This window comes from Indicator indicator, chromosome 30, assembly GCF_027791375.1.
Source record: "Indicator indicator isolate 239-I01 chromosome 30, UM_Iind_1.1, whole genome shotgun sequence".
Taxonomy (NCBI): domain Eukaryota; kingdom Metazoa; phylum Chordata; class Aves; order Piciformes; family Indicatoridae; genus Indicator; species Indicator indicator.
The window spans coordinates 1217775-1360274 of NC_072039.1; the positions used below are offsets into that span (position 1 = coordinate 1217775).

Here is a 142500-nt window from a genome sequence, read left to right on the forward strand (position 1 = left end):
GATTAATCATTTGTCATAAAAGTTGCCTGACAGTTTAACCTTCAAGCTTCTAAGCTAGAAAAGCTCAAATAGACAAATTATACTGAAATGTTCTTTAAAGACCAAGCAGCTGTTTTATTAAAATATTAAATTTTACATTTTAAAAAGAAAGATTCTGGTTTATTATTCAATTATGATCATCTTACTGAAGTGACATGGAATTCATGACAATGGGCTTGATTCTATCCAAATTCTGTCCTCAGTTATCCACAGGCAATCAGTTCTGCCACTGTTTAGCACTGTGCAAGATCTCACACACACACAGGGAAAGCACCAATCTGGAAAGACAAATCCAAGAGGCAGGATTTCAACTCCATTCTCAGTTTCCCCACAGAAATGGGGGGTGGGGGGTTCAGGTCTAGGACCAGGGCTGGGCCTAGCACCCTTGGTTCAGACCCAAAGGACCCATCCAAATCTGTCACAAGAGACAGAAAAAGAGTTTCAGCCTAGACCAGCTTTGCCCCACAGCAAAGTGAAAGACCTCCCAACAACTCCAAGCAGGTTGCGTTTACACTTCACTTGGGGTGTGTGTGTGCGGGGTTAAGTACATCCATGAGGGGAAAAGGGGTGAACAGCAACTCTCTGAACCCAGGTTTCTACCTTTGCGTTTTTTGCCTACAGGTAGCAGCAGTGCTGAGCCAGCAGAGCCGTGCCAGCTGCCCCACGCCTGCAGATCCAGGGAAGGCGATGGGAGCTGAAGCCCCGAGGGGAGGAGTAGTAAAGGTCTCATACACAGTGTGTAAGTTTATAGTACACAGCATTGGCTCTTAACTGACGTAACGCAACAGCGGGGAGGAGGAGGAGGAGTTACCAGTTACTACCACTAGGATATTCCAATCTGTATGTTATACATGTACAGCAACTAACTGCTTTACAAAAGAAGCCAAATAATACAATATATTGTCACAGGTATTTACAGTGTAGTAAATATACTTTTCTGTCAAATTTTACACAAAAACTATTTACAGGTGGAGAGATGGCGTTAAAAAAACCAACAAAACAAGGAACCATGGTGGGACCAACACTAGAAGGGACTTCCTGTGGTGGGCTTGTTGCATAACACCACCACCTGCTTGCTGCAGGACAGCCTTAGAGTGAACCAGAACAAGCCCTAAAACCTCCAGCCTGCTGAGGAATGGAGCCCTGGAGTGCTCCACAACACTTACTGGCAATGTTTCCTGTCCTGGGAAACCTCATGCAGCTGAAAGCAGGAACATTGGCATCATCAACAGCTTTATGCACTACTCAAATCCTACTGCGTTATCCTGGAGTCAGGGAAAATACAAACACAAACAAAATGTCCTTGCAGGACTGGGCTGTCAGTGTGCAGTGGGGAAGGTGCTGGAGCAGGGCTGTCAAAGGCAGTCCCAGGGCTGCAGTCTCATGGTCCAGATGCTCAGCTTGGAGTTGCCTGCAGCTGGGTTTTTGTTTCGAAGCACAGAGACTCCAGGGCTGCAGAACCAACAACTGCCCCTGCAACACCTGGGGGGGTGGAGCCCTCAGAGCTGTCTCCTGCTCCTCAGACCAGGTTCAAGCCCACAGCTACCTACTGGTCACTAGAGTGTCACAAAGGGAAGGGAAGCAGGCTGGACTGGGGACCCAGAGGTGTCACAGAACACAATGGAGCAGGCTGGAGAGTGTCCAAAACGGGGGAAAAGGACGAATAAAGGAGGATTTGGGGAAAGAAAAAGGCCAAATGACAGCAATGGCTGCTGCAGGGGCAGTAAGGCACTGAACAACTAACGATGAGTAGAAGTTGAGCCACCCAAGAAAGGCCAACTCTTCCCCTGGGTCCCAGCACAAGCCTCCCAACTGCTGCTGCTGAGAGACCCTTCCTGTGATCCCAAATTAAATCTTGGCCATCATTACACCCCAGTGCAGCCCCCACGACCTGACCTGTAGGACTCCCCTGCTCTGCAGGTCCAGCTCCTCTCACTGAGCCACACCACCAAAGCATCAACTGACTGCCTCTCCTGCCACGAGAAAAGGAGTAAGCTGCATTTTGGTGACTTTGTGAAAATGCCACAGATTGTTTCAGGTGGGACTGAGTAGTTGTAGAGGTGGAATAGCTCTGGTGCTCTCAGGGATGGTAATTTCAATCCCTGTCCATCCTGCTTTCACACTCAATACTCCAGAGGATGCACCAGTTCTGATGGAGGGATGCTGGTTCTACACTGGCAACACACAACACTGACAGTCCCTCCCCAAGGACCCATGGGGCAGTGCAGCTCCAGTCACCCTTTCTGGTTAAACAAAATCTGTTCCCAGGAGAAACAGCTGCAGCACAGGTTCTTCTAAGAGCAAATTAGCTCCGCAAGGGTCTTTCTCCTTCCTGCCTACAAACCTGCAGGGCCGGCTGGGCTCAGTACAGCCTGGTGCAGGCTGGCAGCGATGCCAAGGGTGGCCTGTGGTAGTCTGAGAGATGAGAACAGCTTTCACCAGGGACACCCAGTTTGACACATGTAGCAGCTCCATTCCTACACACAGCCCTGCCTTGCCGAGCCCTCCCCTAGCTCTGTGTCACCTCAGGAACCACACTGCCACTGCAGCCCCCTACACACCAAGGGAAAGGTTTGGTTGGCTGCAGGAGGCTTTGTGTTTTCCAGCACCTCTGTTTCAGGACTCCTCATTCTAAGGTTTCCTCTCCTTTTGGCAAACTCTTTGCATATTCAGTTTGTGTTCATAGTTTTTTCCAGGACTGTAAACAAATTAAAAGAAATTAAATGGTTATTCTAGGAATCAATACAATAAAGGTATTTTTATTTACATCAATGTTACATTGTTACTGTGTGGACAGATGGGAATTCTGCTCTACAGCCATCAAACCTGAACTCTCCACTGTACCATTCTCTAATCATTTAGCTGTGGAGTTTGATTTACTGACAGACACTAAGGACATTGCACTGCTCTGCTGGGGAGGATGGTGCACTGCTTTGTCCTTACAGCCACCTAGAGACTGCTGATTTCTAAGCCAGGAGAGGAATCTGAGCTGGGGAAGTGAAGCTGTCTGACAGCAGCCCCCCGAGGAGCACCCAGGCGACAGGCCCAGGATCTCTGCTGGCCTCTAGGCTCCAGCGTGCGGCTGGGAGCCAGCAGCAGTGCAGCCCTGGCCAGGCTTTCACAGTGACAGCAACTTCAGTTAGTGTGACCCCCCCAGCGCCTGGCAAAGGCCTGGCTGTCCCAGTAGCACTCCCCAGTGTCAGTTCTCTCTCAATTCATGGTACCTTAGCAAGTGGCACTGGTTGGGCAGCGCTGCTGGGGCAGCACAAAAGCAGCTCTGCCAAATGCCACCTCCCAGCAGGGAGTTCATGAACTCATTGAGTTTTCCCCTCCATACCCTGCTGGGTGCTCTGCCAGGGATTTCTTAGAGGGACATGTTGTTGGGAAGGGCAAAACTAAAGGAAATGGTGAAGAAAGAAGCAACAACTCTGAACACTGCTGCAGTGACAGTGCAGGAGTCAGCTCTCGGGGTTCCCTGTCCACCAAACCTTTTTAGTGCAGTCAAAGTACAGCAAAATAGAATTGGCTTTGGAAAACCCCAGTTTGTCCAGTCTGGTACATACACAGTCCAAGGACATGAAGCTATGGTCTGGGGAATGAGAGAGACTCATGCAGCCTCCTTGTCCTCTCCAATTTATTGCTAATTAGTAGAAATTTAACCTAATCAACCCCTTCTGGCTAAGCTCACTGTACTGTGGATATCCCAAGTTTAACTATGGTAAAGAAAAGTCCACAGCTAAAAGCCTTACAGGTTTGGATTAAAACCAGGACTAGAGCAACTTCCCCTGGCTCATAACCACCTTGAGACATGTGCAAAGAGGGTTGAAGATGAACCCTCTCCTTTAGAGCAGGGACAGAGAAGGCAGACAGGAGAAGCAGGGTGGGGCTGGCTATGGGCAATGGCTTTCGGATCTGGACAGGATGCGTTCTGCAGCGCTGGAGATCTCCATGGCTCCAGCAGGACCTACACGAGCGGCTCTGAAAGAGTGGCTGAAACCAACAAGGGAAGGGGGAAACGAAGGCATTAGAACTCAGGCAATGTCTCAAGAGTTGATCATCTGGCAACACGGCTGGCAGGATGGGAAGGTTAAAAATTAAGTGCAGCATCACAACCGGTGGAGGCCCTCGACGAGGCACCCGCGGGTGTCAGTCGTTTTCCAAAGCAAAGAGCCCAGAGCTGCGGCGCCACGGCAGCACTCAGACGATCTTCTTGATGCTGTGGCGTTTGAAGCTGCCGGCACTGCGCTGCTTCTGCACCTGGCTGGCAGAGCCGTGCCGCATCCTCCCGCTGTTGGAGTGTCCGGCCGTGGGCGAGAGCTCCACGTTCTCCTTGTCGATCCCTGCGGGGAAAAAACACAAGGGCCGAGGTTAAACCTCCCTGCTTTGACCCGTCCCGGCCACTCCAGAGGCCGCTTCTGGCTGCGGAAACCCCGGGAACAGCAACGGGGCCCAGAGGGAATCACGGAGGGAGAGAGCCGCTCGGAGCCGCCAGAGGGCGCCCTCCGGCAGCGCCAGAGCTTCGGCGCCGTTTGGGCCGCGACGGGACCAGCTGGGAAAGGGGCAGCGGGGCCGGGACCGGACCGAGGGGCAGAAGGAGCGGGGCCCGTGCAGGGAGCCACGGCCTGGATGAGGAGGAGACGCCGTGCTCCGCAGCGCGCTGAGCGCTGCCACGCTGCCAAGCGGCGGTTCGTTCAAACCAGCGCTTGGCAAGCCGCAGCCCGCAGCGGTGCCCGGGAGCGAGCTGTGCTGCCCGGTGCCCGAGCGCTTTACGGGACTGAGCGTTCCTGGTGAAAGCTGAAGGCCAGGACAACGGGAGGCACCACACAGCTGCTTGGTCATCCCCCACCACCCCCACTGGGGCCGGGATAGAGGAAAGGAAGAATCACAGCAAGAAAGCCCCGGGTGTCGTGGTTAAAACAAAAGCCGTGGTGAAGGGTTGTGGAAGAAGCAAGGAAACAAAACAAACCAAGTGATGCAAACGGCTCAGCACCCCCACGGGCAGACCCACACCCAGCCAGCGTCCAGGCAGGAGATGGCTGATCCCCCAGCACCTCCTTCCCCTCTCCCTTGCTCAGCATCTTGGTGTCTGGCATCCAGTCGGGGTCACTGCCCAGCTAGGCCCCCTCCAGCCTTCTACCCACTTCTATCTATTCTCCAGGGGCTGAAGGAGGGACAGGGCAGCTCCTGCCCAGCACAAACACTGCTCAATACCAGTTTGGTCCCAAATCTAAAACGTGCCCATGCCAGCTGCTGTGAAGAGAACCAACCCTAGCCCAGGCAGGCCCAGATGGAACACAATTCCCCTGCCCATGGTGCCTCACAAGTGACAAGTCTGATGCAGCTATTTCATTGCAGCATGAACAACGATGTTCTGGGGAGCAGACGTACACCCTGGGGTTCACCGAGAGCCCTGACTCGGACCGGAAAAATCACCTCCATGTGCTGAAGTGCACCCAGCTGTGTGCTCAGCTGCACAGAGCTCACCACATCCCAGCATGGCTCCTTCAAAACACCTTTTCTCCCCCCTTCAAGCTGCAGGTTGAATCTGCTGTTAATCTTTATTAACAGCAAAAGACAAAGCACCTTGGCCTGCAGGCGCTGGCTGATCTGTCTCTGACTTTATGCTACCTTCCTGCAACAGCATGAGAATAGCCAGGGGTGGGAACTGCTCCCTGAGCTCCCCCAATCAGCTCTTGGAACTGAACTGGGAATTTCATTCAGTATGGGAAATGGCAGAGAGATGCTCACAGCACAGATGAAGGCTCCCCTCTGATCTCTGAGCACTCACACCAGCACCTGTACCTGATACACTCAACTCTTTCAGGCCACAGAGCCCTTCCTGGCTCTAGTTTTGAGGAGATTGACTCAAGTCTCTTCTGCTTGTTGCATCCTCTAGAAGGAAGAGCTGCCAGACTGCCAAACCTATGGGCTTCTTCCAGCCAGAACCCAGGGGCTGCCATTAAACAGGGGAATGGTGGAGTGATGAAGGACTTCTGAGCCTGCAGAATTCTGCCACCATAGCAGAGGCTGATCCTTGCTATCAGGGATGTGGATTCAGGTACCTACAATCACCCTCAGCACTGAATCTGGGCTCACAACTAAAGCTCAGTAAAAGCACCCAAGAACTGCTACTGCCCAGTTACAGCTGCAGCAAAGGCAGCCAGAGGCTTGTAGAGTGGAGATGAGCCAGACAGGATCCCAGCTGAGGGCATGCACTTCTCTGAGAAGTGTTCTCAGCACAAGGTAACTCTGCTCCATCTTGCTGGAGGAATCACATCAAACAAAGCTCAAATCCCAACTGCTGTAGCCTGCCCTTCATGCTGGCACGATGGGCACATAGGAAGGTTGTGAGTTCCCAGCCACTACTCCAACAGCTTTGGGCACAGCCTGGAGATACAAAACCTGAGGCTGCTGCCTTACACAGACACACTTCCACTCAGTGATTACTCTTTTGCTGAGGCTGTTATCAGTTAATCACTGCTGCAGCAATGTCCCTGGGTAGCTGTCACATCATTCCTGCACCACAGCCATCATCTGACATGTGCTCGGCACCGCGCTCACCGCTCGGCCTGCATGGAGCCAGCAGCAGGGAGGGTGTTGCTTGTGCAAGAGGCTGGAAGCACAACCAGCAGGACTAGGAGGCCTGAGAGTGACTAAACAGGTTAGAACCAAATTCTGTTACTGTGAATGGCATCTGCCATAGCTCTGCCTCACTCCTCCAGGCAGCTGACTCCCGCTGGCAGCAGCAAGGACACGGAACACACTCTGCATTTCACACACGGACAGGGACAGCTTCAGACCTCCAGCCAGAAGCTGGCTGCACGCTGCATCATCCTTCCTCTCCCTGTGGGGGTGTGAGCTTCCAAAAACCACAAACCAGGATGAGAATAGGAAGCAAAACCCACGGGTGTGAGGGAAAAACACCTTATCTGCAGATTTTTCTTACTTCTCCATATAGAAGCAGGAATCAAATGGTGATGAGTTCCCACTTCACAGGGCTCCTGGCTGCTGCAGTGCAGTCCCAAGAACTTCTGTGTTTTCCCAGGGTGTGTAACTGAAGCTAAAGCTGACTTCCAGTGACTTAAAAAAGCTCACATGAAATAGTTCTTTTCAGCTTAATACCTGCAGCAGAGCAATTTCACATCCCAGGCATCCCCTTCTCTGTCTCTGAGCTTATCTGCCTTTCTTTACCTGTCCTACCATCAACATGTTAGCACCACACAAGAAATGCAAGAGCTTAGCACTTAGACTGCAGCCATTCCTGTGTCAAAAGGGTCAGTAAACCAATTCTCATGCCACAAGCCCAACCCTAAAGCAGACCAAAGCAGCATTTCGTGCAAATATGATGAAAGTAGAATGTACCTTGATGAGGATGCTGCATGAAAACTGCAGATTTAGAGCAAGGCAGAGAAGCTTCACAGACAGAATGAAAGAAAAAATGTTAAATGATTCATGTCCAGAACAAGGGCAAGGGGAAGAAAAGGAGAAGAGATGGTAACAGACAAAACATTTCTAAACAATGATCTCACCTGGTTCTTTCCAGATGCAAGAAAATTTTTTTCAAGTATCTGCAACTTAATCTATTTGTAACCATAACAAAAAAGTCCCTTGGCTGAAAGCCTTTCATGAACTCAGCATGGTGAAGTCAGTCAGCACTGCTGCACAGGTGCTTCTGCTCTCAGTTCTCACATCAGAGCCAGTGGGTGGTAGATCTACAACCCTTCTTATTCCCACAGCTGCCTGGCTGCCTCAGGAAATCCTGTGGCCCACTCTTGTTCATCTTCTGTAATTCTTTCACCAATGACTTTTGCCTTGGCAGACATTAGATTGGTGACCTCCATACCCTGCCCCCTCACTCCTGTCTCTGCAATGACCTCACACAGCTCTAGGCACAGTCCACGAGAAGGCAAAATTCACCTCTGCAGCTAAGGAGTCCATCAAGTGCCAGAGGCCCAATGCCATCTTTAACACAAGCAAACAGTTTAAAAAGCAAAGCCTGCTTCCTGCAGAGGTTAACCTGCCAGCTGAAAGCAGTGACACTGCTGGCTGAAGTGGAGCAACGCAACAAACCTGGGGTGAAGGAGCAGAATGAAAATCTTCACATTGTGCCTTGGCCCACACTTGGAGAAGGCTGGAGGTCCCCTGACCAAGCCACAGGCTTTGGCATTCAGATTGCTGGAGTGAAACAAGACTGCTCCAGGAGACAGGCAAGAATCTGCCCAGCAGTCAGCTGAGATGGAACACTGAGCACAAGGCCTTCAGGAGCTACTGATCTCTAAAGGCTGTTTCAGACTCACTGGTAACCTACAAAGGCTGAAAACTGGAACCCTTGGTAACCTCCTGGCCCTTAGAACAGTCTCCTGGGATCTGATTTCCAAGCAAACCATGCACAGTGTCATAAACAGAATCACAGAACCTGGAAAAGACCTCTAAGATGATGAAGTCCAACCACTGCCTAACTACCAAGCCTGGTGCTAAACCATGTCCCTCAGCACCACACCTCTGTGCCTGCAGGCCCACAGTCTGCTGAAGAAGTTCCCCAGCTCCCAGCTCCACCAGACATGGCTCTTACCCAGTGCCTGACAAAGGCCATCTGTTTGCAGAGCACTTGAAAGACATCTTTGAAGAGCAGGATTAATTCCTTCCTCTTAGCTAACAAAGGAAGAGGGAATAAAAAGTGAGGCAGGAGGAAGGGAGGCATTCACCCAGCAAAATGCTTTTCTTGCTAGTGAAGAGCCCAATCCTGCACCATCACTTCATCTCTGCAGAAAGCACTGTGGGAGCTGCCACTGATGCTTCATTCTGAATGGAAAGATGCTGCCCACAAGGTCTCTACTTTCACGCTGGCAGCAAGCAAGCTGTGTTTTAAATAAGAAAGTTTCCATCACCTCCTTTTCCTTCTCCATAGCCTGGGTTGCTACCTGCACCTGCAGGGTCTGGGGGTTTTGTGCAGCAGTGTTTCCATGTGCAGGATGAAGATGACAGTGGCTGCATGACACAGCCATGACAGGTAATGGACACTGGAAAGTATTAAGTAAAAGCCTCTAAAATGTCCTCAAACTCAACTGTTACCCATTCTTGTTGCTCAGATCAGATCAGAGACCCTTCCAGGCCAAGACTCAGGAATACAAACCAAGAAAACAATCACAGGAACTGTCTCCTGTAAAAAGTGCTGCTAATAAATCATCAGAAGAGGTAATGACTGTGGGAAACCTGCTTCCCACCTTCTCTCCTCACTTAGGAGAGCATTAGGTAATAAATCATCTGCAACTGGCAGCAAACTGGAAAGCAAATCTTATTTGGAGTATACTTGGGCTGACAAAGCATCTTGAAATGTAATTCTAGAACTCAGCATCAGTATTCCAAGGAGGTGATCTCCCCACATTTAAACAACTTAAGTTGGCTTCTCATCCTGGAAAAAAGTGAGCTGCAATCAGCTGTCACTGTGTGAAATACAAAAGGAAATCACCACACAGCCAGGGCTCTGCTGCATCCCTGCTGCACCTCTGCAATGCTCATCACACTGAACCAAACACACACAGCATCTGTGAGCAAACAGCACCTGGAAGAGCAGATTTCTCCAACAGAGCTAGGTAGAGCCTCACAGAGCTTATTTCAGGGCTAGCAGAAATCAGGGGATGAGAGAATGATGAAGCCCAAACCCCTCTGTACTTGCTGCACCTGCAGGGGAGGGGCTTCAAGCCTCACATCAGATAGAAACCAAGCAGCCTGCAGAAGCTGACTGCCCCTGCTGCTCAGAACTGCAACAGTTAAATCACCATTGAAGAGCTGTAAGAGCAGAGCATTTCCTTGCTCTCTGAGACACTAATCCAAAATCACTTCAGGAAGAATCTTTATGCAGATTTCTTTGACATAAATTCCATTTTCCTCCTATGTTTAATGTCCTCTAGCTTAGGCTTAATCTGCTACACTGAACAATTTCTGCTTTTTTCTTTTCACCTGAAGTTTTATGCTGTTCAGTGTAACCTCTGCATCTCCCTGCACTTATTGCTGTTCAGTGTAACCTCTGCATCTCCCTGCACTTATTGCTGTTCAGTGTAACCTCTGCATCTCCCTGCACTTATTGCTGTTCAGTGTAACCTCTGCATCTCCCTGCACTTATTGCTGTTCAGTGTAACCTCTGCATCTCTCTGCACTTATTGCTGTTCAGTGTAACCTCTGCATCTCCCTGCACTTATTGCTGTTCAGTGTAACCTCTGCATCTCCCTGCACTTATTGCTGTTCAGTGTAACCTCTGCATCTCCCTGCACTTATTGCTGTTCAGTGTAACCTCTGCATCTCCCTGCACTTATTGCTGTTCAATGTAACCTCTGCATCTCCCTGCACTTCCCTTCTCCCCAAGCCAGAAGGAAGGTGGGGCTTGTATCCATTTACTGCCTTTGATGGTTGTTCTTTTTGAACACCTCCACTTTTCCACCAGCATGTTCCTGGCAACACAACAGCCTGAGCTGACCCAGCACTCCACATACAGCTACAGGGACATTCTATTTTCTCCAGGGTTAGCATGACCTCTCTATGATGCTGCCCAGATGAGCACTGCCCTTAATTCATTTAGTCAACTGAAACTGAGTCAGCTCTGGATTCTTTGCCTGGTGGTGTCCAGGGAGGCAGGATTCTCCTTGCAGAGTACCATGATGATATAGTTGTATTTATTAGTGTTCAAGGCTCCACTGCTGCCTGTCTTCCATATTAAGATGCAGCTGTTACTGGTCCTGATGCACTTAATGCTATTTCCTTCATGCTTTACGACTTGCAAGAGACAGCTTCAGTGCTGGACACAGCCCAGCTCCTCAAATACCAGCCTGGCAGCTTAGTAAACAGTTTAATATTCATTGGAGTCAGGAACGCAGTGGTGTCTGATGCACAAACACATCCGAGGGGATAGCAGGGCTGTGCCCAGCTACAAACCCAGCCAGTTCCCCACACCCCTTACCTCTGCTGGACTCAACCAGCTACTGACCTGGGGAGTGCTGGGAGGTTGCAAGTGAGGTCATGGAATTGGAGAGGTTCAGGTTAGCAGTAATGCTGAGCTGGCTCTGCACTGCGGGAGGGTACGGAGATGTGGGAGTCAGCAGAGATTCTTCGCTGGTCTCCTCATCGATTCCAGGCAAATATGTGTCAATCAAGGCATCTAGGAACTTCACTATGAGCTCAGCATAGTCTGGGATTTGTGTTTGCTGTGGGTGATGGGGGAAAAAAAAAAAATTGGTTCTTTTCTTTCTCCTTTTCTGTCAGTTTGAGCTTTGCCCCAGGACCCAGAGCTTTGTTATTGCCCTGCTTCTGCCCAAGAATGGGAAAAGCATTTGATGTATCTATACAAACTGAGTTGGGATCTTTTCCAGACCAGTCTGCATGTAAAGACCATGTGTAGGTGTAATTTCAGCAGTGCCTGGAAGCAGAAGAGTGGCTGTCCCACCCCTGAGAACTGCCACTGCCACCTGCCCCAGCACTGAAAGCACTGCCTGTGCCCCAAAGCCTAACACCCAGCATGCTGCCTGCTCTGCCACCAGTGCTGCTCACTATGACTGGAGGGAGCAAATGGCAGTGCAGATGGTCAGTGCCTGATGCATTTGTTCTGTTCTAACATCAAATTTGACCTATGGAATCACCACTCTTAACAAACTCACCCTTTCACTCTAAGACACCTAATGAACCAAAGACCTCCTGAATGACACAGTGGGTCCCGGGGCCCTGTGTGGACTTGGGAGCTGTAAAAAGGTACCCACAGAGCTGAGCGTTTCACCCAGCCCTGGAAACATGGCCCTCCTGAGTCTGTGCAGGCTCAAACCCAGCTTTAGCTGTAGCAGTGAGCCTTACATTACTTATATCCCATGACTTGTCATGTATCTGCACCAATCTGCTATAACCAGAAAGTGAAGGCAAAGCACTCAAGAACTTACAAGCATGGTTCTTACCTTTGAAAATGGGCCAGCAAACCTCCACAACCCATTAAATCCAAAACCTGCAACAACAAACTGAAGGTTACCACCAAGACATAGTTCTCAACTGACAGAAAACAACCCCCAAGTGCACTTCCTGCACGTAGCATTTGGATTGAGTTAGGCATGGAAACGAAAGGGTTTGATTTGAAGGGGCAGCACTAAGCTTTGTGCAAAGCAGGTGTGACAAAATGAAGGCATTTTAATTTGTCCATGAAATACAGAAGTCCACATCTCAGAACAACAGTCATACAAGAGATTCTTGATGGGACTTTAAAAGGTAAACCCAGCAGGTGCAAACACAGCTCATGGTATCAACCTCAAGTTCTTCTCAACTATTTCCTGTTTCTTATGGATCTTCCTTGAAAGCTTTTGATTAAGGACCATAAACCACCAATCTCTAGGTGCTAAGTGTTCAAGTGTCCCATGAAAGTGAGCTTGGGCACTGAAAACCAAACATCACTCCAATGAATTTACCAATAATTAAAGCAAGCCCTAACTTAGAAGGTTAAAGGTCATCCTTCATCACCAGCACTCATGGTCTGTACGACTTTCAATGGGTTGGTGGAATCAGAATCCTCAGTCACAGCTTGCTCCCTCACAGAGATGATTTCATACTTTGACTACCTGATGCACAACTGCAGCAAGCAGCTCTAAAATTCTCACCAGCGCTGTTTTTCACCATCACAGACTCTTATTTTCACCTGGATTCAGGGAGCTTGAGGGATACCATGCAGGGCACTGACTATGAGGGCTGCAATTCTGAAACATTCCCAAGTAGTAAATCTGACTGAAAACATAGCAGGTTGTCAACAAATGGAAAAATATTTACTCTGCAGGTAAGAAGTTTGGTACTGGGGTGGAGACTCTTCATGGTAGACAACACTCTGCACAATCCCATGGATTGGATTCAGCAGATTTGGATCCTGGCACAGCGATAAAAGGGTATTGATCTTGGAATCCAATAAATTATGCCTGAAGAAAAGAGAAGTGCCTTAGTTTTTATTCATGAAATAAACCTGCAGTTCCCAGCTGACTTCAGCAAGCAGCACTTAAGGCAGATTTTCACAATCTCAGTGAATTTAGAAGACAAGTCCTGCATGTGCCCAATAAGTGCACCAACAAACTGCACTAACAAAACAAGCCATTCAAGCACTTAGCCAGCACTTTAAATTGCTAATATTTGAATTATTTTGAACAAAAAAAAAAAGTATTCCCTGGGTTTGTGTGCATGTCAGAGCTGAAATTTCAAAGCAGCTTTGTAAACTTGCAGGAGAAGTGTTCAGGTGAGCTGCCCTGCAGGTCTCCCCTGTGCTGGTTTTTCACCCAAATGCCAGTTGCTCAGTTGTGGTTTCTGGAACTCACAGACCTCCTGGCTGCTTTGCCCATTCCTTTCTCAAGCCAGTCTCTGGTACCATTATTTCTAAACCACACTCAGATCAGCTTTAAAACGCTACTCAGTTTCTGGTAGCTGCTTTCCCTTACACACACACTGACCCCAGCAAATGCTATTTGTAGCAGATACTTAAAGAAACACACCCAGAGAGTATCCCGAACTATGCTTGAGCTCACTTCTGATAGGCACCTGGGGTACTGATTTAAAAACCTGAGTCTGGGAGCAGATAGCACTGAAAAAGCAGGGCACAGTGACTTGTACAGAACAGTGCAGAATGTAGTAAAAGCCATCTGAGTCCCTGCAGGACCAAGTGGCAGAGCTGTGCTCAGTCACTAGAGCAGAGCAGTGGCAGCAGTCGCACTGCCAGCTCTGCAGAAGTCCTGGCTGCAGAGCCAGGCTCCCAACAGCAGCACTGAGCTCTCCCACACTCTGCCAGCCTGCAGAGGGCCATCTGCAGCCCTGGTCAGAGGATGCCTGCTCTAGTAGGGACATCAGGTTCATCTGCCAGAGGGAAAAAGGACACTTCTCTAGCTGCTGTGGACAGCTTGTCTCACCAAGCCATGGGCAGGCTGCAGCTAGCAAAATGCAAATGACGAAGCACCTTGCACATAGTTGTCCTGGTCCAGGGAGCTTTTAAAGGAAGGGCAAGTACAGAGTCTTCACAAAGAGAGTTTCAGCTACTTACACAACAGGAAAGACCTTTGGGAAGACAACACTGGCTTCTGCTAAGTACTCATAGAGGATCCGCTGGTCGAACTCGTCTGTAGTGTACTTCACTAAGGTCGCCTGTCACAAGGCAAAGGGGGCAGTTAGCAGCCTGCTCAGCTACCTGCAGGAGCTACAGGCTTCTGCTCTTCTCCTAGTTCAGCTTTTAGCATTTCTGAATAGCAGAAAGCAGCATTACAAAAATATTCCCTTAGATCCTCTTTGGATGTGGAATCTGGCTAATTTATGTGTGTGGGAAACAAGAAAAGCAGCTGCAAAAGCTGCTGTTTGGGGAAAAAGATTTAGCTAGTTTTGGACAAAAGTGGGCAACTGAGCTTCCTGGATTGGATCAGGGACAGTCACTGTATGGTAGCTCTGTTACTGTACCTCTATTATTAGGGAATCAATTTTAAACTGAATTATTGGTTTGGACTTTGGAACCTTTCAAGTAGAATACATCGGTACCCTGTTACAAAACTAGTTTGTGATAAAAACCTGGCAGGAAAAAAGGGGCAATGGCTGGACAGGTTCTACAAACAACACAGACCAATGCAAATGGAGTATTTGCTCTCCAAAAGCATTTAAATAGGTTCCTAGAAGTGCTTCCCATCAAGCTGGGAGAACAGCAACAAAGGAACAGCCTTGCACAGCCCAGCGATTCTGATCCAGAAACACTGCAGGGAAGGTGTGGAGCTTCTTTTTTCAAGATGGAAGGGTTCCAGCAATGACAGACAATACACAGAAAGCAAGCTTACAAGAACTGTAAGCAGCAGTGCTTGAATTTTGGGGTCAGTCAGAACTTCTTCGTCCAGGAGGACATTTGACTCAGAAACAGAAACCTTCCGAAGATGTGGGTGCTGCTGCGGTGATATCCTCTGGGTTTCTGCCAGACAAAAAAGAGCAACTCATCCAAAGCAAAGTAATCCCAAACCAAACCAGAATTAGCTCTCACACAACAAACTCAACCAGATGCAACCTTCAGAGGTCACCAGCCCTTCCCAAGTAGAAAAGCAGCACCTAGGCTGTAATACTACTTGCAGTGCTAGGCCGGTACATGGGATGTTATCAGATGGCAAACAAGAACCCCAATTTCCTCTTCAGTGAAATACAGGCCCAGGGGTGGTAGGTTCCAAATTGAGGGTCAGGCAGCAGGCTGACATCAGACACACCAGAAGAACCCTGGTCTTGCATTGTAATTGGGGGTGGGGGCACAGGAAGCAGATGTGGGAGAAGATGAAGAGAGGCATTTGAGGCATTACAGCACGTTCCATCTCCTGCAGAAATTTGCAGCTCTGGCTCAGCAACTTAGAAAAAGCCAAATTTCTTTCTTTCATTTCATTCCTCTACACAGCACTTCAGAGCTGCCCCTTATTCTGCATCTGCAAACTGAGCAACTCCTACTCAAACCTCAGTTGCCAGTGACACAAAAGCCTGCGCTCTCCGGAAGCCACCTTTAGAAAAGATATTTCTCCCTTACCTTGGAGTAACCTAGGCAAAAAAACACCGAATTTAGAAAGAAGCCTTTATAATTAGCATGATTCTTAAAATGTTAGTCCTGTTTCTCACCCATTTCATAATCATTTTCGGCTACTCTCCTCATTTTGGGAGGCGTTGTGATTCCAGATTCCATGTCTTGCCTTTTAGGAGCCTTTGTGTCCGATATCAAATGGTCAAAACTTTTCCTTGTACCTAAAAACAATTTATCAGGCAATTAAAAAACATTAAACCTATATCCATAGTTTAATTTTTTTTTTCCTGATTTTTCTGGTCAAGTTCCTCTCCTATCTACAACCTCTTGACAGGAATCTGGGGACATTTTCACCCTTTTCAGGGATGGCAGAGAAAAATACGATCACACCATGCCGCTCTCCATCACGGGTTCCAAAATGCTTCACAATAGGTATGAGGAAAGCATGCAGCTGATTCCAAGATGGAAGCTGTGGGGCATGCTATGGGCTCCTGGTCAACACAGCACATCCAATCAACATGCCAAAATGTGGTTACTGAAATGGAAACAGTCAGAGGGTTGTAATGAAAGAAACACTCCTCCTTCTCCCAGCCACTCACACGATGCAAAGGGTACCCACGGGTTGTGCCAAGCACCTCAGCCTGGTTCTCTCATATTAAGACTTTGCTTGTAAAGGTGATGCACTGAGAAGCCATGAATAAAAATCAGATTGCTTACAAAACATCTGAAATGTTTTGGGACCACCTCTTCTACTGAATGGTTGAGTACTCAACACAGTAGCTAAGCTAAGGGAGTCAGCTTCTTGGTTTTGCTGAAAGGGCTGATGGCAGAGAATTCACACCACGGATCTTTAGTATCTGGCAATAGCTTTTTTTTCCTTCCCTTTTTTCTCCCTTTTTCTCCACCCACTTCAACATGCACATTTTGAGTGCCACTCTTGCTTCCCCCACTCTGTGATCAAAAGAATCCTCTTAAACTGCACAGTGCTCTGGCATTTGATTGCTGTAGGAGCTGCAGGTATCCCCGAGTCAGGAACAAGCACTTAATGTCAGAACAAATTCAAGCAGCACTTTTTCTCCTGTAACACTTCCTGGGGTATTCTGTAGACAAATTAGTAAATTAGTTATTTTAATAACCTAGAAGCTTTTTAGTGTTGGCTTGTGAAGGCTGCCCCATATCCAAACTCATGGATTTTCGTGTTCGAGGGCTTATCTGTCCCACTGTCGGGTAACTGGCAGCCAGTCTGTCTGACCCCTTTGGTGATGACCAGGGTTGGTTTTCCTTTAGTGTCCTGAAAGTGCAGAGAAATTAAATTAAGAAAATCTTTAAAACTGTGCACATTTAGGCATATTTTTTTCTTTCAACTAGTCTTATTCTCCTTTATTAAAACCCATCCTTCCTCACAGGTTCATCTCCCCCAAACACAGGTTAAGAAATGGTGATTGCTTTGCTTCCAAAAATGCCTGAGCTAGTGGAAACTAACAATCTGATGTCAATGTAATGCTGAAGAGAGGAAAAACAAAGCCATGAAAAGAACACAAAGCAAATCAGCCTATGAGGCAAGATGGAAGACCTTTTATAATCAGCTACTTCAAACTGGATGCTAAAAAGAGACACTGAGTGGAGTGCTCCCTACTGAGAGAAGCTGGCTCCCCACTTCCAGGTGGATTTTGAAGCTTCTCTCTGTGGCTGCCTGTAGACAGGCTCTAAGGGGTCAAGATTTTCCACTCACATGGACCAAGTGATTACTTAGGACATGCCCTGAAGCTCTCAAAAGGTCAAACAAAATTGTCTTCTAAAATCTAAATGAAAAATGAGATGAAATTAGGTCTTGTAGAAGGATGCTAGGAAAAAAAATTGAACAACCTCCAAAGCAGTTAAGCCCTGAAATGGCTTTAGGGAATCTCAAAATTAAATCTGCAGGGATTTGGTACCCAGATTTCTGTGAGAGTCCTGATCTGGAACCAGTAACAGCATTACCTAAGCTTTAGGCATGGGGGGTTCAGTTTTCAACACAACACAGGTTACCTTTGGGTAACTCACTACAGGCAACAGACACTGAAATTTGGATAATATCTCTGAAAGTCAGACAACCAACCTATAGCTAGTGTCACTGTGATGTATGGGATATGTATCCATAGGAACATTCTCCACTGAAATATCTGTCAGCAAGAGAGACTTTCTGTGCTTCAGGCTGCAGCGGCTTCGGACTTCCTCAGACACTGTCAGCAGAGCTAAAAATGCAAAGAGAGCCAAGAGAAGTTTTCCACAGCAGAGCACACTGAGTGGTGCCAGCAGCACCCCATCCCCTTCAACCACTGCCTTTTCCACAGAGCACCAAGGAGATGCAATCACACCTTACTGAGAAGCACAGATTTGAAGCAGGTCACTTTAAAGGTTTCTATTCCCCACCCAGTCACAACTCCCCCAGCTAAACCTCTGCCCTCCCATGGTCACAGCTGCCACTGCCACTACAGTTGGAATGCTCCATGGCACACATCAGTACTGAAACCAAGAAAGCTCCAGCCTCCCTGAAGTCTTTCCAAGCTGCACAGCAGCTCCTGTGCTGCGCTGACAAGTCTTAAGACCACAAACAGCTTTCCAGGATGGACCCCACACTTTTGTCCATCTCTAGCTGCAAGTTTCCTTCACATTGGTGCAATTTTACCCACCTAACCCCTGAGAATTCCCACAACAATCCATTCCTTTTCAGTTAGCAGAAATGCAAAAGGTTATGTGTGTTTACCTGCCAGGTAAGCCACGCTCTGGGTGTTCACCTCAAACTTGTCACAGTTCCTGTGTTTGTTAACCAGAGCCAGTAGTGTATGTAAAATCCTCACTGTTCTTGCTACAGTGGTAGGAGAAGGATGCCTGTACCCTAAGAGATGAGGTTAAGAAATCAAATATTGCATTTAATATTTGAATATTTATGAAGCCTTAATACTTTGCAAATCTTTCCAGGTTATTTCTCAGCACCTCCTCAGAATGCTTCATATAAAGGGTAAGGAAGCACAATGCTAACAGAAACTGCATATTGAAGACTATTTTTCTCTGTCCCTTCCCCCCTCAATCTCATCTCAAAATATGCCTGTGCATATATTTTATACCTGTGATCTCACAAATCAGTCTCCTTAAAGCAACAGTGAGCCTGGACACAGGCAGGCACACACAGAAAACAGCATGTTTGGAGCAAGAAGAACTGCAGCACACATGCCATGACTGAAGGATTTGTATCATGAGCTCCAAAGACCTTCACAGCACATACAGGAAGGAAGCCTGGGGAAGTGCTGCAGGCAAAGAACATTTAACTCTGTATCAACTTTGTAAACCAAGTTACTTAAAATCCACCACCCACTTTTTTCCCCTTCATCCTCTCTGAGTTAAGAGTGTTTACCTGCACTGAACAGCAAAGTGTGTTCTTACCTTTCAGGAGGTGTCCCACTAGTGCAAAGTTAAAGTTGGAGTTGAAGTTTAGCCCAACAAAGTGATCCATCTGCTTGCAGTGCCATTCCAGTGGCCTCCTGATCTCCATGAACACCTCTTCTGGGCTCTGAGCCAAAATGAAGCACAAGAACACCTCAATGAAGGTTACTCATCAGATCTGGAGTTGGTTTTGCAAAAGTGATGAACCAGTGATTTTAAGAAGCTTACTTGAAAGTACTAAACCCTCTCTTGAGCAGAACACAAGCACACATTTCTGCTCCAGCTTAGAACAGAGGAAGAAAAGCTTCATCTCCAACTCTCAGTTTTCCCTGTTGGTACTACCCAAACTGATAGCACCCAAGTTTCTAAAGCTAATTTCAGCTTTAGTTGCTTAACTAGTGCCCATGAAGGTGAATCATCATTTTTTCCCTTTTACAACAGCTCTACGTGTTGACATAAGCCAAGGGTCAGCCAGAGCTGCCTGCTAACAGCTCACCTTGTCGTTGAAGACCCTCAGGCTGTCCAAGGTGTGCAGATTCTGCTCCAGCAGTGCTGTGCCTGCTGAGTACAAGTTCACCTCATCCAGCTGCAGCACTGCCATTGCCACCCAAAAGAGAGCCTTGTGCATAGGGGAGTCCTGGAGGGAAACAGAAGCAGCCAGCAGTGCACTCTCAGGTCAGTTCTATAAAGCAGAGACCAACAGGACTGCCACATGGCTGTGTACAGGCACCACAACAAGCCCTGTAGCAGGGTCTGACCTCAATCACATCCATTCCAAGAGGATCTTTACATGGACCTGCAGTCCTCATGCACTTAACAGCTGCATAGCAAAAAGCAAATTAATTTTAGCCTTTTTTAGGCTTCCAAGACAGTTCCTTCTCTCTCCTGTTCCTTCCCTTGCTCACAAAACTGTCAGACATATTTTTCCCTACCCCAGCCTGAACAGAAATGTGTCTTTTGTTATCAATTTGTGAGCAGATGTTCGAAAGGGGTCACAGCTCTGCAGATACAACTGGCCAAGCAATTTCATGCCCAAACCAAATGCTGGAACCCTATGCACTACCAGTGGCTAGAGGAGGCTCCTCATTACTGCTGCACCTATCAGTATGCTGCTCAGATAATGAACTTGAAAGTCCCATACAGATGGCTGAGTTCATAGCACAGCAGACAAGACTCCTGTTTATCACAAGCCTTGACCTGAAAGGCATCTCAGCAATCACACATTGGGAAGCCAACAAAAACATGCAGACCTTTTGGGAAGCAGGAAGACAGGCTGGGGGATGGCCCCTGCCTGCACTGCAGTGGCCTAGTTTGATGAAGCAGAACAGAACATTCCAAAGCATCTTTAAAGCCTTTGCACATATCTCCCATATGTGCTACCTTCCAGCATGAGTCACAGCAGCAAAGTGTGAACTCCAGATACCACCACACTTAGATTTTTCAGATTATAGATACCACTACCATTTTAATTTACCAAATATGCTGTTTACTCCACAGATCCATTTGTTTACCTTATTAAGAAGAGGCTGCAGCTTGGTGAGTGCTATAACTGTAGCTTCTATTAGAACTTGGCTGTTGTAATTATCAGGGCCTTTTAAACAGCTCTCAAGTCCCTTTTTGTAGGGGAAAAAAAAAAGAAAGAGTCATTAAAAATACAACCATAACTAGATTTTGCTTTGTAAAAAAGAAGATCAAAGCTCTAAACAATAACTGTTGCTCTCAATTAGTTTACAAGGCTTGAGCTCATTTTAACCCAAGGACTGTTACAAATGGGGATTTACAGAGAAGTGAGCTCTGCCTTGCTGAAAGCACTACAAGAGGCTGCAGGACAGGGTGCAAACATTAGAGAACAGCTCTTTAACAATTTTAATGCTGTTCAGCCAAAGCTTGGGCCCAGAAAACTCTAATAAAATGCTTCAAGGTAAACATTTGAGCACACAGTTTACATGCTGTGGAACACAACCTTCTTTAGAAAAAAGGGAATGCCATCAGCAAGGCAGTTTCTAAGTCACCAACTCTGTTTCTAAGTCCCCCTGTAGGAATGTCCTGCTCTTTATTGTATTTATTTACAACATATTAGATTATTAACTTCCTTTAACAAAAAAAGAATCCTGTGCATGCAGCTAAATGCCTGAAGAGAAAAAAAATCTCATTTATTTAAACTCTGACTTCCAGATCAGAGTCTCAGATTTAAACTCAATATTGAAACCTAACTGTTATCCTATAGAAGTCACAGCAGTGCTGACATTTACTGCCACCAAATTGATTGCAAGTAAAAAAGGTTGGCCTCCAAAAACAGTGTATTTCTGATTAGTTCCATAAAAAACATGCTTGGGGAAAAATATTTATGCTGAGTTCTATATTTGATGGGAAGATAAAGCTAAAAATAGCTAACAGTAGCTAGTTCATGAGTCACAAAGGGAAAGAGCCAGCCCCCAATACCTTGCTGAGGATTCGGATGATTTGTTTGATTTGTCCATGGGAGACTCGTTTGCTTATACAGCCAAACACAACCAGGGCTCTGGGCTGCAGGGAGGGGTTGTACTGGAATGCAAACCTGCAAGGAAGAGCACAGCCCAGTGACCAACCAACCACCCAGCACGGGCTGCAAGGAGCAGCTGAGAACTCTCAGCGTGTGACACAGGCAGGGGTTATGCTTTGAGATCTGTGACATACTTTTGAGCTAGTTCAGTCCACTGGTCCAGCCACTTGCAGGTTGGAATATCCCTCATACAGGCCTAGGAAGAATGACATTGTTTGAACACGTGGGACATGAAGGACAAGGAGCTTTAAAATGCAGAAGGTGCAGTCAGTCTAGCTCTCAGGAGTCAGTACCTAACTATGTATCACCAGATCTCACAGAGTCACAGACTGCATTGGGTTGGAAGGGACCCTCAAAGGTCTGAAGGGATCCTACAGGAAGGCTGCAGAGGGACTTTTCATGAGGGTCTCTAGAAACAGGGCAAGGGGGAATCATTTGAAGATGAGGGAGAGCAGGGTTAGACTGGAGCTGAGGAAGAAGTTCTTCAGTACAACGAGGGTGAGACTCTGGAATAGGCTGCCCAGGAGGGCTGTTGATGCCTCCTTCCAGGCTGGATGAGGCCTTGAGCAGCTGAGTCTAGTTGAGAGGTGCCCCTGCCCATGGTGGAGAGTTTGGAGTAGATGATCTCTGAGGTCCCTTCCAACCTGAGCCATTCTGTGATTCTGTGATCTTGTCCAAGCTTCTCCCTGCACTGCTTGTCTGCACAAAGTGCAAGCAGTGCCATTTCCCCTCTGGGACAGTTTCTCTGGAGCCACATACCTCCATGATCTCCAACAAAGCCTCAGTGACAGTTTCCAAGGAAGTCAGTGCAAAAGTCTCCCTCTCATAGGAGCCAGGGGAGAAGGACCTGTCGCGGTAGCTGGATCGGAAGGCGATGACTGCAGCTGACTTCACTTTGCTGATTCCAAACAGCAAATAAAATTTGGGCAGAGAGAACTCAGTCAAGCTCAGCCTTAAAACTTGCTTGGTCTCCTCTGTTGAATAAACATTTACATATTAGATTTAAAGCACTGCAATTCACTCCACATGTTAAACACTCTGATGCTCCCCCTTCCATGAGTACAAAAGCAGATGGTCAGCCCCTGATTCACTTTGCACACCCAACACCATTTGCTTTGCTACCTCTCCCTGAGTATGCTACAGCTGTGGGCTGTGGCACAGACTGCTGACATCAGTCACCAGGAAAATGTGTTCTAAAAACAGGTAGGAAGAAACTCATGTAAAGAGGTGGTTCTGTGAGACTTCTCCCCACACTGACTCAGAAATTGGAAACCTGGAGAGTTCCTGCTCTGGAATGCCAACAGCACTGTAAGTTCAAACTGCAATCAAATTCTGTTTCTGGCTCTGGCACTCAAATGAAGAAAGCCTCTTGAATCAGAAGGACATGATGGCCCTGCTACTGGCACTGAATATTTTTACCATCCTGAACTTTCAGTTCTTTTCAGTGTACCTCAAATTGATTGTTGAGAGAGGAAAGCTGGCCCCTCCCTCCTGCATCACAGCAAAGCTTTTCCTTCTATCTATGTCTCTCTCTATCCCTGTGTGCGCTCACACACTGCTGATATATATAGGCACACAATGAGCTTTCTTAAAAAGACCTGATTACATAAACTTGGGAGTTTTTTCCTGCACAAAATCCAGCCTGGCTTTATGCAGCATTTCTGCAGGGACAGGTGACAGCTACCTATTTACCCACAGCCATTATTTCAGGGCTGCTAAACGCCTGGAGCAGGCACACAGCTGCTTTCTCAGCTTCACAATCCCCTCATGCAGTTGATATTTTTGTTACCACATTATGCAACCATTCAAAAGGTGCACCTCAGCCACTTTTAGCACCAATATGTTTTCTCTTTTCTCTCCATCAGAGGAACTTGCTGCTGGTTCTCTTTTTCTCAGCCCCCTTACACAGACTATTTCCTTTATGCACCTGCTCTGCACCAGACTGCCACTCTGGAACTCCCCACCCCTTTGCTGTAGATCACATCCTCAGTCTCATTTGTATGCAGGCTGAAGTACAACACAGACTCTTCAAACTCTCAGAACAGTTTAATGAGAGAAAGACAGCTCAAATATTTCCTAAACAAACTAAGAAGTAATCAGCTTAATGGAACATCTGAACAAAAACTTACCACTGAAGTGGAGCTGCGAACAAGTGCAAAGAGAATGAATGATGTTGATGACGAGACCGTGAGTGGAAGCTCTGAGAGAAAGGGGACCAGTGGCCACCAGTAAAGTTACCACATGGAAGAGGTAGGGGAGATGTGCTGCCACATCCAGAGAATTGTTGAAGGAGAGCATCAGCATGTAACGTGCTAGAATAGCAATATCATCCCACATCAGGTGCTGCTCCAGGGTGGGAGTCGGAGACAGGCAGGTCTTGTCGATTATTTTACACATCCTCCCAATCACCTGAAAAGCAACCACTCTGCTTTACTGCACAGCTCCCAGCTTCAGTAAAAACATCACAAGGTAACAGTGGAATTACTCTGGAACCTGCTTTATCATGGGGATTGCACTACTGCCTGCATTGAGCTGTCAGAAAGCAACTCAGTGTCACATTATTGTGGAGGGTGGGATTATTACATTGGAGGAAATGAAGACAAAGAAGGGACTCACTTTGCTTGACACCAACTTTACATTTCCAGAAGCAAGTGCTACAGCTGTGTCTGCCATAACCTCAGCTTTTATGGATCCTAAGCCCCCTGTGGCACTGGTTTTGATGAAACTGTCCAGCACTACGTCAAGGAGATCTGTTATCTGTTAGAGAAAAAAATTATTCTTTGTTATCAGTCACATTAACTTCATTTTTCTCCAGTAAATCACCTCTGAAGTCAACAGTCACTCTTTTTTCAGCTGAAGATGTGTAACTCCCATAACCTGAAGCAGCAATTTCAGTGATTTGTTCTCCTTTTGGAAAAAAGCCTAATGCCAGTTGCAAACAGAACAAAAGCAGAGTTCTTCCAGTGCCAGGTGCCTGACACACCTCTGAATGCTCCTGCTTTGCTCTTTCCACTCAGTACCTGCACGTTTGGGGGGGTTGATGAAATAATTACTACTAATAGCAAAGATTTACATTTCAATTCTTAGTGAGAGCCAGGGACACGTTCCTAGAAGCCAGTGTTTGCTAATGACTTTAGGAAGCACTTTATGGAATGGAAGCTGCAGGACATGCAGACTGCTCTCCACAGCTCAGCTGCTTAGGTCATGATAAGATCCGTTTCAGTTCTTTGCATTAAAAGTGGTTAAAAACTCTACAGCCTGCTTATAAAGAAGCTGCAACAGATGATGCAAAGTTATTACCTGTCCCAGACTTCCCCAGATCTTTGCCTGGATGGAAGGATACATCTGTTTCTCATTAATTGTCATGGTGATAAGCTTATCAAGGATAGCTGTGACCCGCTGCCGCTTCGCATCGTCATTGTGCTTGCAGAACCGGACCAGGTTGGACAGCCAGGGGGTCATATACTCCAGACAGAGGTGTTTCAGCTCAATACCTGCAGGAAACATTCACCTTATAACACAGGATGAGCACCAGTCTCTATTTGTGAGTAAACATTTATGTGTGAGCACTTCTCCTTTCCCTTTTATTGCCTAAAGCAATCAGAGCTGAGTGGGTAAGTGTGGGCAGACAGAGAGGCTTCAGAGAGAAACTCTGAGCATGACACCCCAGAAATGCCTGCAAGATGCTGACATCCAAATGCCTTATTAAGAGATGTGACACAAAGATGTGGACATGCAGTCTTAGGTGGAATTTCTTCAGATAGTTTATTTCCAATCTGGAGAACACATTCTAAACAGCTCCCAACAGGGAAGTCTGAGCTGTGTTATGCCTGGAGAAAAGGGATGACAAAAGTGGTGCAGCAGAAGCAGATCTACAACTGACAGACACAATCAATCTGAAAAGATTCATTTGGATATGACTAAAGAACCCTGTAACTATTCCAGAGTTCAAACCTTCACCATCAGGGACCTCAGATTTTGACTTTTGTTCTGCAATATTCTCTACTTCTGATGAATTCACAACAGCCTGGCAGAGACAGATCCAAAGTGCTCTCTGCACAAAACCGTCCACAGCGATAGGAAACAAATTGTTCTGTGACCTCTGACTGGACCTCATCCTCTAAACAAATGAGATGCCTCGAGTAAAACTTGTTTTCATGTTCAAATTCCAAAGGCAGTTAGTTGCCTTTCTTTTTTAATTAAAAAAAATCCACTTCCTGAGAAAGGAAAGGGCACATCCAAATGTGAAAAGCAATGTTTCTGTTCCACCAGCTGCCATTCCAGCCTGAGAAACTGCCTGCCTTCAGAATATTGCACAGTTTGATAAAGAAACAGATAGAAAAGGATAATCTTGCAAACAGCTAAACCAGCTCTAGAAGCATTTGCACTTTGTGACTCAGTACAATGAGGAAGCTCAGTTGACTAAGCTCAGCAGCTTCTCCCCCCCAGGTTAGCATTAAGGAACACCACTGCTACTTACTAGATTTGCTAAATCCAGAAATGCACTCTTCCAAGAACTCTAAGGTGAGGTGTGGTTCATTAGCTGCAAGAGTCTTACTGATGGACACAATAAATAGAGTGTTGTTGGCAGGAATACACAGACCTGAAGTTTCCAGTAACTGGCCCTCAATCTTTAAATTAAAGGTACAGGTTAAGGCACAAAGAAGATTATAGGCGGCAGACCTGGAACAGAGCAAGCAAGGAGAGCTGTAGTAGTTGTCTTGTGCATCTGAAAACACATCCATCATATAAAGCATCACAGGAGTGGCAGTGACATTTCAAAATCAAACCCTGTTGCTAAGTCTGAGATTACACTGAATCTCTTCTTACACTGAATCCTCAGCTTCTTCGCTGCACCAGTTAAGATTCACAGACAATGACATTTGCTCTAGAGAATTTCTCCTCCACTTGCTTTAAACAAATTTTGATGAGTTTAAAGAGCATGCTTGAAGGACTTTCTCCTGGGCTTCCCAGAACAGCTTTCAGTTCCAGGAAATTCTAAATATTTCCATGGGTACCTGAGCTGCTGGGAGATATTTTCAGGCACCTTGGAGGAGGATGCTACTGAACCAGCCTCGTCTAGGGCTGACAAGATGCAACACCTCCTAGGTTACTGAACATGAAGTTCAACATCATGAAAATCCCATGTTCCTGTCCTGGTTTGAGTTAGAACAGAACTGATGCTGTTCAGTCAGAAACATTCATTGCTAAACAGAATTATTTCTCTTTATGAAGAGAAATGAAGCTTCCTGCAGGGCTTCAATTACCCTGACAGCATGCATGCCTTCCCTCACCTACAGAAAACCCTTCTTAAGCAGAGAATGGGCTGGGCTGGAAGGGACCTTAAAGATCATTCAGTTCCAACTGCCCTGCCACGGGCAGGGACACCTCCCACCAGCCCAGGTTGCTCAAGGCCTCATCCAGCCTGGCCTTGAACAACTCAAGGGAGGAGGCAGCCACAGCCTCCCTGGGCAACCTGTTCCAGTGTCTCCCCACCCTCACTGTAAAGAATTTCTTCCTAATCTCCAGTCTAAATCTCCCCTCTTCCAGCTCCAATCCCTTCCCTCTCATCCTATCACTGTACACCCTTGTAAAAAGTCCCCAGAGCCTTCTCTTCTGCAGGCTGAACCCCCTCTGCCAGGCCATTCTATGGAGCTGCGATGAAAGACAAACGGTTTCGTTTGAGAGAGCTTTGCTAACACTAAGAGAAGCCTGAGCAGAGCTGACACTGTGGCCTGAAGCTGACAGCAGTGTGGAAGGTCTGTACCGCAAACTGGGGTCTGAGCTTCCCAGGTTGAGCAGCGCAATATTCAGCAGCGTCCCAGGGACGTCCTTGGGACGGATTTTCGTGTGCTGGGGGATGGAGTCTGGCTGTGACAGCTCCCACCGTGTCCGTATGTGAATGATGGACCTCACGATGGCTTCACACTCCTGGTGCATGAAGGTGAGTGGGGTGCCTTGGTTGGCAATGGTCAAGGTGAACTGGTTCTCATCAACCAGGCAGATCTCCTCAATCTCAGAGGCGTAGTAGATGTCGTTCAAGAACACCGTTTGCCCCAGCACTCTGGTTCGTTCTGCTGATGTCACCTGCACGGCTGTCGACCCAACCTTAGGAAGAAGACAGAAAAACAGTTCAGCACCTCTTGTTACCACGAGAGGGAAGAGTCTGATAATTCTAACTTCACAGAGGTCAATGTGTGAAATTTTATCCTTCCTAAAGATGCAGCTGTGATTTCTCCTCAATGCAGGAAAACTGAGAGTAAAACCATATTCAAACCCTTAGAGAAACATAACAGTTCACTAGGAACAGCATTCAAAGGACTTACTTTAATAGAAACTTTGGTGTCTTTGTGAGCCAGTTTGAGAGCATTGTGAAACACTTTCAAGTCTTCCTCCAAAGCCAAGGTAGCTGCTGGGAGTTTCTGCTGGTCATGTTCGATGTGCTCTGCCAGTTTCCCTGGAGAGTCTATGAAAATAAGCCTTTTGCTGCCTTTCAAACCTGTCAAGAGCCTTTCATGGTATTTGGTGTATTCTCTGACCCAAGAGTTACAGTTATAAATAAAAACTGCTGAGACATTTTCATAAGCAAAGCCTGGAAAAACTACAAACCATTTGGAAAGAAAGTCTGTTTTAAAGCGGTTACTGGGGCCAGCATGGGTGAGGTCCACCACGATCTCGTATGGCTTTGCATAGTATGGCTTCAGAGTCAGCAGCACGTGGTAGATCAGCAGATCTCCATTGATCTGACCAGTCTTGAATCTGCAAGAAAACAAGACAGAGGTTGTGGGCTTGGCATTTCATATCAGAACCACCCGAGGGGTGCGTGGCACACACTGCTGCACCAAACCACGGCTCTCAGAACACCGCCAAGGCAAAGCTACAGCCAAAGGCACCTGCCCAGCTCTTACAGCATGGCTCACGCTCCAGCCAAGTTTGGTGCCCAGTATGATGAGGCTTCACTTGGGATTTAACTCAGCTTCACTTTGAAGTGCCACAGCCAAGCAGCCTCCAGACAGGCAGGAGGTTTATTCAGCTGAAAGGGAAAATAAAATCCATGCTGGGAGCGCAGCAGGGCATCAACTGGATCCAAACTGGATTACATGAGAAGAGCTCAGAGTTTGTTTGAAAGTAAAAGTCTTTCAAACTAACTTCTTAATCAACTCAGAGATTCAAATTATATGTTTTTATGTATGAAAAAAATGCAGTTATTTCAGAAGTCTTCATGAAGACTAATTAATCATTCCCACCCCAACTTTTTCAAAGGATCTCAGAGGGATCTACTGCAGCATCCTCTGATGCCTGCTGGAGCATGGTCAGTCCTCTGAGTAGTACAGAGGATTTGCCTACAAAATCACTCTTTCCAGAGAGCACTGGGGTAACAGAGAAATATTTAAGAACTCTCCGTTCTCATTTAATGATTCCCTGAACTCTAGGAGACTGGTGAGTGTCCAAACCAAGCCTCCAGAGCTAGCACAGCAGGCAGAATTCTACCACGAAGAGTCAATTAAAAACGAAATCCATCTAAAGGGTGAACATCTAAGGTGCTTTTAAATACCTACCACTGCTTCAGGCCAGCATTAGCTCAACTCTTTCAAAGCAAATCAACAGGCTATGGACAGAGCTACTAAATACTGTGTGGGTTTGAGTGCACTGGGACCCTGCTCCTGATACCATCTGAGATAACCACCTGAGCACAGGATGACCTGGGAGATAAATTCAATGAACAGAGAGTATCTGGATGCCAAAGGTGGTTTTTTTTTTCCCCTCCTGTGTTACTTCCTGTTGTTCTGAGAGCTAATTTGGGCAAGTTGGTGTTCTTCCCCGTCCAACATGTCATGGTATGGTTGTTACACAAAGGAAATGTGTCATCTCTGTGGTTTGAGTCCACCACTTAGAGTTAACGACAGAGGGTTTCAGTTACTGATTTGCTTACAAAATACCAGCACTAAATCTGCCTGCTGCATGCCAGTGGGCACTGGCATCCTGAGAGCAAATACATGCACATTTTGTTGTTAAAGGACAAATCATCTGCAACAACCATTTTCATTGGGCTCTCTCCTGGCTAGGTGAGTACAACATTTCCTTTCTCTTCTTTTAAGGCTCTTAAATGTTGTAGAAAATGATAAGCAAAAGTGTTTTTAAAGAAGTTCAAGCAACCCTAAAATCCTCACAATCAATACAAATAGCATCTCTGACTGAATTAAGGGAGCTGATCTAACTGGAGTTCTAGTGATGTTAAAGGTTATTCACAACCAGTCTCCAAAGACTGGGCAGTGACAGTCACTGCTTAGCTCTGCTGCTCTCTGGGTTGCAGCCCTTGCTGTGCACTGACAGTGGACCCTGTCGATACCCAGGGACAAAGGGCTGAACTAAAAAGAAACCCCAGCCCTTTAATGATCAGCTCCTTTGCTCTCATGCATGTAAGAGAAGCTCTCAACAACATCAGTTGTCTGGTTTTAAGGAAAGCACATCTGCTCTAGAATGCTACAATTAACCCTGGACTTGTGCAGGCAGAAAGAGCTGCAGCTCCTGGACAGGGCCATGTCTTGTGGGGGTATCTCTGTACCACCAAAGGTATCTCCATCCTGCATGGCATGCAGAAATTTCATGTCAAATGTTTTGTTTCAAGGAAGGAAAAAAAAAAAAAAAAAAGGCTTTGCTGGGTTTGCTTTTTTCCCTTTTTAAAGTATGCATCCTCCAGGCAACCTTTACATACAAAGAGCAAATCCCACTTGAGCTGGAGATGATTGCTATGACGGCTTCCAGTTCCAATTTAACAGCAAGGGATTCCTCTCAGAATGGAGCCTGACTTTATGTAATGGGTGAGCTGCAAAGTAAGAGATGCAAACACCTTCTGCTGCTCCTTTGTCAGGTCAGGAGGCACCCATTGTTTGTTCCCTGCTTATGTATCAGGCACATCATTTCTTTCCTTTCCTTGGAGGACTCCAGCAACTCCAGTTCACCCCTCTGATGGCTGGGAGTGAATGCTTGAAGCTCTTTGGTAGGCCTGCTAGCTTTTGGCCAGGATTCAAGTAAACATTGTCTGGAACACTTCAAAATTCACTTTACCTGAGAAGCAGATGTGTGATAAATACCCCACGGTACAACGAAGCAGAGAAATGACAGAACAAAGATTTTCCTACTGCAAACAGCTGCACTGAGAAATAGCAACAACTCAAACAAGTTCCTGCTGTCACTTACAGGAATATTTGAGATTAAAGCAGGGCTACACTTCCCACATTCAGGGGAATACAGCAAAGTAAGAAGTACTAATCTGCAAATTTAAGATGGGTTTTTCTTTCCACTGTGTAAAAGCAGAAGTGATGAACTTAGTTGTAAGATGGCCAGCTTTGAAGAGGGGGAACCACCTCCAGTCTGCCTCTGCATCACTGAGTGGTTAGTAGGAAACATTTCCCTTTCCCTCTTTGCTCTATTTTCTTTTTTAATCTTAATGTATCTTCTAAAAACCTCAAGCTGTCACAAGTTCAAGACAACCTATACTCTCTCAGAGTACCTAGTACTTGAACTCATCCTCCTACAGCCACTAAAATGAGGTCATGACCTATTTTTGCCATCCAAAAGGCTGCTGCTGGCTATTCCCTGAGAAGTCTGAGTCAAGCCCCAAGCCCCAGGGTTTGTTGCACTAACATCACCATTTGTGCCTTTGCAGGTGACTGCACAGGAAGATGAAGGCAGAGATGCACAGGGCACCACACTTTGCCTTCTCTGCCATGATCATCTTTTCTTTGTGCCTGCAAACGAGTGCAAACCACAGCGATTATCCCAGGGATAGAAATGGAACCTGGAATCCCATCAGCCAAAACCTGAGTGGAAGCCAGAACCTAACAGAAGCCAATACAAATTCTCCTCTGGGCACCAATCTCAGCAGCGGAACAACTAGTTTGAGAACACAGACAAGCAGCCTGCAGTCAATATCCTTCACAACCACCCCAAATTCAACATCTCCTCCTGCCAGAAGTGATGTTTCTGCTATGGGAGGACTCAGGAACAGCAGCAAGCCCAAGAGTACCATGACAAAAGAAACCACATGTGAAGATAATAAGCCTCTTATACTGATTTGCTTCATTGTCATGGCAGTGCTTGTGCTCATCTGCACCTTCTTATTTCTGTCCACAGTTGTAATGGCAAACAAAATGTCCTATCTGAAAAAAACTCAGCAAGGAAAACGCAGGCCCAGGAGCAATGGTGACATCCTGGCCACTAACAGCTTATGGCCAACTGCAGCAGGAACGTGGCAGAGGATGCCCAAGGAGCCAGCTGGAACTGACTTGACAATGCAAGACTTAGTAGTAGGAAGAGAGGCTGCAACCCAAAGGAAAACTGATGATGAAACTCCTAAGAGACTCACCGAAGAAACAGGCAATGGACAGGAAAACAAAACACCAAAGTCACACAAACCCATTCTAACCAATTTTGTAGTTGAGATTTAATTCATGTTCAGGCAAAAACTCATCTTTTGCCTTTTTTGTGTCATTAATGTAAGGTGAAAAATTTCTCTTCCAAGTAACACCGTGAATTTGAACACAGGAAAGCTAAGTTCAGATCTTAGGGGCTTTCCTCTCTGCTGGTGGGAATGCTGTGGGGCAACTTGTAGATCCAGAAGGGAAGAAGACTATAAAGTTTGTCAGAACTGGAGGTACTCCTCTGACTAGAACCCATGGTGACAGGAGCTGAACTGGACCAAACAAAAGGACAGAAGCCTGCTCAAAGATCAGGACAGGACTGTCAGCCTCGTAACTACACTTCCAGTTGCTACACAACTATAACCAAGTTATGTTGTTAGAAAAGCAGAACTCAGTCACAACTTTGATCCAATTATTGAATCAGGGAACTGGTCCCTTGTCAACCCTTTTGAGGTTTTCCATCAAGAACTTCTTAAACCAGCTTCACTGCTTCTGATCCAGATGGAGATTGGAATGGTATTTACTGTGTTTTGAGCTGGTGCAGGACTCGAAGTTTGTAGTCTGTGCTCAGCAGCAGAAGTGTTTCAATTTGTTATCTCAAATAAAGCAGCAGTACCAGTTGTTAAATAACTCCTGTGACACTCTTTCTCCGAGTCAAAATATTACCAATAATCTGACCCAAGGCCTTTTGGAATATCATATCCCTATGACATTTGCTGAAGGTCACTAAAGGTCTTCTCTGCTGAGTAGCTATGATTCCTTGCACACAGGAACAAACTCCGCTTTGTCCTAACACAACCAATAAGAATGTGCCAAAGATTTATTCAAACCACCACAAATTGTGTTTACTCTCCTACAGACCTGCTTTGCCCCCATATTCCTGGGGAGAGGTCTGTGTCTGCCCTCACTGCAACACAGCTTTGTTGTTTTAAGGGAAGATGAGCAGCTCTCCACAGGCTGCTTCTTGGGTTAAAGCAAATCTGCTGCACCAGGGTGCTAAAGCTGCCCTATGGCAAAGCTCTAAATGTCCTGTGCAGCTGTAAGAACATTTCTGACACATGAGCTGGTTGTGGCAGCTTGAATGAATGAGGACATAAGATTGAATCCTCAGCCCATCTTCCATCACCTCGCAGAATTACATGGTTTGGGTTGGAAGGGACCTCTGAAGGACTATTCCAACTCCCAAGCAGTGAGCAGGGACATCCTCCACCAGATCAGGTTGCCTAGAGCCCTGTTGGGCCAGACCTTGAGTATCTCCAAGGATAGAGCCTCAACTACTTCCCTGGGCAACCTGTCCCAGTGTTCCAGCAGTCTCATGGTGCAGAACCTGTTCCTAACATCCAATCTCAATCTGATCTTCTCTTATTTCAAACCACTGTCCCTGGTCTTGTCACTGCAGGCATTTAGAAACACTCCCTCTGCAGCCTTCTTGTAGCTCCCTTTAGGTACTGGAAGGCTGCTCGTAGGCTCCCTCAGCCTGTCCCCATAGAAGAGGTTCTTCAGGTCCTTGAACACTTTTGTGACCCTCCTCTGGACCCACTCCATCAGGTTCATATACTTCTTGAGGGACTGAGGGATCCAGAGCTGGATGCAGTGCTCCAGGTGAGACCTCACTAGAGCAGAGCAGAAACATGTCAGACCCTCTGCTCCTTTCGGAAGAGAGTCACCTACAACTCTGACTCTCCTTTCTTCTCTGTGGAGGTGGTGGTGATCCTACAGGAGGTTGTTCTTTTGGATGTTTGTGACCTCATATGGCTGAATCAACACCCACATAGTCTATGGACTGATCCTTCACCTCGAGAGCTAACAGGGGCAGGGCCAGGGGCTGCTGCATTACAGTTACCTTCTCCTTCCCCCATATGACCATGAGCTCAGGAGGCAACAGCAGAGATAGCAAAGGTGAGAATCTAACCTGGTGTAAAAGTGCTCACAGCTAGGAAGATAATGGAACTAGAGCAGGAGGATGAATCTGTGGGGGTAGCCAACCTGCACCCAGCAACACAGGCAGATGTCAGGCCCAAGGGGTACACCAGCAGTGTCATGAAAAAAGTAGGCAAGGAAGGGAAGAATCAACATCCCAGGTGGAGATTGTAAGGGTTGAAGAGAATGGGGATGAGATGAAGGAACCAGGCAAGAAGCTGTGAGCTCTAATGGGGTCAGGATTTGTGTTTGCCACAGGAGCGGGGAGTCAAAAAGAGAACTTGCAAGTCAGAAGAGAGGCACCACAGGAAAAGCAGGAGGAGATGAAGAAGCTGCAGAAGGGTCTGGCAGTAAGTATTTGGCACTGGCAGAACACTTGCAAAATGACCTGGGGACATATTTGGCAGGTTTCTTTTCTTCAGGCAGCCCTTCTAGGCAAAAATGCTCAAGGAGACAAATGAAAGTAGCTTGGGTTACACTAAGTGGCATGGACAGAGAGTGGGAAAACAGCTGCTCAGAGAGCACCGCCCTGCACCAATGATGGCAGCAGGCACCAAAGTTGTCCAGACACAGAACTAAGCCAGGGAGCAGAGGGGTGAAGCTGTCGTTATCTGCCTTGAAACGCAGCTCACAAGAGTAGATGTGTAAGGAAGCCAGGGTCCTGTGATCAGAGAGCCTTCCATGACTCACTACAACCAGCCCAAGGTTGCTTCTCCAATAATAACCACAACAGTGCACCAAACCCACCACTGAAATTCAATCAGGAAGATTCCAACCCCAGCCAAAATTGCCTAATTCCTGACTCACCCAGAAGCAACTCTTCTCCACAAAGCCAGGCAAAGAGGCACTGAGGATTTGCTACAGAATCAGCACAAAATGTGAGTTTTGTAGAAACAAAAGAGCTGAAAGGTCTGCTCATGAAACATGCAGACTTGGACACAGGGCTCTTAGTAATCTCCTCACTCTTGACACTTCCTGCAGCAAGTGTTGGCAAACTTCCTCCCTAGCTGCAGCAACCTGCTTCAACATGAAACGAGCCATTTTAGGCTGCTCTCAGCATGCGCCGTGCCTGCCAAAGGCTTCCGACAGAACCTAAGGGGATGCCTGCTTGAGAGAAGAGAAATGTGCAGGTAAGAACCAACTGCAGGATGGAAAGGTCTCATGGTTGTATTACTGGGTTTGGACCTGCATTGTGTAGAGCTCTGGGCACGTCTCTGACTTCAGGGAGTGGCTCTTGTTGAACGTCTGATCTTAAAAGCTCCTGGGGTTTCAAAGAGCTGTTGGTTGATGCTGTTGCTGGGGACTATCCTGAGCTGTACAGGTAGCACTAGTTGAGTGTGTTTTGAAAAGATGGGAGCAGAATCAACATGAAATTGATCCTTTTTACCTGTCCTGAACCTGCTAGAGAGCTTAGATTCCACTGTTCTGGAGGAGCACTAGTTTATTGCTTGTGTGGGTTTACACTGCTGCATGAAATGAAGTTTTGCATATCTTTAAGGCCAAAAATTTCTGCAGGTTAGCTCCCCAGAGAAAGCTTCCCATGACTAGCATTACACTAACTAAGAAATTAGCTCAAACTGCATGAAAGTAACTGCAGGCAGAAAGGGATGTGCTTTAGATCTGTCATGTCCTATGGAGACTCAGAGACCTGAACTCTAAACAGCAGAGGAAGAAAAAGGAATCTGCCACACGCCATCAGCTCAACTCTGGCACAATCTCTTTAATACAGAGAGGCATTTCTAAAACAGCTGAACACCAGAGTGCTGTTCCACCACGGCATCAGGATTGGACACTTCTAAAAATCATTATGCTCTACGTTTAACTGCTGAAGGGAGGCAAGAAGAGGAAATAAAACCTTAAGAGAACTGTAAAGAGTTTTTTCCTTTGGTCTCAGCTCACAGCCTTCCAACCAAGGTGATTGTCTCTGCTCATGTCAATCCTGTTTGTTAGCACTGCTGTTTTCTGTTCCAAGCCACAACCATTTACATCACTGATAAATGTTATTTTAAAGCACGGTTAGGACTCCTCTGCTAATGTGTTTCTCTGAGAAGGTGAAAAAAGGTAAAAAAGAATCCAAAGATTCTCTTCAAAGAATGAACAGTAGTTAAAAATCTGCTTCTCAGCTGGAAAGTCAGCAACAAACCTGCTGATTATGCAAATGGCAACAAGCATGAAATCCTAAACCCTGGGTCTGAGGTTGTTTTCTCTCCTATCCTATTAACATAAAGTTTTCTGCTCTCAGGAAAGTGTTAACAATACAACAAAGCAGCTCTCCACTTAATACGTTCTGCTTCATTCCTGCTGTAGGAGAAAACACATCTAAAGAGGCTGCAGGAAAAACAATGGCCAGCAACCAAGCAATACTGCTTCTCTTCTATGGGGAAATCTGGAAATCCCTTTCTGCAGCAGTACCTCCAAATGTTGCCATGAACGGGAGAAATGTGTACAGCAGTACGAGGAGTCCAGCAGAAGACAAAGCTCCTCTCTACCAACTGCTAGCAACTGGACCCAGCTCACACAAAGCTCAAGGAGCTCTGCCTGTGACAACAGCAGCCCAGCTCCCTGAAGCAGAGGCAGAACCTAGTGATGGGAGCTGGATAGCAGCACTGCTGATTGGCATCGTTTTGGTCAGTATGCTAACAGCTGTTATCATCATTCTGCTGTGGAAATGCCGCAACAGGCCAGTTCCAGTGGATGCCAACTGGGCAGGTCGCTCTCCATTTGCAGATGGAGACACACCAGATACCTTTATGGACTCTGAGCAGGCCACCAAACGTTCATCAGTTTTGTTTTTGCTGCCTTGGAGACTGAAGCAGGACACAAACTTCCAGAAGGATCCCACTGCATCAGAGAAAGCAGCCCCCTGCCCCACCAGCAATGACAGCAGCCAGCTGCCTCCACCAGCTGAAGGCTGCCCTGCAGCCAGTTCCCCTGCTTCCAGCACAGATCCTCCTCCAGCTCCTACCTCAGAGGCAGCAAGCACTGCACCAGACTCCTGTCCTGAACCAGATGCATTACTCGGACCTCCAGAGCTGCCACCTCCACCTGACTGGCTCAGGGAACCCACTGAGGGTCACAGCTCTGAGCTCAGCAAGCACCAGGAACCTCACTGGGAAGCAGAGGAAGAATTGCCTCCCCCACCCCAGCTGCAGGTTCAGGAGATTCAGGAACCACTGCCCCAGCCTGAAGCCCTTCTGTAAGCTGCCAATGCTGACTGCCAGCACACTTCACTTTTTTCTCAAAGGAAGTATTCTTCAAACAACTGGAAAAAGGAGAAGCTGACACAGGCAAGAACAGTGAGACCACAGTGTGGGCATTTCCCCAGTGTTTCTTAACTTCAGCTGTCACAAAAGGGAACAACCTACTTCTGCCACTGCAAAATACAGCCCACAGTGTGCCCACCACTCATCTGCAACCAGGAACTCCAGAGAGCAGGGAATGCTCACCTCGGGGTGCATCCCCATACATATATATCCAGGGATGGAACACACAGACCTGAGCTGGCAAGAAGGAACACCTCCAGAGCTGCCTGGGGCTTCTCAGAACTATTTGTCCTATTAGGCTGTGTAAGAGAATGCAATGAATTCAAGTTAATGGTAATAAAGCTTTCCAATTCAAAGGTGTTTTGGTCACTTAAAGCACAGCTGAGTATTTGCTGAGATACAAAGCTTGGGATCCCACACAGAGTCTAGATGCCTCCACACAAACATTCCACCTTGCACCCAAAGGTTCATTTGCTGCATATGAGGGGGTAGGACCCCAGCAGCAATGTCTCACAGCTATCTCCTAAAGGCCAGCTGCTGTTCTTTAGCAGCAGCAAGATTTCCTTTAGGGCAAATCTTGCCAAAGAGTTTACTGGGGTGACGTCTCCACCATTGCTTGGGAAACAGAGAACAGTGCAAGTAAACAGTTAATAGAGTGGCCACTCAAAGGCTGAAATGGCTCCAAACACTGCAAGAACAAGAACAAAAAGACCTTCTTTTGCCTAGATACTCTGGGGGGTTATGGGTAAAACAGAACCAGGTTGTAGAACACCCAGGCAAATGAGGAGCAGAAGCAGTGGTGCTCATTCACTGATTTCCTCCTCTGAAGCAGCACTTGCAGGAGGCACTCAACGCTATGAACACAAACTCTAAAAATGAACTTCATGTTGCATGGCTGCCAGATTCCTTCTAACTCAAGGTATCCAAGGGTCTGGCATGTTCCTTCCTGGGCCCTGAGCACACATGAAGCTCACTGTCCTGTCTGACCCCACACATCCTGGTAAGCCAGGAAGCAGGAGGGAGGGCTCAGAGGTAAACTGCTTAGATTTACAGAAAAAAGCTGCTAGATGCTGGAGCTACCTTTCCATGGCATCCCTGCAGACTGGCAGAGTCTGCAGCTTTGAGTTTGCCTGGGGAGGGAATAGATTTGTGGATGCCCAGAGCACGTGTGCACACATCCCAACAATAAACTTCCAAACCTTTAAATTGCCACTAAAACTTCAAGTCCTAAGTTCTGCAGATGCAGTTCTGGGCTGCTGTGCATACAATGGGCATAGAAAAAAACCACAGGTATGCATTTTAATTCCTGTTCCTATAAGCTATGTGTGCCTAAAGAGAGTTCCAATTATGGCAAGATCTTATTTTTAAGGTTTGTTCCATGTTAAAAATCACAGTATTATAAACCATAGCCACTCTTACCATGTTGTCTGGAGAAATCCAGGTGAAAATTTCCTATGGAAGTCTGTCAAATACTAAAACTGAGCTATGTTACACCTGACAACACAGCCAGAGCCTGATCTGAGGGGTAGCAAACACTTCAAAATGGTGCAGAGATACTCTAGTAACATAGCTTAAAAAAAGCCTTAAGAGAGGAACCCTCAATTACCATGAACCATTCTGGTAGGAGGAGAGGTTAAACAGAAGATAAATAAAGAACACAAACTTCACCTGACTTCTGAAACAGAGACATTGAAATGGAATCCCAGCTGAAGCCAAAACAGCCCTGCGGAGATTCCATTCGGTGCTGGCTCTGACAGCAATCCTGCCCTTTGTGCTGGGAGGAATTCCCCCAGCAGAAAGCACAGCTATGGGAGAAGTGAACTGATTTCAAATCAGAAAGCCCAACTGTTCAGTGGAACAGGCTGGCTTGGCAATAAAATTTGAGTCAGCACCAGCGATAGCTCTGCAGTCCTCCAGTGTAGTGCAGATCAGGTGGTTGCAGAGCCCCAGCTCGCAGCAATACGATGCAGCTGAAGAGGCAAGCACAGCCCCCAGACAGCAACTGTAGCTACTCTCCAGAAGGAGACGACCTCTAAGCTGCAATCTTTCAGAGATGATGATGTGCTGAGACTGCAGGGGAGACTCTGGTAAGTCTGGGGCTTTTGTTTTTAGCCACAAATCCCACCCAGGGAATTCGAAACAGAAAGAAGAGCAAATTATTAGTCGATGACAGATGCTTGCAGCAGAAATTTGCTGCAGTGTCAGAGATTTCTTCCTAACAGGAATTCAGCTTTCAAACATGTGTTGCCAGCTCTGGGAATGTGATTATAATGAGGGAAAAATAATAATGATGTGCATGTTAGCATGGATGTGGAATCTGCGTTTCAGACTAAATTCCTAAGCATTTCAGCTGTATTTTTAACCAATTCTGCTTAAGCAAATAGCATGCATCTGTTGGGGGGGAACTGCTACATTACTGCAGAGATTTGTAAAGCAGATCCAGTTGACAGCCATTTTTTTCATCCTGTCTAAAAGAACACATTATTCCAAACATAATCTATGCTTGAAATCACTAAAAACAAGAAGCAGACATTGTATAACGTTTGGAAGAGACTTGCATTTTCGGAAGAAAGCCCTCATTTGAGCTTGAGGGGGAAAGAGAGAGGAAAAAACAAGTCTCATTCTGCCAGACAACATGACAGTCTATGAAGGGATGCTTTGTAAAGTCTCTCTTGAACAATTCTAAAAAGGACCATGCCACAAAGGGCTTTTATTGATTTTTTTTTTTTTACTTAATTTCTCCTGCGAGTGCTCCCTGCAAAGACCACCCTTTAGAAAGACACAAAGTAGCTGACATGGATTTAAAGGCTGTCCTTTTGGTATATTTGTTTTCAGGCAGCAATGGAATACCAGACATTGAATCCATCTACCTGTCTGCTGCTCCTTCTGTTTTTCATGCCCACTGTTTTGGGTGTCTGTCCTTCTAACTGTACATGCTCAGGAAACGACAGGAATGTGGACTGCTCGGGCAGGAACTTAACTGTGCTGCCACATGGACTTCAAGACAACATCACCTATTTAAATCTGTCCTTTAACCAGTTTGTAGATCTGGATCATCAGCTAACCAGGTTCACCAATTTGAGGACCCTTGATATTTCAAATAATTGGCTCAAGAATGTCCCTGCTCACCTGCCCAAGTCCTTATGGGAATTATATGCCATAAACAACAACATAAAAGTTCTCCAGAAACTTGACACAGCTTACCAGTGGAATCTTAGAGTGCTGGATGTTTCCAGGAACATGGTGGAAAGAGCTGTTCTGATCAACAACACCCTGAGCAGTCTCAAATTCCTCAATCTCAGCAGTAACAAACTTTGGACAGTTCCAACCAACATGCCCTACAACATCGAGACCGTGGATCTATCCAACAACTTCTTGTCCCAGATCCTTCCAGGAACGCTGCTGAGACTACAGCACCTCACAAGCCTCTACCTGCACAACAACAAGTTCACCTACATTCCTGACAAAGCCTTTGACCAGCTCCTTCAGCTGCAAGTGGTGACACTGTACAACAACCCCTGGTCCTGCAGCGACACACAGAACATCCTCTACCTGCTGCGCTGGGTGCAGGCAACGGCTGCCAGCGTCGTGGGGGCTCCCTGTGCTGAGCAGGCTGTGCTCTGGATGACTGCCACCCCAACTGCAGCTGCTCCCACCCTGACAGACTCCAGCCTCATGATTAAAGGAATGAAGGCAGCGGACAAAGCTACTTCTCCAGTGGAGACTGACCCAACCAAAATGACCAAAATGCATAAACAATTCAAAGCCAAGGAGGTCACTCCCTTGGTGACCTTAAGCCAAACCGTGGTGTTCACGAGCACAGACCGACCACTGCTCCTCTACCCAGAAGCCCTGCCCACCAGGCAGGTGAGCTCTCAAGAAGCAGCAGCCACACACACAATCTACATCAAAGACCCAACTGAGGTCAACTCGAGCCTGACTCGTTCCACAGGGTCATCCACTACTCCTATGACTTTGAGTATCACCAGTGGCATGCCAACAAACTACTCCAGAACGCCTCAAAGCACAACTGCTACCTTAAGGAAAGAGGAATCCACCACCAATGCCCTGAACACTCGTGTGCCCTCCACAGCCAGTGGCTGCCAGCTCTGTTTGGTGTCTCTTGTGATGCTTAACGCAGTGGCAATGTTTGCTGGCTAAGGGCGTGCAGCCCCTGTAAACGATCCAGTTGATTGCTGTGATACGGAGCTGGAGTTAAGAGATCCAGTTGAAATTAAATCAAGTATTCCAAGTTCTGACTCTGATCTGAAGAAAATAACAATTCTTCATTTAAAGAAGTGCACACTAATGTCTCGAGACTAAGCTGCTACTTATTTTACTATGTCTTAATCGAGTAAACCTAACCTATGATTTTGTTTTTTAAAATTGTGCTTCTTTTGTATTTCAATTTTTAATTTCACTTGCACAGAATAAACCATTCTCAATTTTAAGTACTGATCTTCTGTATGATTTTTGTCATTAAACAACTGGAAAAAGCAAAAATAAAAATAAATAGAAGGCCTGTATCATATCTGCATTGTCTTGCTTGACTTGCCAGTGAGCAATCCTTGTAATATAGCAGCACAGACCCTTTGTAAGTTGTGACGATGTGCAAAAGGAAGGGGAAAATAAAATGAAGGAACTAAACCCAGCTGCTGCACTAACAAGAAGTTATCCCTCAGCATGTGTAGCTATGTTTGCTTCATATCTATTAAGGTATTTTTCAATATGAAGAACAGGAGTTTTGAATGTAGGAATTAACTATGACAATGCCAGAATGTCTACTAAGAGGGGGAGGAAAACTGAGAAGGCAACGTGGTCCAAAACTTCAGCATGGGGAAAAAAATGGTAGGGGCTGATAATCTCTTTGTGCTCTGTCTTGACTTAGAGACTGCAGGCAAGTTATTTCTCATTCTCCATATTTAAAGTAAAAAGATAAAAGTAGAGGAAAAACCCACAAGATGTTCAATGCCATGACATCCTCCAACAACAAGGAGCCACCTACACAAATAAATTACATGGAACTCCACAACTTTATTTTAAGTGGCATCCAAAAAGCTGCAATATTAATAGTGGATGCTTAGAAGAACCTCTCAGATCAGCCAGAATGTATCAAACTATTGGGTTTTAATCAGCAAAATGAAACAGGGGCTGATTTCCAACACCAGGTATGTAACCAATCAATCCAGCAATTAGTTGTCAAGCTGCCACTGGAACAATCCTTGAATCTTGTGGATTAAAAAATAATGACTTCAGTCCATGGCATTGAACACGGCCCAGTCCTTGCTTTCTGAGGCTGAGCATGAATGCTGTTCTCCCTTGCCATCTGCACCATCAGCAAGTAGCAATAGTTGCACGCATGGTCTGGCCACTCTAAGAACATTAGTTACATGGCAGAGGTACCTGATATACTACAGATGAAGTTTTGCAAACAGCATGAAATGAAAACTGAAAAACAAGTTCATTGAAAAGAAAAAGTATTATCCACTTAATAGTACAAACCTTCAGACAATGTTTTCCGTCCATTTCAGGCCATTTAATTTCCAGTTATTGTAGCATGAAGGTGCTGCAAAACCCAGAAAACCTCACTGCTGAGCCTGGAGTCCTCTCTGCCTATTTCTCCTAGGTGTCCATGAGGGCTGTAGACCATTTACAACCACTGGTACCAGAGAAATCACAACTTTCCAATTGTGAACAGTATTTCTATAACCAGGAACGTGTTTTAATTTCTAACAGTAATTGTTGCACAAGGAATTTGTACAGTTATTTCATTGGCATTTAAGTACAAATAAAGTTCTGTTTGTATTGAACTCAACTAGTGACAGTGCTTCCTTTCAAATAAGCACAGCAGTTATCACTGAACAGATAGGATTTTTTCTATACAAACCATTTCCAGCAGACATTTGGCTCAATCTTCATATCTCATGGGGGGAAATTATGGTTAAATCAAATCATATTCTTTTGCTAATGATCTAGCCCTAACATTGTTCATTAATAAGCTGATAATACCAACATAGAGACTACCCTTTAGAACTTGCAAACTCCCAGGCACAGACTTGATGTGGCCCTAGGTAGCCTGATCTAGTTGGAGGTGTCCTTGCTCACTGCAAGGGGGTTGGACAAAATGACCTTCAAGGGTCCCTTCCAAATCAATGCAATCTGAAAAAGGTACCTCTGTCTCCCTCTCAGAATAATGATGTTTAACAGCACAGAAACTTAGAACAATCCCCTAGATCCAAGACTAACATCTCATAGGTAGACAAGAACCAGTTATCCAAGCCAAAGTTTAGAGAACCTGGACCACAAGGAGTACATGCATAGTCCCTCCATCACCCAAAGTGGCTGCCAGCAGTCTGAGAGGTGCCCACTTGCCCAGTTCCATCTCCTTTCCCCAGGTGAAATAATGTGAGACAAACTCAGAAGTTTCACTAACAAGGATCAGTATTAAAAAACTGTCCCTACCTACTGCCCTCTTTGGACAGTTAATGTATTTGCTGAGCACTGACTGACACTAACCCAGTCCCAAGCTGCTCCCCACGTTCATTACTAGGTGTTTCCTAGACTGAGCTCATTCATGTGGGCTCATCCCACACAGCTTAAAGCAGCTTAGCTTGCAAGGTGGGACAGACATCACAAAATGAGCTGCTGTGAGTAAACTGCCTTGACTTGAGGAAATCACACGAAATACTAACACCTGTCTTTGCTAAACAATTCAATACAGGCTAGCAAATTTTATTGCATGAACAACAACACACACACAAAAAAAATCAACCTTAAATGTTCTAAAAATGTTTCTCCCCAGTCAGACTACACAGGGAACAGAATCTCTGCAACAAAATACTGTTTTCCAGAAGTTTGGGCCAAATTGCTGCTGATAAAAGCCTGGGGGTGGAAATGGGATTGTGGGGTTTTCCAAATACATGGAGAGGATTGAGAAGCTGGGATAGAAAACACCTGCAGATGGCTATAGAAGACAAATGGCCCTCCCAAGCTCTGGAGCTCTCTCCATCCAAACCCTGCCTGCAGTAGGGGCAAGCCAGAAGGCTTCTTAGTCAGAGGCCTTTCAATAAAGCAGCCTGAAATTGAGGTTTCCTTATATTTTTCTGGAATACAAATGAGTTGATAAGGGAGCAGGGAGTAGGCAGACAAATGTGGGAGTCTGGCACTTGTTGCTTGGCAACAGTTGCAGTCAGACTGAACTCAAACTGATAGGCAGAGATGGGAACAGGACTGTGCCGCTCCGTGTTGTTTTAACCCAGCTGGTCACTCAGCCCACCAGGAAAATAAAACCAGCTATCCTCAGAGAAATTATTATTTTTTCCCCCCAAAAAATAACCATTTAGCATTTCAGACCAATATTCAGAATACCCCAAACATGCCCAGCACACCTCCTAACAGCCCCAGGCTTGCTTCTGAAAGATTGCAACTGCGGCAGGGACAGCAGCAGGCTGGAGCAATAACTCAAGAGGCTTCTCTTCCTATTAATTACTTGGGAATGAGCTTTAAATCTTAATGGCACTACTTTAGGATCAGATTTATTGATTTATTGATCGTTTTAGTAACAGTGTAAGGATTAAAACCAGAGGAGCACTGGCTTCAGAAGTCAAGCTGTTGCCCAGGAAACAAAATGTGAAGAAAAATGACAGAAGGAATTAAATTTCACAGCACAAGAGGGATATGAACTGATCCAGATAGATCAGCAGAATGACTCAACAATGCCCTAGCAACAAGATCTCAAACTACAAAAACTCCCAAACAACCCCTAAACCAAAAGAAAAAAACCCAAGCCCAGCCTGCCAGGAGCCCTCAAACACTAGAAGATCTTTCACTTAACCAGGCTCACTCCTGCTAAAACTAACCATCCAAGCATACCACAGCATTTCAATATATTATAATACATTAGATACTAAGACTTTGGTTGCTGTAGATTCAACATAGCTCAAGAAAGATGTGGGGGGGACACCCCCACTCCCAATATTTGCCTTAGAAGAGGACAGCATGTCTTACAAAGCTGAGGTATTCCTCAAAGTGTACCTTCCACTTTTCTTTTTATACCCTAAAGGGAGCTATTTTGCACTTGCATGAATCTCAGAACAGTTTCTGAGATGACTTTGATGGAGTTGAGAGGAAGAAGGGAAGTGCAGGTGGGAGCAGGCAGAGGAAATTCCTCCAGCTGATCCTCCTAATTTGCAAGTCTGACAATTTTTCAAGCCTGCTCCATTACAACAGTGAACAAACACAACAACTGGGAGAAAAAATTTGGTTTCCAAACACCCACTTTTATTCCTGGATTTTGACAATCAGCCTCTTCTGGTGGCAGCAACACAGCTACTGAAGAAGGGCTCTGAACACAACACATGATCTCAAATTTTACCTAACTGAAAACCTTTGCTGTGGCTGCTGGGTATGATCTGCACTGGGTAAGTTTGCAAACATGCATGGACTTTTTAAATGGTGGAATTCAAACTGAAGAAGCAGCAGCCTCCTCTGCTGGTTTTCATCTTGTTACATGAACTCAAAGGGCCTGCAGAAGGTTCACCACGGGTTACATCTCTTCAGATCCTGACACCACTTTTTGCCACCATCACTGACACTGGCAACACAAGCAGCAGCAGCACTACCAGCAAGGAGCACACCATGGACAGCAGCGCTGGCATCACCAGCAGAAGCTCTCTGCCCAGCCTCACCCCGACAAGCAGCTCAAGCAAGAGTTCCCCAGGAACCACAACCGCACAACCACATGCCACAGACCAGCACAGCAGCAGCAAGGGTACCCCAGGCAAGCACCCACTGGTGCAGCAGCCAGCCCACTGGCATCACAAATAAGCCACAGAAGCACCAGGAAGAGACAAAGCAACTACATGGACTCAACCAGCACCAGTGCCACAGGCAACTGAACCAGCATGAACTCAGCTACCACCAGCACAAACCATGCTGGCAACAGCAGCAGAAACAGAACTGAGAGCCCCACTGGCAGAAAATGGATCAGCAACAACCCAATCATGAACATCCAAACAGGATCTGTCACCTTGGAGTCCCACACTGACCCCAGGGCTCTCACTGCTGCCATCAGTGCTGGGCAGAACTTCACAGATCTCAGCAGGAGGCCCACAAAGCCCTCCAGTGCCAAAACCAGCATCCCCCTGCTGCCAGCCAGGGAAGATCAAAAACTCCCCAAATTTTGCCTTATTGGTAAATAACAACTTTGTGCAAAGTTCACACATCAACATCTGCTGCCACCTCAGTGACGTCATTCCTAAAAGCATGGCATTGCTGTCACTTAGTCCAGAATGGAGAAAGTAAAGAAATATCCTCCTCTGCTATAAGGGCAGGCTGAGGGGGCTGGGGGTGTTCAGCCTGGAGAAGAGAAGACTCCAGGGGGAACCTCAGAGCTGCCTTCCAGTACCTGAAGGGATCCTACAGGAAGGCTGCAGACGGACTTTTCATGAGGGTGTCTAGAGACAGGAGAAGGGGGAATGGTTTGAAGCTGAGGCAGAGCAGGGTTAGAGTGGAGCTGAGGAAGAAGTTCTTCAGTACCAGGGTGGTTGAGACTCTGGAATAAGCTGTCCAGGGGAGGTTGTAGCTGCCTCCTCCCTGGGGCTGTTAAAGGCCAGGTTGGATGAGGCCATGAGCAGCTGAATCCAGTTGAGAAGTGTCCCTGCCCATGGTAGGGAGGTTAGAATAAGATGATCACTGACAAAAGGTTAATGGTTAGGTGCTGTAGCTGCAGCCTACCCCAGACAGTGCAGAGCTAATAAAATGGATCACAGAACCATTCAGGTTTTAGGTATTTTTCCACAGATGCTCAGGTACTCCTTGGTGGAAAAAATGTGACACTTCTGGTTTAGGACACAACTCTGTTAAAAATTACTGGCACCAACACTGGACAAAAAAGCCATTTGCAGATTCTTTTGTTTGTTTCAGAGTTGGTGTCCCTTCCCTACAGACACTTGGTACTCTGGATTTGACCTCTTCATTTCAGACAGGGAATGGGAGAGGTTCCTTACCGCCGTGCAATGTAGTAGAAAACAGGATTGCCAGCTTTGGATGTCCCAGCTTGGTAGAAAATATTTAATGTTTTCAGTGCTTTGAACTCCTCTTTTTCATGGACCTGATGCCTGAAAAGCAGTACATTGACATCAATTTTTCACAACTGCCTTTTCAAAATGAAAATTAAAATCTCCAACACTCTTTATTTGCATTTATAAACAAAAGTATTACACTCACACAACCTTTGTTCAACCATCAATGGCACTGCTGTCTCCACATCCCAATTTAGGGACTTTTGACAAGGGCTTGTAGTGATAGGATGAGAGGGAATGGATTGAACCTTAAGGAGGGGAGATTTAGACTGGAGATGAGGAATAAATTCTCGACAGTGAGGGTGGGGAGACACTGGAACAGGTTGCCCAGGGGGGTTGTGGATGTTCCCTCCCTGGAGGTGTTCAGCATCAGGTTGGATGAGGTCTTGTGCAACCTAGGCTGGTGGGAGGCATCCCTGCCCATGTCAGGTGCTTAGAACTGGATGATCTCTGAGGTCCCTTCCAGTCCAAACTATTTTATGAATGACAGTCTACCCAGAACCCTGCAAGGTATTTGCAAACCCAGGTGGTTAAACAAACCCTTCAGGAAGAACCCTTGCTGAGTCCTTACACGGCCTGAAGACTACAAACCCATGAGGTGTGTGTCCCCTCCATGATCAACTCATTACCTTGTCATAAATTCTTCAAACTTGGAACTAGTGAGGTTTAAACTGGACCAATGGGTATCTGCCACAGGTTTGTGCTCAGGAGGGCCCAGGTAGGCAAGCAGAGTGGCCATCTTGTCAAAAGGTCGTCTTCCAACAGCCTTGTGGTCCCTAGGAAGAACACAGTACTTGTAAGTTCTTCTTTACTCAGCAGCTCCTATTTTTTGCCTACTCCTCCTCCTTACCCTGGACAGGCTGCATTTTTAATTATAAAACAATGTTCCACAAAGAAATAAAAGTGTTTATTACACATAAAACAAGGTTTAGAAAGGTAAGAAAACTCCACACTGCAGAAAAGGTTGGTAGTGAAGAGGGCAGCCAAGATGTTGGCATCTTCCTAATAACTGTTTGTCAATAAAAGTTTCCCAGTGTAAGATTTTCCAGCAACATTCTTCTGTTTTAATAGAAGGAACAGAAGGAGAGGTTGGTGCTGGTCTCTTCAAGTGACAGAACAAGAGGGAACAGCCCCAAGCTGTGATTGGGTAGGTTTAGACTGGACATTAGGAAAATTTTTTTCATGGAAAGAGTGGTCAAGCATTGGAATGTGCTGCCCAGGGAGGAGGTTAAGTCCCCAAGCCTGGATGTGTTTAAAGGTGGTTTGGATGTGGTGCTTGGGGATATGGTTTAGGGGTGACCCTTCTAGGGTAGAGTTCTGCTTTGGACTTGGTGATCCCAAGGGGTTTTTCCAACCTGAATGTTTCTGTGATTCTGTAATAACAAAAGCATCTGAAGTATTTCCAAAAGGTCATTTCCCATCCCTTCCTCATTTAACTTGGATAATAGGAAGAATTTCTTTCCTGCAAGAGTGGTCAGGCACTGGAACAGGCTGCCCAGGGAGGTGGTGGAGTCACCATCCCTGGAGGTATTAAAAAAAATGTGATGTGGCACTTCTGGACATGGCCTAGAGGTGATGGAGGTGCTGGGTGGAAGGCTGGACTTGATGATCTCAGAGGTGTTTTCCAGCCTTAGAGCACTTCTGAAGCCTCACCTGTTGCTGGACAGGTACTGGCCAATCTTCTCCTGGTTGTTCCAGAGCAGGCGGTGCAGAGCCAGCACGTTGCCGTCGCTGATGAAGGACAGGCTGTGATTGACAGTGTCGCTGGCTGGGCAGTCGGAGGCAATGTCCAGGAAAAACCTGCAGTTCAGAGCCACTGATGAGCACACAAGTGTCAGGGAAGCCTGCCAGCAAAGGGCTGCCATCCTGACACTACACACAGCCCCTGTGCCCCTGCCCAAGGCACCTACCTTCGTGCCGCATCGAAATTGCTTTTCACAAAGTCATTGAAAGGCCTCATGTGCTCCTCTTTTGTAAACAGGACGTGGTTGGCAATACTCTGAAGGATCTATACAACAAAAAGATGGTTAAGACACACAAAGGCTTCATGCATTAACTTCTGTGACCTGTCAGAAATACTCATTTTAACTTCCAGTGAAACCTCAAGACAAGAAAAAAAAAAGGCAACCACCCAACTCATCTGAAATGTCTTCACTCAGAAAATATTTTGTCACAACCTCTTAAATACTAGGAAATTAGTTCTCTTATCTATGAACTTCATTCAGGTTTAAAGCAGGAATACAAAATCATTTCTCAAAGCCATCACATATGAAATATTATCTACTTCTCCTGGAAATTCTACAGCCACATGAAAGCAACAGAGTATGTCCAGCTAAAGAGAAGTCCAGTTTCTCAAGATTTAGAATGGGGAACATGCATAGGTCCCAGAATTTGTATGACAGCATTAAATCCATTTTTTGTTTTAGAGTCATAGAATTGTTTAGGTTGGAAAAGACCTTTAAGATCATCAAGTCCAACCATTCTCTAATCCCACCAAGTCTGGTGACAAACCTTGCTGCTGCTTTTTTGCTTAACATCCATCATTAGTGTGGCTCTGACCAAAGCTGCCTTGCAGAGGACAGGTTTTGGGATGGGGAGAAGGTCAGACAATCCTCACAGCATGAAAGTTCCAGGTCTGATGCCAAACTCATGCTGTAAAAAGGGGGAAGGAAGATGGGCTAGGAGCTAGGAGTGGCTGTGGCCCTTCTGTTTGCATGCCCTGGCTGCACAGTCACCCAGCTCACTGCTGGGTGCAGCCTGGCATCAGAAGCCACACCTTGAGTACTGGGTTGAGTTTTAACAGAAACTAATACCAAAGGAGACTAAAAATAGAGGGGAAAAAAAGCTTAAAATCCACTTCTTTAGTGCTATATGAACTCCACATGTGGCAGTGCTATTATTGCCACTGTGTTCAAAGAACATTGGTTCTTTGTTTTCACGTGAGGTTGGCAGTTGCAGTGAAGAGCCTGCAGGCATTGTGTTACCTGACACATCCCTTTGGCAAAGTGGCTTTTCCCCATACAGACTGACCCCCACACTGCTGTCAGCATTAATGCCATGATGCACAAACTCAGCATGGAACCTGCACCTTAAACCTCCAGGATGGCTGCCACAGAGAGCTGCAGCGTTACCTGCATCTCCTGATCACAAAGAGCAGAGCCAAAGCAGGCAGGACACAAAACACAGCCAAGTAAGGATTTGTCGATTCACCTTTGACATGAGTTTCAATCCCCTTTCAATCCTTGGTGGAGGCTTTTTGTCCAGAATGCCTGCCTCATAGGGGGAGACGATGGCAGGGTTGATGAACCGCAGGAACATGGCACTGCCCACGGCGCCGATGCTGTTCTGAGGGAACCGCTGACTTACCACCTGGGGGGGCAGAATCACAAACAGCAGGTTGGCATTAAAGGCAAGGGAAGGCAAGCTGAGCAAAGCCTGGCATGGCAATCCAACTCTAAGCATTCTTTCCACACCAATCCAGCTCAACACATGTGAGTAGGGCACTCTTGCCTCAACAGCTCTGGCATCACAGGGCAGTCAGGGGTGAGGGGAAGTGGGTACAGGGCATGGGGGCTGTCAGGCACTGCCTACCCTTGCTGCTGCTTTTGAACAACCCTTGCTAGGGGGAAATTGCTCCAACAGCTCTTGGACAAAGATAAGCAGGTGTATTTCAGAGTTGGTGCCCACTTAAGTCCAGGACCCTGCCAGTGGCAGCGAAGCAGACCAATGCCGTGCCCATACCCATGGGCACACACTGTTCCCATCCAACACAGAGAACTCTTTCTCCACTAGTGGGGCTTTATTTGTGCATTTCCAGTTTCACTACTGACCACAAGAGTCTCTCCAGCAATGAGACTTGTGCTGTTAAGATTCAGGGGTCATTTTAAATTCACAGGGAGGAGATTTGTAGAAATTCTCTTCAGAACCACCACATCTCAACAAGGGAAGACAGAAGGAGCCTGAGCTGCGAGGCCAGTGGACCTCTCTGCCCATACAAATGCTGCCCAAAAGCACTCAGCAGCAGTTTGCTAGAACTGCAGGTTTAGAATATTGCTCTCTGCTATCTAGGAAAAAAAAAGAAAAAAGGGCTTTTTCTGAAAAGACTGTAAGAAAAAAAGGAATTTTTCTTTTTAGGAAATCAGCTACATATTACTCAAAGGAGAGGCTCTTTTCCAGGTATCTTTCATTCGACTTTGAAAAGTTAAAGCTCCCTGACAAAAATAAAGTTCTTCAGTATGCAACAAGTGGTTCTAGAAGGATTCAATATCTCTGGGTGTACTTTCTCCTGAGTAACAAGTTAGTCAAAACAAGTCAAGCTCTACCTTTTCACAGCATGAAATCAGCAAGCTTCATATTTTAGGTTAAAAGAGATAAAACCAAATTCCGTTTTACTAAAATGCTTCAAAATGTAACCAGTGCAATCTCAAATCATGCTTCTTCCAACAGACAAAGCCATTAGTACAAAGATGATCTAAGGCAGAACCACTTTGGTTCAGTAGCAGCTTGGGATGCCAACACTGACAAGATTTCCTTGTCAAATGCACACAGATTGGGCACTTAACACACTCACAGTCTGCACACCTGAACTCTCTAACACAGCCAGGTACTGAAGATGGGAAATCTGCTTCCTCAGTAAATAAAGTGCTAAACTGGATTGCTTAGTCACAAGGCAAAAGGAAATAGATCAGACACAAGTCCCAGAAGCTTCTTTTTTTTTCTCTTTAGCAACCCATCTCTATTAATTGCTCTTCTCCCAGGATGCAAGCTGAAGTTATCTGCCAGAGCGTTAAAACAGCTGAACAACCTCAGATTTTTCCCCCAAAGAAAACATTTTCCTTCTGCATTCTTTTTGAATTTGAAGATGGTGGCAAGGGTAGAAGAATCAGAGTATTAAATATTAAGCAGCAATGTTAAAAATGTCTTTTGTTTGCTCCAATAGGCACACAGAGAATATTTTAAATATGACTTAATCCCAGGGTTAATTGAAATGAAAGCTATTTTGTGCCAGAATTAGTAGAATGATTTTACAAGTGAGGTCAAACAGACTGAAGTGAAGGATGTTTGGAACAAACAGCAAAAGGTTTCTGTTGTGCTTTGAAAGAAATGGCTAAGAAAAAGGTCTCCAAACTTACTGATTTTTTGTTTTCCTTTTTTTCTTTTACGGTAGCTTTATTCAGTAGAGAGTGGCAAGTTGCCTACAGAACAGAGATGAGCACAAACAAGTCACAGCACCAACTACATACAGCAACAAAAAGAAAAAACAAAAACCAAACCCAATGTTGACTTGTACATAAAATTACACAGTAAAAATGTAACAAACAGAACCAACAGAAAATGAAATATATCAACTGAAGACTGATGATGGAGTTTTTATTCCACGACTTTTATTAACATCTCATTTACAAAGCACTAAATACAAAACAAGCAAATGTTGCTTTTCAATCATTTCTACTATTTCTGGCTAGATTAAAAGGTCAAACCACGTTCATGTGCTCATGATACACAATGTTGGGCATTCAGTGCTAGAGTCAGCTTTCAGATGTCTTTCACCATCCCCAAATAGTTGTAAGAGCAAAGACAGTCAAGTCTGATCCCTCTGAATTCCACATTGCTTTGGAAAGAAATTTAGAGTTTTAAATCTCCACAATCTTTCTCTGTGTGGCCTTCAATTTGGTTAGATCTGAACCATCGTGGTGATTGCTACTTTGACAGCTAAACACTGCCATAAAACACTCTGTGGGAAAAGGAAGAACAAAAGCAGTGGCTCTATGTTAATTTCTTAGAGATTTCCATATCGAAATCCCTGCTTTGATTGTGCTTATTTCTGCTTTTCACATCAGCGCAAAGGGACCCACCAAGAAGCATCAGATTCTGTCCTATTTCCCAGCAGGATTTGAGTAAAGCCAGAGTAGATCAGCCTCATGCACTGCTCCCCTGTGCAGAGGAATGCTTGATTGTGGAGCCCAACCCTACATCCCCCAGCTCAGCTGTGGCAGTGAAACAGCATCACTGAGAAGCTCTGCAGCCAGCAACACCTGGAGCTGTCCCAGCAGAAGTTTGCAGTGCTCAGCAGTTTGACAGCAAGCGTGCACCAAGAGTTCAAACAACCCTGAGGGTGTCCACACACTGGAACTGGAAGAGCATTTCTACAGCTGCAGAACATGACAGTGAAAATCCAAAGAGCTCCAGATCCCAGCCACCAAAAGCTATTCTGCTACTAGGTCAAACTTCTGCAGGATGTATTCATAATTAACCAGTGGTTCCTCTGCCCCATTCCTGACTCTGATTGCTACAGAGCTCTCAAGCAGCCCCCCACGTGCTCCATCCAGCAGGTCACTGCACTTAAAGCAAGTGGAATTTCCACCCCTCTTTCTTCAGACAAGCCAGAAGTGTGGGTTGTGTGGGTTTGTGAATCAGTCAGCACAAACTCCCTGTATGAGCTACTCTGACCAGGCTTGCTCCTGAGCAGTGACCCTCCTGAAGGTACAGTAGCTGAGGATAAGCAGGGAACCAGCTACTGGGATGCTTCCAGAAGAAAACACTGACCAGGGCTCTGCTCTGGTACCAGGCATCAGCCAGCAGAGCCCCAGTCCCCAGCTAAACACATCACTGCCCATACTGCTGCTCAATGGATTCCACCAGCTACACATCCCTTACACAACACCACCTGAGGAGTATTTTTTGTACACACATTTACTTTAAAACTCTAAGCATAAAAATTCAGTCTCATTTACTCTTACTTATTGCCTGGGAGGGAAGACCTTCTTCTTATAAAAAAATGAAGTTACCTCATAAAAATCACTCCCAAAATCACATTTTCCTGGTACTTTCTTTCAGATAAGGCCAGGATCTCTTGAATTTGAAAGCAGAGAATGAATTGTTACACTGTTTGTGGTGAACAAACATTTCTTAGAATCATTCAGGTTGGAAAAGACCTTCAAGATTGATTGAGTCCAACCTTACTCTACCAAGTCACTCCACACTAAGTCATATCCCCAAGGAGTGGTGTTACTAGAAACAGTTAAAGTAGTAAATGTTGAAGCTGAGTATCAATTACTACCAGTTGTGTATCTCTTTTAGGAACAAATGATCAAAACCCAATAAAGGCAAGAATAAAGCCACTAGGGCTGGTAGGTAGGTGGCAATGGCCACTGGTGAGCAAATTTCAGTAATCCCATTTCATGGAGGAATTAAAACTGGATTGCATAGGAATAATTATCACTGGAATGGAAGTGAATCTGATCCATGCCAGAAGCAGGATGTAAAAGCAATTCTAGGGGAAGATGTGGGACAAAGAATAGTCAGATCACAGAAGCAGCAACCAAGGTTGCCTGGGACATTTTCAGCAACCCTCAAATATGCTCCCAGACACCTTTTGTGAGACTGTGGCCATCTGAACTTGAAGGCAACCAGCTTGCCCCCCATCATTTCCCAATTTAAAAACCCAAACCAAAACAAAAAACCAAAATCACCCCCTGCCAGCTTGAATACAAGCACTGTCAGAAAGAGGAGCTGCTGACTGTAGAAGCCCTTTATACAGAACAAAGAGCCAGCATTTGCATGCCTAGCTGGGATCCCAAGAGCTCACAAGAACAACCCAAGCTCCAGAGAAGACAACACACAGCTCATCATTTCTCACTACTAAGTTCTGACAACAGCAGCAGTTGCATTAATACAGCACACACTGTGAAAACCCTGCCTAGACTACACTCTTTGGATTTGGGGGGTTTGTTACTCATCATTAGTTTGCACAGTTCAGAAAATGTATTTTCCTTGCTTTACTTTAGACCTGAGGCACAGACTCCATGGTTGAAAGGCCAAAAGTAGCTCTTCCAGACCACATCACTGAGACCAGAGCTCAAATACTCTGCCATGCATAGCTCTTCTGTGACAGTCCACCACAATGGGAACTTGCATTTCCTATGAACCCTGAGGGCAGCAGGGACACCCTCATTGCAATCCTTAGCAGCAGCTAAATCCATCCAACACACAAAGAGCAGGAAGGAGACCTACAAGCACACTGGGCTCAGCGACCTGCTGCTGAGCTGCTACAGAGAGCAGCAGCAAAGGGAAGGAGCAGAGGAGTAGGGATGGGGGCTGGGAAATGGAGGTATGTGGATGGGAGGCAGCAAGGAGGGTACTACTACAGCAGAACTTACTCTACAGAGGACAGTGCACCACTCAGGAAGGCTTCTTCTCTTTAAGCATCAGTTATAAATGGTACCAGAAACAAGCAGGAAGAGGGTGGTCCCAGCTTGGTAACTTTCCAAGGTTTGTGTGCCAGCACTAAAGTTTTATCCACAAACAGAAGTCAGTCTCTGTAATTTGCCTCATTAGAAGAACTCTATCAAAACATTTCTCTGTCTCTTCCTCGTTCTCTTCTGTTCACCTGCTGAATTTCTCAGTACCCTGCCTGTACAATATACAAGAACACACTCCAGCCTCTCAAAGGCAACAGTACCTCTGCCAGGATGTGCTGCCCAGAGCAAATGGAAGGTGGTTTACTTAAGAGAACAAAATATATTCCTGCTGACATTCTACTTCTCAAACACAAGAGTCTATCATCCTCAAAAGCACAGAGCATCTGCAGCACCCCAGTTACAAGACTGATGTTATGCACCCAGTGATATGCCAGTGGACCTCCTTCCCAGTACAAGTTAATAGTGATCCTCACACTGGTCCACAGCCTCCTGTGTTCAGAATGTGACTATGAGACATGACACTGATCAGAATAAACCCTGAATGATGCAGTGTCTGGACCTCACCTGCAGATGGACTTCTTTATAACCACATAAGCACAAACAACACAGCCATCAGCATCTGACATGTCTGCTTCCTTCCATTAGACTCAGCTTCGATCCACAGTTTCTCAAATTTAAGACTTGTAACCACTGTGGCCCCACTGAAGACCAGGAAAGTTGGCTTTCTTACACCCTTTTTAAGCTGTTTTTCTATCAAAGGCAGAAATTAAAAGATTATGCCCATCTGTAATGGACAACTAAATAATCCTCCAGAAGCAATGACATGAATAATACATTTTATAGACAATTTGGTAGACACTTCAGAGAGAAACGCTCTTGAGGAAATTGCTTCTATTTCTATGCTGAGAACAACTGTCTAGAGTCAGTGACTGCACAGGTAGCTGTGAGATTCACAAAGTTCAGGTTTATCAAAGCCTTTTAGATAATTAACTTCATTTCTGATCTAAATGATCCTTCACAAGAAGTGCACAAATGCACTGGTCCCATACTCAAAACAGTTTTACATTCTCTCAGCCCAGTAGTGCATTTTGGTTCTCCCCTTTGCTGCCTCCCCTACAGCTGGCCCAGCTGTTAACTGATAAAAGCAGCCATGACCATTACCTCTCAGCAAATCCTCAGTCTCCCACAGAGATGCTGAAACAGAGTTCATTGCTCCATTATTAAGCTCAAGTTCTCAGCTGTGATTCAGCTCCTTACAAACCACCTCCTGTCTGCCAAGCGGAGCCTCAAACATCACTCAGCCCTGCACTTAGATTCCTGTTACTTAACAAACATCTGAGAGTAGTCTTTAACAAATGCCCCTTTGTACCCACTGCTGGACCAAGCTCCAAACTGCTACAAGGACAGAAACCAACCCCAGAGGTCAGGGGCAGGCAACCACTGCAGGCATACCTGGTATAAACAATGGCACACACTGCGCAGCTGCGGTGGGAACTCCAGAGAAGAATTAATGATTGCATGAAAAAACTTTTCTGTCATTTGCAAGAGACTCCTCTGGTTCTCCTCAAGGCTTTCAGTAGGCTCCAGCCTGAAACAGACCCACAAATGTATGACCAGCAATCACAGAAATGATACTCACTGTGCTTGTATGTCTGGGAGTAACCTGATCCCCCAGGGGCAAGAGAAACGTTTATGAGCTTTTACACAGAAGCTTCCATCAAGCTTTTAACCACATAAATTTAAATGTCAGTAACAGAGAGAGAGCTGTAAGTAGGGTTCTCTCTCACACCATTCCATACAAAGCCATGCACACAAATTCCAACTGATGGGTGCATTGTCAGTTTGATGATGGTTTCTCTGAAAGGAATTTGAGGTAGAGACAGAGTTAAGCTGTTACCAAGAAGGTCAATCTCCTGGCAAGCTATTTAAAAGACAAACACATGAAGTTCTTAGAGATAACTGAAAGCAATAGAGCAAAAGCTACCAAATCCAAGTCTTGAAGTGGCAGAAGAGAAATGAAAGCAAAGAAAATTCCACCCAGCATGCAGACATTCCATCTTGCTTCTGTGACTCATTCGATGACCTACATCAGATGCTTTCTGGTACTACTGGAAATCCCCACGTTAGTGGCCTACATGAAAGTATGAAGCAGAAGAGGTCCTGCAAGAGCTCTCTATCATCCTTACTCATTCAGGGTTTAGAGGACATGCAGCAAAACTCATCTTGCTGTGCTGGACAGCTCTGTACAGTTCTCCCTCTCTGGTAAAGTGAGGAGTGGAAAAGACTGAGAAAGAGATTTGCCAACAGGAGAAAGGAATCCTGTTACATTTCCAACGACTGGCAATCACCTCCACAAATACATTTGGTCCCCCCCTTGAATCTCAAACCTTGTTGGATCCACCTCAAAGCTGACATGCTGCCATTCAGAGGATGTGATCACAGTCCTTAATAAAGGTTCCAAAAGCTTCTGCAAATAGGTAGCACCATATACCTGTGGAGAAAGCAAAGCAGGCTGGGTGGTCACAGCAATTCACAGCAACCCTCCCAGATTCTTCAAGTGTTAAAGGAGTCTGAGCACACTTGATTTGTTTTGGTATAAGCCAGATTTCTGTAAAATTGGTGTTCTTATACTACAGATTCTCTTCTGAAGCACAATTGGGATCCATTTCTGCAAGTATTTTAATCCCTCCCCAGCTCACAGAAAGCTGTAGGTCACTTTAACAACCACAATAACCAGCTGGGATTCTTCCTGGGAGCACAGTGACTCAACACTTCATCTCTGTTTGTACACAGCTTTCTAAAGCCAATTGGAAGCATAAACAAGACCTCAGACTTCAAACTGCCCATCACAAAGACCATCAGGAAGAGTCTTCAGGCTGGTACTGGCCCGAGAATCACTCACATGACTAAGCTAGTCAGAAGTTTAACAACCCTTACTATGACTGAGAATTACTTAGGTAGAACATACAAACCAGGTGAGATGAAGCACTTACTGCCTTGGAAAGTTTCAAGAGGACTAACTGCAAGCTTAAGCCTAACTGGTTGAGTTATGAAGTCTTGGCAAAAGGTTATTTCCAGGAGGATTTGTATTTTTCAGCTGGGCATAAGCATAAGAGATCTACAACCTTTAGTTGATCAAACATTGAAGCATTAAAAACAAAGCTCTGTAAACTTAGATGGAAGAGCTGAGACTAATTTAAACCAAGAGTCAAAGGCAACTCTGTACTAGTTTAATCTAATCCAGTTTCTCAAGCGCTTAACACCAAAGACTGGTAGTTCTGTATTTTTAGATTAACTAAGTTCTGCTGCAACCTGTAGCAGCCAGATGAAATCACCTACCTTAAAACAGAAAGTCATTATTTTACTGGCAAGGCTGTTCCCTCGGAAGAGAGTCTGCATGGAATCTGCCAGTTCAACCTCCTTGGAAAACATATTCCAGAGCAGCTGGTAGAGCAAGTGCCGGGAATCAAAGAGTGTGACCAGGACACGAGCTAGCTCATCCTTAAAGGAAGCAAGGAAAGGTTAATCTTACCAGCAGAGAGCCAAAACAAGCACAAAACAAAGAATCAAGAACAAACCACCAAGCAGTTTGTACTAAAGCTTTAAATTCACTGCAGAATCTGGCAGGTAAATATCAAATTAAGCATCACAAACTCTCTTTAAACCTTCCCTATGCTACTGCTGGTCTAAAAGTCTGTCTGATGACAGCCAGCCACACAAATCCATAATGCTTTGTCCAGACAGATAAGCAGCTCTGTGCTAGAACAAAGCCCACTTCATCTTGCTAAAATCTAAGGAGCTGTGCATTGCAGCACACTGGGTCTGCAATAACCTGCCCAAAGAGATGCATTTATCCCAGTAACTACCTGACATTACTCCTAGGCATTCACTAAACATTCACTAGAAAGAGGCCATTTACAATCAAGCTCTCTGGCAATCACATTCAGCACACCTCTCAAGCATGCACTAAGAAAGGCTGAACACTGGCTCTAATCTCTCTTTAGCAGACTCTTGTTACACCTTTCATGTCTGCACTCATTTCTATTTCAAGTCTTAATATTTTCAATGATGGGGGGGGGGGGAATAAAATAAATTCATGAATCAACTTACCCACTGAGAGCAAGGCACCACATTGGCTAAAGCCATAGCAATAGGAAGCTCCCCCTGATCACCCATCATTGTAACCAACTCCACCAATCTCTCAAACCGATCTGCCAGCACTGTTTCTGCTAAGGTATCAAATTCTGTTCCCTGCTGCAGTATTTTGGTGAGGACTTCCATAAACGTAGCTCTTGTTTGGAGGTCTTTATGATAGCCCAACCCTGATTAAAAAAACCCAGAACTACTAAGGAAGATGTAAAAAGAAATCAAATACCAATGTCTTCATCATGTATGCATTTCTGCAGAGTTCTCTCTAACTGCTTTACCTATGGAGTGCATCAGGCCACTGTCCACGTTGGCGTTGAGCAGGTTGGACATGGCAAGCACAGTGCAGTGCCGAAGGGAAGCCAGCCTGCGAGACATCCCCCGCTTCCTGCCGCCTGTTTGGGCACTTTCATCTTCAACTTCACTGCAGTCATTGAGGAGGTTCATAAACAGTGTGAAATACCTAAAGAAAAAGGAGCTAGGTAAGACAGGCATGTTCTGCAAAGGCAGCTGTCTGAACAGGGCTGCATCCAGTATTAAACAGACAAAGAGCCTCCCAAAACATCTCCCAGCTGTCCCAAATCATCTTTCTTGTAGCACAGTCCAGACTTTCAAACGTGTTGGAACAGCCAGAAGGCACTGCCCCAAATTTTGTATGCAGGTGTACCCTAAGGGTTGAACCCAATGGTCTCTTGAGGTCCCTCCCAACCTCTAATCTTCTGTGATTCTGTGATTTTCTCAAAGCAAGCAATAGAGGTCTTGAAAAGGATTTTAATTTGCTTGGATAAAAACAGAGTATCAAAGCAAGCTGATGCCTCCCATGAATAAAGATACATCTGCATTAAAGAGAAACAAAGTCACATTTCAGAGCTGTTTTCTAAATGAAAATGTTCCCACGATTCTAGCAGGGAATGTGGGTGTGAGCAGGGAATGGGATGTGCGAGGTAATCTCTGTTGAGGTAATAAAATTATTTCTGCTAGAAGAGAAACAATAGTTGCAATAAAAGTCATAGAATGCATCTGGTTAGAGCCCTGGTACAGAAAAAGAGCTCAAAGTTATTATTTACTTAAGAAATAGCTGAGATTTTGCTTCCATCAACTCAACACCATCTCCTTCTTCAGGCTGCAGTGGAAGGCCAGCAAGGAGAGAGACCACTGCTTCCATGCTTGCTTGGTCCAAATCTCTGGAAAACAACATTGAAAAGAGCTGTGAATCAGTTCAGCAGGATCAGTCTCTCCTTCCCCTTGATAACTTTCCTATCCAGTACCAACTCCCTTTTCCTTATCCACCTAACTGCAGGTGAAAAGAATCTTTACCAAAAAATTATTCTAGTTTTGCCCAAGGAAACAGCTGTGAGATTTGTGTGTACAAATCCAAGCAACACAGCTCCTAAGGACAGCAACTGCAACTCAAATTCATTACTCAAAAACCCAGATAAGTATAAACTCAACACTTTAATGCTTGATGATTTTTTGAATCACATGAAGACAGAGCTCTAAGAAATAAAATATCCCATCCTAATGCAGAAAAGGGTCTAAAAGTAATTAAAGAAACTCACTAGATTTAAACCCAAACCATCTCAAGACCCATGCTAGTTAAGAGCAGGCATCAAACCTAATTCTGGGGTTTCTCACCAAAACTTCAGTTTCCATTTTTTTTTTTCCTTACAATTGCTACCACTGAAGGAAGTCCCCATGGGCCAGCTCATCTGTGGATACCCAACATTAGCAACTCCAGGAACAGTTTCAGAGTGTTCTTTCCTACCTTGTCAAGCATTTCACATCCTCATCTGTTGCTTGGTTAGAGGTTCCCATGACCCAGTCTGTCAAATACTCCACCATTTTGTTCCTGTAATGCACAGAGAGATTGCTTGAGCTTTGGGATTTTTTAAATGGCCCTTCCCTCAATTACTGTTGACATCACTCTTAAATAGGAAAAATTCAGTGTATCATAGAATCCTAAAATGGCTGAGGTTGGAAGGGACCTCAGAGATCATCTAACTCCAACCTTCCTACCATGGGCAGGGACACTTCTCAACTGGACTCAGCTGCTCAAGGCCTCATCCAACCTGGCCTTGAACAGCCCCAGGGAGGAGACAGCCACAGCCTCCCCGGGCAGCCTATTCCAGAGCCTCACCACCCTAGTACTGAAGAGCTTCTTCCTCAGCTCCAATCTAACCCTGCTCTCCCTCAGCTTCAAACCATTCCCCCTTGTCCTGTCTCTAGACACCCTCAGGAAAAGTCCCTCTGCAGCCTTCCTGTAGGATCCTTTCAGGCATTGGAAGGCAGGTCTGAGGTCCCCCTGGAGCCTTCTCTACTCCAGACTGAATACTACCCCCAGCTCCCTCAGCCTGTCCTCATAGCAGAGGTGCTCCAGTCTTTGGATCATCTTTGTCCCAGCCCTGTACCATGAATATTGATGTGAGACACGTTTGGGTTTCTTTTTTTTAAGACATCGTCAAACAATATTCCACCTGTCCACAGGGCACTCTCCTAGAATGCAATCCTCACCTGAATTTCATTTCTTGGCAAAATGAAAGGTCATCTCTCCTCTCCATCATTACTTCTACTAACTGACAGAGCTTAGTTTTGATTTGAATGGCATGGACCAAATTCCCAAGCACACGCACATACCTGAAGGGAAAAGCACAATGATTAACCCAAACCTTCATGCCCCAAGGCCCACACACCTGACCAGTCCTTTCAGTTCCTTGCTGGAATCCACACATCAACCCATCCAGCAGACTTGTGCAATGGCTTAGCTGAACTGCCAGAGTCCTTCTGGCCAAAGAAGTTTTCTTTTGGTATAAAACTGACCAGAAATCTGCCCTTTGGCTGGTTTTTAACCACTATCATCACTGTATAGAGAAGAAACCAGGAATGGTTACAAGAGCAGGGCCAAACTACAGAATCGAAAGTTCTTTAAAGAAGAAGCCACCCTCCACCAGGGTACTTTATGCTACTGTATAAATGATCTCCATCATTACTGAAATTGTCAGAACCCTAAGGAGGAGGTTCAGAAAGCCAGCTGCTGCTTCTCCATGTATGCAAGCAGAGAAGATACAAACTAGAAGGCTCCATCTCAGTTCTTAAACATCTTACATTGTATAGGAAGGTCAACAGGATTTCTTACCTAACCAGATTTAACATCATTGTCTCAATACTAGCTTGTCCAAGGTGTTCTGAGCTCCCTTCTGTATGATTGTCAAGCAAATTCTTCATTATAGCAATGGTTTGCTCTACAAACTGTGTGTTGGTCTCAGTCAACAAAACCTACAGGAAGAAAATTGCTGATCTTAACTCTTTACACACAAAATCCAAAGGTAGGGCATTAATCAAACACACTGCAGCATTTCACAGATCTCATGAACAAGCATTTCTCTAGTTACCACCTAGCCAAAAGACTTCCAGCATATGCCAAGATTAAATGTGTTTGAATGCTACCAGCTGTAACAATGCTGAGCACATTCTTACAGGTTCTGTACTCAGAGTTCACAAAGAACTCAAGCACATGTTCAGTTCATTCCTAGCCTGGAATCACAAACAGAATCCCTGCTGAAGCATGCTGTGCAAGGACAACCCCAGGTGCCTGCAGGTTCTCTCTCCAGAACACTAACAGGTATCAGCCTCATTAGCTATGGGAAAGGCACTTCCCAGACAGGCACAGCTGTGAGGGAACAGATCAAGACTTTACCTGTCCTTGAGAATCAAAAAACTTGCTGATGGTGTTCTTCAGCTTGTTAAAGAGCATGGGATAAAGTGCTGGGCTCAGCTCCAAGCCCACCAGGTCTTTGATGTTAGTCCTTATCTGCAGGCCCACTTTCTCGTGGTTGCAGACCATGAGGGTGAGCAGTCGATCGATGAATTTGCTGACAGGGGTCTCTGCGTTCCCCTCCGTGGACACCATGGAGATCATGGAGCCCTTGCGCTCACTCACAGGGCCCATGGGGGGGCTGTAGGTCGCCAGCCCTGCGTTGCTGCGGTGCTGCAGGCAGACCCCTCCGAGGGCACACAAGAACCCTGTCATGTTGATCCACTCCTGAAGGGAGTCAGTGTCAGACAAGTCTATGGAGCCTCCCCCACTGACGTGGGACATCCTTCTCTTCACAATCGTCTTGTGAAGGCTTTCAGTAACCTGCAAAGGAGCGGCTGAAGTTGAAACCCCTCCAGCTAAACAGACTCTAACACATCCTGCCACTCACAAGTCCAGCCTGGAGAGCTTTTTAAGATTCACCCTTTATAGTTCATTGTGATGAACAGAAATCGATAGCAGGGCACTTTCACAACAGCTGAAGCCATAAAGAACTGAAGGGGCTTGCCCAGGCAATTCTCTGCTCTGCACCAGCAGATTTAAGCCATGATAGCCAACAGCTGGTTTAGAAACCTCAGTGAAAGGCATTTCAGCATTTCCCCAGCAGTACTCCAGAGTCTTCACTCTTCAATTTCTTTTCCATTTTTAACCTCGGCCTCCATGTCCCTTACAGCAATTTAAGTCAACTTACTTCTTGGTCTCTTACTAAGCACAATGGACAACTATTTACCAGTATTTTTCTGGAATATTTTCATGGAGTTTAATTCTGTCTGCAAAGCTCATTTTCTTGATTAGAATTCCATTCCCTAAAATAAGTACATTTAAATCCATTCTGAATTTCTAAGGAAGAAAAAAAAAACAAAAACACATCATAGCCACCTGCCCATCTTCCATTTTGGTCTTTGGATAGTTAAGGATCAGTTTTGTAGCTTGTTCCCATTTTGCATGTGTATCCTCCCAGGCCTGAAACAAGACAGATCAACATTTACCTTCAGAACTTCCTGTGCCAACAGTGTTTTCTGTTTGCAAACAAACAGACAGGCAGAGAGCACAGAAATGCAGAGGGATACTTACCTCTGTGTTGCCTGCAGTTGGGTGCTCAATGCGCCTCAGCAATGCCATCACTCTTTTCTGAAGAGCTGCTCTGCCTGCAAAGGAGCACAGGACATTGAACCAAGTTTATGGAAACCTGCCTGCATCAAACACGAGATCTCTGAACGTCATCATTAGAACTAACAGAGCTACACATTCCCTTAAAGTGTTTAGAGAAGGATTCTTCTTGTCACACTTCAAAATCCTCATGAACTCAGTCCCCTGACTTCCCTACTCACTCCTCCTGGCAATTCCCATGGAATCAATCACAGAATGGTAGGGGTTGGAGGGGACCTCTGGAGATCATCCAGTCCAAGCCCTGTCCAGAGAAGGGTCACCTAGGGCAGGTCACACAGGAACACACACAGGTGGATTTTGAAAGTCTCCAGAGAAGAAGACTCCACAGCCTCTCAGGGCAGCTTGCTCCAGGGCTCCAGCACCCTCACAGTAAAGAATTGTCTCCTCCCACTGAGGTGGAACTTCCTGGGTCCTAGATTGTACCCCCTGTTCCTTATCCTATCACTGGGCACCACCAAAAAGAACCTGACACCTTCATTCTGACTCCCACCCCTCAGATATTTATAGACCTTTTGTCAGATCCCCTCCCAGCTTTCTCAAGACTAAGCAGCCCCAGGTCTCTCAGCCTTTCTTCACAGAAGAGATGCTCCAGTGTTAGCTGGAGTAGCATCAAATCAAAGCTCTCAACCTGTTGAAAGAACTCAGACACAAAAGAGTGCAGTACAGAGTGATGACTCTTACCTGTTGACATCATATTGCTAACGGAGGCAAACTCCATGAAAGTGTTGTAGTTTGGCAAAAAGTTATGCACTGAGACTTCATCTACTCCACATCTGATATCTGCTTCCTCACAGAGGTGACGGAAACAGGACATTGCCACCAGCACTGCCTCGATATCTGGGCTCCACAGAAACATGTACAGGGCAACCTCCAACTTAGTCTGGGCTTGGCGGCAAATGGGTGTCCCACTGCATCCTGCTGTGCTCTCCTTGGGAAACAGAGAATTCCACAGTTGCTAATATAGCCTAGGAATATGGCAAGATGATTAAAATTCATCCTCATTCCAAAATGGCCTTTAAAACTGCTTTGAGAGTCCAGTAGGAATGAGCAACCCTGACCAATATCAGAGCTCTTAAGTGCTGTTGCACAAACACAACGGCTAAGCGTCTGCTCCTTTCATGGTACAATCAAGCTGCACTCAAACCTCACTTTAAAAGTGAGGTTTCAGATTTAATAACAACAGCCTGATGTGTAGGGATGCTGTCTACAAGCCCAGGAAAAAAACAGCCTCCAATATTTTAACTTAAAATAGTCTGACTTTTTAATGTCTGAAGCACCATGTACATACATTAGGTGGGACAGAAATGTCTTTCCCTCCACAGAAATTATTAATTCCATTTCTTCAGAAAGTCCTCTCAAAGTATCATTTCATTTCTACTTGCACACAGTTTTTCCTCTCCAACTGTTAAAAAGAATTATTATTATCTATTACTCACCATGGAAGAATTCCCTTTCCCTTTCCTGAGGGTAGCTCCTGGAGCACAGCGGATCATCTCTTCGTGGTCAAGAGAAATTTGACTGGTTCCACCTCCAGAGACATCGTAAAGGAAGAGGAAGTGGCAGGAACTCCTGTCTGATTGCTGGAAGCAGGGGGAAGAAAAAGAACAACTAGGATAGATTTCAGGAAGGTAAAAAGCTCTTCAGCATTTACTTGGTGCCATTTCCACAGTGTTTTCCATACTGGTGCTCCCAGGGCTTTCTAAAGGTATCCATATTAATGGTGGCTTAGACATCTCCCCTTCAGACATTATCTGCAGAGTCATCTTCAAAAGCCATCACCTCCAGGCAAGCACAAAATGATGCCTTTTCCTCCTGAAAGCCCTATAGACTTCTTGGCTGCTTACCAGCATAAATATAATTCTAATTTAGATGTAATTAAGCCTAAATAAGCCAAGCTCAGGAGCGGTGCACATTAAACTCTCTGTATTTGATCAGAAAAGCAGGAACTGGGCTTGTGAATCAGAGCTCTAATAACAATTATCTGTTTCTAGTCCTAATAGTAATGAACATCCTCTCAGCAGTAAGAGGAAGCAGATTTTTAACAGCAACTAATTTGTTCTGAAGTGGAAGGAGATGGACATTTAGCACAGTCTCTATCTGAAGGACAGCTGACTGCCACTGAGAGGCCAAGTGTCAAAGTCTCCCTGAGTTCAGAGAAAGCCAGAACGCCTTAAGTCCTCACCTGCAGCACCTGAGATTCTGTTTTACAGACACAGTAAACTGGAGACACCACAGGAAAAAACCTACTAGTGAGCATCACCACAGACAGAAAGTAGTGTCCATCAGTGACAGAGCCACCAGGGATAAAGGGAGAAGAGGACGAAAAGTTATTTAAAGGTAAAAATCCTCTTGCTAACAGAGGACGTTCAAAGCATGCTGCATACTACACAAATAGCAGCATCCTTCTCACGTTAGCACAGCTACTTCCAGGTCAGACAGAAAAACCAGAAACCCTCTATTTTTCCTAACAGATCTTTAATTCAAAAAGTAACACAGCAAGCCTGGGTTTAATTCTAGCAGCTTAGCTTTACAGTGTGTGTTTGGCTTGGGAAAAGCCTGTTGTGATTGTCAGAAAGAAGGAAGTCAGGATTCTAGGACTCACACAAACATGAGATTGAAAAAGAGATTTTGATTCATCCATGAAGACTTATATTTTATCATAACTAACTTGCCCTTGTTCTCACCTTGTGGACTATTTCCCTTTGCATTAGGCAAATAGGTACCAGGCACCAGGTTTCTGCAAAACATACATTTTCCAGGCGAGTAAAGCAATCTGTGTAGCTCAAGTGAAAAAAAAAATAAATCAATCAGTCCTAAACCTAACTTTGGTTAACAACTCTGATGGAGGGTGCCTCACAAAGCACCATCTCTCAGCAGGGAGGGAGGAAGACAAGTGTAGGTGGAGCTATTAAACCTCTTCCAGTTATTAAAAATAACCTGGTAAATAAAGGGAGTGACAAAAGTGAGGGCAATGCATTTTCTGCTCCTAACAGCCAGGTGCTAACATTTACTGACTACAGCCAGATGTTAACCTTTACTTACTTTGTTTTTCAGAAGAAATTTATTTCTACAGATGAGAATCTCTCGCAGCCACTTGAGGATCTCTGTACTGCTGAGCATCTGGTGACTAGTGAGTTTCTTGCAGATATAAAAAAGCATTTGTGAACTGCAGCAAAATGAAACCCAGCATTAGCTTTAGAACCCAGCAAGCACACTGCTGAAGCTATGACTACATTTCACACAGAAGGAGGCAACAGCATGAATGTCCTATACATACACTGCCATCACCTTTTAGATGTATAAGAGACAGAATATAGGTGTGCATTTGAAATGCCAAGCTCCCCTTTGCCCTTCCCACCACCCAGCTGGCCTTTTCAGCTCCCTAGAGGAAGTCAAGCAGCTTGGGTACTTGTTAGAAGTGCAGACTCCAGGGCTGTCCATTCAGAAGTCCTCCATTTATCCACAGAACAGATACAGCACAGACAGGGGCAGTACAAGTTTACCTACACTGCTCTGACAACGTGTCTCAACTCTGTTCTGGAAGGAACACATCTAGGGATGTTCCTTCTTCATATCCATTCAGGCCTCACACTCTCTGTTAAAACTGCCAAAGGGTCCAAATTAGTGTCCATTTCAAAGGGTCTTTCCCCCAGCCCGAACAGACCACAAACTCATTTCTACCATCAGAAATTACAGTCATGAGTTTCAGTTACTACTGCCCCGCTAGGCAGGGCTCAGCCCCAAACCTATCCCATAATAAGCCCCTTGAGCTAATTAGCAGTCACACAGCCAATTTGCTGATGCTGGTAAGAGTGTTCCTCCTAGCCTGTTGTTTCCTTGCAAGCATCAGCACCAATTCACATCAGATCACCAAATGTGACTTTTTAAAATGATTTAGCTCAAGCAATTCTTACAACTCTGGGTTTAGAGATTCCTGCTTTGCTGGTTTAGGATGTTCAGAGAAGCACAGAATGGCAGGGCTCTGTGTAATTTTGACTACTTTGGAATTTCATTTCTCTTAGGATTCTGCAAGATGCCAACTGCCACAGCTGCTCTGAGCTTACAAAAAGCAAGGTAACTTCTCAGGTTCTTTAAATACACAGGAAAGACAAACAGAGATCACAGGTCAGGACAAACTACTACCTCCTTTTGCTGAGGGCTCCTGAGTCCAGATTAGCAAATCCATGCTTCTAGAGCTGCTTGGCATTACCCTCCCCCAGTCCCAAAAGGGTAAAACAGAATTTTCAAAGGCAGAAAACATTTGAACGATGTGGAAAAGTCTCTTAACTTTTCCAACTAATTATCATTTCTACACCTTAACATCAGGCTGAAGAGAGTCACTAAGAAAGCCAGCAAAATATGTTAGATTTTTGTTAAATTCATGTAGTATAAGGAAGCTAAGAAGTTTACATGAACACACAAAACACTTTTGACTGCAAATTCATGCCAATGTCCATAGCTGTCTCCAAACACTCACAGCTCTTCCAAAAGAGAAGACAAATCAAACCAGCTGCTGCTCTAATTTACAAGAGTTAACTTCCATACCTAATTTCCCAGAAGGTTTCTATAGGTGCATCAGGATTCCACAAGTCAATGCTGTCTAACTGGTGAAGAACTAGCAAGGCCTAAACACAAAACAAAGGAGAGTTTCAGCTCAAGGCAGAATTGTACAAAGTCCATCAGCACAGGCAGAGGAAAAGGTGCAAGCACAGATCAGTGGCACTGCTTTAAACCCAACCAGAATCACTAAGAGAACATCTTTTGTTGAAGAACAAAAGTTCACTGCTAGTACCTTGTCAAAAGTATTTCACTTTAGCCTCTATTACATTTCTGCAATCCAAACCCAGAGGTTTTCACCTTCTGTTTCCACACAAATCCATTCTAGGCACAGACACAAAGCTTATAAAGGATGAGTTTTGGCTTTACTACAATGTCCAGCTGCAAAAAAAAAAATTAATGCAATCCATCCTGCAGACAAACTTCTGATGAAAATTAAACTGGTCAAAGGCTACAAACCAACAGAAAATGATGGACTTAAGTGGTTTATCCCTAATTATATCAAGCAACTAGAGTAAACAAAACTCTCTCCTCTTACATCACCTTGGGGCTACTCAATATGCAGGCAAAGAAATGTTCACTTGAGGGGAAATATAACCCATAGTATGCTCCAGCAACACTTCAGTGCTTATTTCAAACTGCTTCAACAAACACTTTTTACTAACCTGCTAATCAAAATCAGACATGAGAGGCCAATCTGCAGCTGTCAAATCACTAATCAGGTAGATTAGGGATGAAGATCAATAAAGAATCAGGACTGAACATTAAATTACATCATGGCCAAAGCTTTTCAATCTCTACATTTCTGTAAATGACCCAAAGGATGTTACTGCCCAACAGAAACCTCCCCAGAGACTTTCACACTGAAAAGGATTATTCTTATACAAGAAATAATTAATTGTACCATTAAACTATCAAGAAATAGGTATTTGCTTGATGGGTAGCAGGATATTGACACCATTTGTGCAAGGTTGAACAAAGCAGCCTTTGTTTCACTACTAAAATTCAACTATTGCTGTAAAACTGACACCAGGGATTTAAAAAAATAATAATCCAATCTTTCTGTTCCATTTTGCAGAAAGAGAAGCTGGAACAGAGGAGCTGTCAGGCTCTATTGGATCACAGCAGGGATGACCAAGCCACACAAGAGGCAGGCAGGAATAGCTTTCTGAAATTTTCTTCTAGGCCTCTCCTGTAAAAGTTGCTGTGCAGGAGACATTTAGAAGAAGATCAATAGAGAACAACCTCTGAAACACAGAGCTTTAGAGTTAATCAATACTTGTCCAAAAGCCTTGATCTGTCTGTTTACTCCTCTTGTGGCCCTTACCTCCATGGCTTCCTGGGCTATGTCTGGCATGCTGGACTGGGGAACGAGCTGGACAAGTCCTGTGATCAGCTCAGCTGTGCTGCCTTGGGTCTCAGGCCCTTGCTTCCTGGGATTCTGAACAGCAACGAGGAAAGCAAATTAAAATTGTAAAACCTTTTAATGACCAACCATGTTACTGACCAACACAGCAGTGTCGCTGTAATCAAACCAGGTGGATTTCTGGATCTTTAAGAGAAGAGTGTTTTGTTTTGTTTTTTTTTAATGCATATCATTAAAGTATTTTAATTCTGTCAAAGTTCAGTTAAACAATAAACAGGCCTGAGAAAATGGAAGCTCTCAGACTGCATTTCTCTTTCTAGTCATTGAAACCATGACTAATTTCCCCTACCCCCCCTTACTTTAATTTACTTGTTCTATTCCACTCTCTTCCTCCTCCTTCAGAGTTGCAGAGCTTTATGCTCCCTTTCATTCTCTTACTCTGGTTCTGCAAAATTCCTTGCAGTTTCTTTTGCTTTCTTCCTTTGGAAGCACAGAAGCTTTATCACCAGAGAAAAGAATGAGAAGGGAATTATCCTAGATGCCAGGTTTCTATTTTTAATTTTCATTCATTTAGTAGCTTCACAGGGAAATTCTACAAGAAATGAACAGCATGCTGTGACTCTATATACTTACACACAGCAAAAGCTTTGGATCAGCATGGATCAGCTTCACCAAGGACAACAGCAAGAATTTGTAGCTTCTGGTTTCCAAATCAGTAGGTTTTTCTTTAAATTTAAGGCTTGTCATTTTTTCCTTAAATGTAAGACTCTGATGGAAGGAAAAAAATCACAGTCATTGTCAGTAAGGCAGTCTACACAGTAGCTGCAATTAAACATCTTACAAAGTGTATTGCTCTTATAGTTTATAACTCATTAAATAAGTTTCAAAGTATATAAAATTCACTCAAGCAGAGTCACACAGCCTTCTACTTTAAAATCCCTTTTCACATACACAGATGCTATCTCTTTATTCTATCTTTAAAGCCTCCTTAAGAATTAAGTGAGCTGCATGTGGACACAGGAAAAGGTTTCTGCACAAGACAAACTGTGGCAAAAGAAAAATAGATAAAAGAACCCCACAGAATTTACAGGGATTTGCTCTGGTCTCAGAAAGAAATAACACGAAATGTTTCCAGGTAAGCTTGAACACGTGATAGGGTAGGGATCTTGTTCCCAAAAATCAAACTATTCACTTTATTTTCTGTCAGGATCACAGTCCAAATGATGATTCATCTCTACAGCCTCTGAAAAAGTGAACCTTTAGGTTTTCCAAAGGTATAAAATGCATTGCTTAAATAAAATTAAAACCAAACCCTAACAGTCTCTCCTCCTCTGAAAACCAGTGAAGCCCTCCTGTACCAGTTAACCCCCTTATGGGAAATGGAGGATGTTTTAAGGTGTGCATTCAGCTCACATAAGGTGTTCTGATTTGGACTCCAGTGTGAACCATATTGTATCCTACTTCTGCTCACACCACAGAATCCAGGTCACAGTATGACCACGTAAAAGGCATCTGGGCAAGGAACTGATACCAGACTGGAGGTATTTAATTCTGTGCTCAGCCTCAGTTTGCTCTATACAGTTAAGGGAATTCTGAGAAGAGGCACATAGCAAAAGAAGCTGATTTAGACTGGATCTTAGGAAGATGAAAGTGGTGAGACTCTGGAATAGGCTGCCCAGGGAGGTTGTGGATGACTCCTCCCTGAGAGTGTTCAAGGCCAGGTTGGATGAGGCCTTGAGCAGCTGAGTCTAGTTGAGAGGTGTCCTGCCCATGGCAGGGAGGTTGGAGATGATCTCTGAGGTCCCTTCCAACCTGAGCCATTCTGTGGTTCTCTGATTTGTTTCTGTGAAGTGATTTATTTACTTCACACAACCCAAACTAAAGACTATCAACAAACAAAGACAGGGCCACAACTGCTCTCTGCAAATACATCAAGTGGATAAATGCTAGCTGAAAGCTAACACACAACACTGGAACAAGAACACATGGGGGTAAGTCAGACATAAGTTTAGGCTGGAAATTAGAAAAGGTCCAGAAAGGGGAGATTCTGGAAGAGCATTGTGATGGAAAAGTAGGGGGAGAAAGAAAAGAACAGAACCAACAAAAAGCCTTCCCTTCTAGGAAGGAGCTCAATGGGCTGGGAAGGGGATCATTGCCTTGCAATGGCCAAGAGCAGCTGAAGGTCTCCTCCAGTGCTGCTCCCCTCAGGTCAAACATGCTGACAGATGAGGTGAGGTGACTGCAGTGGTAACTATGCACAGAAAAGTCCGAGCAAGGAGAGGCTTTTCTGCGGTAGTTACGAGGGGTCATACTTACAGCAACAGAGGCCCACTGCCATGCAAAACAGTGACTGGTTGGCATCTGACCATGAGAGCGACAGCAGCCAATAAGAACGGAAAATAAGAAGCAGAAGACAAAGCACCACCAGTCAATGTCAGAGTTGCCATTCCCATACTCCTGCTATTTTCTCAACAGATTAATATATATACAGTTAGAAGCAAGTTAAACATCTTGTAGCTTTCAGCGAAAGGTATGTGGGTCATTTGCTTTCATTTGAGAAGCCCAAGAGGAATATTTTCATTTTAGGCCTTCAAAAACAACCAACAGAGTTCACTTGAGACAAATGCAAGGTGCAGAAGAAAGGCAAGGCAGCTGCACGTGAACTCCATGACAATGTTTGGGTGAGCTACAAACCTGAATTTGCTCAAAACTTTTTCCAAGACAACCAAGAATATTGTTTTTTATTTCACAGTGCTTGAAAAATCTTTTACTTTGTTGCTGTCACCAAGATCAAACAGTCAACTTGCTCAACAGAAAGTGAGCAGGACAAGTGAAGAGACACTGAGTCCAATCACGGTCAAAGCATTGCAGTTCTCAGAAGTTACCTTCACATAGGCAATGCTTTTGCTTTTCAGTCTAAAAAAGAAGGGACACATTACCTAACTATTTACACAGCAAGAAAGCTTAAAATGAACAGGTAGCCACAGAGGACAGTTACAGAAGAAATATTTTTATGTTGGCAGTTTAAAAGAAGCATGAAAACTGAGAAACATACATCACTCACTGACTACAAACAGTCAACATGGCAGAACCTGCAAGGTCTGCAGAGCATGCACGGCTCTCTGTTGCTTTTTGGATTGCAATGTTCTTCCCCCCTCTAGTTTCCAGTCTAAAGTCAATGAATACAAAAGCTGGGATGGAATGGAGACACAGGAGAAACAGGAGGTCTGTGTTTGAAGAGCTTCTTGGGAAGCCTTACCGGAGTCATGCGGATGGCTGGGTGAGCCCCGCAGCCCTGGATGGCTTTGTGCAGGGTCTCGCTGAACATGCTGCGCAGCTCCATGGAGTGGCAGTAAACTGCATCAATCTTGGGCCACCAATCCAGTGCCGACTGCAAGGCAAGCACAGAAACACCCAGACACTCAGCTGCTAACACACCAGGGAGCTGAGGGTTTATTTCAGACCTGAGTTACAACAGTTGTGTCAGAACCAACCAGGAGCGTTTTGCGTGGCGTTATCACTATGTTGGCTCTGCATTCTCATCACAAAACACCTAACATTTGAACAAGCTGTAACAGAATCATAGAATCATTTAGGTTGGAAAAGACCTTTAAGATTCATAAATTCATAGAATTGTTTGGGTTGGAAGGGACCTTAAAGAGCATCCAGTTCCAACTCCCCTGCCATGGGCAGGGACACTTCTCAACTAGACTTGGCTGCTCAAGGCCTCATCCTGCCTGGCCTTGAACACCTCCAGGAAGGAAGCATCCACAACCTCCCTGGGCAACGTGTTCCAGTGTCTCCCCACCCTCACTGTACAGAATGGCTTCCTAATATTCAGTTGAAATATCCCCTTCTCAAGCTTCAATCCATTCCCTCCCACCCTATCCCTACAAATCCTTGTAAAAAGCCCAGCTTTCTCGTAGCCCCTTTCAGATACTGGAAGGCTGCTGTAAGACCTCCCTAGATCGTCCAGTCCCATCACTAACTCTACCAAGTCTAAACCATATCCCGAAGGACCACATCTACATGGCTTTTAAACACACCCAGGGCTGGTGAGTCAACCACCTCCAACAGGAGCACTACTTAATACTGGAACAGAAGCCTGCAAACAGGGAATCTAACTAGAGGACAGTGTGCACAAAGATTTGTATTTCCCTCCTTATTAGTAAACAACTCTTGTTGCAGGAACACAGGCAAGAAGAGTTGGTCTGCAGTTCAAATTGTATTTACTAAGCAGATATTGATCTGAATAGAAGCCACAGATTGCTAGGCTGATTAAATACTTTCAGAACTTACATTTGTGATTATTCGGTGGAGCGAATTTACCAGCACATAATGAAATGTTGATGGGGAATTCTGTGCCAAGCAGATCTACAATAAAAAAAAAACAAAACCAAAAACACATAAAAGCCACTTAGGAACATCTTTGTCTTTGCCATCTCTCTTATCACACTGAATAACATACCAGAGCCTTTTTATTAAATCAGCAAATCTGTCAAGTCGAAACACAAGAAAAGTCTGATCAGCTAAGACAAGGTCTATAAAAATCATGCAGGGATTTATTACTAAGGAATATTTCAACGGGGGGATTTATTATGAGCTTCCAGCTGCTGCTAGCTTATCTTTTATAACTGACAGATCATCAACAGCATGTGGGGAACGACTTACCAGTAAGCAGTGTTCTCACCTTAAAGTGTTGGTTATTGTGAGGGTTTATGCGGAAGCAGGAAACTAAGCAGTCAATCATAAGGTCTACATCTGCATTTTGATTGCCTCTTGAAAAAGGTTTGCTTGGATTAAACAGCAAATTCTATATATGTCAAAAAATATAAATACATAAATCAGACACCAAGCATATTCTTGTCTGCTTTCCACTGAAAAACACTGCAGTAGTTAATGAGGAATTCAAAGCTCATTTCAGTGTTTTCAAATCCCAATTTCTTCATTGCAATTAGGAAAGAGGCACTTTTACCTTAAGATCTACTACCATGGACTGCACCAGCAGGAAAATGACAGAGTTATCTTCCCAGTTGATGTAGGTAGAGGCTTTGCACAGTTTAACACAAGCAATAGCAGCACTTTCAGTCAGCTGTCTGCTCCCACCGTGGCCTGCAAGAGCTTTCCTGAGATTGTCCAGGAACAGTTTCTGCAGAATTCAAATCAGGAATAGTTATACTCAGAGCTCTGGTAACCTGTGATCAGGGATTTTAGATCACTCAATATAAAAATCAAATAACCTTGCAATTTCTGAACAGAAATCATGGATACTGGGATTGCAGAAACCAGTTGGATGCAGCACTCTGGAGAAACATTGTGTTTGTTAAGACACCCATTCTAAATGAGCTAGGACAATCAGAATGGCACAAGAGAGATGGTTGTTCACCCTTAGCCAGCAGCCACCTCTGCACTTCCTGCAAAGGGTGTATCCGCTTGGACCCAAGAAATGCATCAGGTGCCCCAATAACATGCAGCTGTTCAGGCTCTGGCTGCAGGCAGTGCCACAGCCTCTCTCTGGAAGCAGCTGAAATTAGGGACAATGGCTGTGGGAGATGGCAGCAGGTGGACTGTTTGCACAGCCTGGGGGTAGAGCTACGAGGAAGTGGATAGGCTAAGGAAAATGAGAGAGCTGGATAAAGAGAGAGACACATGCAACCACACTGTGAGCTCCCTGAGAAGGAACAGGGACAGCAACAGTCAGCACAAAAACCTCAGAATCAAAGGGATCCAGCAGCTAGGGTCCCTCTGGAAATCAGAACCAGAATTCAGATACTTTTCACCTCTCACCTTGTTCATTTTCGTTTCCTCTACCACATCCTTTGCTATATCTTGGATTATCTCTGGACACAGGACCAGGAGGATGATTTGCAGTGGCCAGACTGCTGCTTTACGTTTTGTGCTTTCAGCAAAGCCATCCACTAAGTCAAACAACTTCTCAGCACAATCTGCATAAAACAGAACCCCAAGTTCAATACCCATTTTCATAATGAAAAAGGTAAAGAATAGGTAATTAAAGAGTGCAGAGACAGCTCCACCTACACAGAAAAAAGTTCTGTTCTACACATCACTGGAACGCTACTAGGGATAAAATGGTCTCAACCCAGTTAAAGGCATGGTTTACCTGAAAAAAATAAATTCTCCTCTCCTTGACTACTGACAAATACAGGTGATGTTATCCTTAATTCTCCTCCTGCATGAAGATGCAAAATATATATTTAAATAGTTTCCATCTTTGGGCTTTTATTTCTCTGTGCTGCAAACCACAAAATGCATCTCCTTTAAAGGTGCATCAGGAGAGAAGAGAGGTAGCAACACACCCTTGCCTGCCCTGACTGAGGCTGACAAAGATTTGTTTCTTATTTACAAGCTGGACAAGAAGCAAAGAGGACACAATGCAGGTGCAATTGGGGGTGTCTGAGCAAGCAGCTTTTGAACACTCTGTTGTTATGCCTTACCAGCCATATCAGTCTGTGGGGTTTGATAGAGCTTTGTGAATTCATCAGGATAGTTTTCCACCCAGTTCCAAAAGGCCTGTAGATAATGCAAAACATCTTTACATGCCAGAGCTTAAAAGGATTGTTTCTGAGTTATGCATTCAAATCTAAAGAGATTTTGCACTTCCTTCTAATTGCAAAACATAAATGCCTAAGGATTTACCAACTTCTGTTTTATAGTAAACGAGTGAATTGCAACTACCCCTAAGTTTGAGTAACTCTGCAAACAAGCAATGGAATGGAAGATAAAAATATTTAAACAGTTACCTTTTCAAGACTGTTGATAACAGCTAACTGAGCTACTTTCTTAAGAGCTTTAAACTTGAATACAGTCTCTGTAAAGGTAAAACATTTCTGCATTTAGAAAACAAACCTGGTTCTAAAAAAGCAACACAGATTAGAAAAGACATTCAAAGTGAAAAGCAATTTTGAAACAAATGTATTTATGCTACTTCAGTGTTTTTCACTATTTTTGGTAAATCTATGGCTGTTTGGAGCAAAAGCCAGCAAGAAGATATCAGTAGCATTGTGTCATCTCCAACCAGCCAAACACAAAAGATTTCAAACCATACCTTGCAAGAGTCGCTTTAGTTTGGAACAATCCACACTGATGTACTGCAAGAGCTCAATATCATGGACATCAGCATTATCTTCTGAGCAAACAGTCAGCTCCTGCAACCTAAAAACATGCAAAGGAAGCTAACTTGGGATCAGGTGATGTCAGGCAGCTACAAACACAGACGTGTGATCCCACACATCTGATCAGCAGGGGAACATCATCTGATTTCACTCAATCTCCTCACACAGCCAGGTTCGGAAATGAGAGATGGATCTTGCATGATTAAGAGTTAATATTAAGTCTTACTCCATGGGCTAGAAATATCAATGATGAGTCTTACCAGACACCAACACCATCTGGTGCTGCTCTGTTTACACCCAAGATTGGCCTACATCCGTTACACTGCAGCAGCAATCTTGTCGTCCTCTCAGCTAAATGTTCAATTCATGGAACCAGGACACCTTCAGACTACTGCTCCTTAGCAGCAAGCCTTGCCCCAGCTAAATCTTCCAAGAGTAAAGCAGTGCCTGATGGGGCTCAGTATCACTGCAGTGAGCAACAACCACTCTTTGGCAGCTCCCTGTTTTCTGGCCTGAACTAGCAGGGAGAAGCTCAATCACATCAGTTTCAACACACTGCAATCTCTTCACACTTTTGTATTAGATGATTTGCTAAGCATCTCATCAGATACTAAGCCACTAAGAGCTAAATCATATGTTCTCACAAATCAAGGGTTGCCATGCCTTGTTCCAAAGCTACAGATGTCTTTTAGACATGGAATGTGATTTCTAGTACTACATACAAAAGCAGTTCTTCATTTCTTCCACACCAGGGAAACTTAACAGCCCTCTCTGGGAATGGGAAGGTCCCCACTGCTGTGCTTTTCATGCCAAAAATCCCCCAGCTGCTGTGGAAGGCCCAGAAATATGCCTAAACAGGAAGCACAGGTCAAAAGATCAGCAATGCTAACTGTCGGCAAGCTGACCCCTGTGGAGATCAGCAACAAATGGTCAAATGTTTAACTCTTTCTGGCCAGGCCATCCTGAGGTGAAACAGGTTGGGGGAAAAGCAGCTCAGATGGTTGGGAAGAAAGGCTTTGGAGCTTGACAACTAAACCTTGCTACAGACATACAAATAAATATAGATCCATGGACTAGATTCAAAGACTGTCAAAAAAAATTCAACTGAAAAAAATCCTTCCTATAAAAGGAGCAAAAGAAATTGTTTCCATTTCCATAAGCAACAAAACACAACCAACCTACTGAATAAAACCACATCCTCCATGCCAGCTGCCAAGCCTATGCCCTTGAAACAGAAGTTATTAAAGGCTCTGTAAATGTTTGGAAAAAAGATTTTACATTTCAAATCACTAAATAATTCTGGATTTACTTCTGTCATGCAAAGATTTACCACAATATTGGAGAGGCACTGGTTTTACACTCTAAGGAACATATATACACAGCATTGTTTCAATTCAGCTGGCACACTCATTGCTGCGTGATCACGGAAGGCTGCCCAAGCTCCCTTTCTAATCAATCAGGGATGATGCCATCTGTAACATTGTGTGATATGAGCTAAGCTACTTCCAGAACTATCAGAAAATACACAAGTATTTCAGTAATACAAAGCTTAATGCACAACTCTAGTGGCAAATGCTGACACATCAGAAGTATCTGGAACAGGGCAAAAAGAGCAAAGGATAGATGGAAACTCTGGGCCTGTGACTTTTCTTACTTAGGACAGCAGGAAAGAGAATTATTTTTACAGTAAATGTGCTGTGAAACTCAGTCAGAAGACAAAAAGGTCTTTTTCAACAACTAACTAACAAACAGTTCAGCTGTTCTGTCCCCTTCAGGCATAAAATGGATTTAACATAAAAGCCTTCAAGCAGGAAAAATTAGCGAGGAAAAGAGCCTTGGGGCTAAAACAGAGCTGCAGACAAGCAGAAATTCTGCCTTCTAAATCCTTAAGTAAATGGATGCAACCCATCACTTTCAGCATCCCTTTTTTCCCAAAGCACCTTGCACTCACAAGAACTTAGTCAACTTATTCAGCTGAGTTACCTTTATTTTCACCCTACAACAGCATCTGTACTTAAAAGCAGATTAAAAAAAAACAATAAATGCAGCCCACAGAAAATATGCTGGCAACAACCTAGAATGGATATGAAATGGGGTCATTTTGTAACCTGAAACTCAAGGAAAAGTTTGAAAGGTAGAGGGAGTTTTACTTCAGAGCTATCACAAAATAGCTTTTAAAGAGAGAACATTCCTGAAATGAGACAGATTGGAACCACAGAATTGTCAGGGTTGGAAAGGACCTCAAGGATCATCTAGTTCCAACCCCCCTGCCATGGGCAGAGACACTTTCCACTAGATCAGGTTGCCCAGAGCCACATTCAGCCTGGCTTTAAAAACTTCCAGGGATGTGGCTTCTATCACCTCCCTGGGCAACCTATTCCAGTGTCTCACTACCCTATTCCTAAGGCCTAATCTAAATCTGCCCTCCTCTAGCTTGGATTCGTTCCCCCCAGGCCTATCACTACCTGACACCCTACAAAGTTCCTCTCCAGCTTTCTTGTAGGCCCCCTTCAGATACTGGAGGCCACAATAAGGTCTCCTAGGAACCTTCTCTTCTCCAACCTGAACAACCCTCTCAGCCTGTCCTCATAGGAGAGGAGCTCCAGCCCTCTGCTCACCCTTGTGGCCTTTCTCTGGACACCTTCCAGCCATTTGTGCAGATGCTGCAGAGAGCAGCATGCAGTAGATCTAACAGCCCCAGCTACTGAGCAGCACCTACCTGGTGGAGATGCGGCTGAAGACGGCATTGAAGTTGTTGCAGCTAAGGGAGAACAGAACCCCCGAGGCGGAGTTGCGCAGCTCGGCTGCGTGCTGGTTGCCTTCGCGGTAAGTGTGGATGAAGTGGCAGATCTCTGGCAGCAGCTGTTTCACCAGCATGGTCTCGTCTAGTCGCATGGTATCCTTGGGTTGCTGAAGACAAACATTCAGCATTTCAGGAAATTCAGGTTTGGAAGGGGGGAAAAAAAAAAATCACAGTGGAGCATTTGCCACCAGAAGGCACAGGGACCTGAACCTGAATTTCTAACCCTGTCTGTAGTCAATGCAGCAAAGTCTCCTTTCCATCTGAACAACAGCCCAGACCATTCAAACTAGCTCACATTTTCAGTCTCCAAAACATGTAGGGCACCAAACTGATCAATGTCATCAAGCATCCAGCAAAATATCCAACTAGTTTTTGGAGTCAAACCCATGTCTGTTTTGATGACTGCACCCTGCTGACCTGTGTAAAGTATGGGCAGCAGAGCATTAATTACTTTGTCTCCGAGTGGAAGCCCAGAGGGCAAACACCCACCCTTACTTCTCTTTTGGGTAGCAGCAAATATTTTATATCAAAAAATTAACCCAGAACAGAAGTGCTTCTCTTGCTCTTGCCTGAGATTGCTCTCCCTGAGTCAAAAAATGGCTTCACTTTCCTGCAAAAGAAAACTCTGATTTTTGCCAGTCTGCACAGCCTGAGACATAAGGAAACTATTTACAAAAGAATTCAAAGTGAAACTTTGCTCTAGTAAGAACAAGTTTTAACAGAAGGGTCAGCATTAAAGCTTTCTAAAATTCTACCAATGAATTTACCATAGGGAATTGGGAAGTTTCAGAGACTCCCACTTAGTTGACCTGAGTCCTGTTGCCATGAGAACTTGATGAAACATTGAGCAAGAACAGCGAGCAAGAAATCCGCCTGAAGATAGCGCAGAACACAACGCTCTTTGTATAGAACTTTGGCTCAGTCTCATTCAACATATACTGGCTCAACTTGCCTCCATTTGAATTCACAAAGCAAGGAGCATTCAGCACTTTTTCAGCAATTTTAGTTGTTCAAATATCATAATCCACCAGGAAAAAAAAAACCACCTTTCAAACGCTATGTGTGTCAGAAGTATTTTTAGATGATTAATTTCTGAAGTTAAGCCAGGTTGGGTTTGATTCACTGCATCAAAGACACAAAGAGCGACAAAAAAAAAAAAGTCTTTAGCTCAGCTGTAAGAGCTGAAAATCGTTCTGGAAAATGTATTTACCTGGATCATTTGGGAATTGAGAAGAATCCACAATTATTCAGCCTGTTTTAGCACTGTGACACAAGATATGCTGCTTGACAAATCTAACAGTAAGAAGGTCATTACCTTACCAAGAACAAACCTTCAAAAACTGTTGGCGGGGGGGAACAGCAAAGAGCTTAGGTGATTTCCTGACATTCATCCAGGAACACAGCTTTAGAAATAAAAAAAAATATTCCTTTCTCCTTGAAGGAATAAAGCACTGCAAGTTGTGCTCACAGTGAAGTTTGGCTTTGCAATCACACAGCTCAGCACAGTAAGTTGTACAACCAGCTACATCCCCAAGGTAACGGCAGACTGCCTCTCGCACAGCTCCGGCTGGAAAGCTCAGGCCAGGACTCCCAGTGGAAGTTTGGCCATGGTTAACTAATGCAATCTAGGAAACACCTGCAAAAGTAATCTTTAGAATAGTGATAGTAAAGTTTCTGCTGTGTACATACAAGCACTTGAAAATTTATTTCAGCAAACCAAAATTTTAAGCGAACTTAGTGGCAGAAAACTGCAATACTCCTTCTGAATTCTCTGCTGCTCTGAACATATTTACAATCACTTCACTTTTCCTGTTTCAGCTGTGGGATGAAGATGTTTTAATGCATCTATTCAAAAAGCACTGAGCAAAGTATGCCACAAGCATTCAAAGCTTATAAAAATCTAGTGGAGTTTCACAACCACATCCAATTCTTCAGCTGGCTTTGTGTTTCCCCTTCCTCCAGTTCACACGTGTCTGAGTGGAGTTGTCCAGTTGTCTGCAGTTCTTTTTAAACAAATTATTAAAGAAAACTCATGAGCTATAGCTCCACAAGTTAGCTGAGTAGTGGGAAGGGCACATTCAAAAGTTTACTTAAATGTAATTAGCAAAAAAAAAAAAAAAAATCATTGATTTTAAGCAAGAAAAAAGCACCCCACAGATGCTTAATTTAGCAATTAGATCAATGTTACATTACAGGAAGTTTCAGTGTTTTTTAGATGGCATTAATCCTGCTTTGCTGCCCATCAGATGAGTTTTAACTTCAGTACCAGCAATAACAGATACACAAGCATTTGACTTGTACTCTCCAGTTCATTTGATTCCAACTTAGCAACTGCTGATGCCAGCCTACTCACCCCTGCCAGGCATTTTTCCAGTGTATCCAAGATAATCAGCTGAGATAGGTACAAATTCTTTTCAGCAGTTTCTCCAAATATTCTCTAGAAGCAGAAAGGATATGGATTCATCTGAGACACCAAAATGTGGCTTGTAATGCACTGAAGTAAGGTAGCAAAGCAGCACAAGGAGCCAAGGCTCCTTTACTGCTCTGGTTTGGAGTTGAGAAACACCAAACTGAGCCTGCAATAGCAAATCTAACAAACAGCAACCAGAGGGTAAGGCTGGAGGTAGGCTGGTAGCCCCTTACTTCCCTTGGGCCTTGAATTGATTCTGAAGTGAAGGTGAAACCTTTTCAGAAACTATTTTGGTATCAATTACTGCTGACTGTTTTCCCCTTATGCATTTCATTGCCAACATCTTAGCAGAACTCATCTTACAACAAATCCATAGCTTATGGAGAGTGTTGCAAAATTTAGCACAGACCACAGGAAGAAACAGATGAGACCCTCCAAGAAGATGCCACACTTCAGATACAGGATGAAGGCAGAATTCCACAGAGTGTTTAAACTAGCACCCAGTTTTACTGCCAACCATGGGGACTAGTTCCAGCAATATTAAGACAGCAAAATAAAGCAGAAGAGATTTAGCCAAGAATATATTGGTTCTACTGCCTACACATGGAACACAGGCAGAAGCTGTATTTTAAACCACAGCAGAGATCAGCTCAGCTAAGTCTAAGTTTCAGCAGGGTGCAAACCCTCAAGACACTTTCCTGACCCAAGTCCACTGTGACAGTCTGTTGGTCTGGTTTGTTTCAGCTACAGCAATCCTTCCAAACTGCTGCCAATCCAGAGAGTAGCTCAGTCCACCAAATAAAAACATTAAGTCTTGGTTGTCAGTGCAAAGGATTTGTTATGGATGTTTTTAGCCAGGCCTTTCCTCTCAAAATCTCTGCTACCTCAGCTAAAAACTTCTTTTAACTGTGGAGTTTATTCATTTATGAGATCACCTTACACATCAACACATTCCTGCATGCCTGTGCACTCTAATTACAATAAATTCTCTCTCAAAGGTAGCTTTAAGCAGCATAAAATCTCTAGCAGTAGTGCAACTTCTTTTCTGATTTTATCAATGCTTTGTAGTGTTTTAGTGCAACATCTTCTCTGATTGCATCAATCCTCTGTAGTGTTCTAACAGATCCCTATGAAGCTGACACGCTCCTCATTCGTTTCCCTAGCTGACTAGGACAGTATCCCTTTGAAGCTGAGAGTCCATAGTGCCAGTAGTAGACAACAGATTGTTTTCCAAGGTCTTCCTTACAAGGTTCTGAGTGAAATTCATCTGTTTGTTAATATATCCATAGATATCTCTATATTATACACACACAACTGCTAAAACATCCAAACAGCCTAAGTTACAAATGCTTCTTTCTCTCTTCTTCCTTTCCCTAAATGATTTCTGGCAGGACAGATGAGGGGAAAAAGAAAACCCAACAAATGCTGCTGTTCAGTATCTCCTTTGCCTTGCTGTACCCATCCTGTGTGCCAGCACTGCTGGCCCAGGTCACTCAAGCACCTCTCCATGCGATGGCAACAAGCAGCATGTTCCACTGCCCAGACACCTGATACAGTGCCAGGTATATTTATGTATCCAGTTCCTTATCCAGACACATCCCTCCTCACCTGAAGACCCTTCCCATGACTAAAAGGAGATTCCCCCTTCAGACTTCTCTGCCATAACTATCTCAGCACCTTCATACACAACACAGCTCAGTGCTGGTGGCAAACCTCAGCGCATCAGGATGAAAAGTGACAATGGCAAGCAGCAATTTGGCTTCATTTCAAGTAACAGCTTGGATAATATGAATAAACAGCAACCACTTTGAAAAAAAAATCACCCAACAATCCAAACTTAGGAAAACTCACCATGTTATTAACATTTTTTAAGATATTAGTGAGGCCACTGATGACCAGGGAGAACTTGTACTTGGAAATGTTGATGAGACATTCCTTGTTGTGCTCCGTGCTGACTTTGGTGTGGGTGTTCTGCTGGCCAGCCTTTATGGGAAGCTACAAAAAGAGAGAAGTATTAAGAGCCTTTTTATACAGGAATTTACATAGAATCAGAGAAAAAAGTAATTTAAAGAGAGGTGAAAAGAAGCATCCCATGGAATCCCATGGAATTGCTTTATAGCTGCAAGTGCTAAAAGAGCAACCTCCCAGTTTGGGGCCTCGGCAGACGTGGTGAGGGTACTCTATGCTGTCACCCAGTCACAGTGCTGTCAGCAGCCACAGACATCTCTGCCAACCATTTCCTATTACTGTCTCTCTTGATAAAAGTTTAAAGGCCCAGATTTAAAATGCTAAATGAATTATATTAGAGAACTCCAAATTTGGAACCTTTTTTCTTTCCCCATCAGCTTTGACTACATCATTAAATGCAGTCTGCTGAGCACTGACATCTTCCATTTGTAGGGAACTGGGCCTCTTTAATACACTCTCAGTCTTTATGCCCAAGGGTAATTTCCTCTCCATATAAACTGTAGGGTGGGTTTAAGTATCAGTTCTTTTGGTACCACACAGTAGGATCACAATGGAAATTGGCTGTTTGCTAAGAGGTTAACTCAGAACCGTAACTGAGCTGCCATGGCAGCATCACCCCAAGGACCCAACAGCCTCAGAAGGGTCCACGAGGAATCCCTGCTCTCCATTCAGACAGTGGCTGGGGGACATCTGTCACCCAGGGAGCCACATTAAGGGATAACCCCTCCATAAGATCTGATGCTTTTTGTCTGGACAAGCTCCAACAGCAGCAATGTCCACAGGACAATGAAGGTAATTCCCACTTGTGCAAGTGTTTGGTTGTGATGCTTTAAAGCAGCATGATGTGTTTCATGGCTCACTGGTGTCCTGGCACTGCTGGGTTAGTGGTTGGACTTGATGACCTAGGAGGTCTTTTCCAACCAGAACCATTCTATGATGCCATGTGCCCATTTCAGAACTGGGAAAGGCAGCAGAAAGCATCTCTGGCTCCAGCCCTGTTTGCACTGCTGGTGTAACTCTGACACTACATTTTCAGAAGTCACTAGCAGAAGACAGAAGCATTCCATGAAGCATTTCACCATTACTAGTGCTTTTTATTTGAGTTTTCAAGTCTCTGTGCTGACAACAGCAGAAAAGCTCAATCCCACTGAGTGAGAAAACACTTCAGAAGTGCCTCTCAAAGAAACTGTCACAGATCTAGTTCTGTATGCTTCCATGCTACAGAAACATCCTATTACACGCTTCTGGAGCTTCCTGCCACAACAGCCACTGCAACAAGGTCACCTAGAAGGAAAACTGCTTTTTATATTGCCATTTAAAATAGGAAACTATATAAAAAGGAAATATCAGCACTGCTGTTTTGGGGGGTTGGGGTTGTTTGTTTTTTTTTTATTTCTCAGCTATTTCCTTTGTGACATGCTGGAGCATTTTATGTCCCCTACCAGAATGAGGGCCAGTGCTGAGTGACCAAGAAGAAACTATTTAACTTCTATACAAATATCAATCAAGCTAAAGATTGTAAGAAAAAAGGAAAAAAGGAATTAAAAATTTTACTTTCATTGCCTTTGATTTCATTTCAGAAAAAGACTGACACAAATGGTGTCCTGCATAGCTCTTATTTGACTGAGAAACAGAAACTAAACACAAAGCTTAAATATAACTGGAGCTTCAAACTGTGACCATACAGAATCACAGAATGGTTTGGGTTGGAAGGGACCCTAAAGATCATCCAGTTCCAACCCCCCAGCCATAGGCAGGGACACCTCCCACTAGACCAGGTTGCTCAAAGACTCATCCAGCCTGGCTCTGAACATTTCCAGGGTTGGAGCCCAACAACTTCTCTGGGCAACCTGTTTTAGTGCCTCAGCACTTCCATGGGGAAGAATTTCTTCCTGATGTCTCATCTAAATCCAGCTTCTTCCAGTTTGAAGAAGCCCCTCGTCCTGCCACTCCATGTCTTTGCAAATGCTCCATGTACCAATCTGAACCCACTCCAGGTTAGCAAAGGGATGTTCACTAGAATAGTTCAGTTTTTTTCTCCACCAAAATAGGAAGCAACAGTCAAGAGCCTCACAACTACATTGGTGCATATCCAGCCACACTGAGGGATGCTGCTGTGCACCTTCTCTCCCTGAACCAATTTGGCTTTGTCTCATTCAGGTGTCAAATGAGCTACAGAGGACAGCAAGCAATGGCATCTTTGGCCACAATCTGCCTCAGCAGCAAAGACAAAACAGGTAATCAAACCTGGAACCTTTCCAACCATACAGTTTTAAATCTTTGAAGATCAATTAAAAACCAACACTGCTGCAAAAGACAAGGAAAAGCCATTAAGTAGCTGAGCCTGGCAGCTGCAGCAATGCAGTCCAAGAGCCAGGGTACCCTGAATTGGGGATACAAGTCAGCTTCTATCTGGCCGGATTTTACATACGTTATTAAAAAAAAAAATAAAAAACCAGTATTTTGGAAAGGTTAACTAGAAGCTGGCCCTGTGACCACACATGTGGTCACCCAAAGTGCTGAGGTAAATAAGGAAGGCTCATCAAATCATCTGGATGCTTCTCAGCAGCTCAGGTAACATCTGTTGCATCTGGACCATTCCATGATCTGTACTTTTGGACACCATCTGTGTGTAGCACTTAGTTTGGGAATACATTACACACACTGGGTTAGAAAAATGGGATCAGAGCTGCCTCAGGTTTATGTTAGAGAAAGATGAAATAGCTCACTTTGTGCTTGAGAGCAGTGTGACAGTCAGTCTGACTTGGTTCTTAGCTCCTGGAAGTCAATGGTGGAGAAAAGTTCCACCTTCTGCACAGCCAGCCTTACCTCCCAGCAACAAACACCACTTCACCGGGGGAGCACAGCCAGAACTCAGCAAAATACTTTAAAATACTTCCTATTACTACCACTGATTTCTTAGTAAGCCAAGATGAGAAGCAGCAATGAAAAACACAGAGCTGCTAGTTGCAGCCAGTGCCTGTTCAGATCTCATACTCTCCAAATTTCAAATGCTGCAGAGAATCACCAGGAGGAGGGAACATCTGCTTTAATTTCAAGTAAGAAGGAAACTTTCCTCCTGCCTTTCAGTTTTTTTTACAAAAGCTTTCTTAATTGAAAGCCATCAGATCTCAGAAACTACAAATGGGGAACCCAAACCATAATCCCCATCACCAAGGGCTACTTTCTTTAAAGCACACCATAACCACTGAAGTTGCCACAGGTTTATACAGGATTAATACCTTTTATTACATCTGAGGGTTTTAGACCTGCTCAGACTTAAATGAGCATTCTCTGGCTGTGCTGAGAATTATTTCACTACTGGATCAGCCTTCCCATGATTTCAGCTTGTGACACTTAAAAATACTATAGAAATACAGTACTTAACATTGTAACTCAACATTTCCATAGGAAGAGGGGAAAAGAAAGACATAATTTTATTTTATGAAGAGCTGATGATGTCTGCAAGTACAGAGAGCTCTACTAAAACACAGGGGCAGCCTCCCTGTGCTACTGCAGCCTCATCCTGTCCTGAGCACTTCAAGTTTTGCAAACACAGTGACTAGTCCCACACACAAAATCACTCAGGAGGTTTGGTGTGTGCTCTGTAAATGTGACCTGGCCTCACAGGCACCAGCAACAGCTTCCTTCTGCACCAGCTGAAACCTTCACACAGTCTGAGGGGTGGCTGGGAGCAGCGTTGCAGGCTCAGGAGTGAGCTGTGAAGAGCTGAGTTGTGGCCAGCCCCTGGTTAATCCATGACACTGCTCACCAGGCATGTCAGGCCCCCAGAACTGCCCAGACAAGAGCAGATTTTAGTTAAAGAAGCATTTACAGCAACAACCAAGAGCAGACAAGAACAGACTGCTTTGCCCTGATTTTTCTTGTTTTCAGTACAGATTAGCATTCTCCCAGCTTCTTGTTTCCTCTGTCTTAAAATGAATTCAAGCATTTAGCACATGAATGAGAAGCCTGTCTACATCCATACATTTGAGGGGGAACACAACTACATTTTCCTCCTTTGTAAATGAAGGAAGAAACCTTGAAAAATTTTGCTTTCACCCACACAAAAGAAAAAAAAAAGCCCTAAGCAATCCCCAACAAACTCAAGCTCCCCTTCCCTCTTCAGACATCCTGATGATATAAGTGGTGGCTCCCTCAGCACTGAAGCAAGAGGGTCACAGTATGCAGAACACTCCAAAATGCATTCCCACCACTAACCAAAGTGCTTCTGGTCAGTATATTCTTATGAAATATGAGGTTGATGCACAAATGAGCAGTCTGAAAGGTAAGAAATAGGTAACTTCAGAGCCACCTAACTCCACAAAGGTAAGGAACTGCAAACAGCACAAATACCACCATCCACTGGCAGTGTGGTTAGTCAGTAGTAATAGTGCCACAACAATCTGGTGTTTGCATGGTCAGCTAAGAACAGTTCACCTTTCCACCCTGGGGATCACTGTCAGGCCAGGCAAGGCAGAGGAAATGGTACATGAAAAGTAGACAACAAAACGAAGAACTTCAAGTTGAAATGAGTGAGCGAGCAAAGTTCTCCCAAAGAGCAGAGATGAATGTCTCATCCTGGCCTCATTGCTTCACTCGAGGATGCAGTATCAAAAATAACAAATTGGTCTGGTTAAACAAAAATAGGCAATAAACTGATCAAAACATCATCACTAGCACCTGTCACATACCCTGACTGCAACAGTCTGGATGTGCATTACCCTTGCAGCCCCAGTATTTTAACATCTCCAAAATCAGAACAGACTTCTGCATGTCAAGAGAGGATTCCCCTCACACACCTATCTGTAATTATCCCAGAAAATGGGATAGGAAACTAATTCTGTTCAAAAAGCTGAAGTTCTTAACTCCTAACAGATGTTGGCAAAGCCCAGTTCCACAACATACATAAAGCAGGCAAAGAAGCCTAGGGCCTTTTAACACCAGTGCACAAAGAAACATTTTATGCATTATTGGGAGCATAATCAGGACCATGCTTGTTAAGCTTATGGAAAAAAATTATCTATGACTCAAGATAAGGAGGGGGGAATAAGTTAACGATGCAAATATGCCTAAAATGTATTGGAAAAAGCTGCATCATTTTCATGTCAAAAGACAAAGTTTGATATTCTCCTTTTCTAAATAAACTTCATTCACTGCAGCTTTACCATGGATGTGAAAAAGGAACAGCTCGTTGTTACTGAGCCAGGGCAGAGTCTTCTGCGGGTGGTTAGCAGCCAACCACCACTGTGAGGGACAGGGGTAAGGCAAGTGAACAAAATTCAGTCTGTAGAAACAGGTCATGAGAGATTTTACCCTGAGCAAGCTCTCAGCGAGCTGCGTCCTGTGTGACACAAAGGCTGTGCTCACAAAATGAGGCAGCCAACACAGAACCTGATCATTCAGCCTTGGCTGAGCTCACATGGACATGTCAGGGAAGCATCTTGGGAGTGAAAATGCAGAGTCTAAGCACTAAGCTTAGCCCCACTGCCAGAGTCATGCCACCTAATCCCAGTAAGCAGTTTCTGCATGTGGATCAGAGAAATACAGTCTAAGACAAACAAATCCCTCTTCTTTCCATTCAGAAAATCCTTCTCCAAGCTACTAACACTGACTTTTGTAAAGACAAGTCAGCATCTAGCAGTACAACAGCACTGGCTAGTAACCCTCTTCATCCCACACAAGTGTGCTCCCAGAGCAGGGCTGAGACGTCAGCCTGACATTCCCTGTATATGCTCCAGGGAACAAGGTGGAATTGCCTCAGCAGTTCCTTAAGCTGGTTCTTGAGGCTTTAGCTCCTTTCTGATGCACAAGAGGATGTCAAGCGAGGCTGTCATTTCACGGGAATGTCTAGGGAAAGCAAACACACTTTTGGCAGAGGTGGGAGAGCCGCGGCTAAGAGGAACCGGGAATCTCAGCCCTCCCTGCACGGAGCCGATGGCTACGCCACTGCACCTGGAGCAGCCTGGCACCGGGGAGGCCGCTCCGCCACCCAGACCCAGAGCCCCTTCCAGACCTCGGTGGGATGCCCCAGGTTGGCTGGGAGGGGTAAGAGACCGGCGGACAGCACCCGGCCCCACCCAGCCACCCTGCCCAGCACAATGGGCGCAGCGAGCCGCCGCCCCCGGCCGGGACTGAGCGGGGACCCGCCGCCGAGCCGGGCGCCACGGGCGGCCCCGCTTCCTCGGCCCCCAGGAAACCGGCGGTAAGGGGAGAAGGCAGGAGGCAGCGCTCCCACCCGCCGCCTCCGCCCCAGGCAGCGAGGCAACCTCGGCCGCTGCTCGCCCCCTCCCCGCCCGCAGCAGCCCATGCCTGCAGCCCCCGGCCCCGCAGAAGCCCTTCGGCTCCGGCAGCAGCCGGCCCCAGCCCTGCCCGCGCCTCCCCTGCTCCTTTGCCGGCCCCGGCCCAGCGCGGCGGGGCCGCCCCTCGTTACGGCCGCCCCCGCTACCTGCTCATCGAAGCGGTTCACCACGGCCTGCACCCATTCCACCGGCTTGTGGGCCGCCATGTCCCCCCCGGCCTGCCCGGCCAGGGAGGGGGGCGGATCCCCGCAGGGAGGGCGGCAGGAGAGGCGCCGGGCGAGGGGAGGGTCTCCGTATCCCTGGCGCGCTCCGGGGCCCTCAGCTGCCCGCAGCCATCAGCGCCCAGGGCCCGCCATGACACCACACCGGAAGCGGGAGCCCAGGCCGCCCCCGCCCGCCCGAGCAGCAGCGCCGCGGCCACCGCGCCAGGGGGAGCGCCGAGACAGGCGGCGGAGCCTCGGGCTGCGGCTGCGGCTGCGCGGCGGCGGGGCCGGCCGAGGGGCGGAGAGGGGCCGCGGCACATGCGCTGCCCGCCAGGGGCGGTGCACCGAGTGTGCCTGTCCCGGGTCGGTACCGGTAGCCGGGCTCCACCGGGGCTGTCGTTTTGTTTTCTTCCCGTCCCCTGCTCCGTGATCAGGGCGTGCGGGAAGGGAGCCTGGCGCCCTGCAAGCACGGCACTGATCCGCCCTACCCTGCCCTGCTTCGAGGGGTAATGGACCCGGATAGGTCGCTGGGTCCAGTCTCCGGCCCCCGAGAGATGAGAGCAGCTGGGCCTTAGGCTGGTGCTTCTCCCCAGGCAGCCCCCGAAGAGGAGCCCGGCAGGCGCCTGCCTCTGCCTGCATCGGCCGCTTGTGCTCCTTTTCCTCGGGAACACCGGCAGTGGGCAGGGTGAGAGCTGCTCGTACGGACGGTGCCAGGAGCTGGCTGGCGAAACAAGGCTTGAGGCTGCATCCTAATGCTGAGCTCCGGGTTGTGGAGCGGTGCGGAGACCCTGAAGAAGGAGCTGCTGGCTTTGGGCAGAGCCAGGAAGGGCCTGGTGTGGTGCTTCGTCTCCTCTCACAAAGAAAATAAAGACACATGAGGCTGCACACGGGAAAACTGGCAAGGGGTAGCGTCCCTCTGGCACTCCTGACTAAATATTTACCGGTGCTCACCCTGCAGAGCCAAGGAAAGAGAGAGGCAAAATTCCCTCCACGTTTAAAAGTACTGAATCAGGGTAAGATGCTCTTCAAAACAGAAGGTTGCTTTAAAAGCCTTCCCTTGAAATTATTTATTGAAGGAATCATTGTGAGCCAAATTTCTACCCTTTGACCACAGATTAGGAGGGAGCATTTCACCTCTCCAAACCTGTGTGTTGGTCTAAAGGTAGGATTTTACCTCCTGGCAGAAAGATGAGGCTGGTGGCAGATCCTTACTTTATTCCAGCTGCAGTGTCCATTTCAAAGCCAGTGGGCTTGACAGATTGTCTGTGATTTTGTGATTATACACAGACTGGAATGTATGGTTGTGTTTTTCCTTTTAAATAATTTTTTTTAAGTTATTCTTTTTTGCAAATCCATTTATTTCAGCTTAACAGCTTCTGATACATCTGAAGGCTTTGCTGCAGAACTCCAGCAGTAACTAAAAATACACAAGGTAGCACACACAAATTCTTCCCCAGCCTGGTTACACAGTACCCAGCCAACTGTTTACTCTTTGTGACTCAGAAAAGTAGCATATGTGGATAACAAGACAAACATCCACTTCCAGTTTCCTTCTTGGGGATGTTAATTTGTTTTTCTTCTGGGTAGGCAGGAGCACAGAATGATGTCCTTTCATGCTAGAGTCGAGGCAGAAGTCTGACAATATAAATAAAGATGCAACCCTGAGATAAGAGCTCTTGAATGCAGGATTTAAAATTGCCAAAAGCATAGCGAAAAACTGGAGAGCAAATGGACTTCCTTCTGCTCCTGCACTCAGCAGGGCCCTTGGGTTGACTTGGAGACTCTTGCTGTCGTCATAGCACACATTAATTATTGGTAGCAATATGGAATATATTGTGAGATGACTTTCCCTGTAAATAATGAACAGTGAAATTCCTGGGATGCAGATTTACAGAAGGAACGATTCCCTTGCACTGCAGCAACAAACTCAGGGAGTTGGTTCTTAGCGAGAGGCAGATGTTTTATAAAAAGATGAAAATCAATTGCAAATATTTTATTTAAGGAGAAAAAAAATCCAATTAATAGTTTCAAGAATAAATAGTAGGCTTTGCCTGTGCAGCTTGTGGGAATGTCTTTCAGGAAATGCAGAAGGATTCTGATTTAGACAGACCTAAGTCTGATATTGGGTAGTTAAGTGCCCTGGATTCTGCATTCCCTGATTGCTGAGCACGCTGCACTAGTTGTGGTGCAAAGGCTATTGATTCCTCTGCCCTGGAGTGCTTCAGAATGGTCACCACTAATATGGCTCCAAAAGAGCTTTACAAACTAAATGTTGCCTTATGTTCTAGAGAAGACATCTCATGTACTGCTTATTTATGCCTGTACCCAAATCGAGCCTATGTGGTGTGTGTACAGAATTGTTTAATTATCCAGATCCTCACCCAGCTGGGTGCAGAATGGTCCCTGGGACCTTTTCTAGTTGTAGTTGTGTGTCTGAGTACAAAGAAAGACTCCACCAAGAACCACAGCAGCAAGAGAGCTTTTGGCATCACCACAGCATTTCACAGGCTTGTCTCACCCTCCCCAACACTCCCTTTGACCAGGTAAATGGTTACTTCCAGCTCTGGGGCTAGGGATCCGTTATCCAGGCTTCCAGCTCTGTCTGGAAGGGCTCTCACCCTGTGAAATGTCACCCTTCAAGCCAGTCTAAATCTGCCTGAGGCCACAGGCTCTGCCAGCACCACCTTGGCTGGAGGTGCAATGGCTGCTTGCCCCTGGCCAGCACCTGCCACCCTAAGGGATGCAATGGACCTGTCCCCTCCACACGTAGGCAGAGCCAACCAGCTTTATCTCATCCTCACCTTCCTCACCAGCTTGAACAAAACTGGCTCACATTGCTAGCAGCAGGGAGAGGCCATGCCCCAGAAGAGTTCTCCATTTGCCCAGCAAGCCTCTTGCCATGCTTTAGACAGTGCCTACAGAGCACAGCAGCACAGACTGAGCACTCCCTCTGCTCTGCTCTGTACCTTCCACACCCCCAGCAGTTCTGGGATTACTGGAGGCAAAACTGCTCCTCCTGGGCTCTTCCTCCTTGAATTTATCAAATCTCCTTTTTTCCCCAACTGTTTGTATATTTGACCTTTAAGTATCCCTTAGCAATCAGGCAGGAATAACGTCCACTTGAGGTGATACAGCCACAATCTTCACCTAGATCTCTACGTTCTGCCAAAATCTAAACAATAATAATTCATGCAGGGGGCAGGAAAGGCCTTCAGCATTCTGATATGCTTATCAAAACCATATCTCAAAGAGCGAGAGAGAAAATAGGTTTTGCTGAGAGAGAAGCATCTTGGGAACTTGGGTAGGAAAAGCCAGGCTCTTCCTTGCCTTCAGAGCTGGCTAAGCCAAACAAACAGTGCCTCTGCCTGTCTCCCAGAGCGTGTTCCCAAAGCAGATCTGCTCCCTAAAAGCAAACACAACTTGCCATAGTACTCCAGATTTCAGCCAGGGGCAAATCTTCTGAGGCTGAACGGTGAGGTGGGAAATTCTCACAGTGCTTCCCCCCAAACTCTTTGCAAAATTCCAACTCATAGTGGTCAGGACCATTCTTTCCCAACACTCTCTGCTTCCTTTTAATTGTTTCTTCTTTCCAGGTTCCATACCAAGTACCCTGACAGCCACTCTCCTGGAGGTGATCTGCTGTCCTAGAAAAGCCACAGTGTCTCTGCTGCTGGGTTTGTGCCAGACCCAGTCTGTGGGCTACATGAACACCCAGCCGTCCAGCAGGCAGGCACATGGCAGTTTATAACTGCCAGTGAGATATTATTGCAAGAGAAATCCTCCCAAGGCCCCTAGCTCCAGGAAAACTCTCGAGTTGTGGCACCATTTCTTTAGCAGCTTTTCACAGTTTCCTGCTTCTTGGCTATTTTGGTGGATTTTTTAAAGACTCTTTAGCAAGAGCTTCTCAATGCACTTCCTTAAGCTTCTGTGTAAACTAAAAATAAGAAATGACAGCCTGAGGCATCCACAAAGACTTGTCAGGCTTTAGTGAGAATGGCAATGGGTTTTCCTCACTAAAAATCCCCCACTGTGGCTGTCAAAGTAGCACTAGTGGTAGGAGTCACATGCCAGAGGAAAGTCCCTGCTATAGCCTCTACTTTCTCTCAGTCCTGGTTTAGAACTGTTAAGACCTGCAGAGCCAAGGCACCAAAAGTATGAGTTGGACCTTTGTCTGTGTGGGAACAATCCCTCTCGTGGAATTTCCAGACACTGATGTTTCTAGACAAGTCCAAAAATACCACTTGAATCACTTCTTTGGAGGTATTCTGGCACTTCTGCTTTTTGCCTGAGTAAGAAGAGGATGGGGAACCAGATGAGAAAGTCAAAGCACACAGAGAACATGGCCTGGCCAGATCTGTAGTGAAATCCACACTGATTCTCTAAAGTTGTGTCCTTTACTCCAGCATAAAGGTGTTGGACATGTCTCATTAGCACCATTTAACAACACAACTTCCAATTCAATTCCCTCTCAGCATTTCCCTTGAGCATTTCCTTTCTGATGTGTTTTAGCTTTTCAGATTCAGTTAGTTTCTAGGTATCAGCTACAGTTTACTCAGGAGGTTTGGGCTTCTTTTTCATTGTAATTAAACTACCTCTTGGAGGTGACACTTGGATTCTTGACATGGGTTGTGCCCTTCTACATCTTTATCTTTTGCTTTACTTCGTATTTTCAACTGAAGTTATTTATTAACCTATCTTTTTTTCCCCTCCTACCACTGAAGTCTCTGTTTCATGCTTTGATTTCTTCACTTCATCCCTCCCACCCACTTTCTCATTTTCACCAGCATTTGTTGAGCACCCCCACAGTGGCTCAAATATGCTAAGTGGTCCTTTCTCATGTCTGATTCTCAGCTTTGGCCCAGAGCCTCACCATCCCTTCCAGAGGCATCCCCTCCTCTGCTCAGCACAGGTTTGCTCAGGGCATCATTCTGAGGGAAATGTGCCAAATCTGGGATCAGCATCAAAAATATTTTCTCACTGAAGCTAAACAAACAAACTTAAGCAAATGAGGAAGGAAGGGAGGAAGGAAAGGATCTGCCAAGTTTTAGGTGAGAGGTGACTTAATATTTCTAAGCTACAAACCCCTTAAACCTGGATTTAATCTCAGAGCTGGCAGGCTCCCAAAGAGCTCCGTGCAGCCTGGGTGGCACCGCCGCAGCTCCTTCCCGCTGGGGTGATGGCTTCAGCCCCCCTGCAGGGCTCTAGGAGCACCTCGCTCCAACAGAGGTGTCCATTAGAGGGCATTAGAGGCCACTGAAAGCCCTGAAGGTTGACCGGAGTCAAGAGGAATTGCTTTGTGTTTGATGAATGAGCGGTGAGTTTGTGCCCTTCCCGTGACAGGTGTCTCATGGACTTACCTGACATGTGCTGGGGAGATCTCAAAACACGAACAAACTTCTGGCACATTAAGCCATGGATTTTCTTCTGTATTTTCTGCTTCCCAGTTCCTCCTTGACTGCAATGGGATCTGTTAAATGTGAACAGAGAAGCAAAAGATCTGACTAGGTTAACAGCAATCACAGCATGCTGTGTTACACTTTAGAGACAGCAGAGACGCTATACAGAATATTCACACTGCAACATCTAGCCCAGGAAGTCCAAGCAGCAAAAGATAATTCCAACTGTAGCACAATTTCTAACTGCAAATATTTCTGTGCCAGTAGAAATCTCATTTGGATGCAAAACACCAGCAGTGTGACCCCTGATACCTGAGGTGAGACAATGAAGCAGTCCAGTACCAGGACATCCTGAGTGCTCAGATATCCTAAAGGAATGTAATGGAACTGAGGCTTATGCCATGCTCTGGAAATGGATCAAGACTTAGGAAGTGAGTGTCTGCCACTTTGCCTTTGAGGGATGATCAAGCTCTTTGCAAATCCTAAGTGAAGTTTATATGATCACAATCACTTGTGTGTTTCTGTTCTGAAAGTTCAGAATAGTGAGATCATTTTGTGGATCTACTTTGTTTCCATCCCCTAGCAAGCAGTGCCTTGCCCAGATATTAGTCATTTGCAGAGGTTAAGTTACTTAAATATTATAAAGTGGTATTTTAATTGTTCTGGATGAGTAAGTTCAGCCTAAGTTACCACATTGCCCCAAAAGATAATTCATGGTTATCACTTCCTCTCCCCAAAATTCTGGTTCCTTGTTTGTCACACAACAGGGGCCACAAAGAGGAGGAGAAGGACCAGCTGGACACTGACTGATATTTTCTGGCTTCTTTTCTGGATGATCTCATAGAAAGGGCAGGAGTTTTAGCCAGAGAAAACAGCCTGAAGGTCTGGAGTGTCACTGGGATGAGAGCAAGAGAGACCAAAATGTGGTAAGGGCTGCAGGCTAGTCATGAACCTCTTGTGCTCTTTCACTGCAAGGTATTGTCATTAGATTCAGTCTTCCAGGTGAAGTGATTGCACCTTTACTTCCCAATGGTACTGCAACACTTCAGCACTGGTTTTCAGTGTTGGTTTTCTGGGTAGGCCTCACAAAGATTTTTTCTGACTATTGCTCTTGCCAGAGCATCCAGCATCCTTCCAGCCCTTCCCAGAAGCTGGATATTCCTACAGATTTAGTACATCCACAGTGCCTGTAGTGAGGCATCTTCCAGTTCTCCAGCACTGTGAGTGCAGCCATCGAAGAACAATCCTCTTAAACCTGCCAGCACTATTGCTGGATGTCTTTTAAGCAAACCCTGGTACATTTGCACACCTCTCTCACTTGGTAGCAAAGCCAGCTAAGGGTACCTCCACCTGGGAACATGCAGGCTCCTCTGGCTGGTTTCTGCAGGACAAGACATTCATCACTCTCCTCAGCTTTTTTACAGTCCCCATCTACCCTGCATTCTGCAAGGTGCAGCCTGCATGGTGTCTCCACTGCAAGCAATGCTGCTTCTGGGTGATGCCTCATCCTTACTGCAGCAGGCAGGAGTCTTTATAAAATCACTTTATATTTGCTTGAGTGCTTGTCTTCACAAAGCTTTGTGTAGTGCCTTGTGATCAGCTGTGTCACAGGCTACTCACACCCAACCAAACCTGCCCAACAGGTCACAGATGAATGCTCATCACTCAGGTGAGCTGTGAAATTAAAAGCAGTCTCAATAAAAGCAATTAAAAGCAGCTTGCACAATAAAAGACTGGGGATGATACTTTTCCCTCTGACACTATGTAAACCCCTGTGTCATTAACTTCAGGGGAATTAGTTCTGTGTTAGCTCAGCTGATTTTAGATTGCAATCACATACTCTCAGAGCCAGGATTTGGATTCAGTCACCTCAGCACATCCATCAAGTGTGTCTTTTGTTGCAGCATCCAAGGTTTAAGCTCTGCTGACACAAGAGCATTCATACCTCACTCCTGCTCCATTCAGGAGTGCCAAAGTGGCTGCTCTCAGATCTGCTTCTACAGGTATGAGTCAAGTTGAGTAGAAATCTGCATGCATTCACAGCTGGGGTATCTGGGCTCTTATTTTTAGCTCACTTTAAACACAGACCTTCTGCAGCATGCAGAAGTGCCCCTGGACTAGCCTGTTCACCCCAGATGGCCTTCCCTTCTTCTTCTCTCTTCTTAATCAGGTGTACAAGAGGGACTGAAGAGGGGAAGTGTCTGATGGAAAGCTAAGTCTTTAAGAACTGGGAGGATCTGAAGACAGGAATTTAATTTTCTGCTTCTTAACCAATCTTTTGTAAGCCCCATGTTAACCTCTATGAATTTATGAATATAAAGACTCTTTGTTACTGAACAGTTTTTATCAACTGCTGCTCTATTTCCTTTCCATGAGTCATCCTATCAGCTTATGCTGCCCTATTTAATTCCAACTGCTGCTGAAGCCCACACAAGCTTTTCTAAAATAAAATTATGGGGGGGGGGGGGAGAAAAGCTTATTTGAAATAGACATCAAGAGGTTGAGATGGATGGTCCATGGCCCTGCCCTGAGGATACCACACCTGCAGGTTTGCTGGGCTTCCAAATGATGCTGAGCAGCATGGAATGGCTCAGAGCTGCTGTTAAATGGAGCTGAAAACAGAGAATGGACAGAAAAGTAACAGCACAACTGTTTGAAAACCCCCAAGGAGAAACACAGGAAGGTAAATTTTAACCCCCACTGAAATTAACTAGGCTTGAGGTTTGTGATTTCCCTGGTTGAGAGGTAGGTAAGTAGAGAGATGGATGGATAGGTAGATAGATAGATGAGAGATAAATGGGTACTTGCCAAATTTGCAGACACTTGCTAAGCAACCTGGGGTTCTATTTTTGGTGCTGTCTTTGAAGCAGTGCTGCACTGGGCCCTGCACAATGCTTTTATCAATGGTAAATTGTGACCCAACTGGCACTAATGTCAAGGCCTCTGTCTGAAGTAATAATCAATTGCCTGCCTGCTACCTCCTAGTAAAGTCTTCCATAAGCTCTAGGAAGTAACTCAGGAGCCTATGGTATCACCTTCTACCATCTTTCCCTTTGTATAGATAAAGCCACAAAGAAAAAGGGCAGTAGGGAGGAGCTGCTGGACATGTTTAGGGGTGTTTCTTGGTCCTGAGAACAATGGACATCTGATTATTTTTAACCCTTTAGTTACAGCACACCTGGCACTGTGAGGGATGTGGACCTCCTGTTAACACCATGTTGACAGTTGCCCTTCCCTGGTGAACTCTTTTTACTATTTTTTATTAGCAATATCTGGCCACACAGGCAATGAAGATGTTGGAGAATCAAACTGCTGGCCACCAGGAGCTATTGTTGCCCTAAACTTGAACCTGGCCCTTTAGGAATCTGGGCACTCATTAACCCACCTTGCATTTTTGCAAGCTTTTTTTCAACATGGGTGCACTCCTGAAGGGCCACAGACTTCCTAAACATCATCCTGTGACTTGACAGCAGCAGTCAAACAAAGACATCACCTCTGCCTTACTTGCCTTGTAACAGGGATTGAGAAATAGGAAGAAAGCATTCCAAAGCTGCAAAGGGCAGGGAAAAATGCCAAGCTCTCTCCAGAGTATGTAGTGTGACAGGAAAAGCCAGTTCCAAAAGAAAGAAGAGAGAAGGCAAGAGGGAGAAATACTTCCTGCCTCAGTAAGAAAGGAAAGGACAAGATTACACCTGTGAAGCACAAGAGCTTCTCCCACCTTAATCCTGTAATGAAATTGCTGTACTGGACAGGCTGGAAGTGGTTAACTGCATCTTTCCCTGCCATATCCAGAAATAGTTGCACTGCTATCAAAGTCTATTTCTGTTCTGAAAAGCAAAAGCATGAGGCAGTCCCATGCACTTTTACAGCTGTGTAGCTGCATCTTTATCACAACTTTCACTGGCACATTGATCTAAGCTTAAAAAAAAACACAAAAGGAGATTACATCCTTCCTTGACACAGTCCTGGCAGCACAACCTTCACATACAGACCAAAAGGGCAGAGATTGAGCTGTCTTGTGAGACTGAAGGCATTATCACAGCAGCACGGAAGAGATTCTGACTGCATTTTAATGATCAGAAGCTGCACAGACATAAATTGAGCATGAGTGAGTCTGCCCAGCCTCCACGTGATGGCTTTGTCACCTTACACTGCAGCAGTGTGACACAGCTCTTTACTGCACACTGAGCTGTTTGCACTGCAGCAGTTTCTAAGGACTCCCACTGAAACCCAGAGCCCTTTATATCAGCTGCTGTACAAGTACAGATGGAAAAGAAACCCCTTCCTTGCAACCTTAAAAGATGAAGCAGGCAGAAGAAAAGAGGGCAACCAGAAGTACAGAAAGCTGGCACCACTGGCTTGGTGGTCATGCAGCACAGTGGCAGTCTCCTGGCTCCCAGAGCAGTGCCCTTCCTGCTGGAAAGCTGCCTCTGCCCCAGATCCTCAGAGAGCAGCTGCATTGTCTCTAGGAGAATGCAGGCTTGGAGCTTAGCAGCATAAGTGGGGATAAACACTAAGCAGCAGCTTCTAGTTTGGACACTATGGCAACAAAAAGTTGAGTTTAGTCACTTTTGAGTACAGTAATGGAAGGTTCTGTATCTCAGACCTGCCCTCATACTGCAGAATTCTTGTCAGCACTGCCTTGTGTGCTCTTGTGGACACTGCCATCAGCCTTCTAATTGCACTGTGAGCTGTGGCTGGTGGCATAGGATGTGCATCCCACATGACACTGCACCATGAGGAGATCTGCTGGCAGTGCACAGGCATTCAGCACCCAGGATGTGCAGCTCCTGCCCTCAGCCTCCACAGGGATGCAAGGACAGCCCCTGGGTTGAAGCACTGGACTCTGGCTCTGGAGGAGTTTTGGTTCTTTTAGAGACTGTTCCCTACAAACTGTGGTAAATCCTTGATCTCTGGTCTGAATTTGTGCATTTACCTACAAAGCAATGCTAATAATAACCAGTGCAAAGCCACTGTGAGCCATATGTCTTTAAAGTCATCATTTTCTGAGCACAAAGTGTTCTCAGCAGCACAGCACAGGATGCCTGACACAGGAGCAGGATTTACAGCCCAAATTCGACCATGCACATTTTTAACCTGCACTGTGGTGCTGAACTGGGTTGTGTCCTTCCTATGCATGCCTGGATACAGGCTTACATTTCATACTCCCTCTTCCCTGTGTCTCAGGGCATTGCTTCTGATTGTCTTAGTAGCTCTCTTTACACTATTATTTATTCAAGTTCATGATTTAATATTTACTATAAGACTCCTTTACACCACTCTGTACACAGCAGGCACAGACACACATTCACAGTGAAGCATAAAAGGCTCTGTGAGCTCCCATTTTCACCCCTCACACTTCTACCTATTCCCAACATTTTTACAACCTGTCATAATGAGGTCTAGAAGAGCTCTCAACAAATTATTGCTGTCCAACCTCCAGCTTCAAAGAACCTCCATTTTTCTCTGATCCTTCACCTTTTCTGCAGCCCCTGTAGCAGCAGGCTTGGATGCAACCCACCCAAATATTTCCAGGCTGGGTTCCCTATCAGCTCAGGCCTGTCCCTGGTCTGTAAGCAAATACTCTTTATCTATGAGTAATCTGCTCTTTCCCAACTCTGCCACAGCAGGAATGAAGCCTCCTTTATTTCCAGGCAGAAGCTGTCAGCCACAGCCCTGTAGTTCCCCAACATGCTGCCTTTTGCTCCTCTCATTATTTGATTGATCTGCTGTACAGAATGCAGCAGCCTATCCCTTCCATTCCTCCTGCTGCACTCAGCTTGCTCTTCCACAAACTGAATTTACAATTTACTGAAATTCACCATGGCACCCTTCCTGTGGTTGGTTTTCCCTCTGTTTGCATAACCCTGCTAGCCCAGTGCCAAAACGCAGAGTTCATAAAAAGCAAAACCTGCTCTTCCTACTGCAGTCATGTTCAGCACTTCATTGCTGAGCAGAACTCACTTTATGTCTCTGCCTCGGGTCAGGTTTGGTTTTTTTAAACAAAAGCTATTTCTCATTGCACAAAAGTGTCTGGAACCACTCCGGAGGTGCTCTGCTGTCTTCTTCTCCCTTACACTCAGAGTCAGCCCTTACCCTGACTTGTTCTGTGACTGGTTTGACATTCCTCTGGTCTCACATCAGCTTCCCAACCCCAGCCCTTGTTGGCTGAGCATGATCTCATCGAGCAGGAGAGAGCACACAGCCCACAGCGCTTGTGGAGGCAGCGTTCCTGCTCTGAAAGGTTGCTTTGGGACACTCAGCTCTCCTAGCCCCTACCTACCAAATACCCATCCCAGGGCAGTGCATGCTGCTGAGCCAGGATGAGAACAGCCCCCAGGTCCACCCCAAGCACAGGCAAGTCCTGAAGGGAGGGCTACAGGACACGTTCTGTTTCCTCTTCACCCTGCCTTGACCACTCAGGGCTTCTGCCCCAGCTTCTCCTCTCGAGCAGGCTCCAGCTTGAATATTTACCTGTGCTGCACTTAGCAGGAGCAGGGAACATGAAGCAGGGCAGAAGAATAAGCAGTCAACATAAATCTGTCACAGGGCAACATCAGATCTAGATAGTTCTGGACAGATCTGGATATATTCCCCTCCAGCATATCAAAGGGAAACAAATGTCCTCAGAGGTAGGTCTGTCTCACCTGACAGCACCCCTGTGCTGAGAGCTGCTTGGCCAGCCTTGCCAGCCAGACCTCGGTGTCCTGAAGGTGGAAGTCAAATTAGGGATCTGGCACTCTGGGGAAGGAAGGGGAGCAAGTCTGCAAAGCAAACAAAAACCAGAGGGGACCGAAGCCAGACAAGAGCTTGGCCACGTCTGCCTGGAATCTGCAGCTGTGCTGGCAAGGGGACCCAAAGGCATCATCTCTCACACAGCTTCTAGGCTGCCTGCCTGGGCTGATTTGTGGCAGGAGGAGACAGCAGGAGAGAAGAGGCTGAGGCTGAAGCTTTGACTTTCTTTCATCTGCTTTGAACAGGAAGCAGGCTAGAACTGGACTCTGCTCAGCCCCTGTCTCTGCATTCAGTCAAGTGGCAGACAGTGACTGCTGAAGGGCACTGTCCCTGTCCTGCATGAATCCCAGCATGTCACCAGGCCTGACTCTCTACTGTTTAACACCTCTGCCTTAATTTCTATTATTCCCTCATGGTACATTTTGCTTGGATGTAGGATGCTTCTAAAGCTGCAGGGTAGAAAAGAAACTAATCCACCAAATAATTAAATATTCCACTGCACTGTTTTTCAGTTCTCACAGGACTTAGCATCTCTGCCCAGGAGCACTGCTACCACTCCTGAACTCAGTTGTTGGGGCTAAGTTTGGTTTAAGTCTGGGCTTAATGACTTACCCAAACTCACCTAGGAGGAGGTAGCCCAGTTAGGAAGAGAAGCCAGTGCTTATGATTTTACACCCCATGCTTGGGCCTTGTATCCTCTCTGATTTTAATGAGCCAATTAGAACATTTTCAACCCTGGTCATAAGGAGAGCCTTGGTGTTTTGCACCCTTGTAAATAAGCAGATAGAATGACAGAGCAGAGCAGGGGAACTGAAGCCAAGGGAACACAAACCAGCTCAGTGCCATTTGGCAGTGCAGAGAGGAAATGAATGTCAGCTCAAATCACAGGGAAACTCTGCAGCCTGCCTGCTCCTGCCAGCCAGCCACCCCTCCTGCAAGGAGCCTGGACACCTCCACACAAATAAAAGCTGGTGGCAGCTGAGGTCACAGAACACACAGGCTGGAGAGGAACACAGGAAACGAATATGCTTCAGAAGGGCTGGTTTAAAGCAGTGAAATAGCTGTGTGGCAGAGGTCAGTGATACTGGAGATGATGCTCTGAAGGTGTGGATTCAGGGACCCTTTGCTGCTATCCTTGTTTAGGCCAGTTCAAGTCCAGGACTCTCAGCATGAGCTTCAGCCATCTGAGATAACAGCTCTTGGAACTTCAGTGGGTAAATATAGCACAGATGTTTCTGAAAGTAGCTCCCTTACAAAGTACCCATGGGCTAGCTGACAGAGCAGCAACAGTTTTGAACCTCAAAGGAATAAAGCCAAGCCTCTGTCTCCTATATTGCAGTGCTGCTACCTGTCACCAAAGCGCTGGATTCACCACTGAGCCTTCTGCTCTACTTATTATACCCAAAGATGTGCTCCAAAAGTTATAAAATCCAAAAGAATGCAGAGGAAGAAAAAAATATCACTGCACTCTCTGGTATTCCATCTGCACAGCTTTTCACAGCATACTCTTTTAGCAGACCTTTACAGATTAACTCCATAGGTACCAGACATGCATCAATTTGTGACTATCGACAGAAAACTAATTCTAATTTCCATGCTCAGCAATGGAGAATAAGGTACAGAGCAATGGGGGAGAAGGGGACAGAGAAATGACAGCTCAGAATTTCAGTATGGGAGGCAGCCTTGCCTAGTGCATGAGGTGTCTGTGGGAAAATCAGAGATGATGCTCCTAGCTGCTCCATGATGACCCTGAGAAAGTGCCTGCAGCTCCCTGCTTCCCCCACAACCACTCTTTGCCTTTTCTATTCAGACTGTAACAGCTGAAATTTCACAGCAGCATTTCATGGCAAGGAATACACTCAAGCAGGGGTGGCAGGGAGAGACTGAGAGGGGCAAAGACTGCTTAGATTAAAAAAAAGTATTTACAGGCTATGGAACTGCAAAGCCCACTGCACAAGGACTGCTACACTCTTAACAGTTTTTGGGTGTTGCTGTATTTGTATGTCAAGCTTTTTAACCTTTCAGCTTGCAGGGCTGTCACCTGGACCACCCTCACCTTCTGCTGATCTTTGGGGGGTATCTGACCACTGCTTGCAAAGTTCATTAACCCATGATTTTGGGCTAAGGCTTTTCAAAGAGACAAAGGAATTTTTTTTCATCCACTAATTCAGTAAGCACTGAGCACACAACCCTTACTGCTTCTGAAAATATCATCTTGTTAGAGTTGGATCTTTGTTAGGTTCTCTCACATGTCAATAATCCATCCTTCTTTACATTTTTTTCCTCTTAGGGAAGATTAGCTCTAAGGCCTGCACATGCCTAGCACAAGGCACCTTCCTCTCACAGCCACCTAAGAGCTCATTAGAGCCTTAGCTCCTCTACTCTGTGAGGACAGACAGGACCTGGCAGTGACAATTGCTATAAGAAAGTCCAAAGGGGAGGTCATGCAGGACAGACTGATGCTGCCAGTGCAGTCTGCACCCACAGAGTCACCCTTCAGCCAACGCTGTGGCTGGTAAATGCCATTCCCAGTAGTAAGGGCTCAGCCCCTCAAAACTTTCACTGCTTCCCCAGGTCCCTGGAATCTTGAGACACTCAATGCTGAGTTTTCCAGCATGCCCTGTGCCAGTAACAGCAGCTAACTAACTCTGGGAGCACTTTCTTCTCCAGCTTCTTTGCTGCTCACCATCCTCTTCACTGCAATCCCCTTTTCTCTTTTTTGCCCTCTCTTTTTTCTTCCCATTTGGCTTTTCCTTTCACCTCTTCTTTTGCCTCCACAAACTCATGCAGAACTTTCTCCATCCCAAGAAGGCTACTCAAACCAAACAGGAGCTTGTGAATTATTAATAGTGTAGACTATAAATAGCATCATTTCAGTGCTAGCCAGACCACCAAGATGCATGCTCTGTTGCACAGATCAGCAACCTTGGCACTGCTCTGACTGCCCTTAACTGTTCCCTCACCTACCAGTTCTCAGGAGTGTTTTATAGGACAGCAGCTCTAAGAGGAGGGGCATTACTTGTGTGCCTGAGAAAGCACCATGGGCTTCTGCAGCCCTCTGCTATGTGTTTTCCACTCCCTGTGCTGACCCAACTTCCCGAGGTCTGTCTGCAAGCCAAACCACCACAACTCACAGAAGCTGAGCACCGTGGAGGTCCCTGAGCAGAGTAACCTCGTTGGGGTGCCTTCTGCAAGTGAATGAGGCCCAGCACAATGAGCAGAACTTGGACAGCCACTGTGATCTACATTCAGTGCTGAACTCCAGCAGAGTTCACAAACCAGAATGAGCTGCCTTTCAGTGGTGGAAACCTTCCAGCAGGAAGCCATAGCAATGGAAATGAAGCACAGCACACAGGCTGCAGGGTCTTGCAAGTAGCTAGCGGCCAGGAAAGGCAGGAAGCAAACACCTAGGCTCATTTTACAAAGCCCAGAAAATATTACAAAGAGAACACAGCTCCCAGTCCAATGAATATAGAAGTAGCATGGCCTCTTACTTGGGATACACACTTCTGATGGCTTTCCTAGTCCAGGCTAAGGGCTGACTGGGTCAAAAAGACTTCAACAAAGCTGGTTAAGAAGCACAGAATTAGAAATCAGTTTTTAAAAAGAGAAGAAAAACCAGATGAACTGGGTCTAACTGGATTCACTGTGTCAGAATACAAGCATGTGAAATAAGCAGATCCTGGTGCTTCAGCAGCCTGGGGAAAAGCTCTGTAACCTAGACCTTGGAAAGTATTTCCAAGACAGGCAGACAACAAAAGTCCTTTCATTTGTGAAAGCTTACTCCAGTGTCTAAAGTCTCGATGAAGAGAGGATGCCTCTGAAGTTTATGATCTTCCCAGCTGAACAGCACTGTGCAGACTTGGCAGCTGCACACATAAAGCAAGATAATGGAAAACAAATAAATCAGCCTTGAGTCATTTGTGCAGCCTTGCAGGCCCCTGCTGCATGTGACTGTGTGGGGTATGCAGCTTGGTGCTACCCTTGATCCCACAGCTATGCCTCACCAGTGAAGGAAATAATTCACTTACAAGGAAAATAAACATGACAAAGGTGCCAAGAAGGGGAAGTGTGGATTCTTCATTCCCTCAAGTTTTGACTCAATTTTAGCAAAATGTATTTTACTGACCAGATTAGGTGAGTTGGTAGCTTGCTGATGGCAGAACCCAGCTCTCCACTTCTCCTGCTCTGGCTTCAGACACAAGACAGCAGCTTTTCCAGCTGGGCATAAGAAGAGAAAGTGCTTGGAACATCTCCAGGACAGCCTGTGACATCAAACAATTTCTATTAAGCTTGCAAAAACCTAGGAATTTACTGATCACAATTTGCCTCTGTGTTCATGACACACAAAACGTGGACAGGGGAGTTCAAAGATTGGCATTTGGAGTCTGGTGTTGTAAAGGCTGAACAAGAGTGTAACTGCTGAAAATCCTCACTGGCTCAAGGTGCATTAAATCAGAGTAAATTATACTCCTCTGTAATACAAAGACCAGACTAAATGAGTTAATCATCTCTCCTGGTCTTCCAATCTATTACATCAATGAGCAGAAAGCATTGGAACAGGATTCACAGAAATACAGAGACTTAAAGAAATAACAAATTTGCTTCTTTTAAAAACAAAACAGCAAGAAAGCCAGCACCATGGTGACACTTCTACAAAGCTGTATAACTCACTGCTATCTCTCCCCAGCTATAAGAGCCCCCCAAAGTAAGCAAACAGAACCCAGCCTCACTCTGGCCATAGGTGAGGTTCAAACCCTCAGGAGCAATCTTACAAAGTGACTCACCTCAGCTATGAGTTGGCCTGGTTCAGGCATTCATAACTTATGAGTAACTCCAAAACAGCATTTCACAATATTCACTGGCTACAAATCTGCCTTCTTACAAGAAGTTGTTGAGGGATTAAGTGAAAATAGCTGCTTAGGGCTTGTCCATCTGCAGGCGCAGGACTGATAGAGCAGCAACAGGATTACGCTGCTAAAAAGTACTGTGTCAAATCAGTGCTATGATGTGCTAAGAGAGTTTGTACAAACCACTGTTAATCCATGCTAGTGTCTGAACCACCAAGAATACTGAGAGCTTCTTCCTGCTCTTTTCTTTGACCTTGCCTCACTACGTGATTTAAAAAATGTTTTGCTGGCCTTGCTTACGTCAAGGTAATTTCTGGCTGTTGGTAGAGCTGGAAGGCTAATCCATACAGCTACTGCAGCTAGACCACTGCTCTGGAATGAAATTAGAGTCATTACCTGCAGTTAATTAGCCTGCTGAGTGCTCATTCAAGTCCAAAGAGAGAGCAAGGAAGTATCACCTAGTCTAGAAGAGGGGCACAACTTAGGTATGTAAAAAGAGAAAGGGGAAAGGAAGGGGACAGGGGAACACAGACATCAATACAAAATCACAGAGAGAAGAGGTGGACTCAGAGTCTCTTTCTCCAAGTGGTTTATGGACAACTCCATTTAGCAGTAAATGTGAAACTCTCTTATAAACCAGACCTTGCTGGATGTCCACACTGCTCGGAAAGAAACACCAAAGAGCCTACTGCCACGAGCTTTCCATCCCCTGGTTAGGGAATATGAAACCAAGTGCAGTCACTGCCCTACAGACACTCTGCAGCAGTCACAGAAGCCCTGACATACTTTTCAGGTTACGTGTTGCCTTGCAGTCCCATGGTCCAACAGCCATCAAGGATGTCACAACCTGGCTTAAAAGATAATGGAGGCAACCTCTATCTAACTCACTGTGTCAGGAATGTTTGCTGCTGGATGGCCATTTAAGCAACATAAGAACACTTCTTATCCCATCTGAGGACTGCAGTTGTTCATCAACACAACCTCATCCGTGCATGCCCACAACAGCAGTCAATCCAAACAGCCTTTGACTGTGATACTGGGGAGTGCCAGTGGTTCTTCTCAGTACTGTGCACCCCCAGGTTTCAAGGGAACCAGATCAGTGCAGATTCAGTGCCCTTGTATAGTGCGACTTGATGCATCTTTTGGCATGCGTGCAGTTGGAAGATGTAGCTGTAAGGTGTCTGTAACTTGCAGTCCCTGCCAGCACAGCACCGCGGCCCCAGCCTTGCCACCTGTTCCTGCCAGGCACCGTTTCCCCCGGAGCCCAAAGCCGAAGGGTGCATTTTCGCCTGCTTTCCTCTCACAGCCTGCGTGTTCAGACCGTCTCCAGGCACATAACGCGGCATTTCGCAGGGCAGACTGGGCCCAGCTCCACAGGGCAGGGATTGCCCAGCCCGAGGGACGCGGGAAGCCAGAGCGGGTGGGAAGGGCGAGGCCCCGGGGTCACGCTGCTGGCTGTCGCCAACCGGAGCCAACAAGCGCTCGGGCGCAGAACAGGACGAGACCACGGGCACGGCCGAGGAAGCGAAATCTATCCCTGAGCGCCCGCGGGCAGGGTAGGGTAGGGCAGCGACGGGAGGGCAGGAAAGGGAAGGGGAGGGGAGAGGAGCTCAGCTCCGCGGGGCCCCGCAGAAGCCCCGGGCCGCAGGCTCCGCTGCCAGCGGGAGGAGCGAGCGAGGGCGCGTCCCGGCCGCCCCTCCCCGCCCCGCTACATCCCGCGCCGCCGCCGCCATTTTGTCCCAGTGCCTGCGTCCCCGACCAGCGACGGTTCCTCTTGCTCCGTTGCAGATCCCGAACCGGTGCGAAGGGCGTCCCGTAGATGGCCAGCTTTCCCCTGAGTGTTAACGAGAAGCTCATCGGTGAGCGGCGGGCGCGGCCGGGGGAGCGGAGCTGGGTGGGCTTGGGCCCGGGGCGGCCGGGCCGGGAGGGGTTAAAGCCGTCTGGGTGCGGCGGCTCCGTGACCAGGTTCGGCGGCTTCGCCAGCGGGGTTGGTTGCGCGCTCGGCCATTGGGGCGCGGAGATGCTGCTCCGCGGATGGAGAGAGCCGGGGCTGGGCTGCCGTGTTCAGCAGGACCCAAGAGCCTTCCCCTCGTTTCTTTCTCTCCCATTTCGTGGTACGCTCGCTGAGGGGAGCAGACCGGCTCGGGCCTCCTGGGTCTGGGAGGCACTGAGATCCGCGTCCCGAAGATAAAGGCGGTGCGGTGGGAGCGCTGAAGCCTTGGCCCCGCAGCCCGGCGGCGGAGGGCCGGACCGGACCGGGCTGGGCTGTGCATCCTTGGGCTGTGGGGCAGGGAATGGGCTGGGCCGGCCGCACCGTGCCGGCTGCCCGCTGCTTGTCGCTTAAATTGGGAAAGGAAGGCAGGATGCCGCAGTGGGCAAGTGTGCTCGCATTTTCTTTCCAAAGTAAAACTATATAGGTTATTAAAGTAAAAATATATAGGTTATTATTTGGCATCTTGTTTGTTACTCAAATATCAGGCGAAGTTGGAGCATAGCTCTACTCTAGAGCTCTAGTTACAGTAAATGAAGTAATGACAGATTTCAGTAAATTTTTATGCGAGTTCTGCATCTGGTATGGAGCTGTGATATGACTTAGGTGACAAGCAGGATGTTTTAACACTAAGCTGTTTCTTTTTGGTGACTCAAAACTCTGAACTGAGCTTAGTGCTTTGATTGCTTTTACCCAGTGACAATAAAACCCCTTCCCAAGCACTTAAATGCCGTGAAATAGAAGCAAAATCATTCCCATATTGCTGGGTTCCTCTGTAACCTTTTTAACGATGCTGGCTCTTTTTTAAACGTGGCATTTCCTCTTTGTTCCTTTTCAGCACGCTCACGCACCATAGGAGAACTCTTAGCCCCAACTTCTCCTTTTGACAAGAAGTGTGGCCGTGAAAACTGGACTGTTGCCTTTGCTCCCGATGGATCTTACTTTGCTTGGTCACAAGGGCATCGCATAGTCAAGCTGGTCCCCTGGGCTCAGTGCCTTAATAACTTGTAAGAAAAACCGTATGGCTTTTAATTCACCTGGAAAAAAAAAAAAAACTAATAAGGATTTTAGAAGAGAAGATAGCTTTTAACAGGTTAAAACGCTCTGTTGGCTTTTTAGGCTTTGGTGTCTTTGGGAAAAACGTTCTTGCAAGTATCAGCTATTGTTTTATCTCCCTCTGTGGCCAGTCAGAGAAACAACTTACAAAGGCTGTGGAGGAGTGATGTATTAATTGATTCTGATGCTCTAAAATGAGACAAAGTTAGAATGGAAAGGAAATTTAAAGGCTTGAGCAGATCTGGACTTTTAAGTTTTCTATCAGAAAGTTTTTTGGGTTTTGGGAGTTTGCTGTAAGGCAAACTTTTCCTTGTCATTCTTAGTAGAGTTTAAGCTCCAAAAGACACATTTTATTTTCACTTGCAGGTTGCATTTTAATGAAGTTCGTAACCAGCAGTTGCATTTTCATGGCTGGTTACATTTGCCCTCCCAGCAAATCCCATGTCCCTTTTTTCCCTTCCCCTCTTTCTGGTGCTGGCTTAATTGGTTTTCCTGTGCTGGCCTCAGGGTTTCTTCCCAACATTTAATGCATGGAAGCAAACTGCAGGGAACTTCTCGCTTATTTAGCAGAAGGTCTTACGACTTCTTGTAACTGATTTTTCTGCAAATGCTTTTAAGATGTTCGTTTTTCACAGTTGGTTAAAGAATTGCTCTCTAGAGAAGTAAAAATGTTTATTAATTAATGTGTATTTAACTAAAAGTGTTAGTATTGTGTAAGGTTTCCAAGTGTTAGTAATTTTTCCCAGGTAAAAGGCTTTTATAATTTGAAATAAAAAATGCTGCGTTATGGGCTTCCAAAGTGTCCATTATGGCAGCACAGATTTCAGTGTATCACAGAATCCTAGCATGGCTCAGGTTGGAAGGGACCTCAGAGATCATCTACTCCAAGCTCCCTACCATGGGCAGGGACAACTCTCAACTAGACTCAGCTGCTCAAGGCCTCATCCAATCTGGCCTTTAACACCCCCAGACAGGAGGCATCCACAGCCTCCCTGAACCTTCCAGAGTCTCCCCACCTTTGTACCAAAGAACTTCTTCCTCAGCTCCAGTCTAACCCTGCTCTCCCTCAGCTTCAAACCATTCCCCCTTGGCCTGTCTCCAGACACGCTCATGAAAAGTCCCTCTGCAGCCTTCCTGGAGGATGCCTTCAGCTATTGGAAGGCAGCTCTAAGGTCCCCCTGGATCCTTTTCTTCTCCAGGTTGAACACCCCCAGCTCCCTCAGCCTGTCCTCATAGCAGAGGTGCTCCAGCCCTTGGATCATCTTTGTGGCCTCCCCTGGACTCGCTCCAACAGCTCTTGTGCCCTTCTGCTGGGGGATACCAGAACTGGAGGCAGGATTGGAGGTGGGGTCTCACTTAGAGGTCTTCTCCAACCCAACCAGTTGTATGATTCTGTGACATGAAGACAGCACAGGACAAGGCAACCTTTGGGAGAACTGAGGCCAGCAGTGCTTAAAGACTTCTTATGTTCTATTTCTTTTTCAAGCTGCTTTATGCAATTTTTGTTGCACTTTTTTTGTTTTAACAGCTTGTTGCATGGCACAAAGAATGTTGCAAATTCTCTCAGCACAAGACTTCCAAGGCAGAACAGTGACAGTGGTCAGAAGAACAAGCCCTGTGAACATATCATAGACTGTGGGGATATTGTCTGGAGCCTTGCTTTTGGGTCCTCAGTGCCTGAGAAGCAGAGCCGCTGCATGAACATAGAATGGCACCGCTTCAAGTTTGGCCAGGACCAGCTTCTGCTTGCCACAGGCTTGAACAATGGACGCATCAAGATCTGGGATGTGTACACAGGTAGAGTATCTGCAGGAGTTTAACTGGGAATTCAACCTGGAATATCAATTAATCTTAAAAAAGAGCAAGCAAAAATGTTCACATACTGCTAGAGGAGGGAGCAGACTTGGGTCTTGCTTTGAGATGTGATGGAAGATGATGCCTTGTTGCTGCAAAATGCTTAAGTATGTGATTGACTCTGCATTTATTTGCTCTAAAATACTCTGTTGGATCTTAGCTTTAATTTGCTTTCAAACAGAGGAAGTTTTCAAAACCTGAAGTTGCTCTGTTCTCGAATATGGGGAAGGATTCTGTTGATGAGGAACTTTTTATTACAGAGTTACTGCATCCCTGCCATGGTGGGGAGGTTGGAGTAGATGATCTCTAAGGTTCTTTCCAACCTGAGCCATTCTGTGATTATTTTTAAAAGTGAAAAATTGTTCAAATAATGAGGCTGAATCTGAACTTAGGGAATCTGAACTTGGCTGGTAGCACAGCTGCTAGATTGGAGACAACTCAAGTTTAAAAAAAAAAAACTAAACTACTGACTGTTAGGTCATTTGGTATTGTCTTATAGATTTAAGCTCAGAACAGAGCTGTCTATCAAAAGCCAAGTCTTGCCTTCTGAGGCAGATGGTTTAGTGTACAGATTTCCTAGTTTTTCAGGAAATTGCCTCTTGATGCATAAGAGTCTAAAAACATACAAAAGCTTCTTGCTGTAGGCAGCATTCCTCTAAAGAAAAATTTGCCTTTTCTGTGCTATAATTTTGTATTCTGGATTTGAACCCATAAAGCATTTGATCTGAATAAAAGTACAGCCCTTCATTTTAAACTTGTGATGGTTTTGTGTACCAGGAAAACTCCTCCTTAACCTGATGGACCATACAGAAGTTGTTAGAGATTTAACCTTTGCCCCAGATGGCAGCCTGATCTTAGTGTCTGCGTCCAGAGACAAAACACTGAGAGTGTGGGACCTGAAAGATGATGGTATGCTCTTTATCTGCTGTAAGCAGAAATGTCCATTTCCTTTCCTCTTCTATTGCTGTAAACTCAGTTTGATTATTTTTCTATTTGTCACTCCTTTGTTGTCTTGAAATTCTTTATGTGCACTAAAGCAATAAACTGGCACTGTATTAAGTCAAAAGAGTGCATGGAGTCACTTTTTTTTTTTTTTACTAGGGACAGGATTTAGAGATTGCATGATAGAAATTTTATTTCTTTATGTCCTTGGGCCCTCAGCTATTTATTTAATTTCTTTATTTCTTCATTTATTGTGCAGAGATGTTGTTTGGGAAAACAGTATCCAATTTTATGAGGGCAGAAGTAATTTGGGAAAGCTTTTCAGTTTGAATTTGTCCTGTTGAATGAATTCTCACAGGAATGTCTTTTCTTTTTAGGAAATATGATGAAAGTGTTGAGAGGACATCAGAACTGGGTGTATGGTTGTGCATTCTCTCCAGACTCTTCTATTCTCTGTTCTGTTGGAGCTAGTAAGGCAGTATGTGTCAGAGTTTCTTGTTCCTTGAATCACTGAATTGTTGCATAATCATTTGAAAATCTTAAGTAACATTAAGCTTGTGCTCGGTGTCATGAACCTGTAATGTCTGATGGTGCTGTGACAGTGCATGAAATTAAACTAGCCAATGGTGCATCCAGACACTGATTTATCAACTGAACTTGCACTGCTTTTAGTTGAAGAAACTTAAAGTGCTCTTTGAGAAATAGTTCTACACATCTGCACATGTTCAGAGTATAAAACCAAAGACCACCCAAGCTTCCAGTGTTAAAAGATCCTTAGCTTAATGCATCAAACCATTTTGATAATTGATTTTATCCTTTCTATTTCTTGCTCACTGAAAAGGGCTTTTCAAAGTCTGAACCAGTCATGGTATCTCCTACTGAATAAAAATGTTCCTACTCATTTCCCAATGCAAATGTCTAAAAGATCTAGAATGAAGAGCAGCAGACTGGTCTTGATTCCATCCATGTTCTAATTCCCTGCTAGAGAACTGAAAGCAGTGCAGGTAAAGCACCTATGCCATAAGCTGCTTTTCTTGGCACTGAAGAATTAGGATAAAACAGAAGGGGGAATTCAGGCCAGTTAGAGGGGCTTTGCAGGTAGTTTTGTGAGGCCTGGGGATGCTGAATTCAGTCACTGGATTCCTCTTCATATGGCTGACTGTTAAATCCATTTGTTACCTGCAGTGAGCAGTGCAGATACGCCAGGGGCTAGGCTGAGGCCTGGGTTTGTCTTTTCTTGCACTAGAGCAGATGTGGATGTATACTTTGCTATCTTCAGGCTGTGTGTTTTCCATAAGCTTCTTGCTTTCCCTGTCACAGGTGGTGGCAGCAATATTGGTGTGATTGAGGTTAAGCTGGCACCACTCACACAGGAGCACAATGGTGTTAGCTGGGCAGAGAGTGGCATCTCTGGCTACCAGGCTGGGGGCGAACTTTGCCGTAAGACGAAGTAACCTTGCATTCGGCTGCAGGGTGTCCTGTACGTACGCAGGTGCTGGGTGATGTCCACTTTCTGCTTTCTTTCTTTGCCTTTTTTTTTTTCCTTTTTTTTTCCCCTCTCTTTTTTTTTTTTTTTTTGGTAATAATTTTCACAGCAGTGAAACACACTGACCCCTAAAACTTAACTCCCACTTGTACGGAACGGTGCGGGTGGTCTCCTAGGAGAAACTTGGTCGACATGTTTCTAACTGCTTGTAAAATGGTTGAGTTGTAGGCAGTGTGTGAGGCACTAAGGCTGTGCTTGCTTGGGTCAGAGACATTTCTGTCAGAGATGTCAGTATTTAATCTGTGCAGTAAAACTGGGTGGGTGGGAAATCAAGGACCCTAATGAGCTCTTCTAAGGGCATCTTATGCTAAAGACCTCCAATTTGTGTTAAACTATTCTGCAGTACATAGCTGGTTCCTAGTCAGTAAATCTGCACAGTCTGATTAGCTGTAATGTACAACTGCATGTCAAATCCCTGAATTCTAGCATCCTTATCAGTTCCTCTAATACAATATGCAATTAGCTGGGTACATTGTAATGTTAATGTAATTTTGGACTGTTGATTTGATTTTTTTTTTTTTTTTTTTAATGCATAAACTCTTTCTAATTATGTGGTTAGACCTCCCTATTGTTTTGCCAAAGACCTAACTTTTGGCTGTGAAAATTCTGTGTTTTTTTGCTTGCAGTATCTGTTTCTCTTCCTAGGCTGACGTTGGTGATCCAAGCCAATTGTAAACAAGTGATCTTAAAGGGATGCCACTGGAGTAACAATATGTTAACCTTTACATTTTCCTGTCTGTATATTTCTTAAAATATTTGGTAGTTACTGAAAAGAGGGGACTGTAGAGTTTTTAACCCTATTTATTTCTGCATATTTTAATAAAATAGTTTTGCAATACATGAATTTCAGTAAGCCACATGGTTAAATTGTGTTGCCTTTTATCTTTATATTTTGGCTTATTTTGTTTTAATAACATTTAACAAACCTGAGTTAGAAACTTGCATGTCTGCTTTAATTATTTATTTAAAAAAAAAACCAACCTTGATTTTAATCTTAAGTATGACACTGAGCATATTTCTTAATTGTAGTAATTCATAATGCCTGATTTTTTTTTTTTTTAATATAATCCTAAATAAGACTAGCAGCTATACTTAAAAAGTTAATGCTTCATTGCACCTCTGAGCAGAGCTATAACATTAGCTGCTTTAATTACAGGTTTTCCTCTGGGATATGGATAAATACTCCATGATAAGGAAACTTGAAGGCCATCACAATGATGTTGTAGCTTGTGAATTTTCTCCTGATGGAGCTTTACTGGCTACTGCATCTTACGATACTCGAGTCTATGTCTGGGATCCACACGTTGGAGTTATGCTCATGGAGTTTGGGTAAGTAAAGCAGTCAAGTCTGGAAGCCACTTCCTAGGCTGAGGATGGCTACTGAAAATTAATGAGTTTGTGTATTTAACTGATAGTTAGACTTGGGGAAAATCTTAGCAGTGGCTGATGGAAGTCTTGAAGTGGCAGAGGAGAGGAGATGAGAACTGAAGGCACTGATACTGTAATGTGTGCTTAGATAAGCACCTTCAACACAGCTGAAGGGTTCAGTACTACAGAAGATAGAGCAGTTCAATCTCCACTCCTGATTTCATAGTTAAATATCCAATCCATTTGTTCATCCTCAGCTCTAGTCATGGCTGAAGGAAGCAGCTGCTCACTAAGTGTCTATCTTTTCCCAGGCACCTCTTTCCCCCTCCCACACCAATATTTGCTGGAGGTGCAAATGACCGCTGGGTCAGATCAGTATCTTTCAGTCACGATGGGCTACACATTGCAAGCCTTGCTGATGATAAGTAAGTATGAGGAAAGGTTTGTTAGACTCCTCATTCTTCCCAGGTGATCTGAACTTCCAAATACTAAGTCAGCTTTTCTTTTAAACTAACAAATGACTTGTGATGGCCTTGGTAAAAGCAGATGAGTCATGTGGGGTATGGTAACATGCATTCTAAATGTAGAAAGAGTTGTATGCAGACTGGATAACCTGGGTAACTTCAGTATCTGACAGCTGGAAACAGAAAGAGAGGGGCTAGAAACAGGGGAAGATATAAATGGAATTGGTAATGCAGTTAAGTCCTTGAATAGTAGAGGATTCCAAAGTAAAAAGTGTTCTGGGATCTCATATTCAACTTCAAATGATATTGTGAAGAGCTAGACTTCAGGATTATGAAGAATACCTCCGAAGATGACAGCAAGGGTATTCAGGGGGTTAGGGTTTTAATTAAGACAAGCCTTGTTAGGATTTCCTAGCACATACAACATTTAAGAGAGCTTAGACAAATCTATTGCTCAGGTTATTGCTTTCTGCAATCTTTTGTTCAATTGGTAGAGTTACAGTGGTTGAAGTCAGATCAAAGTCTAGATCAGGAACGAAGAAGTCAGTGTTTCATTCAGGCCAGATCTGAAACTCATTGTGTGCCTGTTAAGATGCTTATGAAGGTTTTCTGAGCTCTGCTTAGACTGATTGCTTGTGCAGCGTCAGAGAAAATACACACAGAATGAAATGTCTCCTGTGGTAACTTTGCTCTTATCTTTTCAGAATGGTGAGGTTCTGGAGGATTGATGAGGAATACCCAGTCCAGGTTGCACCTGTGAACAATGGGCTTTGCTGCACTTTCTCTACTGATGGCAGTGTTCTAGCTGCAGGGCAAGTATATGTTGGTTGATTTATTTCTCTCCCTAAAATATTAAGGTAACCCAAAAGGCCTAAAACAGTGGCAAAATGTTTTAAAAATCTTCATTTGTGAGTTGCAGCTTTATGCTTCTGACTTAGTTTTACTTCTGGTGCTATTTAAACATGCCTGAAATAGTATTCAAATCAAGAAGCTGATAAGAAAGGAGTTTATCTTTGAGAATAAATAAAAGGGCCCCAGACTTGTGGACTGGTAAAGGCCCAGGAGATAGTCAAGGGCAGGCATTCTGTTTGGGTGGTATGTGCAATAGCTATTGGAAGCTCTGCTCAGGCCTGTCCCACAGATCACCAGCAAGGTGTTACTGTGCAGCTCTAAAAGAAGAGCTGGCATCCAGTCTGAATAAGTCTGGGGCAGCTAGAGCTCAGCAACAGCAAGCCCAGAGCACCTTCCCCTAAGTGGCAATGTGTGTGAGAATTCACACTGAGCTGCAGCCATTCAGGTGGGCTAACTCTGGTGGTTTTTTTTTTTTTCCTTTCTCCTCTGTGCAGGACACAGGATGGCAGTGTGTACTTCTGGGCAACTCCAAGACAAGTGTCCAGCCTCCAGCACCTCTGTCGCATGGCAATTCGACGAGTGATGCCCACAGGCCAAGTCAAGAGCTTGCCCATCCCATCCAAAGTGGTGGAGTTCCTGTGTTACCAGATTTGAAGTTTGGGGTTTTTTGTAAATGATAAAATCAAACAGGCAGGTGGCCCAGCTGCTGAAACTGGCTAAACACTTCAAAGAATCCTCAAACTTTACAGCCTTTAAGCTTAAAACTCTACAGGTTTTCAAGAGCTATTTAAAGTGATAACCTAAATCCTATTTTGTCAAATGCCTGACAGGTGAAGTTTTAATATTTATAGAAAAAACACAGTAGAAGTATTCCTGGTGTTCTCATTTTTTTTTCTAAGATGTAACTGTGAAGACATGGATATACATAGAGATAAGCTGCTACCTGTTATCAAAGTCCCTTTGCCAATGGCTTCTCTGATTTGTGATGTGTATCCTGTATATATTGCTTTGGTAGAGCCCTCAGCTGCATCTGTGCTGGAGAGTGGAAGGGTAGCATTATTCTGGGACACTGAGGTAAAATACTGACTTAAGGAAGCTTAACGGCTCTGTATGTATGTACATTGAGTTGGGGTTCAGGAAACTGATCCACAGATAAGAATTGATGCTAGTTTAGTTGGTGAGGAGGTACAGCTTGGCTTTTTAGAGCAATGTGTGGTGAGGGGGGGAGCACAGCCTGTGTAAGCCCAGGAATGGTGTCAGTGCTGAAGAAGGCCTTCAGTTCCATAGCACCAAATCAGGTGAAATTTCAGTATTGGGCAGTGTTGAAGAACTATTTCCTTACATTTCTAAAATCTAACTACTGTATTGTTGCCTGATACTTTGTCTGTAAGGAGAGAAAGTTTACAGACTCAGTCATTTACTCTTTAACCCTGTGCTATCTCCTCGGAGGTGATTATTGGTTAATGGCCAAAGATAAGCAAAATACTTGGTTTTGCCTTCTGTTACTTATCTGTACCTGCAGATATAAAGAATGTATGCATTGCATAAAATGCCTGATGATATATATTTTTTTTGTTCAATTTTTTTATTAAAAACTTGTATAAAAGTTTCCTGATACAGCATCTGGTGACTGATTTATTAACAGCTGCTAGTGGGAAGCTGCTGCTGCAGGACTCCCTGGTTTTCCTTTTCAGGCCCACAATGAAGCTCACTCTGGAGAGGTCCAGCAAGATAGCTCTTCCCATCAGAGACCCCGAACCTAAAAGCAAATGGTTACCAACATTGCTGGGTCAGCAAGGGTTAGGCAGATGGGTGCAGGTAGTTGTGATTTAAAAGGATGTGCTCAATAGCTCTGCCTGATGGAATCCTCCTGCAACCTTGAAAGAAAGAGCAGGAGATTAGCCATTGAGTGTATAGGAGTGAAGGGAATAAACTGCACTTCCAGAGTGTTAATGTGCAAACTCGTCCCACTTGCTTTACTAAATGATGCTTTGCTCTTGTTACCCTGCTGGAAACAGCCTGGTGTAGTCAAAGGGAAAAATGGACCTGAGCAGAGCAGCAGCTCTGTGGTGGTGGTGGTTGGGGTGTGCTGTTCAGCCAGCGCTGTGCAAACCAGGGTGAGGTACACTCCCAGCCTTCTAGAACCATTCTGCACAACCAGTGTTGCTGTGGAGACTGTCACTGATGTTTATAAATCCTTTTGCAGTCTTCTCCTGCAGCATGCTCTGGGGAAGGGAATCACCAAGTGCGCAAGGACCAAGTGTAGGGAGCCAGGAGCAGAGCTCAGCCTGCCCCACGCTGCCTCACTGCATGCTGTGTCCAGCTACAGTGAGTGAAGCCTTGCTGGGGCCAGCAGCAAAGGCAATTAACAGGAAGGGGATGATGCAACAGCTTGCAAAATTTCCTGACACCAGAAATACCAAGCAAGGAAAAACAGAAATAATTGAGAATCACTGGGTCAGAAGCTCTCTTGAAAAGGAAGATGTGTTAATATCACAAAAGCAGTAGCCAGAGGTAATCAAAATAGGCAAGAGGGAAGTCACTGAGGAGGAATTTGGTCATTTAGTCTGTGGCTGGGCACTGGGATCAGGAAAGTTGAGTGGGTTTGGGGTTTTATTGTTCCTTAATCCTGAACAGATGTTTCTGTTGGGGGCAGGATGTGCTATGTGGAGTATTCACAGATCTGCTCTGTTCCTCTGTGCCTGAGCACAGTGAAGCCTCAGCCTCACCATGGTATTGAGTCTGTGTTCTAGGCCACCTACAGCTGAAGCCCTGAGCCCAAGCTGAGGGAAGGGCCCAGATCTGTTCCCAAACACAAATTTGGCTCCCATGTGCTTGTTGCAGTGCAACAAGGACTTTTTCCAAGGACACAAAAGATAATTTTAGACTAATTACACAACATTACCTCATTACTGAGGGTATTTATGATAATTTAAAAGGTTTACAAACCTCTGCCTGCTCTGGTGGGATACCGCAAGGTGAGGCTTACAACTGGTTCATCCCCAACATCGTTCAGGAGGTTCCTGTTCTGCCCATGGTACAAAACAGAGCCCATCAACAAGGGCGGGCACACAGCTTCTGCTAGAGATCCTGAAACAGCCTCTCAAAGCTCTGTACCCACTCTGCAGGACATCCCAAGAAGCTTAGGTGGGGGCCAATTGCTCAATTCAGATACACTAAGTGGGAGAAACGTTTATGTGAGGGACAAAAAGGCACAGGAAAAAAACAAAGCAAAAAAGAAGGCAGCAGTCTGAGCTGAAAGTAAAGGCCTGGTCCATGTTCCAGGAAGGGCCTGGTGCTGAGCTGGGTGCCTTCTGCTTTGGGGGTGAGCCCTGGCCAGTGGCTGAGGGCTGCAGCAGGCTGGGCAGACAGATGTTGGCAGAGCCCAGCCCTTGACAAGCAGCTGTGAATGAGAGCAACTACAGGAAGGATGCAGGAAGGAGTATTCCAGACAATGTGTTCCTCTCATTTCCAAAATAAATCCTATATTCTGATGCCCTGGAAAAGTCTCTGCCTTATCTGCCAGAGGCTCTTCCACACAGGCAATAAAATTATTGGGTTGGATTCTCATGGTGCAAATACCACACAGCTAAGGAGATTTCCATCCAAGAGTCTTGCTGGCTCCATCCGAAGGCCATCCTGCCTGGCCTTCAGATGAGGGGCAGGGGGAAGGAATGCCTGAAGACACAGGGGCAGTTTGCAAACTGGTCCCCAGTGCCTGCCAGCCTTGGGAGCCCAGGGCAGGGACAGCCTCTGCCGATGAAACTGGCCTGCAGTGGCTGCCTGAAACAGCACCAGGGAGGAGCAAGCCCTGGAGAAAAGTGGAGCTTCAGTCAGAGGGAAATTACAGCTCTGGAAATGCTCTGGAAACAAGATTTATTTTCCACATTCACATACAGCATTTGAGTTGAACACTTGGAAGTATTTTGTGTGATTTTTTTATTCAGTGCTGAATGAATTCTTCCGTTGGAACAGTTTAGAAATAGGGTGGATGAATCCCATGACCTCTCTTCTTTAGATCCTTACAATACTCTCATAAAGGACAGAGGTTATGCAAGATCCCATGGGAAATATGGTGAAGGTGTTAGGCAGAAACTGTTTATCCAAGTAGATCTTTGAGCTCAGAACCACCTGAGTAAGGCAGAAGAGTTTTCTGTGTGCTGCTGTCTTCTGCACAGGGATGGTTTTGTTTTATAAACACCACTGCACACAGAACACAGATCCAGCTGCAAGAAGCTGCTTCAGAGCAGCTTTAATTATTGGTGTGCTAGAAGGAAAAGCAAGCCAGGGTAAACCTCAGATAAGCAATCAGCAACTTTGTGTAAGTCATTATAACAATATCAGTTATCAGCAAGGTTATGCCTTCCATGACTAGCTGAGGAATTCCAAACAGAAGTCCTGGGGCAGACCTTATTTATTTCTAACATGAGATTATAAGATCCTGGACACTCACTTTTATTCCAGATGGCTGAGTTCTTTATTCATAGAACCACAGAATCCTCCACTAAATCAGGTTGCTATTGCATCAAGGGAAGAAAACACTGATTTAGGGGCTCAGCCTGCCCTCTGAGCTGGCAAAGCTCAGTCTGGTTCTTGGTGTGGTGAAATGCACACAGAGGGGGTTGTTAAAGCCAGAAAGGTCACAAAGGCTTGGATGACATCTAGGCACCAATGCTGGGAGCTTAGCTGCTCCACAGGAGCTGTGCAATGCTGAAGAAGTTAGCAGGAGAGCTGAGGCTAAAATCAGGTTGCCCAGAGCCCTGTCAAGCCTCACCTTGAATATCCCCAGAGATGGGGCCCCAACCACCTCCCTGGGCAACCTGTTCCATGGTGCAGAACCAGTGATTGCAATGTTGTCAGGCCACGTGCTTTGGACACATGGCCAGGCAAAAAGCTCAGCAGAGCAATGCCCTGTGGAAACCTTTCCTTTTTCATTGCATCACTGTAACTAAACTTCAACTGACCACTGCTTTTTCTGCTACCTCCTGCTCCAAAGGAAGAGCACCTCTTTGGGCAGACCAATTTAATCTGCCTTCAAATGATACATCAGTTGCAAAGTGCATGTAGTGCCAGGCTAAACCCCAGGATGGCAACATGAAATTGCAATGCTGTGGAAGCAATACCTCGGTGCAGCTCCCAGCAGTGCACACTCACCTCTTCCTGTGCACCTGCCCTGCAGCCATTAGGGGCTGTTTTGATGGTGCTGTTAATTATTGACTAGCTCCTTGTGGTCACAGCAGAAGAAACACGTTTGGGGGAAAGATTTAAAAGGGAAATATTGCTTCATCTTAATTGCATGAGGGAAAGAGGGGGAAAAAAATCCAAGGTCCACTGCAGATAACAGCAGTGAGAAGACTTCATTTTGGAAGAACTTTGCTCCTGATGTGGCTTGTCACAAGACTGAGATGTCTGCTGCTGTCCCAGTCCAGAGAGCTGTTCTGGGTTTTGTTAGGTCATTGGCATTCCTAAGATGAGGATCCCTCCAGGAACAGGGGCAGTTGAGGCACTGCTCCCATGCCTCCAGACCTCAGCAACAGGTCTGCAAAACAGCAAGCCAGCATTGAAGAGCTGCAGGCCTCCTCCTGGCATCAAAGAGAGGTTTCCAATGTGCCAAGTGATCTTCTTGACTCAAGTCCTGAAGTTCATTCAGTTCTGTTAATCAAGTGAAGCAGCTACAATCAGCACACCCAGGAGAACAAACAGGAATTAGGTGGGTGGCACATTTTAGCTGTTGCTGTCTAAATCAGCACTGGGTCTGGCCTGCAGTTCACTGATGCCATCTCTCTGATCTCAGTGCTGCCACAGGTGAGTTTGATCTGCTGCTCAGAGAACCCTTTCCTGACTGTTCTCCCACACAACATCAGGGACAGAAGTCCAGCTAAGCAAGGGGCATCAGGGCAGCCAAGGAGGCACACTCACAGCAGAGGAAGAGCTGCAGGGAAGGATGGAAAGTTTGAGTTATTGATTGTGCTATGGCCAGGGCTGACGTGGGGGTCAGTGCCTCCATCCATGTGAGCAACTCGAGGCAGTGCCCAGCTGACTGCCAAGGTTTTCTTCCTGACCCTGGGAAAAAGCCTGGGAAAAGCTTGATAATTGGCACTCTAATCTTGTTTCTGGAGAGGTAGCAACTGCGTGGGTGTTTGCTGTGGTGTCCCAGGGGAAGGTACAGAGGCCACTTGGCTTCACAAGGTTTATTTACTGTGCTCACCGGCTCGTAAGACATCAGAGAAGCTGGAAGTGGACTGACCTGCCTGCAGGTTTGTGTTTGGTGAAGAGCTGCCAGGAGGGCATGCAGCCAAGAGTTGCCTCTTCTGATGTGACCCTCTTGTGATAAAGGCTTGAGCCACTAAATACCAGGAAAAGACCTGCCCTGGCTTAACACTTCCTGTTGTGGTGGAACACAAATTGCTCAGCCAGCCCTGTGCTTGGTGAGGAAGGGTCTCCTTCCAGCTAACCTGCACAGTTAGACCTGCAGGTCTTGGTTTAAACAACACTGCTGCTATCCACAGTAGGGTGTGCAGGTCAGACCACAAGCTCTTTTGGCAACAGGCTCCAAAGCAATGAATTCAAGATGTCCCTCTGTGTGGGTGTAGAATTTCTTAAATTACCGTCTCCCTATGGAGTTCTTTGCCCAAGAAATCTAAACCAGCACTAGACCTTGGATTCCCCTCAGCAGAGAGCCTTCTGTGTCAGCTGGGAGGGTGCTTTGTGTGCTGTGATGCTCAGGGAGGACTGGTTCAGTCTAGAGATTCACAAGAGGAGTGCTGCTGAGGGTTTTTTTCAGTCTATTTTTTTCCTCTTAAATCTCTAACAGTTCTCAACTTCAACAGCAGCTGCTATTATCTGCTTACTATCCAGGAAGAGAGCAGTATTTTGAGTAACCAGTTCTCTCAAATCATACCTTAATCAAAATGTGAGTGGAGTCAGGATGATGGCACTCAGCACAGTTATGGGGATCTGTAAATGCTTGAATTACCTCCATTTGTGCACTCCAGTAGCATCCTTTCATAAACAAGTCCCTCTGGTCCAAAGAACTCCCAAGTTAAACAGACAAGAGGCAAAGCTGTGAACGGAAAACAGAATCCCTCACTTACAGGTAAACAAACCAGGCACAGAAAGGGAGTCCCAGGGAAACTGCAGCCAACCTCAGGATTTGATTTCCCCTCGATGTGGTAAGACAGCAGCTTTGGCACACACCTATCTTGCATCTCAGAATAAACAGCAAATGTAAACAAAGCTCTTTAAATCAGTCCACAGGGACCACTCCAGAGGTTTGCCTTCACTCATCACAGATGTAGCTGTGCTGCTGCCTTGATTTTCTCTGCTCTCTCAAAACACCTCCCTTGTGATTTCACACCAAGTATCAATGCACTTTAAAAATCTCTATTTCTAGAGCAAAATGGTCTCAGCTGAGCCTCATCTCAAAGTAAGAAGAGCAAAATCGTCACGTTTCTAGAGCAAGGTTTGAGAACATGAACTCTAATTACTTCTGCACCAAACCCAAGAGGCACCAAGGTCCCTGGCCCCTGCTGTTTTTAAGGCAGCTTGCTCTTTAAAGGCAGGCTCAGCGTTTCACACTGCCCCTCACATGCCAGCCCTACTCAGCTCTGCCCCTGTGTGCATCCCCGGGAGCTTGTCCTTTCGTGTATGACCTTGGCTGTGATCTGAGCAGCTTCTGCTGAAAACCTGGGGTTGCTTTGACTTGTTGCTGTGTTCATTTGCCATGAAAAGAAAAAGGGGGGGGGGAGGCATGGCGAATTAAGGAGATAATAATCCCTTAAAAAGAAAACAAACAAAAAAAAAAGAAAAAAAACCCCACAGGAACTACCCCCAAACGCAAATCGTTAGGAACAATCAGTGGGAAGTGTCCTCCCCCCGCAGAAGCCTTGCTGGGCTGCAGTGCTCTCTGCTGGGTGTCGCCGGCCACTGCCCGCCCGGGGTGACCGCAGCGAGCTGCTGCCTGCCAGCCCCGGCCCTTGGCTCAGAGCTCTGACGAACCTCGTTGCTGCCAAACCTCAAGGTGCCAACCTGCTCCAGAACTGCAGAAATCGGCTTGCAAACAAAAAAAAAAAACGTGGCCCAAAATTCAGCAGCCTGGCGTCAGCAAACGGTGCTGTTCTCCATCTGCTGTGCTTGGCATCAGCTGCCACAGGATCAGGTCCTGGAGAGGATTCCTGGCTCCTACAAGCTCTGCTTACTGCAGTGAAACTTTAACTTCTCAGCAGTTGCAATGGGGATGATGCTGGCTTCCTTCAAAGGGCACTGTGGGGCTACTGGCAGCAAAGGGATTCTCATCTTCCCCAGCTGAAGGAGCAGAAATTGCCCTTTCTCAGGCAGCTTGAAGCCAGGTGGGGAAAGGAGGCAGGTGGGGGAGCATGAGAGGCTGCAACCAACTCTGACCCCACTGGCTTTTCAGTAACTCGAGAGCTGTTCACATCAATGCTGCTGCTGGACCCTCTGGCTCCATTGTGGTGGGAAGTCAGCTGCAGAATTGGTTCCCCAAGGAAATGTGCTGCTCACCTCTGCAAGGCACTAAGAGAGGGTCCTGATGTCCACTGGTCACCTCCACGTGTTTATGCACCAAGGCAGAGACTCTGAAGTGAGTGGAGAAAGTTGCCTTTGGCAGGTAACAAACACAGGAGGGGATTTGCCTGGGGATTTGCAGTTGGGAGGCAAGACTCCTGCAGCTCCTCCACTCTGCATCCTACAGCCATTTGCATCCCGCTGCAGACAGGGGCTCTCAGCTTTAGAGGAAGAAAATTAACTGTGGCATTTTCTGTCTTTTCTGGCTCTGGTAAGTGGCAAGCTGCTTGTGTGCATTGTAAGGAGCAGCAGCAAGTATGAAAAGTTCTGCCAAGGCTGGGGACAGACCTCTGCCTGCTTTTGTGTTCCCAGCTTTAATCTGGAAAGAACCAATGCATGAAACCTGGGCAGTCCCAGAAAGCCAAATAAATGTCAGACTCCAATGCTTCTGCTCTTGAACACGCAGCTCTGCCAGCTCTTCAATCCCTCATCCCTTCAGACACCAAAGGTCAACTGGGCCTCATGTGAACTGCTGCCCTGGGAGAGGGAGAGAAAGGAAGTCGCACACTGGGCACAGCTTTTGAGGCCTTTCTTGATGGGCTTGGGGTGTGGATCACCAGAGTGTGACAGCAGCCTGCTGGCAGCTAGGGACTGGCATCTATCACAACTTGATTGCCTCTTTTATAGTCTCTCACTTGATGCCTGCAGCCAGGCTCTGTCCAGGCCTGCAGACAATCCTGCTGTTGTCTGGTGGGGCTGCACTGCAAAAGTCCTTTTGCTGGAAAGAGTCAGGACAGTTCCAGCTAAAGCTGCTTGTTTTCATCACTTCTGGGAAAGACCAGCCTGGCTCCCAGCCTGAGGAAGAGTGGGAAACTTGCTCTTCCAGCAAGTATTGAGGAATTGCCTTCCAAAACGGTCCCAAACACAATGAAGCCATCAGTCACTGCTTCATAGGCTTCCAGCTTCATAACCACTTTGTTTCCCTGTCACACACAGATGACATTTTTTTAAAGAATTGAGGGCTTGTTGCAACTTTCTCATCCTGACGTTCTGTTTTTCTCACCATTCCCAGCCCCAGCCTTGCAAAGAAGGTCTCTCGCTGCTGGAAAGTTCACAGCTCTTCTTCCAGAGAGGCAGAAAGCTGCACTTCAGACACAGGTAACACAGTTCTGCTTCCATCTCTGCAATCACCTTCCTGTGCCATGCAGCCTTAACCCCTTGGTGCCTCAGTTCCTGACACTATCTCTTCCCTCATACATAGCCTGTTAAATGCAAGCCTTCAAACCTCTGGCAAGTGACAGGAAGCCAACTTTAAAACAAATTCCTTGGTGTCCTTTCCTGCCCTCTGGGACTCTTGCAGTCACACCATCTTTTATTCTTTTTCTCTGGAGTGATGAAGAATTTTCTTGGTTTTTTTGTTATTGAGGTGCTCCTCAGAGATCCTGCCCTCCAGTGCAGCCCCAGCAGCCTGTCTTTGCTGGCAGTACAAAGTACTTCAGTGGGCTCCTAACTCCCAGGGCATAAAAAGGAAGAATTATTCCCACTCAGCACAAGGGTTGTGCTTTCAGATGGATGTTTTGCTAGTATGGCAGCAGAGATGTGAACAGCTGCTGTCCAGACACACAGCCACGGAGCTGCCATGCCACAGAGGAGTGACAGGAGATGCTGGCAGATCCAGGAGGGAGATGTCAAATAGGTGTGGTGGAAGGTAGGGTCTCCTGGACACCTTGATCAGTAGTTCATGCTCAGACATGGGGACAAAGAGCCTCTTCCTTGTTGACAAAGCAACCTCAGGCTTGCAACATCACACCCAGCATTTATCTTGTAGAAGACTCCTTAAGGAAGTGTGTTTAGGAGGGGTTCTAGCCGGGTGGTGCTCATGGGCAGGAAAGAAGTTCCAGGAATAGCAGGTATGAAATCATGGCTCTAGCCCACAGAATTATTTTTAGGAAGAAGTCTAAGCTGGAAGTTTAATGCTGGGTCTTTTAGGACTTGTTTTTGTTATAAAGATGAAGATAGCTAAGTGAGCATTGCCTGAGTTTAGAGAGTCACACGAAATACCTGAGAGTGCCAAAGAGACCTCAGTGGAGTAGAGAGGCTAAAATTAGCAAGAGCATGGGGGAATGTTTAGGAAAACACAAGAGAGTGGCATTTACAGAGGGAGGGGACCTTGGGAGATGAGACTTGTTAAGATACTTAATCTGCTAATAAAATATTAAGATCTGGGTAATATAAGGCTCTCTTTGGCCTTTTAGTTGAGGCCTGATGTTGGTCACTGCCATTTTTTGAGTCAGAGCTTTTGTTTCTTTGCCTATGCTCAGGACTGGCTTGCTGGGCCAGAGGAACCTGGTGTGGCTGCTGGAGGTCAGCTTCTTTAAATGAAAAAAGTAATCCAGATCAATGTGGGATTACAGGGCACGAAATCTCCTCATGGCTAAGCAGGGTCAGTGTTTTTGGATGGCAAAACTGCCCTGAACTTTTAGTTTGCAATAGAATATCTGGCTTCTTGCTGGCTGCTGGATTCCACTCCAGGCAATAAGCCTGCCACAGTTCTCTTTGGCTTTTTCAACCAAGTGCCAGCCTTGGTCCAGCTGAGAGGCTGTGCTCCACACCTCCCAGGAGCTCCACACCTCCCAGGAGCTCCACACCTCCCAGGAGCTCCACACCTCCCAGGAGCCCAGCAGCCACAGCTCAGTGCCTCCTGAGCCACTGGGCTCAGGACTCGAGATGCAACCCCAGAAAACCTCTCTTTTTTTTTTTTCTAGGTGCTGAGTCCTACAGAAAACCTTTTTTTTTTTTTTTTTTTTTTTTTTTTTAATCTGGGTTCCAAGAGGTCAGCTGAGCACACAGGAAAATCCAACCCTACAAAGCTGGCATCTTTGCTTTCCTCCCTGCTGTTTGATTCAGCAGAGTTTCTGGTCAGGGTGGCCAACTTTGGGTGTTGTGGCAAAAGATTAGATCTTATCTGTGCTCAAAGAAACTGCAAGGGAGTTCTCAATGTGTGCACAAGGCCAAACCCAGAGGTGTGCAGAGCTCCATGGGGAGCCAAACCTTTTTCCAAAAGTGCCTCAGCACACACATCCAACCTCCTCTGATTCCAGGCTCTGTGTGAGAGAATCCTTTGTGACCATCCAGTGCCTTTCCTGTGTCTTCTTCATCTTTCCCTGTTAATTTATCTCCCCTGAAATCACCACGAGCAGCAGGAGCTGTTCTGTCTCTGGGCTTCTGACGCAAGTGGGAAGGTTTTGCTTAGGCTGAGGCTCAACAGAGGCACCAAGTCAAGGAAACTGTTCAGAGCTTGCTTCCAGGATCTTTACACTAGGATTCCTCACCACGGACACAGAAGGTGTTACACTGCAGATGCCATGGGGTACCACAGATCCCTTACCCCCTCCCCAAGAAAGGAGGGCTGCCCACAGTGGCTGGGGACTCTGTCCACAAGACAAGTGTCCCTTGTGGCTGCTGAATGACAGATCTGCCTGCTAGAAATAAACTTCTGATGAACTCACCAAGCTGTGAAGGAGCTCACAGCTGGCTGCCAGCCTGAAATGACTTCAAAGCTCTGAGCTGGGCCCAAGGGGTCCAACATCCTCTTCCTCTGAGCTTGCACAACACCTGTGCTCAAGCAGCAGGCACTGTCAGGAGCTGCTTTTCCTTACCAGAGATACTAAGACCTACATATCAGAGGCTGAAGGCAAAGCTGTGCCAAGGACATCAAAGTCAACTTGTACTGGCAACTGTACCTTTGAGGAAAGTGGGATGTTGCTTGTGCAGGACATTACCAATGATTTTAGAACAGCTGTGTGTCAAAAAAAAAAAACAACCCAAAATCAACAACAAACCAAAAACCAACATCAACATCAGGAAACAAAGAAGGGAAAGATCTGAAACCAAAGTTCCCCAACAGAAAACACCTTACAGGGTGGGACTCCAGTGACAAGACTCAAACCTCCACAAGAGCCACCTGAAAAAATATGTCACCAGGGAATGAGAGTGAGAGGGGATGGTCTGAGGTCACCCCTCACATTTACCTCCACGTTTCAGTTATGGGTAGGGGTGGAATGGGTTGGTTCCATTCCCTTCAGACTGATCCACATCACCTGGAATGCATTTTATTTCCCCATGCCCCCAAGAAGAGACTCTGTACCCTCAGCAGTGCTGAGAAGAAAACAGATTTGACAATGATTTATGCAGTGAGTCTGTTAAGATCACTGCTAATCTTACTCCAGCTTCTTAAGCACCCTGGAGCCTCTTGCTCCTGAGGTTTATATACATACACCTGAAAGTGTACACACCCTGCTGTTTTAGAAACACACACAGACAGGTTGTAAACGTTTTGAGGCAAGAACCAGTTTGTTCTTCTAGATCTGTCCCTAACTATATTCCCTAGTGACTCACTGGAGAGGCAGTCCTGACAGGTCCCTAGGGCAAAACATGAATAAATGCATGGCACGAGGGAGAAAATGATATTTAGGTTCTTCAACAATAGGTCCACAAGAGATGCAGGAGGCTCGTGTGGATCGAGGGACTGGATGTGGGGGAGCAGCTTCTATTTGCCCACACTCTAGGTGTTGCTGGTGCACGAAACTGCACTTGGAGGCAAGAGGCAGGAGAATAGGGAGCAGAAGAACTCCCAGTTTATTTGTACTGCAGGAGAGCTGCTCCTGATCTCTGCGCCTTCGCCTTTGAAGAAGGCAGGTCCTTCCTTCGGCTCGGTTGGAGCTCAGAGGGGCTCTCTAGGCTGTGTTCTACAGAAACCACGGACGGGGCAAATAAAACTCTGAGTGTCAGAGGGAGTACAAAATCCTCGCACCCTCATCCCCGAGCTCCCCCTGTGCACAGCTCACGGAAACTCTGTGGGTGCAGGACCTGCGCCCTCCCGGCAGGATCCGCACCTTTGCATTCCCTGCCCTTGCCCGCGGCTTCCGCCGGGAAGCTCCAGCCCCACGTGGCGGCTGCTCCCCGCACGCCGTGAGGACGCTGCGAAGCCAGCCGTGCTCCCAGCCCTGCTGCTAGCCCTCTCCCCGCTGGCAGCCGCCCGCTCCGTCCGGCTGCAGAGGGCACCAGAGCCCTGGGAAGCGATCGCGGTGCCGCGGCGGCGAGCGGAGCCTTCCCTGCTGGGACTCGGGTCGAGGGACACTGCGGGGGAACAAGGGGCAGGGGCCAGCCCCTGCGGCGGTTCCCGGGTGTACCGGGTGTACCTGGGCAGCCTTACAGGGATACCCTGGATCCCCCTATGAGACGCTTCTGCCCCCAGGACCGTCTGTGGGTCCAGAGAGCCCACAGCAGTGCGCAGGGAGGGGAGCAGGGGTGACAGCCCCGAGGGACTCGGGTGGCTGCACGCCAAGAGCAGCAGCAGTAAACACGTTGGCCCAACCAGCTCCATTTCTTGCTTGAGTAATTTCCCGGACTGGGAGAAAATGCAGAATTGTGCAATGCTGTAGCTGTTTCTCTCTGCTGTCACCTCAAGCCACAGGGGTGACACTGGAGGTTGGAGATGTTGCTTGTCTCTCAGAGAGCTGCCAAAGCCCCAGCAGCTGTGGGTGAGCCCTGGCTGCCTTGTCTGGGAAGAATCTGAAATCCAGACGTGCAGAGATGAGTTTGCAGTAAGGGCTGTCACCTCCACAGCACTGACACTGATGAGCACCTAACCCACCCAGCTCACACTTCTGGCCCTGGCTTTACTGTAGCAACCAACACAAGCTCCCAGGAAACCTGCAGGGGTGCAGGGGCTCCTACTCACTGCTTTGCAGAACACACATTGTCCTGACTCTCCTTACCTATGCACCTGTAGGTGTTAGGAAGCAAAATAATCCACCCAAAAAAGATTTTCTCAGGACACAACAGTCCCCTTTCTGATAATTAATCACACAATTAACTTGTTTCCCTTCTGGCTGAGAAGTGCCTGCTCCAGCAGGGTGCTAAGTGGTTGGTGTGAGGGAAACCATCCCTAAAGAGCAGCTGAGAGTTTGAGCTCTGGATAAATTCAGTGAGTTGCTGTCTTTCTGGAGGATGCTCTTCATGCAGCACGGACAGAATGGGTTAAAGACCTGTATCTGGTTTGGGCGGAAAGAGCAACAGTTTAGGGAAGGCTCAACTGGGAGCCTTTTCAAGACTTCAAGAGACAAGGGATCAAGCCCACAGGGAACAGGAAAAGAGCACTTCTCTTATCTGCAGCATCAATGCCTCATGCTCAGCAGTCTCAGTAGACAGCTAGCATCTGTTCTGCGGCTCTTGTAGGACAGAATCTTGACACATTTCAATCCCAGAATCTCTAAATAGCCCTAATTTGTGTGGAAAGTCTTGAAGCTATTACTGTAAAATCCAAGTGGGACACAGGTGAGACCTCTAGCCCTGACCATCCCAAACCTGTGAGTATTTCATCAGGGTTCAGCAGAGAAGATCCCTGATGCCCAGAGACAGAAAAGGACTGGATTGCATTCCCCCCCCCCCCCCCCCCGTGACCTCATCATTTACTCCCTTTTGACATCACTGCAGAACAGTTATCCGAGCAACTTGATAAGCTCTTCAGGGTTGGGTTGGGTGGTGGTTATTTTCACTTTTAACTCAGTAAGAGCTCTGTTGTTGCTGCAGATAAGCAGCCATTTGGGGTTATTTGAGTGCAAACTGAGATGCCTGTCTCCCACAGGCTTTGCTGGCTCTTTTTTGCTAGTGGCTTTTTGTTTCTTCTCTTCTTCATATGAAAGTTCTCTGAGGTTGGTGTGTGTGTGAGAGCACAGTGATCACAACTACTCCTACCAGTGCTTGTGGGATCTCTGCTGCCCTTGGCACTGACAGCCTGAATTTTGCAAGGCTCACTTCCACATGGGAGCTGGCAGCCCCCTCCAGTGCAGGACCTCAACCTTTCCCCAGCACTGCTGCAGAGAGGTTGGAGGCTGGGCAGACCCCTCAGTGACCAGTGCTCCTCTGTTAAAGGTGTCTGGGACACTGAATTTGGGATGCAGGACCCTTCTATGATGGAAATGGATCCAGCCCTGGAAAATGCTGATTCTGTGAGCTCTACAGCAAGAGGCACAAGAAGATAATCCCTCACCTGGTGTGCGAAAGTCAGTAATAAGGGAGTCTCTTCCCTGCTCTCCAAAATGCAGGCTGCCCTAACACTGAACCCCTGCCTGTGAGCACCAGACAAATGGTCCTTGTGCCCACAGCTTCTCAGTTGAGGCAGACAAATCACAGCCCAGGTCAGGTGGGTTTGATGTGTGTCATAGAATCATAGAATCAACCAGGTTGGAAGAGACCTCCAAGATCATCTAGTCCAACCTATCACCCAGCCCTAAGCAATCAACTAGACCATGGCACTAAGTGCCTCATCCAGTCTCCTCTTGAATGTCTCCAGTGATGGTGACTCCACCACCTCCCTGGGCAGCACATCCCAATGGGCAATCACCCTCTCTGTGAAGAACTTCCTCCTAACATCCAGCCTATACCTCCCCCGGCACAACTTGAGACTGTGTCCTCTTGTTCTGCTGCTGGTTGCCTGGGAGAAGAGGCCAATCCCCACCTGCCTACAACCTCCCCTCAGGTAGTTGTAGACAGTAAAGTGTCCAGTCACTTGAGTTCTTTTTCCCTTTTGGCAATTAACTAAATCACAAAACTGGTGTGAAGAGCTGACTGCAAACCATTGTTTCTGTGGACCCATAAAGCTTGTGTGTGAGTTGTAGCCTGCTACACTGCTGCTCATCTAAGTGTCCACAGCTCTTAGGAACAGAAGGGAGCTCTTCTGACCACCCAGCACACATCTCCTGGAGAGCCCAGGTCAGAACTTCCTCCAGTGATACCCTGACTGCATTCCTGTTCTTTGCTATCACAGTCCCAGGTAATAATCAAAAGGGAGTGCCTGGTCACGTGGAGGATGAGCCAGTCCAGTCTGTTTCTTGATCTTCAGGGTCAGCAATTCCTTCTGTCATGTCACACTTGCAGGGCATTTCCCAGGCTGCCAGACAAATTGTTGCAGTCCATGTTCAGCTCTGCCAGTAACCCACACCTTGAGAGAGACACCTGCCTGTCCTCCCTGGCTCCTGCAAGGCTCTGGCCAGCACTTGTCTCTAAGACCACTTAATGCCCAGCCTCTTAGGACCTCTGAAAAGTTCCTCTGAATAGGAATCATTATGATAAATTGCTCCTAATTAAATAATCACGCTTTTCAAAAACCTTGTGAAAGAGGTAGTTAGGTAAGCTTTATCAGCCCCAGATTACAAGGAGATCACAAGATTACCTGTGAGATATGCCCAGAGCTACACATCACATTCACCAGAAGGCAAAGCCAGGGCTGCATTCCACTCCTGATGCTGTCCTGTCATCTCCAGAGAGGGCACTGCCTCCAAACCCAGCCCTTACCATCAGGCCTCATTCTCTGGAAGGAGTTCTCTCTTTTCTTCACCTTTCTATACCACAGATCTTGCTGCTTTAGAACAGGCAGCCCTGATAGCTGCAGTGCATTTGACTATGAGGGGTCCATCCTTGGGGACAGGTAAACACAACTCTAAACCTGCCTTGCACCTTGAGGGCTTACAGAGAGCCACAAACCAGTGGCCTCCCAGCAGCCCCCCCCCTGGTTCAGGGAGTTTAACTGACATTGAAGGGGTTGGTTTGTAAGCATCTGAATGGATAATTCTCATCACTTGCTAAGCTTTTGGTCACTGCTCCACAGATGCAGGTGCAAAGGGCTCAAGCCCTGGTATTTTTTCAGCCTCTTTTCTCCATACTGCTTCATCCCCACCACCACCCCTGCCATCCAGAAAACACCTGATGGATTTGTGCATCCTCTGCTGCCTGCAATACCTTCACTTAATTCATCAGGACACCTGTGGTTACTGAGAAACCTGTGAGATCAGTGTTGACTTCCAGAAGGGTGGTGCTGCAGGAGGCTGAGCTGATGGGCTGCTCAGGCAGTGCTCCTCCTGATCACACAAGAGCATTTCTCATCTCCCCAAAGAGAAAAAACAGAGGTTGTCTTTAGCATGTTGATAGCTGTCACTTCATCCTAGATAACAGGACTACAAAGAGAAGCACAACCAGCAGGTATTTACTGTTTCTGCATCTCCTGATATTCTTATTACTTCCTCTTCTGGTATCTTTTTAGTTTCTGTGCAGGTGTTTGCCTCCATGTGTGTACCTTTGCAGCACCTATTAAAGGGAAAGGGTTAAATAAAAACACCCTGCTCAGCAGATGCTCCTTGTGATGACTGTGCTGAGCCTTCTGCCTCTCCATTATTCACAGTCCTCTCTCCCAGTCCCCTCTCATCAGGAATGCCCTGTGTAGGATTAAAGGAAGCAACAAAACAAGGAGAGAAGATAGGTTTCCTTGGCAGCATGCTGTGTGCCTTCCTCCTGTCTTGCTTTATCTGTCTCACAGAGCAGCAGCAGCCCCTGCAGAAGAGGAAAAAATAAATGATGCCTTAATTAAGCTCCTTGTCCCCCTGCTTTCCTTGTGTCCCCAGTGAGGGAAGACAGAATCCATTCAGCAATCACCCATCTGTGCCTAGAACCTTGGCCCCTTGGCATTGCTCTGCAAGGCAGAGGAGCCCTAACATAGCCCACACATGGCAGTCCATGGGATGATTTCCAGTGCTCAAGGTGCAGACCAGACCCTGTGCTCTTTTCTCACTGAGCTGCTAATACAGAGCTTCACTTTTCCTTCCTCTCTGTAATTCCCAGCTGCTTCTCTGCAAGCAATGCTGCTCTGTGTGGGGATGTCTGACTGCAAGAGCCTGGACAACTTGGTTCAAGGACCAGGCAGAAGAGGGGGCAGATGTTAATTTCCAGTTTACCTCAGAATGGTTGTGTGGCCTAACATGATTAGTTGGGCTGCCTGTGTATAACATTTCAGATGTACTAGCTAATTCCATGAGCAAAAAAGCAGTTTGGATGGAGTGGTTAACTGTGTGCTCCACTCAAAGCCTTTCTTCTGGGCAGGGCATCAATGAGATCTTTGGTGTCTGATCAGTCACAAGTTCATGCTGCAGCTTGATGCTTTCATCCTAAGATTATCTTCCCCAAAGAAGCAGGGATTTAACTACCTCTGAAATCTTCGCCCTCCTATGAAATTTGCTTGAAATCAATCAATATTTATTAGGGAGACACAGAAGCTGCCTTGGTCTGCCCAGGATTTTCACAGGGAGAGGCAGCACACCGCAGGGAGAGAAGTTCATGTGCCCCTGCACCATGCTCTGGTGCCCAGTCCACCTCTTACCCATGTCTCAGGCACTTTGTCAGTCAGTGGTTTGGACTGAGGACTAATGGTGACTGTTGCAATCAGAAGCCACTCTGGATTAATCCCTCTACACATCCTGTAGCAGGGGGATGGGGGGAGGAGGGAAGGTGCATTAAGCCTAGACTACTAAAAGCTACACTGAAATGCTTTGACCACATCACAGCAACAATTAACAAGGCTTAATGTCTCCTGTCATAGCCCATTCCCAGCCTTCCCTACACTGCTGGATAAGCAAAGCAGGCTGTTTGTTTTCCTAGCACAGGCTGACCCTCTGTGCAGTCAATATCTAAAACACATTGTCTGGGGAGAGGGAGCTCACAGCACTGAATGATGCAATTCTCCGGGTGCAGTCAGGCGTTCAGCGCCTCAGACTGCATCCATTCCTGCTGACTGCTGGTGATTTTCAGACACATTGGAGCTGGCATGCCTTGAAATGGGAATTCTTTGCAGATTGCTGTATCTGCTCAGCATAGAGCTGTAGGCAAAACTCCTGGGTGATATTCTGAACAGCTGCCCTGCTGTGTAGCTCTGGGGCATGTGAGGGAAGGAAAGATGTGAGCACAAAGACACTCGAAGCTCCAGTCCTGCTGTTTTCCAGATGGGTCAAGGAGCTGGGCAAATTTCTGTGACAATCTTTTTGGCTGTGAAACTTCCCCAGTTTGAAGGGTATGAAGGGGTTAGGGGTAGAGAAAGGACGGGGAGCACTGACTGGGCCACATGGCATGGGTGAAGACATCTAGGACAGAAACCACCTGCTGAAATCCTGCACACACATCCCTTACTAACAGCCATACAGACCTGAACTGGGCCATCTGAGCTCCTTCCTAGCTTGAACGCTTCACATAAAGCTATTAGCAAGTCCAACATCCTGATTATCCTTCGTGGAAGCACTTGAACACTTCACATAAAGCTATTAGCAAGTCCAACATCCTGATTATCCTTCGTGGAAGCACTTGAACACTTGTGGGTTTGATGCTTTGTACCTCCTGTTTCATATATGAATGGTTTAGGGTGAAGTGTGGTGTTGATGGCTTGAGGTGAGCTTTTATTTTTGTTTGTTTCCTGATTTGCTTTTGAAACAGGAGGAGTTTGCAAACATCAGAAATGGTTCAGAACTGCAGAGCTAATGGGTAGAAACTGAAAAGTGGTTCATGGATGGATGGGAGCCAGAGACATGATCTAGTATGAGGTGTCCCTGCCCATGGCAGGGGGGTTGGAACTGGATGATCCTTGAGGTCCCTTCCAACCCTGACAATTCTATGACTATGACATTCTGCTTCAAACAGCTCTGATCACAATCCTATCTCAGAGGAACAGACATGGAGCACTGACTTCACTCAGCCCAATGAATTCATGAGGTAACTCCATTAGCCCAGTGGAATAATTTTTCAGTATGCCCACTGTACTGGGCACAATCTGGCCCTTGGAAAGGGATCCTGAGGAGACAGGCATGGATCACATCTACCCTTCTCATCTCAAGTTTAAATCCCAAGTGCTCTAGCTGGTTTAAACAGGGATGTCAGACACAGGAAACATTCTCAGCTCTCCTTCATGGGGCAGGCAGACAGACTAGAGGATTTGCCTGTGGCTATGCTTTCTGAAAGAGCCAGGAACTGAACCAGACTGGTCCAGTCTCAGTGTCTCAACCATTTTTCCCTTCCTTGAAAAGGTTTCTGAAATCAGGATTGCCCTGACTGGGAGCCAGAGAAAGATGCACTCCCATCAAACAGCAGGCTATGGCTGTGGGCTCTCACCTTGCACTGCCTGAATCAAGGTACAGAACATTTCCCTGAGTTCTGCAGTTTTCAATTTTTTATTGAGCAGGACTTTCCCATGGGAAAGAAACACAGCACACTGCTTTGTGCCAGCACCTCCTTTCCTTACAGCTCTGATTTTATTCACAGGGAAGAGGGGGATTGATCTGAGCAAACAGAAAACTGCACCCAAGGGTGGAAACATGAGCACCTGAGATGTGAGACCCTGTGCTGACCCCCTTGTGCTTTAGTCCGGGTAGCTGACCTGCTTGATTCCTTGCACTCTGCCACTTTGCTCTCATGGCTTCCTCTTTATGTTTGGGTTAGTCCAGTTGTGTTGGTGAATTAGAGAGGAGAAGGGCTGCTGCAGATGCTTGGAGAAGGGCTGCTGCAGTTCTTGCCTTGGTGCCATGGAAGTGACCAGAAGCTGGCAGCTCAGAATCTCCTGTGGTGTGTTTGGAAGTATATTGGCTGTAAAAAGAGTTGAGAATAAAAGCAAGGAAGGAAGCAGGAGAGGCATGCAGATGGCTGTTGCAGGACTGCCATCCCTCTGCTTCAGTCAGAAACAAATTCCTCCCTGTGTTTTCAGATAGCTGTGCAGAGAGGATGTGCTCCCAGTGCTTCCTGACACGGAGGGCTGCTTATCGGTGCCTGTGACGAGAGGCAGCATTCCAGAGAGCAAGGGGCTGTGCAAACTGCCTGCCAGCCCCAAGCACAGGCATCCAGCTTCCCAACTGCCTCCTCATGGGGACCAAGCTAAGGCTGGAAGACCTCTCTCTCTTCTCTCAGATGAGTGTCCAAGCTCTCACAGGACATACCACATGGCAGGCACGGAAAAGCTTCATTTCTAAGACAGTTCTTTCCTATTTTTTTTTACAAGCTTTTGCCTTCAGAGAGATTTGTCTCTCCCTTGTTGGTATGCTCAGAAAATAGACTGGCACCAGCTTCAGGACCTGCAGTTAGAATTCCTGACTCCTCAGTCAGAAGCTGTGAATCATTTGCTGTTCAGTGAGAAGGAGGTCACTTGGCCTTGTGGCTTCTGCTCAGAACCTGACCAGGAGCTAACTGATGTCAAGGGGAGTTTCTCCCCTGCTCTGAACGGGACTCTCACAGCTGCCTACAGACATGCTGAAGAGATCAGTGTCCTGTGGAAGAGTCAAGTCTTCTGTGTTAGCTTTTACCACTCACTCTTTTCTCTTAATGAAAAGAATGAACAGTTTGGGGTGCACAGGGAGCATTCCAGTGGCAAAAGCTGGGTTTCTTCCTCCTTTCTTCCCTGAACACAGTGAGACAATCCAGACTGGGCTGATTTAGCCAATCCCTTCCCATGCCTGTGCCAAGGGCTATGTCCCTTTCCAAGGCTGCACCTGAAAGTGCTTAGGGAAAGCCTAGGGAAAGCCTATGAAGCAGCAATTAAAATCAGATACTAACTCAACTTCAGTGTAAATGTCTCTGTCCTATTGACTGCCCTAGCCCTTAAGTATGGTCTTAAAATCAACTCCATGCTGATGCAACATCCTGAATAAAGCCACTTTCCTGCACTGAGACCTCTGTCCTTATTGTGATCCAGTGCTCAGGCCTTGTCAGGTAATACTCCCCACCAGAAAACAATGGGGACCCTTAGCTCCAACACTGCAGGAGCAGGCAGCAGCCAGGCCCAGCCGACTGTTCCTCAGCTGGCTGAGTGCTTCCATTTTGCACCGGGAGCAGAGGGGAACAAACACCTGAGCTGCTGGGTCAGGAAAAACTGAGCTCAAATATGAGGGAAAGTGGTGAGGGTTTACTTTGTCCTTTCCTGTGCATGTCTGCCATGAATGCAAAGGGTTTCCTATGTGGTGCTGTGGGTGAGAGCCAGAATTTCCAAGCCTCTGGCTCAGCTCCTGCTCACATTCATGTTCTGCTTATCTTGCTTCCGGTGCAAAGCATTTCCAGAGATGGTGTTACTGAGAAAGTCCACGACTGGGGTGGAAGCTGAGGAAGAAGAGTTAGCAGAAAAAGCAGAGAGTGAATTCAGACCCTAGCAAGAACTGGCCATGACCATTCTCTCTCCAGACCTGATCAGCAAGATTAGAGTCTGCATTTGTGCAGCACTGGGGCAGCTGAGCCCTACAACCCCAGCAGGCACTGACAGAAATGGGGTAGTGAGACAGGCTGTGCTTTCGTCACCTTCTGGCTGAGGAGCTTTCTCTCAACCAGAGCAGTGCCACCACCTCAGGTATCTGTCAAGCCTTGGCAGCAGGCTGTGCTCTTCTCTGCTGGGAAGCAGGCAGGAGAGCAGAGCTGCAGGACTGAGATTGCAGTGGGACTGCAGCGTGCCCGCACCAGACCCAAGGTGTAGAACACAGCTCGGGAATAAAAGCCTCACCGCTGCAAAATGAGAATCAGTTCAGAGCTGGATTTATAAACTACCTTTTTATGCATCTGCCCTCATTCAGCAAGACACAGAGGTCTATCCCCAAGCCTGACTTTAGACAACTTGTGTTTAAAAATCTTGGCTGAGTCAGGGCCAGTACCAGGAGCTATAACCTAACACCACACATCTCAGATCCACAGCCCAGGATTTCACATTGCCTAGACCTTATCCATCCTGCCTCCCCAGAACATTGCACAGCACTGAAGCAAGACCATGAAGCACTTAAAATGATCAACCATAAATCTAAGTAACAGAGTCTGCAGGTGCCTGTTGCAGGACAAGGTTAGTGAAAGTGTGGACACAAACAGCTGCAAGGCTTTTCAACAGCAAAGGGATCACAGCTCAGCCTTCTGGGTGCATGGCTTTAAACTGCCTCTGCCTGAAGTGGTCTGCTTTACAAGACTTTATTTTGAGTGGGAACATCACACATTATAACCATGGAACCAAAAAGGAGACCATTCCTACCCTGGCATGCTTTCCAAATGAGAAGTTTAACTTAAATGCCAATGAAGAACTGAGGTGCATTGGAGTTTACAGACTTGGGCTGTGCTTGAGCCAGCTGCAGGAGAAGTGGTTTCTGTAGCACCACCAGGAAAAGGTTTCTCTGCAGGTACATTTGTGCTTGGTGAGTAGTTTGGGCAGTGCCTACCTGCTGTGTGACAAGTTAAGCACACATGTAAAGCCCTGTCTCTTTACACTGACAGAGATAAAGGTTTCCATTTAAAGGGAGTTTTGCACAGCCTTGCACAACAAGTTGAGGCTCCCTTACTGCTTCTTGCACTTGTGCTAATGTATGCTATTAGCTGCTTACTTCATGGATGCACTAAACAGCTTAAATATGGTGTGACTACCATAATCCACAGTCTGACCTGTAGGCAGAGTTCAAGGAGGGATTTGGAGAGTCCATGCCCTTAAAGATGACTTGCAAAAAAAGAAAAGAAAAAAAAGAAAAAGTTAGAGGTGTTTGTTTGCTGAGCACTGAGGTGTACAGAAGCTGCCTTGAAGGTATTTTAAGGACATCTCCTCTTGCTTCTCTTTCACCTGACAAGCTGCTGTTCCACCAAAATTGGTTGCTATTTATAAACACACAGTCAAGTGAAGAGTCCTGGTACAAACGCCTGGTTACGGTCCACACCCTAACGGGAAGGGAGGATCACTCTGTGAGCTTGAACAGTACCTCACTGGCATCTCTCCTTGCTACCACTGTCAAGGCAACAAAAAATTTGCAAAT

At 45.9% G+C, this 142500-nt stretch overlaps 4 protein-coding genes across 7 annotated transcripts; 3 read left to right on the forward strand and 1 right to left on the reverse strand.

Annotated features, from left to right (window-relative positions):
* Nucleotides 1-4236: 4236 nt before the first annotated feature.
* On the reverse strand, nt 4237-91295 carry NF1 (neurofibromin 1). 2 transcript variants are annotated; one of them, XM_054394391.1, is made up of 58 exons: nt 91236-91295; nt 84671-84814; nt 82763-82846; nt 80326-80516; nt 77540-77646; nt 77235-77302; nt 76929-77004; nt 76261-76418; nt 75449-75622; nt 75164-75286; nt 74773-74847; nt 73733-73864; nt 71107-71241; nt 70435-70548; nt 69096-69175; nt 67593-67716; nt 65987-66130; nt 65232-65478; nt 64455-64528; nt 64260-64343; nt 63264-63704; nt 62703-62842; nt 62081-62203; nt 61335-61418; nt 60637-60753; nt 59851-60032; nt 59534-59745; nt 58763-58924; nt 57811-57914; nt 56876-57011; nt 52355-52417; nt 50433-50591; nt 49133-49230; nt 48876-49022; nt 47852-47998; nt 47148-47258; nt 27860-28292; nt 27301-27641; nt 26014-26216; nt 24834-25027; nt 24150-24290; nt 23663-23942; nt 22293-22507; nt 21668-21729; nt 21434-21548; nt 20503-20604; nt 19488-19628; nt 18992-19118; nt 18315-18446; nt 17667-17802; nt 16705-16859; nt 15667-15789; nt 14856-14983; nt 14081-14181; nt 12832-12974; nt 11976-12022; nt 11021-11237; nt 4237-4379 (listed from the first exon to the last, which is right to left on the reverse strand). In XM_054394391.1, the coding sequence occupies exons 1-58, from the start codon at nt 91293-91295 to the stop codon at nt 4237-4239; spliced, it is 8499 nt and encodes a 2832-aa protein (XP_054250366.1). The 2 variants fall into 2 exon arrangements, with proteins under 2 accessions (XP_054250366.1, XP_054250367.1); XM_054394392.1 differs by lacking the exon at nt 52355-52417.
* On the forward strand, nt 31220-31984 carry EVI2A (ecotropic viral integration site 2A). The gene has a single exon (XM_054394395.1). It carries the CDS (start codon nt 31220-31222, stop codon nt 31982-31984), a length of 765 nt encoding a protein of 254 aa, XP_054250370.1.
* OMG (oligodendrocyte myelin glycoprotein) lies at nt 39982-41301 on the forward strand. Its single transcript, XM_054394393.1, has one exon. The coding sequence runs from the start codon at nt 39982-39984 to the stop codon at nt 41299-41301; it is 1320 nt and encodes a 439-aa protein (XP_054250368.1).
* An 18739-nt stretch (nt 91296-110034) lies between the features above and the next one.
* On the forward strand, nt 110035-119897 carry WSB1 (WD repeat and SOCS box containing 1). Of its 3 annotated transcripts, XM_054394141.1 has the most exons (9): nt 110035-110132; nt 111102-111270; nt 112848-113116; nt 113951-114082; nt 114493-114593; nt 116818-116990; nt 117341-117454; nt 118198-118305; nt 118840-119897. In XM_054394141.1, exons 1-9 carry the CDS (start codon nt 110093-110095, stop codon nt 118997-118999), a joined length of 1266 nt encoding a protein of 421 aa, XP_054250116.1. In that variant the 5' UTR covers nt 110035-110092; the 3' UTR covers nt 119000-119897. The 3 variants fall into 3 exon arrangements, with proteins under 3 accessions (XP_054250116.1, XP_054250117.1, XP_054250118.1); XM_054394142.1 differs by lacking the exon at nt 117341-117454; XM_054394143.1 differs by lacking the exons at nt 111102-111270; nt 112848-113116.
* The last annotated feature ends 22603 nt before the right edge of the window (nt 119898-142500 follow it).

Excerpts from the sequence above, each read along its gene's own strand:
- EVI2A (XM_054394395.1), top strand. The coding sequence starts at position 31,220 with ATGAAGGCAGAGATGCACAGGGCACCACACTTTGCCTTCTCTGCCATG.
- OMG (XM_054394393.1), top strand. The coding sequence starts at position 39,982 with ATGGAATACCAGACATTGAATCCATCTACCTGTCTGCTGCTCCTTCTG.
- NF1 (XM_054394391.1), bottom strand. The coding sequence starts at position 91,295 with ATGGCGGCCCACAAGCCGGTGGAATGGGTGCAGGCCGTGGTGAACCGC. Across the intron at positions 77,005-77,234 it reads TTATCAACAGTCTTGAAAAG|GCCTTTTGGAACTGGGTGGA; the intron begins GTAACTGTTTAA and ends CATTATCTACAG. Across the intron at positions 76,419-76,928 it reads CCCACAGACTGATATGGCTG|ATTGTGCTGAGAAGTTGTTT; the intron begins GTAAGGCATAAC and ends TGTTTTATGCAG.
- WSB1 (XM_054394141.1), top strand. The coding sequence starts at position 110,093 with ATGGCCAGCTTTCCCCTGAGTGTTAACGAGAAGCTCATCG. Across the intron at positions 114,594-116,817 it reads CTGTTGGAGCTAGTAAGGCA|GTTTTCCTCTGGGATATGGA; the intron begins GTATGTGTCAGA and ends CTTTAATTACAG. Across the intron at positions 118,306-118,839 it reads GGCAGTGTTCTAGCTGCAGG|GACACAGGATGGCAGTGTGT; the intron begins GCAAGTATATGT and ends TCCTCTGTGCAG.